Below are 126,193 nucleotides of genomic sequence, written 5' to 3' on the forward strand. Positions count from 1 at the left end.
TATAAGTTTTCCATAAATCCAAACCTTCCTATCTTTTTTTTTTTTAAATAAATAAACAAATTTTATTAATCAAAGAAAGGCACAACCTGAATTACAACACTAATGTCCCACCTAAGTAGGTACATTACAGGCAAGAAAATCGTGAAAAGCCATGCCATTAAAATCTATAGCTATAGCCCATCTACAAAAAGTTTTAAAAATAAAAGTTTCAACTCCTCCAATGATCTCTCCTAGTCTTCAAAGGTCCGCTCATTTTGCTCCCGCCACAAACACCACATACTGCATATAGGGATCATCTTCCACATAGCTTTAACTTGTTGTCTACCTCTTATGCTTAGCCAGCTAGCCAACATTGCCTCTACGGTTTTTGGCATCACCCAGGTCATCACCAATCGCACGAAAACCTCATTCCATAGAGTCCTTGCTACTTCACAATGCAGTAGTAGATGATCAATCTACTCTCCCCCTCCTTTACACATGCAACGCCATTTTACAATAATGATCCCTTTTTTTCTCAAGTTGTCAATAGTAAGAATCTTACCCAAAGAAGCGGTCCAAACAAAGAACGAGGCTTTGGGCAGTGCCTTGTGACGCCATATCTTTCTCCAAGGGAACTGGATATTATGCTCTGGAGTGAGGGCTTTATAATCCAAACCTTCCTATCCGTAATCCCACATTGGATTAGTTATTGGATTCATCAAAATAATAATATAATATTATTTTTTTCATATTAAATCCAAACATTCCTATCTATAATCCCATATTGGATTAACCATTGGATTCATTAAAATAATAATATAATATTATTTTTTTCATAATAATATTTTTTTTTTCATATTTTGCAATTACACTAACCATATGTACATTAATAATTTAATTTGATACTTAAATTATTGTTAATAGCCAATATTGTTACCAGATTAATAGCCAAAAGGCATCAATACCTTGAGAGAAAATTAACCGGACCATCAATTTATATTTCTTAATATAGCCAACATTCAGTTTAAATATTGTAGGTAAAAATTGACCATTTTGAAACCCAAACTAGCAGTTTACCGCATATCTCCATAATCTTATATTCAATGCAGAAATATAATGAGCTAATAAATAACCTTTCCAACATTCAGATTATGTACAAACATAAATACAAATATTATTGAAGTAGCTACAGCAGGATATCTTTGATGAACACTCAGCCTATAAGATCCCAAACAATGACATTTACAGCGGGGCAAGAGTATCTAAGTTTTATCTGCAACAAGATATGCTGAAGAATGGCATCAGGGAGAGAGTCTATTCTCTGAGAACAGAAATCAAACAGGCAACATGCTTGGATCTGAGGGTAGTTTATATTATGATATTCATTAATATAAGAATATCGAGATAATGTGAAACGAAAAAAGAAATTAACTTCAGACGTGTTGATGTTGGGAACTCAATAGAGTAAAATCTTCACTTAACTAAGCCTCATACCACTATATGCACTAGTTATAGTGGCAATTTAATCTTTTCACTTCTTCCATATTCTTGGCAACCAAACGAATCAAATGTGAGTGCAGTGAGACTACAAGGATTACAATCGAATGCTAGATATCTATTGAAAAGTATCCAGTTATGCACATGACACGCGAGTAAAATTGAAAAGAAGAAAAAAACAACCTAGCGAAATACTCGTTAAAAACAATCGAATGCTAGATATCTACTGAAAATACTTGTTAAAAACAGATTCAAGATGCCAAAAAGCCTAAAATCTTTGGCATGAGACGAACCTGAAATCTGACTTGAGGTCCCGCGAACCTGAGAGGAGACCAACCAAGCAAAAAGCCTCACTTTGATTCTGCGTGAAGAATCGTAGGGAGGAAGAAGCAGTGCAGAGCTTGAAAATGAGAGAAAAAGAGAAAGGGGGAGAGAAAACATGCGAGATTCCTTCGAAGAAGAAGCTCGCGCGAAATTTTGATGAAGAGAAACCAGTGTTTTGCAACCTTTTTGATTTGTGTGTAGAATCGAAGAGAGGCCAGAAGATTAGTGTGCACTGCGAAGAACCAAAAAGGGAGAAAATGGGAGAGAACACGCGGGGAGGTAAAGGAGAAACTAGAAAGGGAAATGAAATAATAAAACGCCTCTATTATTAAAACTGGAATAAAACATATGGTTGATGAACGAACAGTAGCCTTTAAATTTGACGAAAGCCCAACATTTACTATAGTTTATGTTTATAACTTATTATAGATGTTTTTTTACTAATCTAATACAGATATATTTTAGATAAATTCATCAAATTTTAAAGATGGCTAAACTTTTGATCAATCAATGCGGATGCTTTACTGAATTTGTACAGAAACGGAGCTTGATTTGCTGCACATCACGGTGCTGCTTTCTCGATTTAGTTTTTGAAGGAGGCTAAAGGTTTGGCTAGGGTTTGGGCTTGCCTCTCCAGTAGCAATCGATACGGTTAGTTTAAGTTAGTGCCTAAAGTGTGCCACGTCAGCATCTATCCAACCCTAATACTGACACGCATTCTCTCTCTCCCTCTATATATTTTTTTAGAACTTTATAAAACAAAAACAAATTACACAAAATAAATTTACAAATTGACGTAATTTCATAAAATCAATTAAACCTACTTTATAATAAAAATAATTTTACAATCTAATGTACCACATCAGTTTGTAAGTTTAATTTTTATAAATAAAGTACTTTTTTTATTTTTTAAAAAATTTTATATGCAATTACTTTTACCTATTCTGCGTGTACTCCACTCATAATTCACTATGTTTTCACTTGAATTCTTTATTGATCATTTCACGGTTCTGTTTGTTTTCGTCAACAATATCTTTTGGGACAATAATTTCTTCTTTGGTGAATACACTTGTAAATTTCTAGTTTTTCTGATAAATATAGGGATGTTCATCCGGGTTCCAACTCGGGAACCCAGGTACACCCAGGCCGAAACCCGGATGTATCCAGGTTTTGAAAAATCTAGATTCTGGGTTTCGGGTTGAACTCGGTTTTTTTTTTTTTTTAACTAGTGTCATATTGAAGCCACTCTGATTATGTGATTATGACTATAAATTGATCACATTTTTTCATTTTTACAACAATTATCAAGATCCAAACCAACCATAGAAATGATGTAATCCTATAAAAGTTACAAGCACCCACTTGATTAACAAACAAAATGACAAAATAAATATGAAAAAACACATCCAGAATACAACTAGTCAAAAGTAATGCTTAAAACATGCTTGAATCCAGTGAAGAGGACCAAGAGCAGCAGCATTTTACAATCCATCAGAATGTAAAACAAGAATCAAAGAAGAGACATTAATGGGTTTCCACGAGCAACATTAATGCTTAAAAGGTGGGCCACTCTGAAATCAAGGCAAGATCATATAAAAATTCAAAATCATACATAAGATAACAATGACAATAAGTCAACTTATAGTGCATCTAAGCTGTTGTTGGTGTTCAAGAATTAGAATTTTTTATTCTAAATTTTGTTAGCAAGAATGGATTTGAGTCATTCTTGATGTAGCCATTTCATTAGGATCTGATAGAAAGGGAGACTAAGAAAGAAAATAAATGGAACTGTTAAAATAATTTAAGAACACAATGATATATTATCAAACTGTTAAAATAATTTATATGACATCATTAATTTTCTAAAGAAGTTCACAAACAGACCTTTTCTATTTCTCTGCTAATCTGCTTTGCAAATATAAACTAACTAGCCTACCGTTGTCAACCCCATTCTGTTCCTTTAGAAATTGGAGAAACAGCGAGTATCTCTACCACTTTACTAACTTATGCAAGGTGTAGAAGATCATGTCTACTTTAAGCAACCCCCTTGAGTAGCCAAACATGAACAGTTCCATGAGCTTGGCTAGCTAGTGAGTCATTCAATCTTCTATATAAAAGAAAAGTGAGATGGCTCATAGGGGTTGGAAAAGCAATGTATCAACATATACAAGAAGTTTACGAAGTCTAGAGCATACCACCTTACTAATTACATATCATGGATCATACCTAAGTGTTTACCTTAAGAATATGATACAGAGCTTGATATTTCCAACAACAGAATAAACAGGGCTATGGGACCACTGCTATATCAAAAGAGATTTTATAGAACCAACTTTTGCATATGCCCTGGTGGTTCCCAAGTCAATAGTGCTCGTATAACTGACTCAATCCACCATGGATGTGTGCCTGGTAAGATTTGAGTGCTTCCTGGCTGTTTGTATGAGAGTGGTATTGGATGGTTTTTATCCGTCCTCTCTCTTACATGCATGGTAACTATGATTGTCGAATCATATGCCTGGACTATTGGGAATTAAAGACCCATGAGGCATGAATTATTTCAAACACAGTCTTCCTTCACTACACTCAAGCCTAACAAACTGAAAACAGAAGAACTGAACACAAAAAGATCTTTGTGGCATTTTTCCAATTTAAAGTAAGTCTGAATTTTTTTCCCTTGATTGAAACAAAAAAATAGAAAGGAAGTGCAGCTTGCTTCTTATTCCCGTGTTTGATGCCTTTCATCTCTGCTATGTAAACTAGTTATGTTAAACTACTTCTGAAACTGAACTGGCAGTCTCCATCAAACACGTGGAGAATATTATTTTGGGAGGGAGCTAGACCCATCCATCATACCTTATATTTCATCTCTATTCCATTACAAGGTCTATTTACCAAGAGAACTCTGGGAAAAAAAAAAAAAAATCCAACATTGCATATTGGCAACAATCACAATTCCCCAAATATTTAACCAACTTTGCTCACTTATCAAACTCTTTTTTTCCTCCTCTTTTTTTCAATGCTAGAATATGGTATGCAAAAGGTAAGGCATTAGAAGTGGAAGAACCAACACAAGCATTGCAAGGAAAAACAATTTTTCCATTTCTGGGGAAATTTCATAAAAAATATAAAAACAATAATAATAATAATAAAATACTGTATTTACAAAACCAAAATATCCCTTTTTTCCCATCTTCCTCTTGTACATTAGATTATGTTTTTCTTTCATTTTTTCACAAACAGTTGGTAACTTTTCCATTAAAATTTCTTTTATAACATTCGGCAACCCTTAAACAAGCAGAATCTGCAATTTAAAATTCTTCAAAAGGAAAGCAACAATTAACTTTCTTTTGAATAGAGGAAAAAAAAAAAGATCAGGGAGAAATTTTTTGAGAATCGCGTATCCTAGATTCCTAAAGAACAAGATAAAAAAACTTGTCCCTCATCAAACTAGTATCGACCCAGCTACCAGTAGTGGATATATCAAAAAACCGAATGAAAAGCAAGGCCCAAAGAGAAAGAGAAGGAGAAAAACTGACTTTGATTGGCGCACAAGGCTAAAGACGACGGAGTGGAACTTTGATCGGCAGAGGAGGCTACGGTTTCGGACCTTCGACGTGGGTGAGAGCGTGCGAAGAGCGAGAGAGAGAATGAGTCTACGGCGTATTTAGGTTAGGCATTTTCAAAGTGTTGAAGAAACATGGGTACCGAGTTTTAAACCCGAGTTACAAGTTTAAAACCCGGTACCCGGCCTGGATTCACCTGAATTTAGAAATCTGAATTTCGCCCTGATCAAATTCGAACCGAAAACTATAACCAGGAACCTGGTTATCCGGGTTCCAATCCGGGTCGAGTAAAACCTGATCTGGATGAATAGTCCTAATTGAAAGAGGGGGTCAAACTCAAAACTTCTATTTTAAAAACTTGAGTGTTATGCTATCAGGCCATAGATTTTTGACAAGTAGTAAGAACTTTGATCTTAGTGAGATTATCTTTTTAGGTTCAAAGTTTTAACCTTGGGTTCAAAAATTTCTAGAAATCACGTCCTATTAATAAAAGATATGATGATTTACATGATTCATATAATAAAAATGCATTACATGAGTCTAGAGTTTAATCAAACTAAAGACATGTCGCATTTGCATATATTGTCTCCAAAATTCTTCACCATAAATAAAAAAGAGACTCTATTTCTAGTCTTGAGTGAGGGATTACTTGTATAATCACATTGATAAATAGAGGTAAAATGAAAAAAAAAATATTTTAAAAAAGATATTATTGTAATTTTAATTTTTTTAAAAAATATAGTTATATGGACTTGCATGATCAGTTCCCATTTAAAGTCTGTATGTATACTAACTCAAAAAAAAAATTTATATTAGTATGCAATTTTTATTTTGGCAACCAGATAACAAAAGCTACAATGGATTTATTGAGATTAACTTTTTCCTTGTACGTGACATTTATAAAGGGTTAGGTTAAGAGAGAAGAACAATAAAATGAAGGATTTTATGTAAGTATACGAGTAAAAATGACAAAGATGGGTAATTTAGTATTTTTTTTAAGATATAAAGGTATTATAAGAATTTTGGTCAATATTTTATTAACCATCATTCTGGACTTTCTTATTTTTATTAAAGAAATATTTTAATTATAATTTCTTTTTTATAAAAATAAATTTATAAATTGACGTATTTGACATGATACATTAGATTATAAAATTATTTTTATTATAAAATAGATATAACGTATAATATAAAATTATATCAATTTATAGATTTACTTTTATACAATCTCTTTATGGCTATAACACTCACTTCCCTCTTAATTAAGCATCCAAATATAGAAATATTCATTCCATTTCGAAACACTTTAAAATCAGAATGTAGTGTAAAATGTGGTGTAAAAGCAAACTCATACACCCTCCAATAAAATGTGGTGTAAAATGTAGTTCGTTACGGTATGAACGGTTGAAATTTTATTTTATTTTATTTTATTTTTTATTTTTTATTTTTTATGGAAAATGCTTCATTGCATTCATTCATAAACGAAGTTACAACTGTGACTTATCAATACAGGAGAACCAGACTATAAGTCAACTAACGCAACTGCTCAGGAGCTTCCCCGTCAACAAATTTCTTTGTGATGGACATTGTCTAAACTTCTATACCTCCTCTCTTAACAGCAGTCAAAAGAGAAAACTCTCTGTTAAAACAGAGATAAAACAACCTTTCTTCCAAAGAAGAGAGGTAGACTCACGCTCCGTCCTCCCAAGGAGGAGAAGTACAACCACACTCTCTCCTCCCAATAAGGAAGAGTACTTACGCCTACCTTCCTCCAAAAGAGGAGTAGGACAAACACCCACATTCCTTTAAAAAATGAGTGGGACATTAGTCTATTTTTTTTATTTATAAAAGCTAAAACAAACCCACAATTGCCAATACAAAAACACAAAAACTGAAAAGGCTGTAAAAACAAAAAGCCCAGTCGCTGTAAAAACATTAGGCCCAGCCTAACTAAAAGCCTAGCTTGCGCGTGGGGGCCCAACCCATTAGGGTTCGTCTCTTTCTTCTGCCGCCGCCACCATCTTCAACATTGAAGGTTCGCCCCGGCCCTCGACCCCGAGCCTCACGCTACGCTGGAAATCATCCAACAGCACCGAAAACCACTGCTCTCACCAAAGCAGGTTTTCAAGTCAGCCCACGCCGAATCCTCCACGCCACGCCCTAAAGATTTTCTACAGTCAAGCCCCTATGTTCCGGTCGGCCCTCGCTTCCGCCCCTCTCATGTACCTCCCCCTCGATCTTGCAGCACCAGAACCACTCCAGCGGCTGACCACCACGGGAGCAACCCTTTGTGCTACAAACCCAGCCCACGCCAGCCCTGTTCTTGAAAGACAGAGCAGCTGCCAACCACCTAACCACCTCCACAACGGGTTGCACGACCGCGAAATACCACCCCGAAAGACCATAGCCACCGCTCGGCCACTCTCCCCAAAAGACCAGAGGCCAACCGACCACCGTGTCTTCTCTGCCACAAGACGCCATACAACCAGAGAGAAGGTTTTGAGGTGAACCGAGGACTTGGCCATGGCGCTGAGTCACGACGATACAGCTCCACCTTCAGACCTTCACCGAGAGCTTATTCAACACCAAAACAAGAGATTTAAACCAAAACTAAACTAAACTCCATTTAAAAGGAGAGAAAAGGGGAGGAAGGAAGGATGGAGCTGAGGCCCCCATCCCCCCCACCCCTCGCCCAGTCTGGTTGCTAGATTTTGTTGGGTTTCTAGAGAGAAGCCAGAAGTTCTCTCTCTAGCATGTGTTTACCTTTCATTACGAAGTTCAAAACTAAGAATGAGGATTTAAATTTTTTGTTTTAATGTAGTATCCGATACATTATATATTCTCGTTTGGTTTGACTTTTTTTGATCTACCTTCCTTGTGTTTGTATTTTAGTGAGGAGACAATAATAGTTTATAATATGGGGCACCAAAAGAAACTCTTGTGCATATCAAGAGTCATAACCTTGTGAATCTATTGTTTAGAAATATAAAGACGTATGATAAGAATATCAAAAGATAAGAGTTTGAAAAATTAAAAAACTCTATTTTAGTACTTTGGAAAACTACATGCTCTATAAACGACATATCACGAAGAAGATTGAAAAGAACAAAAATCATTAAATAGTAAAACTTCAAAAACTAAATATTATAATATATATATATATATAATATTAGATATAAGCTTATTAGGATATATATAAGATGCTCTTTAAATAATGAGTTGAGATGAAAATTAGACAAAATATTATTTTTTAATATTATTATTGTTTTGAGATTTAAAGAGTTGAATTGGTTATTATATTTTGTGTAGAAGTTTAAAAAATTTATAATAATGAGATAAGATAAAACAGTTCTTGTATCCAAACTAGACTCCACAGACTTCTTTTAAAAAGATTAGTCTATCATGAAAATATTAATTTGCCTATCGTGATCAATCCTAGATTTTTCGTACTTTTTTTTAAATGAGTTACGCAAAATTACTTTAAACATTCTAAAATTGCATAAATAATTTTTCATATAATAGACTTGCGAGTCATGCAATTCATGTCTTTGGGTCTCATTTGGATTAAAAATAGATAGATAATACAAGTGGGTGCATCTCTCTCTCTCTCTCTCTCTCTCTCTCTCTCTCTCTCTCTCTCTCTCTCTCTCTCTCTCTCTCTCTCTCTCTCTCTCTCTCTCTCTCTCTCTCTCTCTCTCTCTCTCTCAATTATCTTCACATTCAAAACTTTTGTATGGTTTGATTTCGAATCTCAAAATTTTGAATCACTCAAATCTCAGATGATTTACAAGTATCCTCAATTCCTCTATGCTACCGACAATGAAATGGGAATAAAAAGTGTGTTTGTCAAATGAAGTTTGAAGTTTAAACAATGAAGAAAAGAAAGTTAGATATGGAAATAGAAAGGCAGAAAAGAAACGATTTTGGAAACCTGCTAACGTTTCTACGAAATGTCCCTCAGATTTCAATTTAATTACAAACCTATCCAACCAGCTGCCAGCCCATATATCGATTGAAATATGGATACCAGCCGAAATCCGAAATATCAGCCTAAACAAGTCGGTATGGTCGATATTTGATCCGATACGGAGTAAAACTTTCTCCTATGTTGGTACGAAATTGAAAACTTTGGTTGTTACCGCTCAACTTGTGATCATCCGCAAACTATTCTAAAAATGATAATAATAATGCTACGTATAGTCATAGAGTACGTAAGTTTCACATATTCATTTTAGTAGTCTAATTTTTTTTTTATATAGATTTCATATTTCCAAAATTGCAAATATCATTTCTTAAAAAAAAAAACCCCGCAATGTTTTCCCTTTTCCTTTAAAAATGACAAATTCCCCTCTAAAACCCCTCGAAGACAAAATATCGAGTTCAATTAATAATGTTTCTATATAAAGAATAAAATATAATTATTTTTCAAAAATAAACTTCTTAAAAATATTTTCTAATATCCATTTTAAATTTTTCAAAAACAAAAATGTTTTTCCTAAAACACATTTCTAAAGATAAAAAAAAATAAACAATGAAAGAAATTATATCGTATTTTTATAATATATATACAGATAAATTATTGACAAACGAATATTTATCAAATGAGTAATTATTAAGTACTCATTTATATTCAATGATGAACTATAATTTTAATTAATATCGATACCGTTAAGGGTGCTCTTTTGCTGCCATAAGCGGTTTTTGTTTAGTCCAGGGCCACCGATTACTTCAGAACTTATTATGTGTGCTTGAACATGTACCATTTTGTAGTCGTAGTCATAGATACAACCCTAGGTGGAAATCAGCTGTAAGTAGTTGATGCAACATATACCGCCAAGGGTGATGGCTCAATGGTCCTTAGGTTACTCCTAAATGTTTTGGCGTGCATCAGGTCCTGAGTTCAAATCCGAACATAGAGTCAACTTATACTATTGGTATAAGCCGCCTAAGGATTCTTTGAGTTCCTTATTGGGGTTGGGCTCTAAGCTATAGCTCAAACCCGACTTGAGGGAGCGCCTACAGTATCCCACCGTCTAAGCCCCTCATGTCCAATTCCTAATAGGTAGGGTGCTACTATGGTCAAGTCCAAGTAGGCAAGTCCCCTGGTTGCCCCCTCCTACCCCTTTTTTTGGCCTGGAAAAAAAACATTAAATGGTCTATAGTAACGTGTTCAATTTATTTCATTTTTATTAAAGCGCGGGGCCGTTGTAAATCTAAAGAATTGGACATGAAGAAAATTATATGAGTAGTGCTGAAAAGTTTGTCTACCCTCTGGGGGCCTAAATTTTCATTCTTATTCAACGGGAGGCTTTTGTTTTTTTGTTTTTGTTTTGTTTTTTTTTTTTTTATTAACAATATTCCATAGTAATTGTTATTCCCCATTTTCACAAAGGAAAACAGAAAAGGAGAAAAGAAATTATGGATCTGCTCTTTGAGAATGTAACCTAATTTGATCACAAGATGGGCAGTGTATGACTTTGGTTTTCACTTGTATTTCAGGTTGATGTGTTGAGTAAGTTGAGGCATCCCAATCTAGTTACACTCATTGGAGCTTGCGAAGAAGCATGGGCTCTTATCTATGAGTACCTCCCCAATGGAAGCCTTGAAGATCGACTCAGCTGCAAGGACAATAGTCCCCCATTATTGTGGCAAATTCGAACACTGCCCTCATCTTTCTTCATTCGTGTGAACCTAACAGCATAATACATGGTGATTTGAAACCCGCCAATATTCTCCTTGATGCCAACTTGGTTACCAAACTTAGTGACTTTGGTATCTGTCGTTTATTCTCTCGAGATCAAAGTTCTAACAACTTGACACAGTTTTGGAGAACTGAGCCAAAGGGCACTTTTGTGTATATGGATCCGGGGTTCCTCTCCACGGGAGAGCTTACTTCAAAGTCAGATGTTTATTCGTTTGGAATTATATTACTACAGTTGTTGACAGGGAGGTCGGCCATGGGGATAGAAAAGAAGTGCAATATGCATTGGATACAGGAAAGTTGAATGCCCTCTTGGATCCTTTGGCTGGGGATTGGCCCTTTGTATAGGCTGAACAGTTGGCTCGTACAGCATTGAGGTGTCGTGATATAAACCAAGACAGCTGGCCAGACCTACAGTCTGATGTCTGGAGGGTACTTGAACCCATGAGGATTTCATGGGGAGACTCATCCTCATTCCGAATATGTTCTGAGGAACGTTGCAGTCCTCCTACATATTTTATTTGGCCCATTTTTCATGTAGGTTCTTCAGTTCCTAACATTATGAACACAGCTCTGATTTGAAATATTTCAAGAAACTCTTAATGCAGAATCCTTCTTTACTAGATTAATCTTATTTGCAAACTTGCAAGAAGTCATGCAAGACCCACATGTGGCAGTAGATGGCTTTACTTATGAAGCAGAGGCATTGAGAGGATGGCCAGATAGTGGGCGTGATACTTCACCAACGACAAATATGAAGCTTGCATACTGCTATCTTGTCCCAAACCATGCTCTTCGCTCTGTCATACAGGAATGGCTTCAACAGCAGTGAAATCTTTGTCGTTTTCCTTTCTACTGTGTAGGAGCATAAGTTTTTGTTTTCTTTCATTTTCTTTCTATGTTAAATATGATAGTTTGCAGCCAAAAACATATCATACTCCTATTGTATAAAGACATGTCCTATATCGGTTGTGAAAGGGGCTGATGGTCAGTTTATAAGTGTGAGGAAAAACCTCACTTCTTGAACTAGCTTTTGAGATTGAGAGACCTGAGACCACCCAATACTAAAGTACATGATATTTTTTATCCTCTAGTATATAACCATGTATCCTTTATATGGTAGCATGTAATTTTCATCTAGAGAATAACATACCACCACCTTTCATTCTCTGAGATTTGCTGTGGCTTAGAAAAATATTCTAAAAATGTGGGGTTTCCCTTTTCTAGGTTTTGATTGGCGGATTGACAAGATTCTTATCTTGTTCTTTTTAGAGTGATGTGGTACTCGAATCTGAGGGCAAAGTTCTCCTCATGATATTTCTATGGAAGAACATGAAATAACTACACCTAAACTAGACCACTCCAATGGAATTAAACAATCAATTCAATACCACACGCATGGCTTATTTAATCACATCGAACTCTTTATCAAGTATGGGAACCTCGTGAGATTAACAGAAAAAAGCTCACATTACAATGGTTGGATATGGTAGAAAAATTAAAAAATGAAATTGGAAGGTTAAGAAGATGTTCACCTAAATTAGGATGCTAGCCAAAAATGCTATGTAACACGTGTCAGTCAATCAAAGACTTGCGTGACATATTAATGCCACATAGATATTTCTCGATAGTTTTTTAAAGAGAGATTGACAAAGGTATTTTGAAAAATTTTAAAAATTATGCCTCGATTTGTATAAACATGAAAACTTAGATATAGTTTTTGCAATTAATAGTTTTTATAATTCAAAAAAATATAGACAAGATTTAAATTAAATAATATTTAATATGTGTCCATTATAAAGAAGAGCAATTCTACTTCTACCGATGGTTGGTACTGGATGTGTACGGAATAGTGTCATTTTTAAAAAAATATTTTTTAAATCATTTTAAATATTTAAAAAAAAGTATTTATAAATGTATAAAAAAATAATTTTTTAACTATTAAGTTAAAAAAAATGCAATTAGATAGAAAAATTCGGTGAGAGTAGTGTGTTGTGTTTCTCTATGACGAAACATTCTATCTAAATCCATTCAAGCTCGTTGGTTGTTAGAATGCACTGAGATTAATTTAATTCAGTCTACTTTTAAATTGAGTTTAATATTTAATACACAACTCTCAAATCACTAAACTCATCTTAATTTAAAATATTTTTACACGTGAAACCTATAATCTTTTTTAACTTAATACTTCTTTACACGCATGACTCATAATCTTTATTAACTTTTTATAAATAAATCTAAATTTATTTTAAATAAATTCTATAAAATTTATACTATTATTTTAATTTATTACTATTTATAAAAAATTTAATCCATTTCATATCAACGTTTAAATACAGTCTCAAAGTCGCCTTGAAGTCATAAAATTGTAAGGTGAAAAGTCTCCCTCATGGGCGTGGCCCCCAATGTCACGTTCAACTTGGTTGGTTGACTTGGAATCCATCGTCAAAAGGGCTCCCTACTCGCCACAAATCGATTAAATCAGCAATAATACTATATATATTTATATTTATAAGAGACATAAATGTCAATTTCAATCATGAATTGTTTGAAAATTCATGGCATTATTATTATTATTGTGGGTCCACTTAATTGTAATGTTTTTCTTATCATTTTCTCCGACCTCTTCAACTCTTGATATTTCCTGTGAGTAATTATATATTAAATATAATTAAATATATTTAAATATAGTCATAAATGAATTTAAAAATAAGATTAATATTAAATATAGTCATAAATTATATAAATATAATACACTCTTTTAAACGTAAGTTTATTATTAAAAAAATAATTTATTATATAAATTTTATATTTATTCATTTTCTTTTTAAAAAAGCATTATATAATTCATTACAAAAATTTTATATACAGTTATTTTTACATACTCCACTAATATTATTAAATATATATTTTTTTAATATAAAATAATTATTTTAACCAATCATATCAATAATATTTATAAAAAATAAATAAAATTAATTCTTACTGTTTTTTTAGACGGGCCAAAGTTTAAAGTCAAGTAAGCTGTTCACCTCACTGACCAAAACCCAACATGTCGGACTTAAAATCAACCAAAGAGACAAAAAGTTTCTTAAAAGAAAATAAAAACTCTGACCTGAAAGTCAGAGTCCAATCAAATGTTAACAACTACTCTATTTGCAACAGTATTTTAAATTGATCTCCTAGTTTATTTATAAAATATATATTTAAGGAGGCAAAGATACATTACAATATAAAAGTCTCCATTCAATGACGTAAATTAAATCAATTAAAAATTTAAAATTACTTCACATTGAAAGTTATTCGATGTTTTATTTTTTTCTTTTGCACGTGGAATTTGAAAGGTAAATCCTATTTCTTATCCCAAATTACAAAGTCATCTTTAATCCTCAAATTACACAATTATTCTTCTAAATAAATGATTAATTGCATCATCAGAATCTTTTGAGACTTGCATGCACTTATCACCAAATTATTAAAAAAATTAAAAACATATAAATGTAGTTGAATTTGAAGTCCAAAGTTAGAGCTTAAGAGGATAAAATTACTATAAAATGAGATAAGATATGATAAGATAAGAAGTTTTGTAAAAGTGAACGATGTCTGAGTCTCGCAATTCAAATGACAAGTCAGAACGAACTTTTTAGAATACCTCTTACAATATAGGTTAACACTATTGTTCATAAACAATTTATTATTCTTAACTAACCATTTATTATTTTTTTACTTTTATTTGTAGATCACTTCAGATCATCTTAACATTCAAATATAGCCTAAGAGTTCAAAATTTTATTGATGATAATAAACTCACACAAATTAGCTTAAAATAGCAAAAATACCATGTAAACAAGTTATGAAAAATGTCATGTGTGATTATTTTTGTTGAGTTCTTCTACTTGGAAGGCGGTGAGTAAAGCATACCCTCCATCTTACTGACATGACAATACTTAATTGGTAACAGATTTTAGTTTTAAATTTCTCGAGTAAATTGTGGCTTTTTAAGTACTTTATTTAATTGATGTGGGGTCTAACATGTTAACCTACGGTTTGAACAATAAAATGAGATGAGATAATTTTAAATTAAAAATAAAATATTGTTAGAATATTATTTTTTTAAATTATTATTATTTTAAAATTTAAAAAAGTTTAATTATTTATTAAATTTTATATAAAAATTAAAAAAATTATAATAATAAGATGAAATAAGATAAAATATTTTTACTGTCAAACAAAAAGTCTATTTAAAATTTATTTAAATTTAAATATAAAATAAAATAAAATGAGATAAAATTAAATATAATCTAAATGCAATGACGCCGTGCATATATTCTGCGTACCTAGTAATCGCCCATGAAAAATAATGTTAGTATCCCGAAAAACGATAAATAATCAAATATAAGAAAAGAAAAAATAAATAAATTGAGGGGTAAAAAAAAAACGTATGGAAGGCAAGTGGGATAGAGCTTATCAGATAAGCTACGTGGCTAGACTCCAAGTAGGGTCCGCACACATGTGAATCTTCCCCACGTGTGATTCCACCATGTGTGGATAGATGGACTTACATAACTTGCTGTACCCATGTGCTGGCCCCACTTTTGAGCTTTTTGTGCCGTATGCCCACAGCTAGTTTTTTCTCGTATGGGCTAGGGTACAGTGATATTGGACACGCGTCGAAATATAAAAGGCTGTACTAGACTAAATAATAACAATGATTGTACCTTTGACTTTACTCCCAGTGTTATATGGTTCGTGCTTAGCATAGAATCGAATCACCAGAGTACTACCAACCTCTAATAATTTATTCCGCCGTCTTATCTGTACGATCTCTACGGAGCTTGGAACGTCTTGGGTCGGTAGCCGGTAACGTCTGAAGAAGAATAAAATATTTTCCCACGCGCTTTCACTTTACCAACTGTAACCATGCAAGGTAAGTGAGATTATCATACGCGCATGCATGGAGATTATCACTTCATATGCTTGGTTATCAACAATATTATCATATTCTTTTTTTATTCTTTTTTATCTCATTATAGCTTTGCTACTTATTCCGCGCATCAAGCATTATATAATTTTTATTTTTATTTTTTTAATTTATTAATTTTATTTTTTTAAATTAATTAAATTCTTCTACTTATTATCTATATATTATATATTTGACAAAAGAAAAAATAAAAAATAAAAAATTATATATGATATATAAAAAAATTATATCATCTCATCTCATTTATATAACCAAACGAGATTTTAGTGAGCATTTAATATTGTTAGCAAAAACTATAATGAAAATAATAAATATTATAAACACACTTTATACATCTATTATTTTTTACTCTAAATTTTAAAATTTAGATAAAAATTTTAAAAAATCTTGACTTGCTAGAAAATATTGATAAGAACACATTATTTTTCTTATTGAAAAAATACATTATTTTAAAAGATAGTGCTGATTGCATTACATTAATGTTACTTTACTCTTAATTTATATTATTCACTTTATCCCTTTGACATAAATACCATAATTTATTAAAAAAAAATTAAAAATATAAACATAAAAGGATAGATAAAATTTAAAATTTTAGTCTTCTTTCTATGTTTTCAAATGTCATTTTATTTTAAATATAAATTATTGAAACAAAAATAAAATAAATAATATAAATTAGAGATGTAATAGTATTCCTCTTAAATTAATGAGTTAGTGTGCAACGAGTTAAGTTGGGACCAACTGAAATTCAGAAATGAATCATTATCAATGATGACATATTTTAAGAAAGTTCAAAAATCAGTTGATCTGTATGTAGTGATTGGGAAAGTCTAATCAATACACTAATCAAAACAAGATTCACATGGCTGACAGTGGAATGCACGCGCTCATTCACCACGTCTACCTGCAAAAACTTCTTTTTAAGACAAAAGGAAGAAGAAAGAAGAGATCGTTCAACGGTTTAAAGAACACGGCCATCTCTCTCTCTCTCTCTCTCTCTCTGTCTCTCTGTAACCCTAGATTTCGAAGCACGGAGAGAGCAAGATCGAAGTCTTTTATTTGATGGATTTTTGGAGGGCTCTAATTATAGCGGGAGTTGTGCTGGTGCTGAGTGTGACCCTTGGCTCAGCCGGAGATATAGTTCACCACGACGACATCTCTCCCAAGCGACCTGGCTGCGAAAACAACTTCGTTCTGGTACGGAACAAATAATTTGAGAAAGTAAAAATAAATAAAAAAGAGCTAGTTCCTGCTCTTTTTTTTTAAATTTGGTGTCGATTATTCTCTCTCTCTCGAACTTACTTTTTGGATGCTGAGAAAATGGAGGGAAATAGGGAATAGTAAGGATACAAACAAAAGCTTTTTGTTTTTCTCCTCGTTTTTTTTTTTTTTTTTTTAATATGTTTCGGAAAACAAATGGAAAATTGGGAAAGAGAAGCGAAAGGGAAGGATATATTTTTTTTTCCGAGATATTTTTTACTTGAATTTTTGGAATTAAATGCTCGATTCGGTTCAGGTGATTCATTATAAGGGACTCGTTGAGTGGAAAAAAAAGGAAACTCTTGTTGTTTAATGTTTTAACCTGGGTTATGTTACTAAAGATGAGAGAAACATAGTTATGCTTAGTGGTTATGTTCGTCTTTGGACTAATGTTTTATTTCCGTGAATATTAGAAACCTCTCGATAAAGTTGTACTTACCCAAATTAATTATTGTCAAATGTTTATCTCAACCCACTGACATCTAATCTCCAAGCACTTTTTCTTCAAAGTTTTGATTGGTTGCTTGAAAAATCGACGTAGAAGAATTAAAATTATAACCTTATTTTTGTTGTGGCTTGAGAAGAATTCTACTTGCCAAAAAAATTCTGCTGTACAGCTTTTTGACTGTCTTGCACTGTGTTTCCAGTGTTTTAGAAACATAAAATTTCTTCTTTGTACTCTGTTTCTTGGCATCAAAACTTAACTAATCAATATGACTGACATCACGAACTTGATCCAATTTTGTTCCCTAGGTAAAAGTCCCAACTTGGATTAACGGTGTAGAGGACCATGAGTATGTTGGTGTTGGTGCTCGATTTGGCCCTACCTTGGAATCAAAGGAAAAGCGAGCTATAAATACTAGAGTTGCTCTGGCGAATCCTTCTGATTGTTGTAGCACACCCAAGAATAATGTATTCTTCTTCTGAACTACATATTCTATGTCCTCAATTTGGCTCTACTAGAGAACTTTTGTTTTATTTTATGGATTTTACTTATGGAGTGCCTTGCCTTTTGATAGCTTACAGGGGAGGTCATTCTGGTGCACCGTGGAGGTTGCAGTTTTACAAAAAAGGCAAATATTGCTGAAGCTGCTGGTGCTTCAGCCATCCTCATTATAAATTACCATATCGGTATTAGCATAAGTAACTTCTTTATGGTTTTAATGTATTTCTTGAACTTGTTGTCCATCTGAATGTTCTAGTGCGATCAAACTAGCTCTATACCAGATAAGTACCTGTTTGGAGACAATAATGTCTAAAAGATTCCGTGTTCTGACTAGATCCTCTTATCTCTTTTGATGTTAGAATTCTCCTGGTCTTTAAATTGTGTTCTTTACAATTTTGTTTGTTAAGATGTATTTCATGGCTTTCAGAATACCCCCTTGTAGCACACTTATCATGGGGCATTATATCTGTGGGAAATGTCAAATGATTCATTTTCATTGTTTTCCCTGTTTTCTTTTTCTTTTTTTCTTTTTTATTTCAAATTAATGATAAGAATGAAAAGATGTCATTAATCTTTTTTATTTCAGTAGCATGTGTTGCAAAAAAGTCATCATTGTAATGCTAGCTTGTAATTCTAATTGAAATTTTTCAAAATGATCAATGTTAAACCCCTTTTTTGTAAGAATTTTTACCTTTTTATTCTGCAGCACTTATGAAAATGGTTTGTGCAACCAACGAAACTGATGTATCTATAGGCATACCTGTGGTTATGCTTCCACACGATGCAGGTCTGAAATTGGAAAAATATTTACAGAACAACTCTGCAGGTATGCCTCTTTCTGCATTTGTTCATCCAACTTAATTTGATTGCTGGCTTTGCCTCTCCAAGACTGAATTTTCTATCCTAGGAATACTTTCCTTGCTTGGTAATTCCTGATCTAGCCTTTTGGTTTCTTTTGTCCGCATCTGTATACATGGTTGCCTTTTCACAGTATCTGTGCAACTATACTCCCCTCTACGTCCACTGGTTGACATTGCAGAGGTGTTTTTATGGCTTATGGCTGTTGGTACCATCTTATGTGCTTCGTATTGGTCTGCATGGAGTGCCAGAGAAGCCGCTATTGAGCAGGACAAGCTATTAAAGGTTATATTCTGGTTTCCCAGATCTTCTTTTGGTATTTTTGAAGCAGGATTTTCTTTTGTTTGGCTAGCGTAATGGCTGAATTAATCACTAATATATCAACTGACATGGATTGGTACTGTGATTGCAGGATGGTTCAGATGAAATTCTAAGCTTGGAAGGTGTTGGTTCTAGTGGTTTTGTGGACATCAATACAACAGCAGCAATTCTCTTTGTTGTAATTGCTTCATGCTTCCTAATTATGCTTTACAAACTTATGTCAGTGTGGTTCATTGAGATACTGGTGGTCCTATTTTGCATTGGCGGCATAGAGGTGCGTGCCTTCTATGATTTGCATACTTGATTCACTGGTACTAAATTCTGAGCATTTCTTTCTTAGAAACCTAACTATGCAACTCTTTAGTTAGGCATTTTTATTTGTTATTTGTTGTGTTTATTCAACATTACCTACAAAAGCTTTTTTTTTTTTTTTTTTCAATAACATTTCAACATACTTTTAACTTATCAAAAAAAAAACATTTCAACATACTTTTCCTATATCAATAGAGATTGTTGGCTTAGTGATACATAGCAGGTTCCTCATGGGCCCATCTAGGCCCTTCCTAACAGATGCCTCAACATGTAAGAAACCTACCATGGTCACTCCTAGATAAGAGAGATTCTCTAGTCTCTCCCTATTTACCCTTTTGTCAGGAAATAATCTCTGTTTTAGTCTGAAACTCTTAATGCATTAATATGTCAACAGACAATGTAGCCTGAACACTTTATCTATATGTGACTCTCTAGTAGTTCTTCAGATATAAGTGAGCCTTTGGCATTAGTTTGCTTTGCATGTCAACCCCTCACTTTTAGCCACAAGCCATTGTGATTAAGCCTTAAAGTGTTTTTCCTTATTCATTTATGTGCATAGCATTTTATACATTCTTTGAAGTCCTAAGCTTCACAAATCTTTTAATGGATTGATGTAAAGAAATGCTGGAAAATAGAATTATAAATAAAGTTTTAGAACTAAGGAGTTAATTTGATATATGCATATATATCATTTCGACATTCTTTGGAAGTATTTTTTATAACTAAGATTCTTTGGAGATATATGCTGAACCCTGTAGTCTCTTCATTCTTGCAGGGCCTGCAAACTTGCTTGGTGACTTTGTTATCATGGTAAATGTCTTTTTCTTTTCTTTTTCCACTCACTGTGGTTGTATTCTTCTCAGATTTAGGGGGAGAGGGGGGTAATCCATCTCATTGTGGAAGTTACTGATGTGACTTGATAAAATTGACATTTTTCTTGGGAAAGCATGTCTGTCTTCCAGTTAATATTATTGTGAACGTTTTCTTGTTTCTTACCAAATATTTCTCTATTCTGTTAAAACGTTCATTTCTACTTTTAGAATACAATATATCCTAGTAGAGCAGTCAAATGTTTAAGTCTTTGCAGATTTAACATATAGGAGTAGACTAAAAGAATGGAGAAAGGTGCTGGACTCTTCCCCTGACAGTTTGTCTGCAAATGGTTACTCATTCTGATGCTTTGATTTCAATCCCACCACTATAGCCATCATATGTATTACTAAATTACTAATAAGGGGATTAAAGAATATGCTTTTGACGAACATGCCAAGAAAAAAGGGAAAAAAATGCCAACTTGTACTCTTGGTAAAACTGGCCGCCATTCATATATAAGTGGTTAGAAAGCATGTTTCTATGTGAGAATTACATGAAAGCATCATTGTCCTTGAGGAGAGAGGACAGGAGTTCCTTCGAAAATGTGCTTGTGCTATCTATTGTATGTTCTTTTTTTTTTTTTTTTAAATATTGTCAGTAGATCTTCCCTAACATGGAACTGACGTCTAAGCAATTATAGTTTCAGATGGCTTGAACATGCGGCACAGTCATTTGTTAAAATACCCTTCTTTGGAGCTGTGTCATATCTGACACTGGCCATTTCCCCCTTCTGCATTGCATTTGCTGTTGTTTGGGCTGTCTATCGAAAATTCTCCTATGCTTGGATTGGTCAAGATATACTTGTAAGAAAATATTTTACGTTAACTTTTTCTTTTATTTGGGGATGCTTCTCTTATTTTATCTTTTAGCTTATAAATAGGAGGGGACAACTGATGTCATGGTAACTTTTTTCCGATAAATCAGGGTATTGCGCTAATAATCACAGTTCTTCAAATTGTTCGTGTCCCAAATCTAAAGGTGATGGCTTGAACTTGTTTGGATTTTCATGTTGACTGGTTAGGCAAATATGCAGCTTTTGCTGTTGCATGGTTATTATATTGTAATAATCTCCTCTGATGCTTGTTTAAAATAGTCGTGCAAGAATATCCTTGATATTTCTCAGCAGCTTACTTTGGCTTAAGGCTGCCAACTTCAACTTGCCCTGCATTGTTTTGACAAAAAATGGCATAACATGCTTTTTATTATTTTAGGGCATTTAGGTTTTTTGCCTCTGTCTAACTTTCGTTGATTGAATTTTATGACACTATACTTTCCCTATGAGGGATAATTGTCCACGAGCATGGAGTACCAGACAGGCCAAAATGAGAATTCATGCACTCAAAATTGAATGAAACATTTATTATGTAGCGAATTTATACAATGAGGAAAACATTGCTAGTTCAATACAATTATTTTGACTCTTGATAGTTATGTTGTCCTCACCCGCTTTGAGTGCATGAATCCTCAAAGGAGTATGAGCATTAGTTGGTCAAGTATTTGACTATATTTGCTCTCAATGGGAAATTCAGATTGACCTCATCTTGTTCTGTGTGTAATCAGGTTGGAACAGTCCTCCTCAGTTGTGCCTTCTTGTATGACATCTTTTGGGTATTTGTTTCTAAATGGTGGTTCCATGAGAGCGTGATGATAGTGGTGAGTAGTTAAAAAAGTCTTTCTCCTTCTCACCAACACTGTTGGTCTAGCGAATGAAAGAGAGACTATAATTTTCTGTGCTTCCTCTTCTATGCAGGTAGCTCGTGGTGATAGGAGTGGAGAGGATGGTATCCCAATGCTACTAAAAATCCCCCGGATGTTTGATCCTTGGGGTGGCTACAGCATCATTGGATTTGGTGATATTATCTTACCGGGGCTGCTTGTAGCATTTTCATTGAGGTTCAAGCTATGAAGCCATCCTTTTTTTCATTTTTAGTGTTGGCAATCTACATTTGCATCCAACAGGTCTTGAACCTAGAACCTTATCCCTCCACTTGAGACTTATGGGGAGAGGAAGTACCATTTGAGCTAGAGCTCGTTGGTTTATGCTGGGACTGGCAATTTTTACACTACCTTCAAACTCGATGCAACCTGACATGCATAATAGGTTTAAGACTAGGAATAATCGGGTCAACCCATTTGACCCGAGTATGAACTAATTAATAATTGGGTCATGTCTTGTCATGTTGAGTCAACCCATGGATTCACAGGTTGACCTGATTAGAATAATAAGTCACGTTATTGTGACCCAAGTGACCAGCCACATTGTGTTACCCCCCCATATTGACTGATGAGTGTAGGTGGTGTTTGGGATCTCAAATTGCTTGGGAGGGAGAAGTTCTTGCTCTTTAAAATAATTTTAAATGTACTATTGATTTGTCCTTTTGGAGTATAGGCTTAGATGTGGCTTGAGGCTCCCTTGGGGCTTTACAAATGTTATTAGATCATCTCAATCAGAAGTATGGAACTTGAGTTGTGCCACCTATGATGTAATGGTTAGACGAGAACATCAGGAATGTAAGAGGAGATTGTGATACAGGCTTCATATTGAATGAGTATAGGTGGTGTATGAGATCGCTTGAGAGGGAGAAGTTTTTGCTCAGAAGTGGCTTGGGCTCCAATTATACCATTGACTAGGTCTTTTGGATTATAGGCTCAGATGTGGTTTGGGCTTCTCTTGGGTGTTACACAATTTTTTGCTAGCATGGATTAAAAAATATAACACTCCTTTTATATCTGTTCTTAAAATTATTTTCGTGTATAGCCTTTGCCTTGTTATCCAATAGTAGAGAGGTCAAACGTTTAGGAATAAGTTTTGTTTTCTCGTTTATTTTATTTTATTTTTTTATGGGTCAAACAAGTCGTGTCGAAACATACATGACGAGTTTGGGTCAAAGTGATAGAACCATTAATTATTTGCTCATCCTGGAACCTCTTACATTATTCTCCAAGTATATACTTTTGCTGGTCTCATATGTGTAAGGGCTGTTTCTTTGATATGTAAGCATTTTACATTGTCTGGCATATTTTCAAATCTCTAAATTGCATGGAAACTTTGACAGGTATGATTGGTTGGCAAAGAAGAATCTTCGAGCAGGGTACTTCCTCTGGGCGATGACCGCTTATGGTTTAGGTATGAGAAGCTAAACCTGAAACCATGTCCCACTTGCACCTTGAGAAAATGTCTTAACAGGGAATTTTCAAAAAAGTAGAGACAACTGACAAACTATGTGGGTGTGCATGTGCATGTGTGTGTTCGTGCATATTGGAAATTCATGGGAAAGAAACTTCAATGAAGTTAATACCGATTCAAAGAAGTTCAATGAAGTTATTTAAACAACTATCTTGAAATTTACAGGATTCAAAGAAAATATAAACAATAGCGAGCTCCATGCCAAAATTCTCAGCACCCACTTCTGAAAATCTCAGATCCATGTGAGACTTAAGAAGTGGGGAGGTTCATTACAACACTTACATGAAATATTGGGCAAATCTCAGATTTGAACGACCACACTCAGTAGGCACTTACAAGTTCGTGATATGATGATAGAAAAATTCTATATGCTAAGCTCACATCTCACTTTGATGATGCGGTTTTGTCCATCAGCTCTTGATTTTTTTATTTTTTATTTTTAAACAGCAGCTGATTTAAAGGTTGATTGACTGTACTGCATCAGCATAGTGTGATGGAGTTAGATGAGAATGTAGTATATGGCATAAGTCTAATTATTGTATAGGAAAATGTTACTGCCCTCTTATTTGATCTCATATTAGAGGGTGTCACACTCTTTGTATGCCTTCCTTATCACTCACTCTCAACCTTTCATGTGAATTTCATATGTAATGAGTGGTAGATGAGGTGGGACAAATTCTATTGATTGAAATTACCTGTTTGCCATTTAATACTGTTTACGCATAGGACATTGGTACTATGACATACATGAGAGGAATTCCCTTTTTGTATATTGGAGATGAGAACTACTTACCCCGTAAGGAAACTAGAATTGTGAGTGGAAGAAAAAGCCAGTGAAAAGCTCTTCCTTCGCATCTCCTTTGTCCTCTGGACTAAGAGCCAAAAAAACACTTCTAACTGTCGTGGATATCAAAAGTTCAAAACTTCTTAAAGGTAGCCCACAATTTTTAGATATATGGTACAATGCCCTACCATCTTTAGGATGATTATGTATAGAGGGTTTGTGTGTCAAGAAGTTATCAGACTAATATTGAACATTAATTTTTGTATATAGCAGACTTCTTTATGATATCGTTAAGAGGTGTAAACTATCGGTCCGGTCTGAACCGATAAGCATGCTGGTTGGTCTCGGTCCATGCTATTTGAGATTTTTGGTTTTTGGTCTAGCCCGGTCTCAAGGTGGTTTTTTTGGATTGGACCGGACCAGACCGACTGAAATGTATATATATAATTTTTTAAAATATTATATATATATTAGTTTTTAAGTTAAATTAGTTAATTATGTAATTTTCATGTAACCTATCACCATTGCATATAAAATGTTGAATATCCTATTAACTATTAACTAATATGCTATAACTAATATAAAATATTAAAAGTTAAGAATTTTAACATAAAGTATTAAGTATTAATTATTGATAAAACACATACTATTAACATTATTAATTTATTTTATTTAATTAAAACACTTGATTCAAAAAAATAAAAAAATAATTAATTAAAACACTTAGATTAGTTAAGCATATATATACTTAATTAGACAACTTATAATAGATCATTCACTTAATTTTATTTGTTTCATTTTATATAAATCTTTTTTCAAAAACTTGAAAAAATAAATGTTCCTAGCTCATATGGACCGAAATTTTCAGTCCATAAACCCCCCTCACCCCCCGGGACCAAACCAGACCGATAACACCCGTAGATGCTGTAAGCAGGCATGCATTCTTTTAGTTTTGGTGATCACATTACCGGCGGCATGAGTCCACATTGTTTGTCTGTCTAATTCCTTGAGATTTATTACAGGTCTCCTCGTCACATATGTTGCTTTGAACCTGATGGATGGACATGGACAGCCGGCTTTGCTTTACATCGTTCCATTCACACTCGGTAAGTTGCAAATTACCCGAGTAAAAGTGCACAGTGTGTACATTGCTTCACTCCAGTTTCTTCTACCACGCTAATTCTTGGGTAAATGAATGCAGGAACTTTTTTGACATTGGGAAAGAAGAGAGGTGATCTTAAAATACTTTGGTCAAGAGGAGAGCCAGAAAGGCCTTGCCCTCACATCCAATTTCAACCTTCCCAATAAAAAGAAACCATGAAGCACACTTAAATGTAATTGCCTTTTACACTTTTTTAGCTATTTAGTAACAAGGAACTCCTGAATTCTTACCTCTCTCGGTGTGTAGGACTGTAACATTTTTTAGTGTTACCATTACATCTGCAAAGATCCGAACTGATGATAACCAAAAAGAAAACATCTTTAAGAAGTAATTCCATATAGAATACACTTATTCTGATCTCACATTGTGCTTCTTATCAGTCATTCCATATTACTGTTTTCTGTCTTCACAAGGACTTGGAGCATTACCACAGCCCGAGGGAATTTGCATTGACATACCCATACCACTCTTTTTAGAGCAGTGCTACATCAACTGGGGATGTAGCACGGTCCCGAGAGCAATTTTTTTTTTTTTTTTTTTCATTCATTTTTTTTATATTCTTAAATATTTTCAAAAAATTCACAACCTCACTTAAAAAAAAAGTTTCGAGACACTATCAGCACCCATTTCGAGGTAGGTTTAGAATTTCTCCTTTTTTTTTTAAATAAAAAGAAAAAAAAAACAAGAGCCACAATTGCCTTTACAATTTGAACATAAAGTACAAAATTCATTTATTTCAGTAATCATATACAAAATGAGAACTTTGAGTCCCTTAAAAGTACACAGATTCCAGTGGCATGGACATACCACCAAATGCAACCTCGAACAAACTTGTGACAATTAACATTAGCTCGGAAAAAGCATTTTTTTTTTCTTTTCTTTTTTTTTCTTCTTGGTTATTTCTTGCCCCCACAGAATACAGGTTGCACCCAGAATCAAAATTGCGTCCGGGATTAGCACAACCAAAGCAAAAAGAAAACAAAGAAATTAAAAAAAAAAAAATTAAACCAAAGAATAAAAAATAAAGCTCGCATGTCAATCCACATTTGGTGACAATAGCAACTCTATTAGCGTCTGGTAAGCATCCATCTGGTCAAAACTGTTGCAGCCAGCCATTGGCCGATCCGAGAGCGCATCCATTCTTTTTTAGGATCATTTCCACTCCGAATCTGGTCCTATACGTGGAAACAAATTTCAAAAGTGAGGGTAAAGTAGTAATTCCATATACCTGAGTCTGGTCAAACTGTTCTAGCCATTACTCCGTAGAGTGCAGAAGAAAATGGAGAAAATTTCAGAATTGAGGGTAAGGTAGCCGTACTAGCATATTTCCTTGAGGATCCGTTTCCGTTTACCGGTCTTCTTTCTTGGCCTAATGAAAGAATTTCTTGCATCCTTTCAGGCCAGTCTGAATTCAATCTCCGGGCAAAATCTTCCACTTCCCTGAGTCAAAAGGTAAATTCTTTTTGTTAAGACAATAAGAACAAATAATTAAAGGTATATGATGCTAAACATGTGCGAAGATGCACTTGTTCTTCTATCTAACTGGTATTATTTGAACAACTTTCTTTTGACAGAATGAGATGAAAATGACTAAAATAAGAATGGGAGGAAAAGAAAGGAAAGACTCCTGTGAAGGGTTAAAGAAGTAAGCCCCTCCTAAGCAACCTGCAATTGCCTCAAATCCGGTATTTGTAACCGTTGAAAATATCTCCTATTCCACAAAAATGAGCATCGTGACGATCAAAATGATTTCAACTTCTCCTCCCCCACCCACCCAATAACACATCAATTCACCCCTTCAAGTCCGTGGCAAAGTTCAGAGAAGCGATATTATACAAATCCAGGAATATGGGTGCAATAACACATCAATACAATGAGGTTACAACATTTGAAATAAAGTATTTAGATTGATAATCCAAGTCCACGAAATCGTCAAGGGCATTCTCTCTCCTGTAATAGATCAATAGGAGAATAGACAGATGGAGAAAAAGTTTAAAGCCAATGTCAATAAAGCGCCAGCTTCGATCTAACATACTAACTTTAAACAATGATACCATTTCAATATCATAGAACGTGATGTACAATCCGAATAAAATTTTGACCCCACTACTAAGTGCCCGTTTGGTTTTAAGCTTGGAAGATTAAAAAATATTTTTAACAGTCTTAAGAGCTCTTTTTCTAAAAGAAAAAAAAATTGGTATTTTTGGTAAATTTATCAAAAGTGCTTTAAGCACTTGAAAAAAGCTGAAAACCCACTTTTTTAAAAAGCCCCAAATTGAAGCTTTTATTTGAATGTAACTAACTTTAAAAGCACTTTAGGCATATATCTACCAAACATTAATGAGATTTTCAATAGTAGAACTTTTTAACAAACCTCTACAATGAAAAGCTGTATTACCTGCTGCATGAATTTTATCAACTTCACTTGCATGTCAAGAGTTTTACTAGTATCAAGTAGGGAAAAATAAAAAATAACAAAAAACGCCCAGTACACTGAAGCAACCTCTTCAAGGAGGCAATAATTCCAACCCTAGTAAAAAGAGACTGTTCCATCCCAAGTTCCATCAACTTTGAACATCTTCATGTTTACAATAGGGTTCAGAAAGGATGTAATGAATTAAGGGAATATAGAATCTTAATTTTGCTAAAGGTTATTAGCCACTGAGATCAAGCGGCAACTGATCAAAGAGAGTTTATTGGTCTCTAAACTTTTCTCAACTTAAGATTTCTATCCAACAGAAAAATAAACTAGAAAAACAGTAAGAAAATACATGGATAGCCCTGTTACACCCTTTTTAGCTCCACATACTCCTTTTTCATATTTTGAAAAAAATTTGTGCAGTCACAATTAGAAGTGCCAGATGCTAAAAAAATAAAGCTAATATCTTCACTGTTCATGAGTAGTAAGTATATTCAATAACCAGAAAACCTGTCCAGCTCACCTATCAATTTTCTCCTTTAGTGCAGGGTCAATCTCATCATCGATATCGCCATCATCAAACTCAACCTTATGAGGAAAAGTGTCATCTTCGGCACCTGGCAATTTTGATGTCCCACCAGGATTGGGCTGCAGCTTGTCAACTTCAGCACCATGGCATTCAAAATTAAGACCATCTGAATCCTAATATATGCGAAGAAAAAAATAATGACTCAACAGTTCTGAGGAATAATCGTATCAAGTTTCAATGATCATTCAGGGGCGAAAAATCAAGATTTAATCACATGATGGTTCAGACCTTTTCATGGGTTTCAATGAATTCTTCTACAGAAGCATTTTTCTGTTGATCTTTTCTTCTCCGGTTCTTCTTTTTGCCCTTGGAAGTTTTATCCCCCTTGGAATCTGTGAAACATAAACAGAATTTCCTTACCTCTGATGAGGCTTTTAAAATGAAATAAGAGGGGAAAAGACTAAAAAGCACTAAGAAGCTACACTTCACAGCCCATTGTGCTTTCAAAAGTATCTCTAACACTCCCACAGCCAGTAACAGGCGGTAGCATGAAACCCAGATAAAAACAATAATTAAGATGCCTGAATGTATGCATTTATCCATGTATATGAATTTCTCAATTCTCTAATACTGCATGGTTCATTAAATAGAGCTAACAAAAAAATATCTGACCAAATAAAAAATGCGAACAGATACAAAATTCAAAAATTGCCATTGAGGTATTAAAAGTAATATTTAATAATAAGTCAGCCCAGTAATAGATCCCACCAAAGGCTTAAATCTCTATATTTGATGTAGACCCACAGCAAGATGTTGGGGGTATCTAAGCATCTCAAGGTGACTCCACTAGATTGCTTACACAAGTTTCTGTTTTGTTAGGATTTCATAGTTACTGTTAACCCACAACCCCCCTCCCCAGGTGGCAGCCTCCTTTCTCCCCAGCCAAATTCAGTTTTTGGCTTATTATTCTTTTTAGTCAAACATGGTTGTGCGTACTCTCTCTCTCTCTCTCTCTCTCTCTCTCTCTCTCTCTCTCTCTCTCTCTCTCTCTCTCTCTCTCTCCATACAATGTTTTCCTAGTTTTTTTTTTTTTTTTTTTTATAAGTAAGAAAAATTTAATATGTTGAACTAAGTTTTTCCTACTTAGTTCAACATATTAAAATCATTTCCAGACAGTGTTTCTAGAAGATGAAAACTGACTCAACAATATATCTTGCCAATCATGTTTTGAACTGAAGATAAGGAGAATATTGAAAAATCTTCAATTTTGGAACTTTCTTAAATGCTTAAGCTTTGGGGATTTGGGCCTAGATATTTTACCATGACAAGAAGATTGAGTCTAACACAATCTTTTCTTTTTCATCAATTTCATGAAGCCTGTGCAAAGAATTCATTATTTTGAGTCAAGCAGCGTACGATGTATCTCTATGTACCTTATTTTTTTGGGGCTCTGTTATTGTACTTGTTAGAACTAGCGCTCATGACTTTCTTGAATCATTTTCTAGTTCGTAACTTGTAACTTAGTTCTTGTGTACTTGGGCAACGCCTATTCACTTGACTAAATAAAAATTTAGTTTACCTATAAAAAAAGTATCTCTCTATTTTTATTTGACCTATAAAAAAGTATCTGTGTGTGTGTGTGTAGATCTTCTTAGTTCTTCGTATTCAGACCTGATCAGCTTTCCTAGCTCTCTGTGGATCTTTTAATCTCTTCATATTTAGTCCAGATCTCCATTTTCTATACCACCTTTCTTTTCTCTTTATATTCATCCTCTATATAAATATCAACACGCTATCCTATCATCTTGTTTTGATGGAGCCTAGCACAATTTATATCATGTAAGATGTTCCAAAATGAAGGGCATTTCCAGCAAATCTAGTTAGGATCAGAGAAAAATAAAATAAAAAATCCAACCCAATTTCCTCACACGGTATGGTCTTTATTGCATATTCATGTATAACCTTCACACTTGAATGGCCAAAAGTGATTTCGGTTAATAATCATGCAATCGCAAGACGTCCTGTTTAAACCAGTGAACATAATTCCCAATACCTTTTTGAAGAGCTAAAATAAACCTCTGAATTAACATGAAACGTACAGTAGGCCAACATTCATGCATACCTCTGTGTCCTCCGTTAATATATGACAGGAGATCTTCAACTGAACGCTCATCGGCACGATCTTCTTCAGTCTCAACATTCTGAAACATATAGGTCCAATGATCATCAACCTCCTATACAGTTTTATGTATTAATGGCACATAAACACAATTTCTCAATGCATTTGATGTGCAAATTCATGCCAAACTACAGGTACACAATGATGAAACATGAATGGATGCTGAAAGATTCTATGGAATGCATGAAAAGAAAAGAAAAAAAAAAAACTAATGCCAAAATCGCCTTCAATTTCTCACTCATTTTAGTTCTCTTTCTTGTATAATAAAACAATAATGCCAAAATCACCTTTAATTTCTCTCTTTGTTTTAGTTCTTTCCTCTTTCTTGCATACAGTCGATTTAAAAGTCGAATGCGAGGATCGTCTGTAGAGTTTTTTAAAGGCTCCAGTTTCTCTTCCTGGATAAATGGACTAGCATTAGAAACAATAGAGGAAATGAAAAAAGCTTTCTTGTACGTACAGATCTCACAAACACCAGACACCTCTGTAAGATCATCAGGCAAATGAAATATCTCACGGATCTCCTCAGGGGTTTTTCCTTCTATAATTCGTGCAAGGGCACGACTGGTAAGATCAACCAAAGGCTTTAACTGGAGGCTGTCAGCAGCAGATGTCAACTCACAGAGCCTCTTTGTGTCCATCCTAATGAACTTTTCATCAAAAGACTTGCGTTCCTATGCAAGAGAACAGCCAGAAGTTAAACTCATCTTTTACCATTCAGGGTTGGCCATTCCCAAAATCATGTCATTTTCACTATATAACTAACCGGAAAAAAGGAAAGAGCTGAGTAACAGGTCCAAAATTTTGCAGGTTTCATTTTTTCCTAATTGAGAAATTACACACATAGCCTAATGAATCCTGAACCTGCAACCTCTCTCCACCCCGTTCTTATGGGAGGAGGGGGTTCCGTTTGAGCTACAACTCATCCACTTCTCAGGTTTATAATATGCCTAGATTAAAGACGAAGGAAAGAATATCATCCCAACAAAAAGAAAGCAAAAGTCGGAATTATATAGAACCTTGTTAGAGTGACCTGGTACTTGATGAAACCTGCAGTAATCCAGAATTAAGCTCAACATAGAAGGATTAACTCGTGGTGGCAGAGATATTGCATAGTTCTTGGATGATCCCATGCCTTTTTGTATTATTTCATGACATATCATAGGGCAAAACATGGCAACCTCTTGCTCCACTTGTTGGATTGAACCATCAACAGTCTGAAGCCAGATATAGGACTTCATCATCTGTCAATCCCGTTTGATACAACACAGCTTCAGGGTCAGTGTTAAAACTAAAAGACCAGAAAATTAGAAAAACTGACGCCACAAGAGGTACAAAATAACTGCAAGCACTAACAACATCAAGCAAAAGAGGCACAATCTTGAACAGAACTAATTATCATTTTGACTGTTTAACAAGTATATTATCCTGTACCCAGATGTGAACTTTGTATAATGCAAAAATAAGGATAATATAGCATCTTTCATTATGGTTTACATTTTAATTTGTTCATCTGTCTACCCGCATCTCAGTAGGAATTATGTGCCATATCTTCCACAAGACCACCAATTCACAACAGCATGCAATTTTCTTTTTTCTTCTCTTTTTTGGGTGGAAGGGGGCAAAGACATGAGGTGTTGCACAGAAGGCCTTGCTTTAGTTCTCCCATCTATGGGCCTTCATTAAGACCATTAAAAGGACAGGAGGCGTTGGCCCATTGGGTAAAGTGAATGTTCATAACCAAGACCTTTAACTCTGTCTTCACCTCCACCCAGCCCCACGCAACAAACAGAGATATTCAACTCCCTGCAGTATATGTACAAGTGTTTGCGCACATGCATGTAGGATAGCAAATTCTCACACTTGCAACTCTCCAAGCTTTGGTCACTTAAATTCACAAGTTGGAAACTGACCTAGTTAGGCCTAGAAGTGCTAGATCCACAAAAGGGTCTCATAAAATTAAACTCAAAAATTGGCATGGCTTGATGTAACACGTTAGATCCATATCAAACCACATCAATATGTGAGTTTATTTATGGGAGAACCCTTTATGGATGAAGCATTTCTCAATTAGGTCCACAATCTTCAAGGTATACAGCTTATATTAAATTGGGCATCCATGTAATATCACATTATAAAATACTAACGTGTGTGTTTAAAAATAAAACCAGAGATAAACATAGGTTGCTGATTGAATTGCATATACAAATTATGTGCAATAATGAGATAGATATTATGCAATTTGCCTCATACCAAGGTTAAATGAAACACGTGATACTGAATGGAACATTCAGAAATTACATAACACGGCTAGTTAATGAACAAGAGCCAAGAAAAATAACAAGCCAAAGAGAAGCAATAATCACAAGAAAACTTCAGTGACTAAAATAGCTAAGTAATGCAAAATATAAGTATCATACCTCCGGTTTAATAACTGCCATATCAACTTCTGACATTTTCAATGATTTTAAAACACCAAGAAAGATGGAAAAAACAAAGCACCTCTCCAATAGAAGTATAACCCCTCTCAGGCCTGAAATGCTCCAGAAGGCCAAATGAAAGCTCGCCTTCCTTTAGCAATCAGACTTTCTAATATTTGTAAAAGTTATCCAACATTCCAGCCATAATGCACCAAGTCCATCAACAATATTTTTTTTATCGAAAAATATTAGAATCCTTTGCACCGAGTCCATCAACAATATTACCACGAGCGATCCCAATAAATATTCTTAGTTCAACATTGAACAGGAAAAGCAGGAAAAGTTTTGCAACTTTATCGACCATAAAATGCAAGTTTGCATGCTTTAAGAGTACCTGGAAGAGCCATAATGTTTTGATCATGTTCAGTGCTCTACAAATTTACATGAAGAAAGATCAAAAGTTTGAGAGAAATATAAGACAAGCAAAGAAAAAACAACAGGAGAAAGATGAATGCTGAATTAATTTTAGATTTCTGTCATCACAATCCAAACAAAAGGCCGAGCATACATTCTTTTTTTTCAGTGCATATACCCTGTTCATTCACTATGGCTTTAGATGTGGAGTCCATAGTTAATTCTCCTACTTTGCAATATTTTTTATTGGCACTGGGCGTCCAAGACAAAGTCTCGATCCCAGGTGTAACAACCCGGTCTAGTATTATTAGAGATGCAATATGGATACTTTCATTAGGCGTGTACACCGATGGTTTTGGCATCGGTTTAGGAGCCAAACCGAGACCCCATCGAGGTTTGCCATGAGAGCTCAGCACCGGCTGAAACTGCTCGAATGGGGAGAGAAAACCGATATTATCAGTCTCGACGCGGCACAGTTTGGTTCTTCGATCTGCCGTCGGCATCTTTATGATGAATGAGGGATGCCGCGTCCATTGTCAAGTGAGAGTAGAAGGCTTAGGATTTAGGGTTGCAGAGGAAGAAGAAGACGCGAGGAAGAAGAAGAAGAAGAAGAAGAGGGGGGGTTAATAAAACCTAATTCAAAACGGCACCGTTTGGTTTAAGTCGTTCCATATGCTTTTTTTTTTTTTTTTTTTTTTTTTTTATATATATATATATATATACTTCCACTTGGAAAAACAACACCGTTTCACTCATTTAAGTGAAACGGCGCCATTTTATATACATATGTTCCAAAAAAAAAAAAAAAGAGAGATCGGTCGATTCAGTAGTTTCCCAAGGGTTCAAACCAACGTTGAACCACCAACATCGATTTTCCCTCAAATCCTCTTGCCTGCCGACTGGTTCTCCACCGGTTTCGGCCGGTTCCTGAATCCTGCGGCCGGTTCACGTCGGTCAGGCTAGTTCCTATACAGCCCTAACTTTCATTGGGCCCTGTAACGCCTCAATGGAAGGCCCAAACCACATGACTTATACTTCAAAAGAATTAGTCAATGATACAATTGGAGCCCTATTGGAACCTTATAAATAGCGAGAACTTCTCATTTGCAAGCAATGTAAGATCTCATACACCACCTACCATTATCCTTATCATATGGGGTATCACAATCTACCCTCCTTAAATTCTGACGTTCTCGTTGGACCAATCTATCATAGGTGACACGGCTCAAGTCCTACATTTCTGGTTGGGATAGGCTCTGATACCATTTGTGATGCCCCAATGGAAGGCCCAAACCATATAGCCTATACTCTAAAAGGACTAGTTAATAATACAATTGAAACCCCATTAGAAATTATAAAGAGCAATAATTTCTTCTTACCAAGCAATGTGGGATCTCATTCACCACCTACCCTTATCCTTATCATATGAGGTATCACAATTTACCCTCCCTAAATTCCTGACATTCTTGTCGGGCCAATCCTTTATAGGCAGCACAGCTTAAGTCTCACATTTCTGGTTGGGATAGACTCTGATACCATTTGTAACCAAAGTTTTGAAATCCATTCCAGAGACCATTCCGGTTGAGGTATTGGAACGGAATATTTCGGTACCGGTACGTTTCGGTATACCGTTTTGGGATTAATTATATATTATATATGAATATTTTTATGTATATATAAACTAACAACTAATAAAATAAATACATATATATGTAATTGTGTATCATGTATATATATATAGAAGAATTGAAGATTTATAAAATGAATATATATTTAAAAAAATCACAAAAAAATCACAAACTTGAGTTAAGACACAAAAATAAAGAAAAAAAATTAAAGAATAGGTAAATTATTAAAAATAATAATACTTTAAAAATAGAGAATGAGGGGACATATTTAAAATTATAAAAAAATATAAATTATATAAATATATTTTATATTTTAGAATGAATTAAATACCATTTGAATTTAAAATTTATAAAAATACCATATAAATATAAGAAAATTACAAAAACTGTCCGAAACGGAATGGAGACCGAAACGCTCAATTCCGGCCGAAATGGCCGGAATTTGACCGGAATGACCGAAACGGGACCAGAATGACCGGAATTTGAAGCGAAATAGAATGGGGTGGTAGAGTGTGTACCGGACACTACACCGGAATAGTAAATTCCAGCCATTCCGGCCGGAACGGAACGGAATTCAAAACATTGTTTGTAACATCCCAATGGAATGCCAAAACCATATAGCCTATACTTCAAAATGACTAGTCAATGGTACAATTGGAATCCCATTGGAACCTTATAAAGAGCAAGAACTCCTCATTCTCAAGTAATGTGGTATCCCATATACCACCTACCCTTATTCTCATCATATGGGGTATCACAAGCCCAAATTAGGTTAATGGACAATATTGAATTTAAGCCCATTTAATATTTTATGTACTAAGTGGGCCCTACTTAATTTAAGCCCTACTTAATTTAAGCCCTACTTAATTTAAGCCCTACTTAATATTTAAGCCCAAATTGGCCTAAGAAATTTTTCGAAAGACCCAAAGATATTTATTGGAAAAATAAGACATTTTAAAATTAAGATCAGCCATTAGAATTTTTCTCATTTTGGAATCATCATTGATTGAGGTCCCCCTATACAATTTCAGTCACTTCCAGTCCTACCTTAAATGATCTAAACTCTATTATCGATTGATCACTATCATTAATCGAGTCCCCCTTGAAATGTAGTACCCATTTTTCATATGAAACTCTCTTGTTTCTTAGAATCCCACTAACTCATTTACTACTAGTTTTATATGAAACTCTCTCAGTTTCTTAAAATCTTAGCCACCCACAACCATCGTCATATCAAATAAACTCAACCAACTGATTACCCACACTATTCTCATTATACAAAACTTCCTTGTATAGTACAGCTACAGAACCTCACAAACACCCACGTCTATCACTGCCTTCTCGACTGAATTGTTAGCTCAAGGCAGCCATTGTTTGACTCCAAATCAAACATGTACACAAATCACCACTATGTAGTGGTGCGCCTTCACCTCGGAAAGGCCACAAGGTTGCACCCCAAGCCAATCTCCTACGAGGTTGCACCCCAAGCCAATCTCATTTTGGTAAGCCACGCCCATCTACTCTTTTGAACTCTTTGACCCTCTCAAAGCTTTTTGCCACCGTAGCCCTCAACTCAGTCACCAGCTTCGTAGCATCCCTCCTTTCCCTTGGTCGGAGTCTCGAAACCTCCAGTCCGTCGCATGATCCCCTCTCTTGGTGAGCTCTCTATCAATTTTTCTCCCGTTGTCGAACATCTCTATGTTTCCTTCTCTGTTATTTTCTTTTAACATTAGACACCTTACACTAGAAATAGATGTGTTAAATGGTTTTTGTGCTTCCCAATGAGATTGTCGGTAACTTTTCCATATAGCATAAAAAAATGAAAGCTCAATTACCTTGCAGCCCTTTCTCTTCCTGCAGTCAATACTTTTTTTTTTTTTTTGATGTCGGGGAACCTCTCCAAGGCAGGGCCCTTTGGACCCACCCCTGCAGAATAAACCCCGGTCCCGTGCACCGCACCCTCGGAAGTTTCCCTACACGGAACTGATTAAATCGCTGGCTTTTCACCAGGGGTGTAGCCCCAAAGGATTGTTTGTACCCATGAGGTGTTGAAACTTGGACCTTGAAGGGAATGAGACCCCAAGACCAAGGCCTTCAGTCAATACTTTATTGTTTCAAGTTGAAATTTGCCTTGGTTGTTTCCGTAAAGCACGTTGAATTTAAAGTTACTACAATAAATGCATCCAACTTTTAATAAAGCATAACCATGTGACACATTATTTCAATTGACTTGTAATTCATGACAAGAAGTGAATTGATTTTAAGATTTGCGCTTACCTTACAATAGGCTTATTTTAATATGGGCTTAGTTTTAAATCTCATAATTTAATAAAGTCTAATTAACTTAGTTAATTAGATAGAGTATTATAGAATGTATTCCTAGAAAGTTAGTGACGTTAGTACTTCATATAGGTGACGAACTATGAAGGGAAAATTTAGAAGCAACACTACAAGGTAAGTAGCTTGATCATAAATTAAGATTAGTATACGTTAGCTAGTTACATATATTATTATTAAACCCAGTTCTTTGGGAGCCAATGTTTATGTACCACGCATGTCATGATATCTGCAAGCACATCATTCATCATAATTCATGATCATGTTTTATTCCGCATATTATAGTTATGTATGTATTATGCATCTCACATTGCATAAGACATGTATAATTTCATAAGATCAAGTGTAAAATAAACTCAAAACAGTTAATAAGATGGCCATTCATATACATGGTAACAATGCGATTTTATGGGTAGATATGCAAGCCACGGAACTAAGCGTGGTCCACCATAGTATACTAGAATATTATTAGCGGTTCCCCTTGTGGCCACAAAATGTAGGGCCGGTGCACAACTTTGCCCACAGGGTTAAGTGTGTGGGCCAATATAATAAGTAAGATAAGTTAGATAAGTCAAGATAAGTTATGCATGTCATAAGTATAAATAGTCATAATTTGAAGTTCTCAGCATGAAATATTTTATTAAAAACCTTATGTTAAGCATGTTTACATTATCATAGGTTTCTTACAGAATTTTCGACTCATTTTAGGTTTTTTTTTTTATGTTTTTAAACCACCACATGTGAGAATATTATAAAGATGGAGATTGCAAGATAGGACCTGGCCAAAGGAGACGTGGCAGATGCCTAGATCATATACATAGATTTTAAGTTATGATTTTTACAGTACAAAGTCCGAAAAATTTTTAATAAATGCTTCCGCACACTCTCTTTTTATGATTTCAGTATTTTAATACAAAACAACTTTATTTATTATAATGAATCTTTGTGTCTAGTACTTCCTTTAGAATAAAAGAAAAATATTTTTAAGTTAAGGTCAGTAGTAGCACACTGGTTCTTTGAGATTTCTAAAAACGACGTCGTTTTTAACCATGGGGGAGTGGGTTGAGTGCACAAGCCCTCAACAAAGAGTTTCGCATAAGTGCACCTCTAGAAAATCCCCTCAACCTGGTGATCCCAAGAATGAGGATCGAACCTAGGATGTTCGATTTATACGCCATCCCTTGGGTTTCTAATTTGCAAATTATTTCCAATCCAATTCTACCTAAGCATAAAAATATGAAACTACCAATCTGAGAATTAAATTCCTTTTTTCAAATATTTAAACCTCTTGGAAAGAGTAAATAAATCCTCAATAAGTCAAATTTGCATCCTTTATCTATTTTCCTAAATATTCAATATTCACATGGGAGCTTCCACCTTCACCTCATTGATGAAGCACAAGACAAGAAAACATGGAGCATGTAAGTAATGCAGCAAGATGTTAAATTACCGCTTTCCCAAAAGCTTAAGCTAATGGGAGAAATAAATTTAATCATTTAATTATTCTAAAACTCCCCCTCTGCAGATTAGACTTCTCTTAAAATAAGTGGACCTACTACATAAAATATTTAATTAAATGAGATGTCAAGCATGGCTTCGGAGTTGGAACTCAAGACCTCTACTTTGATACCATGTTAAATTGTGACTTATCCCAAAAGCTTAAACTGATGAGAAGAAGCAAACTTAATCATTTTATTTATATTTTAACACAATGCACAAGACAATTTAGATCTTTCATGGGATGTCAATGCAAATCTACATTTGTGGTAGAATTTTGAATCATTTTATTCAGATGTATTCTTCGTCATGAAAAATCATCAACTCTATATATCAGAAACAGCATACCTATGACAAGGTATACAGGTCAAAAATGGACTCTCTAATCATTGAAGTAGGTTTAATTTAAAGTTCTAAAAGCTAAGGAAGACATACCAATCTTCTTTTCCACTTCCACATGTCATGTATCTTTTTTAAAGGCCCTTTGGATCCACCCCTAGGGAGTACACCCTGGATACACGATCCCACCCACCAGAACCATATATGAAGTAATCCAGGAGACCTAATGGGGGATTGAACCCAAGATGTTTAAGTCTATAGCTTATCTCAAACCCATTCTTTGAGCAGTAGTCTGTACCCTGACGGCAAGTATGAACTAGAATATACTCTATTTTTCTTTTTTGTTTCCCGGATGTGGTGCCCGTGGCGATAAAGAGATCTCTAATACACAACCTAAGAATAATTACACATTAATTATTTGTGATTGTCGCCTACACTTGTTAGACCTTGTTAGAATTTATAAAGGGAAGCATGAACCCATCTCCAAATTTAGCTCCAAGCACACAAGCCCCAAGTTTCTATTATTTTCCTCAGCTGACTTCCCAACTCATTACATAACAGAAAAAAGGGAGCTAAAAGCATAAGCGCATTATCAATAACCAAATACTTCCACCATCAACTAGACTCGATAAAAAACCATCTCTGTCATTTTACATAAGTTATACTTTGCATTCCTTGAGCCAATAGCATTCTTGCACTCTCGAAATTGGGGTACCATCCTTGCACTCTCGAAAACATGTGACTGCCTCACTAAACAATGTTTTAGATCATAACTCTCCATTGCACTCTCGAAAACCATCCCAACTAGTCAATTCTAAGCTTGTTATTTCTCAACTTGCCACTCACCCATATCAACATCTGCACTTCGGCCCAGCTCTTTTTACAATTTAAATGGTTAATAATACCTTTCATTAGCATCAGGAAAGAAAATTAAATATATATTTAAAAAAAAAAAATTCCTTTGGACTAAGCCACATAGTTGCATACTTATTATTAAGCTCATCTTAGCTAAATTCCAGTTTCATCAATTCCCATATGATAGTCGAATCCACATTGCCTTTCTTATCATCTCCCTGAACTCTCTCACCAACCAAACGTACTCCAATAGGAGAGCAAATATATTAGGAAAGGCAATTGTATCAACACCTAACCTCCGTTTGTCAGCAACCACGAAAGAATACAACATCCAATATATAGAATACACAGAAGAACAAGAAAAGGCATCGAAAATAAGATTTAAATATATATGCATATCACCCAAACCCTACCTATCAACTCAAATAACGTTATTAACCAACTGATGCAAAAATACACTCAAGTTTCTCACATTTTTACCTCCGAATTGATCCAATGGGAGGAATTACATTAAAACACTAACATGTATACTAATATTTATATATATTGATATATGCACGTAATACAAACATATATGAAACATTCCTATGCAAGTGAAAGCATCGTGTACCTTGTGAGCAGAGGAAGAAGACGATTGAAAGATCAATTGCAAAGGTAAATAGACAAAAGGAGCTTCCAATTGCACGGATATGACGGTTGTCGATGAATCCAAAATGGATAAATCAGAGAGAGAGAGAGAGATAGAGAGAGTTTAACTTTTCAAGAAAAATAAAATTAAAATGTTAGAGAGAGAGAGAGAGAGATATGTGACCCCAAATCCCCAAATTATGCATCTTTTGTATTTTTATTTGAGCAATGACACGCAGTACCTCCCGAAGTCGAAGTGATATTGTCCATTAATGTTTATATCCCCCTTTTATTTTTTTAAATAACGTTATACATTATATCCCTACGTTACTCTTTAACGTTATATTACCTCTTATTTTTAAAAATAATAATTACAAATATTTATGAATAATATCATATTAATATTTTTTTTATAAGAGTAGAACTGTAAATAATCAATATTATTTAATAAATTTCTTAAGATTAACGCAAATTAAAATTCATTTGATTTTATATATATATAATAATTTTATTTTAAAAATATAATTTTACAATAAGAAAGTGTTTATTAATTAAAATGATAAGAGAAAAATTATGTTCTTTATATAATATTTATTATTTAATTTTTTATAAATATAATCATTGATATGCATGTGTGTAAATTATAAAAAGATATTTATAAAAAAACTAAAGTCGATTTGTGAGAATTTATAAATAAAGTTATAAAAATAATATAAATAATGCATTTTTATCAAAATTAAGTAACTTTTGAACATGCCCAAACTTGTAATTATGTGTGTATGTAAAATATAATTTGATTATAATAAGTTCGATCTTAACTCATGTTTGGCTAAAACCTAAAGGAAGAGTGTTTAAGGGACCGTTTGAATTGAGAAGCATTCTCATCTCATCTCATTATTATAACTTTTTCAAATTTTCATACAAAAAGTATAATAAACAATTCAAATTTTTTAAATATCACAACAATAATAATATTTGAACAGTATTTTAATTTTTATCTAAAATTATCTTATCTCATTTCACTATCCAAACAACTCCTAAATCACTTTTTTTTTTTTTGTTCGAACTTGATTGATTTATACTTTAAATGAAAATAAGATATAAATGTGTATATAATATATGTATGTTTTTAAAGATAATAAATTCAAGACTTGAGGGTAATGTCATAAGAAAAAAATCTGAGTGTAGTATATAATATTTCATATTTTTATTATCATTTTTTATTTTCTTATTCATCCTCCATCTCAAGATGGTGCATGTGACATTGCTGTCTTTGGCAAAAGAGGGCTCTTATCAAACATCATCACATACACGACATACGTTATTCTAGAGTAGTTTGTAATGCAAGTTATGAATTCCCTTCTTTCTTTCTTTTTCTTTTTTAAGAAACAATAACGAATTGCATATATCACCCACATATTTATTATGATTGATGTGATAGATATATCAATGTCTACCACTTTAATAGCATATATTACACTTAAATTAGAAAATATCATGACTAACAACACTCTTTATGTTGTTACCCAATTTATGGCGATCCGTGTTTTTAAACCTAATATTCATATTTTGTGAAATTCATCTTCAATTTAACTCATATTCCTATCATTTGAATATTGCAATCTCGCAATGCTTGGATTAAATGGCAAATACGAGTATATCATAATAATACTAAAGTATATGGTCATTGGTAATATATTATGAGTAGTGTTATTTGAACTCATTTATACTACAATCCATCCACATTGCCTAACTTGATTTATAATATTTAAATTTTAAAAATTATCTTTCAAATCAAATTATATCACGTGGATGTTGTGTGGTGTAAAGACCTTCATATAAAATTATTCATATGTTATTTTTTAAAAAAGTTATATAAACTAAATAGACGTCCTACTATTCTTGCACACTGATAACGTGAAGTGAATAGTAGTGCATGTTACATCATCATAAAAATCTCAAAAGCTTCTATTGCGAACAATAATGACTAAAATTAGAAATCATAATCCCTCCATTTATCCCAATATCTCGTTTGTTTTCGTATATGAGATGAGATGAAATGAAATGAAATGAGTTAAGATAAAAGTTGAAAGTTGAATAAAATATTATTAGAATATATTTTTTTAATATTATTTTTGTTTTGAGATTTGAAAATGTTGAATCGTTTATTTTATTTTATATGATAATTTAGAAAAGTTGTAATTATGAAATGAGATAAAAAAAAACAAACGAGGCCTCAAGGGGTATATGGTCTCTTCTTTGACCTCCATATGCCCCCTCGACATCTTCTTCACCATCTGCCCTAACCCCTTCACCCAACGTATAACCATTACACCATTATGCCATTCTTCACCATCTACAAGTTATATTCAGATCAATTGGTTTCTATATACTTTAATAAGTAAAATCTACTAAGTATCGAATTGTGTTAATAAGATTGTTCAAAAACTTTCACATGGATCGAGGAAGTTAAAGCTAAAAATAAGCCTATTGGGCAAGTCTCTGCATCTTGCCTGACTAGAAATGCAACCCTTCAAACCCAATGGACTGGAGGACAAGATTTTATTAAATCATAAAAAGGGGTAGGGCCCAGTGGGTACCCACCGGCCCGTATAGGGTATTTGTACTAGGAGTGACAAATCGTCTTTTTGGATTGTATTCTTGTCATATCAAGTCTTGAATATTCAAGTATATAAGTTAACCCAAATCCAACCTGTTAAATTAAACATATCAAACTTTTAAATCCTAACCCAACCCATTTACATAAGGTCATATTGTGTTATCTATTTTGACCTATTTAATAATTATTTAGAAATATATCAACACAACATGACTCATTTAAACTCGTTTCATGTAAATTGGTTAAACTAATACACATAATCCATTTGACCTTATTAAGATAATTTCACATAAAAAGTTAAAATCTAGATTTATTAATAGCCACAATATTTTAAAAAGAATAAGGTGTAGCTTGGATAGTGAGATGAGATGGTTTTAGATGAAAGTTGAATAAAATATTGTTAGAATATTATTTTTTAATATTATTATTTTGAGATTTGAAAAAATTAAATTGTTTATTATATTTTGTGTAAAAATTTGAAAAAGTTGTAATGATGAGATGAGATGAAATAAAACCATTTCTATATCCAAACTAAGCCTTAACTACTTACTAACAAAAAATATCAATATTTTTCAAATTTTAACATATAATAAAACTAATATTACAAATCCTACAATAACAAATATAAGCATAGGTCTAAAATTACAATCACAATAATACAAATATAAGCATATTGAAAAATATTAATATTACAGCTTAACAATAATAAGATTGTAATTTTAAAATAAAATCTAAATGGGTCAAAAAGAGTTGATTTTGGGTTGAGCGGGTTGCCCGTTATTGACACGTTTATAAATCATGTCTTAATGGGTCAATCTGTCTTGACCTGAACTTGTTAATATCAAACTCAAACTCACTAATTTCGTATCATGTTTATTTTGAGTTTACAGGTCTTGTCACATATTCCCACCCTTAATATGTATAAACCTAAAAAACCCTAATTCCTTTTCTCCATCCTTTGAAAACCCTAACTTCTCTCTCCATCTCTCGATTCCCTCCATGTCCTTCATTGCCAACCCTAGCCCCTCTTCTTTATCTCGTGCTCTTCTTCTTCTTCTCATTCTCATTCTTCGTCTCCTCATTCTTCTTCTTTAAGAAGATTCTCTACAAGCATCCTCACAAGCTATGACATGGTTGTAGGTTTGCTTTGAGATTCAATGTCAATGGGTCATGGGTCTCTACATAAACCCATGACTGGTTGTGGTTGTGGCTCTCTATGCAAACCCCCAGACCATGACATGGTCGTGGGTCTATTCAGAGAACCACAACTACAACGGTTTGGAGCAATGGTTTGCTTGGATGGTTTTGATTTTGAAATAGGGAATGAAGTTCAATTGTAGGTATGTTACGGGTGTCTAAATTTGGTTGGTTTATATACAATCTATTATTTCATAAGGAATTTTGATAAATTAAAAAAAAAAACAACAACTGACCACAAAATTCAAATTTCAACATATTTGCTTCATGATCTAATGGAATGATTTACTTGCTAGAGTGGGGCTAGTGTAACACACCGCTCTTCAGGTTTAATAATGAAGTTACTTTTAGAGATTATTGGGAAAGCCGAAGTGCTACTATTGAACTTGATTTGAAAATATTTTCTTTTCTTCTAAAAGAAGTGTCAAGTACAAAAATTCCTTATAATACATAGAGTCGTTTTGTATTAAAATACTAGAATCATAAATAAAAGTGTGTAGAAACATTTATTAAAATCCGTACCATAAAAAATCATAACTTAAAAATATTTGTACATGATCTAAGTCATTATTACACATCTCTGGACTAAGTCTCATCCTGCAACTCTTGCTTTATAAATATTCTAACTTGGGACAGTTTAAAAACATAAAACAAACTAAAATGAGTCGAATACTTAATAAGAAACCTATAATAATGTAAACATAATTAACATAAGGATTTTCATAAACTATTTCATGCTGATAACTTAAAATTATGATCTTTCATATATATGTTTATGTTGTGCTTAACTTGTCTTGAATCATCTGACTTATCATACTTATCACACTAGTCCACACACTTAACCCTGTGTGCAAAGTTGTGCACTAGCCCCACATCCCGTTGCCGTAAAGGGAGCCACTAATAGTATTCTAGCATGCTATGGTAGACCACGCTTAGCTCTGTAGTTTGCATTTCCGCCCATAAATCAGATTGGTACCATGTATCTAGATGACCATCTAATTAACCGTTCTGAACTTTTCTTACACTTGATTTAATGAAAGGTTAAGTGTCTTATGCAATGTGAGATGCATAATATATACATAACTATAATATGCGGAATGAAACATGATAAATGACGTGCTTACAAATATCGTAACATGTGAGGTATGTAAACGCTTGCTTACAAAGAGCTGACTTTAATAATATATATAATTAGCTAATGTATGCTAATCATAATTTATGATCAAGTTACTTACCTCGTTAATCCAATATTTTTAGTATGAAATCGATCATGTGAACTAAAAGGAGAGAGAAAATGCAAGGGATGTTGTGAAGTCGTTGTTTCTTATTAATTTTTTTTTTTTCTAAAACTTAGTTGTAAAGTGATGTCATGTAACTCACCTAAATTAAGCAGTGTCGTTTTATATAAGAGTAAAATAATATATAATATATCAGTCGGTTTGTAGGTTTGAATATGGTTCAAATCGGAATCAAACTAACTGACGTCAATTTCTAACATTTTCAACCTTTGACCAACCGATTCTCCACCGACGACTGATTTTGATAGTTGATAGTTGGTTCCCTCGGAATCTATACACCCCTAGTGGTTGTTTCTCGTTAGGGATCAAATAGTGACAGAATGTCATAAACATCAACATCCACATCCACATCATCATTTGAGGATCCATACTATTATTGTGATGAAAAAGCATACATGAAGAATTTTGATAAGGAATACAATTATGAACACAGATTTTTTATGTGTAGATATTGGAAAGTGAAATGAAAAGTTCACTTATTACTCCATTGTTGTATGTTGCATATCGTGTTAAGATTTTGATGGTTTCTTATGGTTCGCAATTTGGGAGATCGTGTAAATATTTTTGTTGGGTGACCCAGAGCTTTTTGATTACGGGAAAATGTTGTTTAAACATCAACCAGAGATAAATGAATATTTAGATGTCAAAGTTGATCCTATTCAACTCTAGAGCTAAAATTAACTATAGTTAGAGCTACAATAGAGATTGAAGCAACCAAGCATCGATTGGAGATTACAAGGCATAGGGTAACACTTTTGTTGTCATGGTGTTGCTTTGTATTTATTTTTATTACATATTATGTATCCAAAGTATGATTTTCTAGTTAATAATGTAATTTAGTTGTGGTTTGGGCAGTTCCCTTTGGGACTTGAGAAATCTGGTAGAAGGTTTGCCAACACACATAACAATGTATTTTAAGCATTCTAAATTTTTTGTATCGTATTGAGTAATGTCTAGGAATTCTTGCTTATCAATATTATATAATGACATAATGCATTTTCTTGCTTGTTAATCTCAAATATCACTTTCACATCATCTCAAGGAGTAATGATCAATCTGCAATGCTTGGAGTAATTCTTACATGCATGCAGTATACCATACTTTCTAGTCTCTTTCCTCCATTATCATCAGGGGTTCTACTTGCACCCTATAGGGTGAGATTGCCCCATTCCTTACCCGTAACCCCAGTGGGCAGACGGTGAGGTCCCCCTATATAGAATCTGCCCTGCACAATAGAGATAGGGCCCCCATATCAGTTAGGGGGGGCGGGGGGGGAAGAGGGGGGGAAGAGGGGGGGAAGGTAGACTCCTGCTCCATTCACCCCTCCCATCCCCTACAAAGAAATAATTGGAGAGAGGGGGGAGGGGGGGAGAGGAAGTGAGGGTCACTCGGAGGAGGAGCTCGGGTTAAGTTAACCCAAAAAAAAAAAAACGATGTCATTGTTTAAAATAAAAATAATTTTGTTACCAAAACGACGTCTTTTGGTAATGAAATTATTATATATATATATATATATATATGTTTAAGCTCAGCCACCTGGGCAGGGTTGCCCACGCCACCCAAGCAGGGGGTGGCAGGCACCTTTAATGATCATTATACTTTTAAAAAAATAACTTCCATCAATACATAAATTTAAACAACACATTCCTTACATGCATGCAACACACTCTCTAGTTTCCCTTCTTGAAATCATGTGACCATGTCATGTTTGTCCTCCTTCAGCCATTATAGTCTCATTCCTCCATTATCACTGTACTTAAAAATAATCACCTCTCATTAACACATAAATTTAAGCAAATAAATAAATTATACATCTAGTTAACAAAGCAATAGTTGTTCTTAACAACTACACATATGAGACAACCCCCTCCACAATTGACTTCAAATAACTTCATATCATAATAAAAATACACTTTCCAAATTACATTAATCCAAACACACTATTTTTAAGGCACAATGCTATAATACCAATCACAATACTACAATGATGTTTTGAAGGCAACTACTACAATACTAAAGTGACTAATTATTAAAACCCATCACCCTGTCTATCGTATGAATCATGAGGCCAACATGAGAGAAAACATAAAACAACATTATAATTACGAAACCAACCATAATAATTAAACTAAACAATGGTGACTAGTTTATTAGTGAATGATAACTTGAGAATCCACCATTTTGACTCTCTAAGTTATGAATCCAAACACTTTGACTCCTCTGGGGTGTAAACCGTTGATGGTGATTTCATCTCCTCGATAATGTTTCCTCGATAATGTTTTCGTGCAGGTGCTTTCATTTGAGCCACTAAAGTCAGGAAGGCATGTAAGATTCCCATTGGTTGCTGCCAAACCCCAGTTTACACCAACTCTAGATAGAAAAGAACTTTTTGTACTTTGCATGGGTCAAGTTACCATTCACATAAGAAATTTTTAACTTTTCAACGACTCTGTGCACATCAAACATTTCAAAATTTACAAATTTTCAAACTTTATCGAAACTTTATTCTCAAACATCATTTAAATATAAAATATTTTTTTATTTCAGATTTTAAACTTTTCTTTTAATTATTATCTAATCATTATTTAAGCACAAAAATCAGTACAATTTTTATAAATTTTAAAACAAAAATTATATTAAAACAACTTTTATATTCAATTCTTTTTAACTTTAAAAGATTTTTTTATTCAATTCTTTTAAGGCACAACGCTACAATACCAATCACAATACCATAATGTTGTTTTGAAGGCACAATACTACAATACTAAAGTGACTATCCTTTCATCGTAATTATTAAAACCCATCACACTGTCTATCGAATGAATCATGAGGCCAACTTGAGAGAAAACATAAAACAACATTATAATTATAAAGCCAACCATAATAATTAAACTAAACAATGGTGGCTAGTTTATTAGTGAATGACAACTCACTTGAGTATCCACTATTTTTACTAAGTTATGAATCCACCCTCTTTGACGCCCCAAGTTACTCTTGATTTCATCTCCTCAATAATGTTTCAATGCAGGTGCCCTCATTTGAGCAACTAAAGATAGGCATGCATGTAATATTCCTATTGGTTGCTATCAAACCCCACTTTACACCAACTTCGGATAGAAAAGAATTGTGTGGCTAGCAGTCGGATGGGTGTGCAACTTCATTTTACACCCACTAATAATAATAAAACATGTAAGAATTCAATCAAAATAAAAAATAGAGTTGCATGGAGTGAATACGTCTCCCTAACAAAAATCCCATCTCACCCCCTTGTCCTCTCCCTCCCAATCTCTTTCCTCCTCCATCGCTCTCAAGAGCGCTCTCTCACTCTCAAAAGTCCAGCCTATTTGGTCTCTCTCACTTTCCGTTCTACTTGCCATGAGTTGCCTAGAAACATCCCAACCTGTGATAATAAGTAAACACTACCCAGAAATAGCCATGAGTTGCTACTTGTGACAATCTCAAACCCAATCTTGAAGTTTTGAATGTGGAAGAAAAAGCTTAATCAATAAAACCCAGATTGTTTAATTAAAGAGCTAAATATCTTATATTTCTTTCTTTTTACATTAACATTCATCTATTATTCATTTGTTAAGGAGAGAGAGACTGGCAGAGATTCGAGTTTAGGGGGGGGAGAGAGAGAGAGAGAGAGAGAGAGAGAGAGCTTTTGCAAAGGAAGAGTTTGATGAGAGTGAGGAGAGAGACGACTAAGGGAGAACAATGTTGGTATTATTGGGTCTACCGTATAGCTCTTGAAATTACTGACGTGTCTCTCTTTGATTGGAGGGTGTAAATCTTAATTTTACACCTGTTTCAAGAGTTTCTCTTTGTACTATGCATGGATCGAGTTACTATTTACATAAGAAATTTTCAAGTTTTTTTTTATGAGATAGCGTGCGTTACAATGCAAACCAAGTCAACGGAATGAGAGGGATTGTAGAATTTCAAGGACTCCATGCACACCAAACACTCCAAAATTTACAAATTTTTAAAGTTTCTCGTAACTTCATTCTCAAACATCATTCAAATATAAAATACTTCTTTATTTCAAATTTTAAACTTTTCATCTAATCATTACCTAATTATTATTTAAATATAAAAATCAGTACAACTGTTATAAATTTTAAAACAAAAATTTTATTAAAACAACTTTTTAACTTTATTTATTCATTCATGTCCATTCAAACTATTTCACTACTATTTATAAAATTTTGAAATATTTTAAGCATTAAAACATGCCCTTGGTCTTAATATATTTTGAAGTTGTATCTTCCATTTGACCCTTTTTCAGGTCATTTGCGATATGTGTTAACAAGCAATATTCTCCTATTTCATCCTCAATACTTGTGTATGAATTTCATTGGTTAGATTGTCCAGCACCGTGGATCAGCATAAGCTCTAGTTAGTGAAACTTGAACCCAAGTACGACAACACCCAGCCCAAGGGGAAACCATAGCAAGCCCATCCTCGAATCTCGATTAGCATCGTATGCATGTGACTTTATTTATTTCATGAATAGCTACTACATTTTAGATTTATTTATATACCAATCTAGTTATTTGAGAATAGTTAGTTATTCCAGTTATTTTGAAAAAATATCTAGGCCTTGATTAAGGTCTCGTTTGGTTTTATAGATGGTTTTAATCTATCTCATCTCTTTTTAATATCTAAATACATTACAAATATAAACTTTTTAATTTTAAAATTTTAAATTTTTAACCTTTTCATCTGATCATTATCTAATCATTACAACTCTTTTAAACTTTTAACTAAACACAAAAAATAATTTAATTTTTTCAAATCTCAAAATAAAAATAATAGTAAAAATATTATATTATAATAATATTTCAACTTTATAATATTTTTATTCAATTTTTTCTTTTTCTTTTTTCAAAATCTTGTAAAATATTTTAACTCAAATTATTTTATTATTATTTACAAATTATCTTATTATTATACAAAAATTTTTTATTTCATCTTATTATAACTAAATAAGACCTAAGAGTTTTGATGAGTTAATAAAAATAAAAATTCAGGAAACCATTATGAAACTTGAAAGTCCGGTATTGAAACAGTCTTTGGGATTTCAAAACTTAAAAATTAGGCCACGTTTGTAGCACTTGCGCATGTGGGTGCCCTCCAAGTGTTAATTCATTCAAGGGAAATAATAGGTCATGGAAAAATTTAGTTGTAAATATAATTGTGCATTAATATGTGTACTAATCTAATGTGATTGGTCAAAAAGTAAATTTTATTAAAAATATTACTAATTTAAATTTGAAGTATGAATGAATTAGTATTGGTATGCAGATTAGTACGCAACTTTACTTATACGTAGGACTGTTCATCTGGGTTCCAACCCGGGTCTCAAATCTGGGCCGCAACCCGGACTGGGTTAAGCCGGGTTAGATCCGGTCCGGAACCTGGATGAATCCGGATTTTAAAAAACCGGATTCCAAATTCTGGGTCGAACCTGATTTTTTTTTTTTTTTTAAGTCTGTATGTTATTATTGATTTTGCAGGAAAATATGTTTATAAAAAATCCTATATTTTATTACAACTTTTTCAAGAAACAATGTTTAAAAGCAAAAAATTTTTGTTATATAAAACTCTATATTTATCATTGTCCATAATGATTAAAAATATCAAAATGAGAAACTAGATTTATGTTAAAAATAGTTAAGGCTATAAACAACTAATGAACTTTATAACTAAATGCACGTAAAAATAAAAATAAAAATAACCCACTACATACTATATTATTTGAACAGATTTTCTTAGAACAATACAAAACACATACATTGTTTTAATTAAACTCCAATGCAAAAAACAATTAAACTCCAATGCAAAAAAAAAAAAAAAAAAAAAAAAAAAAACATGAACTAATTTACTACATCATCATAGAAGGATTTTGATTTGCTATCATCATGAAAATAGTCCCATTTTGATCTGCAATCCACCTACAGTTCATCAAAAGAAAAACAGAATCAAGCCACCACTTTTGATATGATTAGCATAAGGGTTTAAAAAGTTATAACCACAGAACATAAAAATGCAAAGAGTACTTACTGTATGAGACATGGTGCAATCCCATAAAGAACTAATGAACATTGGTAAAATTACAGTTTGTTTTTTTTCTTTGCATAGTATTTATGAACCACAAATTCAGTTGTTCATGTGAGTCTCTACATTTGTAGGAACAAGTAACTATTTTTTACAACAAAAAAGAGACAAATCAGGAAAATTTGTCTACTTCAAGTTACCCAAACTCTCACTTTCAACATATATCTATAAAAATCTTTCCTTTCTTTCTGATCTGAGACACATGAATGTCAAATAGCTGAATATGATAAGTCCTTACTTTTATATATCCTTATTGGTTGGTAATAGGTCAAGTACCTCCCCTCCATAAAAGATTTGCTAAACCATGTAAAGGGAGTTGAATTCTTATTTAAATGATCATTTTCTAAAACCAAATTAAATAACTACTGGTCCATATATATATATATATATATATATATATATATGTTGAATGAATACATACCTTATTATATATATACCTACCAAGGTCGATTGAATTAATTAATGGCTTTTGTTGTCGACCTTAACTATGCAAAAATAATTATTCATAGTAAATATGCTAGCACATATCTGACCCACAAAAATATTTCCTTAAATCTTTTACATTTAAACATTATCATCAAAACATACCCAAATACTCCTTGGATCAACAAAGTAATAAAAGAAAAAAAAAATAAAAAAGTGATTCAAATATGAACTTGAACTGGAACATTTGTAATCTATCTGGGTTTGCCTTTTTTCTACCTATATATTGCAACCCAATCGACAAGTTCGCCCAAAAATCCCATTGGACAAATCACTAGATCTACCAAATCTATCCAAGCACAAAGAGACTCAATTCACCAAATCACTAGATCTACCACATTTACATTCATTGTTCACAGATCGGGAGAGATACTTACCTATAGCTCACCGGCGATCGAGACAGACACAACAGTGAAAAGAGATAGCAGCCAAATCCTAGGGTTTCGACAATCAGGTAGAGGAAGCTTGTTAGGGTTGAAAATATGCACATAACAAAGCTAGGGTTCACCGCGAGAGAGAGAGAGAGAGAGAGAGAGAGAGAGAGAGAGAGAGAGAGAGAGAGAGAGAGAGAGAGAGAGAGAGAGAGAGAGAGAGAGAGAGAGAGAGAGAAGGGTGAGGAGTTATCGAAGTGTGAGAGAGAGGGTTATCGAAGTGAGAGATAGAGGTTTACCTGAGAGAGAGAGAGAGAGAGAGAGAGAGAGAGAGAGAGAGAGAGAGAGAGAGAGAGAGAGAGAGAGAGAGAGAGGGTAACTGATTGACGTTCGGCCAACAGCGACGACGAGAGAGAGATGGCGGCAAGATTACATGGAGGGAAGTTAGGGTTTCTAATTTTTGCTAAGGTTAGGATTTCTAACGAGAGAGAGAGAGAGAGAGAGAGAGAGAGAGAGAGAGAGAGAGAGAGAGAGAGAGAGAGAGAGAGAGAGAGAGAGAGAGAGAGAGAGAGAGAGACAGGCGACCGAATTCATTGGTTTTGGGCATTATAAACAAACCCGATTACTAACCGGGTATAATACAGAACCCGGTTTTATACCCGGGTCCGGACAGGATGCTTCTGGTTTTTATAAATATGGGTTTCGGCTCAGATAAATCCGGACCGAAAACCATAACCGGAAACCCGGTTATCCGAGTTCTGAAAAAATCTGGCCTAGATGAACAGGCCTACTTATACGTAACAAAACTCATAGGTCATAAGGAGACAAAAGGATCCAAAGGATTCATGAACTGGTATTGTTTTTTTTTTTTAATCTTTTATTTTACTTCCCCGCTTCCAGTCCCTCCCTCCACTTTCCTTTTGGTATTTTTTTTTAATCTTTTATTTCACTTACCTGCCTGTCTTGCCCTTCCTCACTCTCCTCTATAATTCTTTTATTTCTCTCTCACTTTCCCCCGGGGGGCATGTCCCCCTCCCCCTACTTCACTATCCCGAACCCTAGATTGAGACCTCTAGGCTAGTTCCGCCGTGCTGCGGTTCTGTTGAGTTGCTGAGTAGGCCTCTACAAAGAGGGGCCTAGTTTGATCAATTCAAGAGGTTCAACGTGGGCCCACCTGACTAAAGTCGGGTTTATCTGGTCTAACCTAATGCCGAGTTTATTACACTTAGAGGTGTAAATAATAAGGTGAGATGAGATGATTTTAAATGAAAGTTAAAAATTGAATAAAATATTTTTAAAATATTATTTTTTTAATAATATTATTATTTTAAAATTTGAAAAAATTGAATTATTTATTATATTATTTTGTAAAAATTAAAAAAATTATAATAATTAGATGAGATGAATTAAGATGAGTTAAAACTATTTTTATGTGATGACCCGCTTTTGAGTGTATTTTCGCTGAAATAATTGTTTTTATTTTAATTAATATATTAGTTATTTATTTTAATTTATTTGCATTTTAAAATTGGTTTTTTTTTTATTTAATTGATGTTGTGTTTTATTTATTTTAGTTGTTTTTGTGGTTTTTAATCTTTTTCGACGGTTTGTTTCGTTTTCCCGGAGTGAGGATTGGACCTCATCCTTTCCCTACAGCTCTTTTCCTTTTTCTCTTCTTTTTCTCTTTTTCCTTTTTTATTTTTCCCTTCTTTTCTTTTTCTTTTCTTTTTCTTTTCTCTTCTTTTTCTTTTTTCCTTCCTGCTCCCGCATCCGAACCCCCCGATCGGCTCTCTCTCTCCTCCCTCTCCCTCACGCCGATACCTTCTCTCTACCGGCCCACCGCCGTCCGGCCACCATTTGGCTCGCCACCGGTCCCATTTTCTTCCCCTCCCTCCGGCGCACCACCCCTCCAAAGCCCACCCCCAACCGGCCGGCCGTTTGGCCGGAAAAGCTCTCCAAAGCCTCCACGGATTTTGCTCCGATCCGCCGCCGTCGCTCCACCTCCGGCCACCACTTCATCACCGACTCCTTGCCGTCCTAACCCACCCATTTCCGGCCTCCAACGACCACCGAAACAGCTCCTACGAGCTTAGTTTCCGATTTGCGTTTTCCGGCCATTTCCGGCGATTCCGCTGCCACCCACGGCCGTTCATCACTTCCAATAGCTTCACAACCATCCCTAGACCATTCCCTATCAATTTCATGTCCTAATTTGTCCCCGTTCAAAAGTGAGTTTTTCACAACCCACGGCCACAGTGAATTTTCACTGTGACGTTGCTTTTCCGGCGCCGTTTGCAACGCCGCTTGTTTTCTAAAATTGCCATATAGCACTGTAAGTATTTTCCAAACCCTATTTTCAGATTTAAATATATATTGCTCTTTCAATTATTTAATTTGCTGGTTGGTTGATTCCGGACTGAGTCCGAGGAGTTCGGGGGTCGGATGGATGGAGGACGGAGTTGCTTGATTTATTGTTTTATGATTGGTTGTTTGTTTTGTGCGTTGATAATTGCATTTGCATGGCGCATGCATGTGTATTTATTTTATTTGAGAAACCCTGTTTTGCTGGCGTGATTGGATTTTCGGGTGTGTGTGTCTCACGAGCCCAAGCCGGGATGGGTTATTATCTCGGTGGAGCTCCTCTGATCACTCGGGAGTGGATAATACTGAGTGACATCCCCTGAGTTGTCGCTGGGCGACGACGGGAGCGGGGCTAGAGGATGACCCGGCCAGGTACGCGCAGGGCGCGAGTCTGGGCATCGCTCTACTCACCGACTCCGTGGCCCTTCGCTGGCGAGGGCTAGAGGATGGCCTGACCAGGTACGCGCGGGGCGCGAGTCTGGGTATCGCTCGTTTAGGTGTCACATGCGCGGTCCTTACCTGCGGTGTGGCACATAGCCAGGGTGTGCGGATGATCCCTAGGGGAGATCATGGTGCATGCATAACCGGTGTGTTTTTATGGTTTTCGGATGCGGGCCATTTTCTGGGAAAATGACGAGTTTGGTTTTGAGGCTTTTGATCCATTTTCTGGGAAAATGGTGGTTTGGGCCATTATCTGGGATAATGGCGATGCGTGGTTTTTAAGAATATGTTTTTAATGGGCCAAATGGGTTTTTGGCGTGCGTGGTAAAAATGTGGTTTTGCGGGGCATGTGCATTGGTTTTCTTGCATCCATGTTATTTGAGTTCTATGTGTTTTTATCTGGTAGTGTTTGGGTTTTACTTACCTGCGGTACCATTTTTGGTTCCGTAGCTTTTGGTGCAGGAGATGAGGATGAGGAGGAGGAGGCTGAGCCCGAGGATGCGGCTCCGCCGGGTTGCTGATGTTATGCTTTTCTTTATGGTTTTAAAACTGTATTTGTGTTTTGTAATATTTTATTATGTATGCTTTAATCAGCTTGTATTATGTTAAGAAAAATTCTGGTACTTAGCTATGACTTTCGTTATCCGCTGCGTGTTTCTCTGTACACATATGTTGCCTTGCACACACTCGGCACACGTCGTTAGGGTGGTGACCCGTGATGTCATCATCCGGACGTCTAAATTTTTCCGTGTTCGGGCGTGGGGATTTGGGGCCGTCACAGGTGGTATCAGAGCGGTTTAGCTCTAGGTAAAACCACATGTCTCGTAGGCAGTACCAGAATGTTTTTTAAAGTTGTGTTTTAAAATTTATGTTAAGTATAGTTGTTTTATTTGTTTTATTTGTTTGAGCTTGTTTGTTTGTTTGTATTTATTTGGTTATGTTTTGCAAGCTGGTTTCTTTTGTTTCTTGCGGTGTAGTGTTGTTTTTGTTTTGTTGGTTTTATGATGGTTTTATTTGTTTTCTTAAAGGAGGGTCAAGAGTGGTGTTGTGGCAGGATTATGGGGAGACCAAGGAAAAATACTCAGGAGTCACGGGCCAATACCTCCAGGGATGACTCCATAGCCGAAGCCATACGGCAGATGACAGAGTTTATGCAACAGAGTGCGAGGTCTCAACAGACAGGGCCTTGGCCACCACAAGGACCTTGGCCACCACAAGGGGGTCCTTGGCCACCATCAGGAGGACCTTATCCACCGTCAGGAGAGCCTTGTCCGCAACAAGGAGGGTTTTGGCCACAACCAGGAGGTCCTTGGCCATATCAGGGAGGGCCTTGGATGTATCCAGGTGGGTCCAGTAGCATGGTGCAAGCTGGATGCACCTATGAGCGCTTCCTAGCGCATAGGACTCCACACTTCACTGGAAATGAGGATCCACTTCAGGCTGGAAAATGGATCAAAGATCTGGAGAAAACTTTTGAGGTGTGTGGATGCACTGAGGCGCAGCAAGTACTCTACGCCAGCTATCTCTTGCAAGGTACCGCTTCTAATTGGTGGGATACCAAGAGGGTGCTGTTGGAATCTGAATTGGGATCTTTCGCTGCGGTGACCTGGCAGCGTTTCAAGAAGGAGTTCAATGACCGCTTCTTTCCTGCAACGGTAAGGAAGCAAAAGGCAAGAGAGTTCTCCAATCTGGTCCAAGGGGGTGCGACAGTGGAACTATACGCTCGGAGGTTCATAGAACTTGAGCGGTTTGCTCCTCACCTTGTCGCCACTGAGGAGATGCGACTAGATCGTTTCCAGGAGGGGCTGCGTCATGACATACGCCGTATGGTGGTCAGCCATCGGATATCCACTTTTCAGGAATTAGTGGATGTGGCCACCCTGGTGGAATGAGAAAACAATCTGAGTATGGGCTCCCCTCCAGGGCATAAGAGGCGGAGTTTTTCTGGTGAAGGAAGCAGCTCGGGTTCGTCTCAGAAATTTGTTCAGCGGACCGGGACTCGACCGCAAGCATCCTCAAGTGTTCGCATGGGGGGACGTGTGCCTGTATGCGGAGTTTGTAACAGAGCCCATGTGGGTGAGTGCCCTTCTGGTGGGGCTCGATGTTATAATTGTGGCCAGCAGGGTCACTTTGCCCGAGAATGTCCAAGAGCAGCTCAAGGAAGCCGTGGAGGTAGACACGGTGGAAGGACAAACCCGAGACAAACAGTGCAAGCCCGGGTTTATGCTGTCACACCCGGAGAGGTGGATGATGAGGCACCAGCGACCCATGATGCTGGAGTAATCACAGGTATGGATTAATATAATTTTAAGTAGGATTTATTTCTTTCGGTGTTTTTGGTTTATTCTTTGCTTTTTGGATTTCATGGGTTGATGTGTTTGGTTCAGGAAGAGTTCGTTTGTATGAGTTTTATGCTTGTACTTTGTTTGATTCCGGTGCTTCACGATCGTTTGTGTCTTCCACGTTTGCTCGGGTGTGTAATTTGGTCACGGAGCCGTTGCCGAAGTCTATGGTAGTGGCTCTACCCGATGGTGAGATGGTGTGGTGTTCCAAGGTTGCTTTGGGATGCCCGTTAAATTTTGAGGGAAGATTCCTGGATGCTGATTTGGTGGTGTTCAAGCTGTTGGGTTTTGATATCATCCTCGGGATGGATTGGCTATACCGATATTCTGCGAGTATTAATTGCAGAAGTCGGATAATTAGCTTTCAGCTTCCAGATGGTGATTGTCTGGAATTTGCGGGGAGTAGATTAAAAGAAAAGCCAATGATTATATCGGCGATTCAGGCAAGACGAGAGATTGCATGGGGAGCGGATGCATTCTTGGTGCAGATGGTGTCCACGCCGTCTGAGAAGAAGTCTTTGGCAGACATTCCAGTTGTGGAAGAGTTCCCCGATGTGTTTGTGGATGACTTGTCCGGACTACCCCCTGTTCGGGAGATGGAGTTTGTTATAGACTTGGAACCTGGAGCGGCTCCTGTGCATAAAGCTCCTTATCGCATGGCACCGGCTGAATTGAAAGAGTTGAAGACTCAGTTGCAAGAATTGGTAGAGAAGGGATTTATTCAGCCTAGTACGTCGCCGTGGGGTGCACCAGTTTTATTTGTTAAAAAGAAAGATGGAACCCTCCGTATGTGCGTTGACTATCGGGAATTGAACAAGGTGACAATCAAAAATAAATATCTTCTCCCGCGGATTGATGATTTGTTTGACCAGCTTCAAGGAGCAGCCGTGTTCTCTAAGATTGATCTGAGGTCGGGATACTACCAATTGAGAATCAAAGACCAGGATGTGCCTAAAACTGCTTTTAGGTCGAGGTATGGGCATTATGAATTTAAGGTGATGCCGTTTGGGTTAGCTAATGCCCCTGCAGCTTTCATGGATTTGATGAATCGAGTGTTTTGACCTTATCTGGATTCCTTTGTGGTAGTATTTATTGATGATATACTGATTTATTCCCGAGATGTTGAAGAGCATGTGTATCATCTTAGTCTGGTACTTGAGAGATTGAGAGAACACCAGCTATACGCCAAGCTCAGCAAGTGTGAGTTCTGGTTGGAGGAAGTTAAATTTCTTAGGCATGTAATTTCCCGGGGCGGAGTGGCAGTTGATCCTAGTAAGGTAGAAGCCATTTTGTCATGGCAGCGCCCGACTACAGTACGTGAGATCAGGAGTTTCTTGGGGCTCGCCGGTTACTATCGAAGATTTGTAGAGGGTTTTGCTCGCCTATCCGGACCTCTCACAGCTTTGACTCGGAAGAATACAGAATTTGTTTGGTCAGAGAAGTGTGAGAGAAGCTTCCAGGAATTGAAAAACAGGTTGACAACGGCACCAGTGTTAGCACTCCCAGAACCGCATAAGCCATTCGTAGTCTTCAGTGATGCGTCTAAGTTCGGTTTGGGTTTTGTCCTTATGCAGGAAGGACGGGTTGTAGCCTATGCATCTCGTCAGCTAAAGGACCACGAAAAGAATTATCCGACGCACGATCTAGAATTGGCTGCGATTGTTTTTGCCCTTAAGATTTGGCGGCACTTCTTGTATGGGGAAGCTTGCGAGGTATTTACTGATCACAAGAGTTTGAAGCATTTGTTTTCCCAGAAAAATCTGAATATGAGGCAGAGGCGATGGCTGGAGCTAATCAGTGACTATCAGTGTGAGATCAAGTACCACCCGGGGAAGGCTAATATAGTTGCTGATGCTTTGAGCCGGAAGTCTCATTTGGAAGATGAAGCCGAACCGTCAGAAATGGATTCGTTGCTTTATGGGATGAGAAGGCTCCTTATAGAGAGTTCGCAGCAAGTGGAGATTTTATCTTCAGTTCTTGATATTCGGGTAACTGATTTTGAAGAATTGAAGACTCTCCAAAGGAAGGATCCGAAGCTGCTGATCATCAGAAAAAGAGTCAGAAAATCTCGAGGGCCGTTGCATTATAGCATGGATAATGATGGGATACTTCGGTTCCGAGATCGCAGAGTGGTCCCTAAAGACTCAGAATTCAAAGAACGGATCATGGCGGCAGCTCATGCGGCCCCTTATTCAGTTCATCCCGGCAGTACAAAGATGTATCGGGACTTGAAGAAAAATTACTGGTGGGATGGAATGAAGAAGGACGTTGCCTTATATGTGGAGAAATGTCACACATGCCGTCAGGTAAAGGCCGAGCATCAGAGACCTGCAGGTATGCTCCAACCCCTCCCTATTCCTGAGTGGAAGTGGGATGATATCACGATGGACTTCGTAGTGGGTTTGCCGAGAACACCTAGTGGGAAGAATTCTGTTTGGGTGATTGTGGACCGGTTAACGAAGAGCGCTCATTTTCTGCCTGTTAATAACACCGACTCTTTGGGTAAGTTGACCCGTTTGTATGTCAAGGAGATAGTACGGCTACACGGCATACCAAAGAGTATAGTGTCGGATCGAGACCCGAGGTTCACATCGCAGTTCTGGAAGAGTTTGCAGGCAGCTTTGGGTACTAAGTTGAAGTTCAGTACTGCTTATCACCCGCAGACAGACGGCCAGTCAGAGCGCACCATTCAGACCCTAGAAGACATGTTGCGAGCATGTGTCCTGGAATTCCAAGGGAGTTGGGAAAATCATTTGCTGCTCATCGAGTTTGCCTACAATAACAGCTTCCATGCGACCATTCAGATGGCTCCCTATGAAGCTCTTTATGGGAGAAAGTGTAGGTCGCCCTTGTATTGGGATGAAGTTGGGGAGAGTAGGGTAATTGGACCCGAAATAATTCAAGAAATACAAAGCCAAGTCCGGATCATCAGAGACAAAATGGCGGCAGCTCAGAGTCGCCAGAAAAGCTACGCTGACACCAGGAGGAGAGAGTTGTCTTTCGAAGTTGGTGATTGGGTTTACCTTAAAGTCTCTCCCATGAGAGGTGTTAAGCGTTTTGGTAAGAAGAGGAAGTTGGATCCGAGGTACGTCGGCCCTTTTCAGATTTTGGAGAGAGTAGGGTCCGTCGCCTATAGAGTTGCTTTGCCAGATTATTTTGGGGATGTTCATGATGTCTTCCACGTATCATCCCTGAAGAAGAGCTTTGGACAGCAAGAGCCACGCTTCGTCGACCCAGCGGGTATTCAGTTGCAACCAGATCTCACTTACGAAGTTGTTCCATCGCAGATTTTGGATTGGAAGGAGCAACAGTTGAGGTCCAAGACGATACCTTTAGTTAAAGTGGCTTGGGGAGATCCGTTAGCTCAAGACTTCTCTTGGGAGCGAGCAGCGGACATGAGAGAGCAGTACCCGTATTTGTTCGAATAAGGAAGGTATGTGTCTTAATCTTGATCACAGTTGGTTTATGTGCTTTCTTGTGGCTTGTTTTAAGTTGGTGGTTGATTTGCAATTTCAAGGACGAAATTGTTTTTAAGGAGGGAAGGATGTGATGACTCGCTTTTGAGTGTATTTTCACTGAAATAATTGTTTTTATTTTAATTAATATATTAGTTATTTATTTTAATTTATTTGCATTTTAAAATTGGTTTTTTTTTATTTAATTGATGTTGTGTTTTATTTCTTTTAGTTGTTTTTGTGGTTTTTAATCTTTTTCGGCGGTTTGTTTCGTTTTCCCGGAGTGAGGATTGGACCTCATCCTTTCCCTACAGCTCTTTTCCTTTTTCTCTTCTTTTTCTCTTTTTCCTTTTTTCTTTTTCCCTTCTTTTCCTTTTCTTTTCTTTTTCTTTTTTCTTCTTTTTCTTTTTTCCTTCCTGCTCCCGCGTCCGAACCCCCCCGATCGACTCTCTCTCTCTCCTCCCTCTCCCTCACGCCGATACCTTCTCTCTACCGGCCCACCGCCGTCCGGCCACCATTTGGCTCGCCACCGGTCCCATTTTCTTCCCCTCCCTCCGGCGCACCACCCCTCCAAAGCCCACCCCCAACCGGCCGGCCGTTTGGCCGGAAAAGCTCTCCAAAGCCTCCACTGATTTTGCTCCGATCCGCAGCCGTCGCTCCACCTCCGGCCACCACTTCTTCACCACTTCATCACCGACTCCTTGCCGTCCTAACCCACCAATTTCCGGCCTCCAACGACCACCGGAACAGCTCCTACGAGCTTAGTTTTCGATTTGCGTTTTCCGGCCATTTCCGGCGATTCCGCCGCCACCTACGGCCGTTCATCACTTCCAATAGCTTCACAACCATCCCTAGACCATTTCCTATCAATTTCGTGTCCTAGTTTGTCCCCGTTCAAAAGTGGGTTTTTCACAACCCACGGCCACAGTGAATTTTCACTGTGACGTTGCTTTTCCAGCGCCGTTTGCAACGCCGCTTGTTTTCTAAAATTGCCATATAGCGCTGTAAGTATTTTTCAAACCCTATTTTCAGATTTAAATATATATTGCTCTTTCAATTATTTAATTTGCTGGTTGGTTGATTCCGGACTGAGTCCGAGGAGTTCGGGGGTCGGATGGATGGAGGACGGAGTTGCTTGATTTATTGTTTTATGATTGGTTGTTTGTTTTGTGCGTTGATAATTGCATTTGCATGGCGCATGCATGTGTATTTATTTTATTTGAGAAACCTTGTTTTGCTGGCGTGATTGGATTTTCGGGTGTGTGTGTCTCACGAGCCCAAGCCGGGATGGATTATTATCTCGGTGGAGCTCCTCTGGTCACTCGGGAGTGGATAATACTGAGTGACGTCCCCTGAGTTGTCGCTGGGCGACGACGGGAGCGGGGCTAGAGGATGGCCCGGCCAGGTACGCGCAGGGCGCGAGTCTGGGCATCGCTCTACTCACCGACTCCGTGGCCCTTCGCTGGCGAGGGCTAGAGGATGGCCTGGCCAGGTACGCGCGGGGCGCGAGTCTGGGCATCGCTCATTTAGGTGTCACATGCGCGGTCCTTACCTGCGGTGTGGCACATAGCCAGGGTGTGCGGATGATCCCTAGGGGAGATCATGGTGCATGCATAACCGGTGTGTTTTTATAGTTTTCGGATGCGGGCCATTTTCTGGGAAAATGGCTAGTTTGGTTTTGAGGCTTTTGATCCATTTTCTGGGAAAATGGTGGTTTGGGCCATTATCTGGGATAATGGCGAGGCGTGGTTTTTAAGAATATGTTTTTAATGGGCCAAATGGGTTTTTGGCGTGCGTGGTAAAAATGTGGTTTTGCGGGGCATGTGCATTGGTTTTCTTGCATCCATGTTATTTGAGTTCTATGTGTTTTTATCTGGTAGTGTTTGGGTTTTACTTACCTGCGGTACCATTTTTGGTTCCGTAGCTTTTGGTGCAGGAGATGAGGATGAGGAGGAGGAGGCTGAGCCCGAGGATGCGGCTCCGCCGGGTTGCTGATGTTATGCTTTTCTTTATGGTTTTAAAACTGTATTTGTGTTTTGTAATATTTTATTATGTATGCTTTAATCAGCTTGTATTATGTTAAGAAAAATTCTGGTACTTAGCTATGACTTTCGTTATCCGCTGCGTGTTTCTCTGTACACATATGTTGCCTTGCACACACTCGGCACACGTCGTTAGGGTGGTGACCCGTGATGTCATCATCCGGACGTCTCGATTTCTCCATGTTCGGGCGTGGGGATTTGGGGGCGTCACACTTTATATCCAAACATAACCTTGATATCGGTCAAAACCGATCACCCGATAAAAAGAACCAGCACCCATTACTCAAAGCTATTCTTCTCAAGCCCTAACCTCTCTCCAAACACATAATCTCTTAACATCTCCTTAGCGTAGAGAGCCATGTCTGATAGAGAGGAGCATCACTTTGAGTCCAAGACAGACGTCGAAGCTTCCAAAACTTATCCTCAGCAAGCCAGTACCATCCATAAGAACGGTTACATTGTCATCAAGGGCAAACCTTGCAAGGTTCCTTTTTTCTATTTACCATTCCACATCCTCTTAGATCTGAATAGTTTTTCTCAATAATTTCTATCATCGATTTATTTCTCCTTTTCAAATTCCCAAGATTCTATGTTACTTTATTTTTTTGAATCTATAAACAACTGATTCCTGAGTGTTCAACTGGTTTTGATGTTATAAATTTATTGATTCTTTTTCATTTTTTAACAAAAATTAATTATCTGTTTCTAATTTGTTAGAGATCGTGATAGTTACCTGCTTCTTTATCATCCTCATCATCCTACCCCACCGGCTGGTCTTCCTCACTCTGCTTTTCAAAACCCTAAGATTCATCAGGGCCAAGATCTTAATTTGTCATATCCACTTGGTGATCAGGATTGCACCAGCATATCTAAATATGTAGAGTTACCTTTTAATACTGACAACAAAACCCACCCTTAAAACCCTAGCTCATCCTCTAATACTTCAAACCAACTCTCAGCCATGGAACTGCTCAAGATTGGGATCACTTCAAGAGGATTTAGTTCTTTCACGCCCATAATGGTATCAAAATCAAGCACGATATATTCAAGTACTGGGTTTTCTTGCAAGAGTTCAAGCCAAGTACTTTGAATTTTTCTCTCAAGGGGTTTGAAAGTGGCTATGGGAAGAATACTCTTCATTAAGGGGTGCAGGAGAGTGGTATTGGTGTGAGGCTTTTGTTTCCTATTGAGGATTTGAAATAGATCCCAACAACAAGAATAATTCTAATAGTTATTTGAATGGAATGATGGGAAGAGGATCATGATAAATAAGGGCCAGAAGATCAGAAATATTGGATGAACAATTGAGGAGTTGGTGTTTCAATTTGTTTTCTTCCATTCCATGGGTGACTTGTTTTTAATTTTAATTTTTTTTGGAGTTAATCAAAACCAAGATTATAGTGTACTACATGGGTTTCTTTCTTTTTCTCTTATTATTATTATTATTACTATTATTATTATTTGAATCAATTTCCCCCTTTCTTTTCTTTGTCCTCTGTACTTAATTATATCTCGTCTTTCTTTGCTCTAAGATCGATGTCATAGTTATTGACAATTTTTAACCTGATCCGAATAGATCGAGTCAGGTCAGGTTAGTTTCATCTTGTCTTAGCTGGGGTTGGGTGAGGTTCGACCCAAAAAAAGTCTTGGGCTGGCAGGGTTGTAGGCCTATTGTTGATAGCCCAAACAATGTAGCCGATAGTCCTCTACTGCAGGATATCTCTCTGTTTAGTTGTTGAAAAAAAAAAAAAAATTATTTTCTATTTAGTTGTTGAGAGGGAAGATCGCAAATCTGTCTGGTTGTTGATAAAAGAAAAGAAAATAGAAGGAATATGAAAGAAAGAGAGATCGAGACACGTCAACTGTTTGGTGCCAATAAGGGAAGGAAATGGTGACGACGTCAGTTGTTTCTTGAGGTTGAGGATGGCACTAGGTATTTGCTGAGGATGGCAACCTGGGTTTGCAACAGAAGAGGAAGAAAAAGGGAGAATGACGCGGAGAGAGAAAAAAATAGAACAAATTGAACTGACATGATACAATATCACATCTCTCTTTATGTACCAAGCGGCCATCTTCGTTCAGCTTTGCTACATACAGTCGTCATATGCAGTCAGCGTACAGTCGGCTGTACGGAATGAATAATTATTTTTTTTTATATTCAATAGGACTTACATGAATTATAAAAAGTTATAAAAACAATTTTTTTTCATGTAAATCTTGTATTAATTTTTTTTTACAGTCGATTGCACGCTGATTGTATCTCCCGACTGCAAAAAGAATTTCTCACGTTCAATTCGTTTCAAGCTCTCGTATTTCATGCATGCCTATCATGCTATCATTGGTGGGACGTTGATCGGCTGTGCCTGCCAGCTAGGCAAGTGAAGAAAACATGCTAGCCTAATTGCATCAGGGGCAACCACGTGGACTTAGTGATATTTTGAAGGTTTATGTAAACTAACAATGATAGAGAAATATCAAATACTATTTATAATTATAGGAAATACACGTTTCGTACAATTATTTAAAATATAATAATTCTATTTAAATATTTTTATACCAAATAACATCCACATGATATATTATACTATTTGTGTGGTAAAATTTAATATAAAAGATAAATTTTAAAATCTAAATATTACAAATTAAATTATGTCATAAAGATTATGTGTGGTGTATAAACTTTCAAATAACGTTAAAATAAAAATAAGAAGCATGGATATAGGATTGCACAAATAATTTTATAAGATAATATTGTAGGTAGTTAAAATTTGAAAAGATTGAAATTATGTTTAGATATTGAGTTGAGATAAAAGTTAAAAATTAAATAAATTATTATAAAAATATTATTTTTTAATATTATTAATATTTTAATATTTTTAAAAAATTAAATTATTTATTATATTTTATATAAAAATTAAAAAAAATTATAATAATTAAATAAGGTAAATTAAATAACCAAACTGACCCGAGAGGAGGATTGGTGCATGTGAGCATATGATTGGAGTGTCCTGTAAATGAGAAAAGGGACCCCAGAAAATACATGTTAGGAGGGGCGCAAGAACAGAAGAGTACAGCAGCACTGATTAGGTTTACAGTGGAGAATTAGGTCCCTTTAATTATAATATATAGTGAGGGTCTAGCGACTCTAGCCGGCAAGGTCCCTCACCCCACTTATATTGTCGACACAATTTTTTTTTTTGTTTTTAAAGCAATTTATTTTAAATTATATAATTTAGATTAGATGAGATAAAATATTTTATTAAAAGTTAAATAAAATATTATTATAATAATTTTTTTAATATTAATTTTATTTTAAAATTTTAAAAATATAAAATTATTTATATATTTTATGTAAAAATTTAAAAAAATTATAATTATTATATGAGATGACATGACATGACATTTCAAGATAAATTAATTTTGTGTAACCAAATTAACATTTAATAAATATAAAATATTACCATTTCAAGCGTGTTTAGTAAGGATAATTCATCTGTTTTATAGTTTGGACAAGTCTAATATCAAGAAAACATCATAGATATAATTTTTTAAAAAAATTTATTTTAAATTGAGAGTATTTTATAAAGTAATTTTACTTATATAAATATTTTTATCAAAATAATTTGAATTAATCAAAATTATAAGTAATGTAATATATAATCATAAAGTGCGTAAATGTCATATAATTATTTTATAAAAAAATAAGATTTATTATTAAAAAATATTTTTTCATGTAGATATAATATTTATTTTTAAAAAGATTATGTAACACTTACCTATTTTATAAATAAAAATATTATTTTTCTTAAATCATATAGAGAATATTTTTCATGAAAACTACAGTTACAATCTTAGAAGGTGTGACCCGCATGATCTTGCGTGATGCTTACTTCTCTCTTTTTCACTTTCTCAGCGGCTTTAAACCTTCCTCCCCACTTTTCAATAAATTTTAGTAATGATACACATAATTTTTTTTCATAGATTTTTATACAATTATATTTTAATATGAAGAATTTTTATGAAATAATATTATTTTTATAGATTATTTTAAAACATAATTATATGGCAAGTCTTGCAAAAAATAAAAATTATGTATATCATTTTCTACAACAAAGATACGGATTAGATTTCCTATAATTATAATAAATGTATCTTACTGTAATTAATTGTTATTATTAAATATTAACATACTATTATATATATATATATATATATGAAAAAGAGTAACGGTACAGTTTTATTTAAAGACTGTAATATAAATCTAGATAATTTTATTTTTAAAATTATAAAAATATTTTTCATAAATTTGATATTTTTTTTAAGATTTTGTTACATACAAGCGTAATTACGTATTAATCTGTGTATCAATATGGATTTATTCATATTTAAAATTTAAATCAATATTGTTTTTAATAAAATTTATTTTTTAACTAATCACATTATATTAATGTATAGATTAGTGCACAATTATATTTGTAATTATATATATATTTTTATTTAATAAAAGACTAATATATACATGCAAATAGAATTAAAAAAAAAACCATTATCGTCTCCGTAATGGAGCCCACATGATTGCAGCAAAGCTGATGAAAACGGGCTTCCGTTGCACAGTTTTGCCTCGTAACCAGGGAAAGGACTGTCTGGCAATACAGCTGTCGTTTTGTTCCTTTTTGTGGACCTTTGTCCCCCATCTGGCCATCTCCCACGTTCTTCCATTCTGATTGGATAAAACAGCAAACGCTCTAATCCTCTAATCATCATTTTAATACTCAAATTAATCCGTTATTTCCATGCTAATCTTTAAGACTTTAACCGTTCAGTAGTTAATTTACCATTAGTTCTTGTATGGACAGTAATACCCCTTCTTTCAGCATACATAATCAGGCTGTTTGTGTTACAATGGGGGGTATTATGGTCACACAAAAATGGATGGGCGTGGAGGGAGGAGGCACTCGGGAGTAGCGAAAAGTAGGATTAAAAATGGTCTGGAAAAAGATAAGAACAGCCAAAGCAACCTGATTCCTTCCTGATGTGACGGTTCCTATGTCTTTTTATTTTATTTAATCTCAAAGCTGTACCGATGCCAGCCTTTCACTACTCCATCTTTTTCCACTTTCCAAAAGCATCTCCAAAATTCTTAATTAAAACCGATTGTCATTGAAATTAAACATGAACTGCACTATCTTTTGCTTAATATTAAATTTTTTCCTACTTTGCTACAGTTAAACTTCTGAAAATAAACCTCATTTTTCACATTTTACGTTTGATTGCATGAAGAGAGCAATAAAACTCTTTGTACAGAATGTTACTGTGAAGCCAATGATATATGAAGCTTTTTTAGTATATGAAGACTGGTCAGTAACTTACTAACTTGTCTCCCCTATAAATCATTGCACCCACTTCTGCCATAAAGCTAACCTTCAGGCCCCAAGACTTTCAGTTTACAATCCGAGAGAGAGAGAGAGATACCAGAGATTGTGTGTGTAGCTAGAAGCTAAGAAAAGACAATGGAGGGGAAAGAAGAGGACGTGAAACTAGGAGCGAACAAGTTCTCAGAGAGGCAACCCATAGGGACATCGGCACAGACGGACAAGAACTACAAGGAGCCACCGCCAGCACCATTGTTTGAGCCAGGGGAGCTCCAGTCCTGGTCCTTCTGGAGGGCTGGCATTGCCGAGTTCATCGCCACCTTCCTATTCCTCTACATCACTGTTCTTACTGTCATGGGTGTCGCCACCTCTCCCAAGTGTGCCTCTGTTGGTGTTCAGGGCATTGCTTGGGCCTTTGGGGGCATGATCTTCGCCCTTGTTTACTGCACTGCTGGTATCTCAGGTTATACCTCTCTCTCTCTCTCTCTCTCTCTCTCTCTCTCTATGTTGCTTTGAAGTTTCAGGGTGAATGATGAAGGAAAGAAACGGTTTTTTCTTTGTGACATGCTTAAAGATGGTTATTTTCTAAAGCTGTTTTTTATTTATTTTTTCTAAAATCAATCTCTTTCTTGCTCTTATGTCTGTAGACAAAGATGGAGAGCTAATGACTTTGTAGTGGTTTTTTCATTTTTTGTTTGCTGGGAAAAAAAAGGCTAAAACAGGTAAGTTTTAGGTGGGATCTTTTCAAATCGGTGACTTCATCCCTTTCCTTTTTCAATCTTCTGTCGGGTTTGTGAGAGATATGAGGAGAGTAATTTGCACCTTATTACTGGACTTTCGGAAATTTTTACTTGAATGCTTCTTTAGTGTATGTTTGGGCTATAAGAAAATTTGAGCAATAAGGAATCAAACTCTTTTATTCTTATGTTCTCTTAAACAAATTCCCAAGATTTGCCATTTTCTTAATTATTTTCCCCAAGACATTTCCTTATTCACGGTACGCGTTATTTTTTCGATGGGGGTTCTTTTCACCCTTCCCTCACGGTACGCGTTATTTTGTTTATGTTTGGCACAGGTGGACACATAAACCCGGCTGTGACATTCGGTCTCTTCCTTGCGAGAAAGCTTTCCCTGACAAGAGCACTATTCTACATCGTGATGCAATGCCTGGGTGCAATCTGCGGTGCAGGTGTTGTAAAGGGGTTCCAGAAAACACAGTACGAACTTCAGGGTGGTGGAGCCAATGTAGTGAAACCAGGTTACACCAAGGGTGATGGCCTTGGAGCTGAGATTGTTGGCACTTTCGTTCTCGTTTACACCGTTTTCTCTGCAACTGATGCTAAGAGGAATGCTAGAGACTCCCATGTCCCTGTAAGTATTATTCTCTTCCTCTTTCTCTCCTCTCTCTGTTTTTTTTTCTTCTTTTTCTATGTTTTATTTGTAACTCTGTCTATGGCTATGCACGCGTTTGTCTGTTAGTCCCTTAATTGTTTGTAGTTATCTATTTATTACTTTTACAACAAGCATGTAAGGAAGAGAAAACATAAATAAATCAATGGCTTGGTTGGCTTATTTACATGGTTTGGCATGTGGATTACATCCATAGGAGAAAGCCAACTTTAGTAATGAGAAAAACTCGAACCCTTGCCCATGACGTCAATATACTTAAAGCCTGTCACAAGTTACAACAATATGGCAAGAGAACCTTTTGTTTGGACTCGGTCTCTTTGCCATGAAAAAGAATAAATTGAAGAAAATACCTCGCGACTATAATCTTTTGCTAGAGTGAGCCTAGTGTTGTGTGGATTCCCTCTATTTGGAGGATAGTCCATGTGGGATCATTAAGCTCACATGGAGATAAGGCTCATCTTAATTAGATTTAAACATAAGTGTACTGTTGTGTATAAAAGAAGAGTGAGTGAAGAAGTTAAAAAAAAAGAAAAAAAAAGAGAGAGAGCCGTGTGAGAGAAGGAGAGAAAGTGGCTGTCAAAAACAGAGCAGTCACTTGTATAGTTTCCATAAAACGTTCCGATCGGCATCTTTTTTGGTCCGATCGAGTTGAAATTTTGCAAGCACGTTCATGACTCAAGACTCTACAATCTGAACGGTGGAGACCAGATTTGGAGCAATTGTTCTAGTGTTCGAAACTGTGAATGGTACCGCATCTCTTTGGAGTTATCTCTTTTATCATGCTGTTTGGTTGCCAAGAAAGTGTTTTGTTGAGATTATTGTTGATTGCATGTCTCTAGTGTTATCTAGAGAGAACCTTTGGGCACACAGATCATTGTTGCCTGTGGAAGGTTTAATTGAACTAGGTCATGTGGTTTTCTCTTTGCATTGAAGGGTTTTACATGTAAAAATTCTTGGCTCTTTGTATGTATGTGATTTTGCTTTAGATTATTCTTTTCTAAATTACTTTCTAACATATTCACATAAAGTGCGATAGATTTTTTATTTCATTTTTATTTTTGGATTGGTAATCAAGAAATTTTATTCATAATAATAGGCAAAACCCAAGTACATAGGGAGTATACTTGAGAGATATCTAGCTAGAGTTTACAATTAAAAGGAGAAAGTCATGGACATTTAATCCGTTACAGACAATGGCCCCCACCCAAGAGAGCAATGTTTTAAAGAAAAAAACTTTCAGCTCCCCTATCATTCTCTCATGGTTTTCGAAACTTCTATCATTTCACTCTCGCCAAATACACCAACACATACATATGGGAACCATTTTCCCTATTGCTACAACTTGTGAATCTCCTCGTAGGCCTCTCCAGCATGATAGAAAGTCCACCAATCTACGGGGCATGACGCATGATACTCCAATGCTTGTAAAAAAATCAGCCCACATGGTCTTGGCCACCTCACAATGTAGAAACAGATGGTCAACTAATTCCCCATCTTTCTTACACATGTATGTTATAATCGAGTTGAGCCGAGTCGGTCTTAGGTTTGCTGAGTGCGGCTCGACTCAAAATACTCGAGCTCGAGCTCGAGCTCGTCTCACAAATGAGTTCAAGTTGAGCCTTGAATTGTTTATTTTTTTTTTATTTTTTGAATAAAATTTAATAATTAATAGATTAAATAAAAAAATAAAATCTAATTTTGAATTTATAGAACTAACAAGTAGAACCTCTATTGAATTATAAAATTTTAAAAACTTTATAAATAATAATATCTAACTAGTTGATATTTATCTCAAATAAAAATATATTATATGCTTACATATATTATTAATACATATACTTAATATGATAGCATATATCTATTTCATATATATTTGTCATGTATTAGTACATGAAATTATTAAATTTTATCTACTAATTATTATACAAATTATAAAATATATATATGAAGTATATTCACTATATATACATAAGTAATTGGATTACATATTATATATTTGATTATAAAAGTTGTATGCTTATAGTATTAGCTAATACATATATATATGTATATATAGATAGGTGTATGTATATATTTATCAATATATATGAATGAATTTTAATCGAGTCGAGCTAACGAGTCGACTCGAGCATAAATGAGCAGGCCTTAGTGAGCCTTAATTGAGTCGAGTCGAGTTTTGTCAAGTATGTGTCATTTATAAATTGAGCGGGTATCTGCTTTCACAAACAAGGTTTTTTTTTTTTTGTTGGTCGATTCGAGTTTAATCGAGCGAGTTCCAAGCGGGCTATTGAACAGACTGGTTAATTTACAGTCCTATAAACATACATGCAACACCAATCCACCTCCATTAACCGATGTCTCTTTAGATTATTTGTGGTGAGAATTTTTTCCAATGTTGCTGTCCACACAAAAAACGCTGCTTTTGAATGAACTTTTGTCTGCTAGATGCTCTTCCATGGGAAAGTGGGCATGCCTGGGCTTGATAAAACAAAGTGAGAGAATTATTCTTACTGTTTGGTAATTGATTTGGTTATTCCAATTTGCTGTTCGGATTTCTCCCAATAAAGTGGTATCAAAGACAGGTTATAGTCATTCAATACTTTGTATTGAATAATGAAAGCTAATTTGATTACAAGGGTTACTCTGAATGGTTCTAATTATCACAATTGGAAAGGAGAAATCTGAACAGCAACTTGGAATAAATAAATCAATTACTAAACAGCGGAAATATTTCTCTCCCACTTTATGTGAATCTGTTAGGAAGTAATTTAGTAGAGAATAATCTAAAGTAAAGTGTCACACACATAAAGTGTCAAGAATTTTTACTTGGAAAATCCTTCAATGCAAAGGGAAAAACCATAGGACTTAGTCTAGCTAAACCTTTCACTATCAACAATGATATGTGTATCCAAAGGTTTTCTCTAGATACCTCTAGAGGCATGCAATCAATAATAGTCTTAGGAAAACATCCTTGGCAATCAAATAGTGTGATAGAAGAGATATCGCCAAAGAGATGTGGTAAGTAGTTCATAGTTTCGAACACCAGAACAATTGCTCCAAATTTGATCTCGACCGTTTAGATTGTAGAGCGTTGAGTTATGAACGTGCTTGCAAAATTTCAGTTCAATCAGACCACAAACGATGCCGATCGAGATATTTTATGGAAACTATATAGGCTGCTCTGTTTTTGACAGCCTCTTTATCTCATACGGCTCTCTCTCTCTCTCTCTCTCTTCACTCACTCACCTTTTATACATAGTAGCACACTTTAGTTTAAATCTAATTAAGATGGACCCAATCTCCATGTGGGCTTAATGATCCCACATGGGCCATCCTCCATATAGGAGGAAACCCACACAACAAATCTCCCCATTCTCGACTATGTGGGGGTGACTCACCATACTTGCTTTTGCTCTGCATACTTGAGTTTTTGCATAGGTAGTGGTTTCTTCATCATATCTGACCCATTCTCATCAGTATGAATTTTTTTAATTTGTAACGACTTCATATCTAATGCATTACGAATCCAGTGATACCTTACATCAATATGCTTGGATCTTGAATAAAAGGTTGAGTTCTTGCTGAGATGGATGACACTTTGATTGTCACAATAGAAAATATACTTCTCTTGTGTCTGACCTAATTCTTCTAAGAACTTCTTCATCCATATCAACTCTTTGCTTGCTTCAGTTATGGCAATATATTCAGCTTCTGTGGTAGACAAAGCAACACATTTCTATAGTTTGGATTGCCATGACACAGCTCCCCCTGAATAAGTAATCAAATACGCTGAAGTGGACTTTCTGGAATCAATGTCACCAGCCATATCTGCATCTGTAAACCCTTCAAGTATAGGTTTACCATTTCCAAAACACAAACATACCTTGGAAGTACCTCTGAGGTATCTCAAAATTTACTTAACTGCATTCCAATGCTCTTTTTTCTGTATTTGAGAGAAAAGGCTGACTACTCCAACTGCATGAGCTATATTTAGCCTCGTTCATACCATTGCGTACATTAAGATACCCACTGCTGAGGCATATGGAATTCTTTCCATATCTTCTTTCTCTCTATTTGTGGAAGGATTTTGCTTTGCTTCGTGCTCAACTTAAAATGAGTAGTAAGAGGACAGCTAACTGTCTTAGCTTTATTCATATTGAATCTGTCAAATACTTTTTCAATATATCGCTCTTGTGACATACGCAACTTCTTCTCTTTTCTATCTCGATAATTCGAATATCAAGAATTTGCTTTGCTGGCCCAAAGTCCTTTATGGCAAAGGACCGATTTAATTGCTTCTTCAGATTTTCAATTCTTGAAGAATTCTTACCAACAATCAATATATCATCAACATGAAGCAGTAATATTATGAAATCTTCATCACAAAATTTCTGCACAAATACACAATGGTTAGATGTGGTCTTCTTGTAGTCTTGCTCTTCCATAACTTACTCAAATTTCTTATACCATTGTATGGGCGCCTGCTTTAGACCATATAAACTTTTCTTTAGCCGACACAAACAATCTTCTTTGCCTTTCACCTTGAAACCCTCTGGTTGCTCCATATAAATCTCTTCCTTCAAATTACCATGTAGGAAGGCAGTTTTCACATCCATTTGTTCAATTTCTAAGTCCAGGCTAGCTGCTAAACCAAGAACTATACAGATGGAAGACATCTTCACAATTGGAGAGAAGATTTCATCAAAGTTGATACCTTTTCGTTGACTAAATCCCTTAACAAGTCTAGCTTTGTATTGTGGTTGGGAAGTGTGTTCATCTTGCTTCTGTTCATCTTGCTTCAATCTATAAACCCACATGTCCTTCAAAACTCTTTTGCCTTAGGGCAACTTTACCAGTTCAAAGGTGTGATTGTCATGCAATGACTGCATCTCATCTTGCATGCCATCAACTCACTCTGCTTTATGTTCGTCTTCCATAGTTTCTGCACAACACTCGAGCTCTCCCCTGTCAGTCATTAACACATACTCGTCTGTAAAATACCGAGTGGAAGGATGTTCAATCTCCAATAGACCTCCTAAGTGGAACATCTGGTGGCATCTCTGGTTTTGGCAGCTGATCAAGAATCTCATTCTGTAAGAGAGCATCTGTATCACTTGGACTCTGTTGGGCATTTTGAATAGCATGCTCAACCTGTGCTGGCAAATCTGTCAATGGCACCGGATCTAAATTAACTGAACCATCATTGTAGCGGATCACTATTTTATCTGTCTTCTAAATATCTTGTGTGGTTTGATCTTCAATAAACATCTGGTTTCTTATCAACTGGATCATATAATCTATACCCAAACTCATCTAGACCATAACCTAGAAAGATGCATTGTCAGGTCTTCACATCAAGCTTAGACCTCTCATCCTTTGGAATATGCACAAATGTTTTACTACCAAAGACACGTAAGTGATCATAAATAACATCCTTACTAGTCCAATGTCTGTTTGGTACATCAAACTGAAGTGGAACACATGGTTTCATATTCAGAATATGTACAATTGTACTCAAAGCCTCTCCCCAAAAAGATCTAGGCCATTGTGCCTGTGAAAGCAAACATCTCACTCTCTCAATTAGTGTTCTGTTCATCCTCTTAGCTAAACCATTCAATTGAGAAGTTTTTGGAGGTGTCTTTTGATGCCAAATACCTTGTGTATGCAATAATCATCAAATGGGCCTAAATACTCTTCCCCGTTATCAGTTCGGATGCACTTCAACTTCTTTCTAGTCTGCTTCTCAACTAAGACCTGAAACTGTTTAAACATTTCCAAAACTTGGTCTTTTATTTTCAAGGTTTAGACCCACGACTTTCTTGAATGATCATCTATGAAAGTCACAAAATACAAAAAGCTGCGAAGTGTTCTTGTTTTTATAGGACCACAAACATTTGAATGAACTAGATCAAGTATACCTGACTTTCTTGAAGGATGAGAACTTTTAAAAGAAACTCTATTATGCTTCCCTTCCAAACAGTGAGTACACTTTTTCAAAGATGCACTCTTCATTCCAGACAGAAAGTTTGTTTTAGCCAATATTGCCAAACCTTTCTCACTCTTGTGAGGAAGTATCTTATGCGATAATTGTACTGTGAGCTCATTCTCCATAACATTAATAATGCTATTGGATTATTAATGTTGGAAATGTAGCACAAAATACAGAGAGCCGCCAAGTGTCACATTTTACTGTATGCTGTACTCTTTCAAAGTGTTATGATTCTACTAAGTGATTGAATTAGTGGTAAAGATACTTGGAGGTGCAGAATAAAATTTTATTTTCAGGAAGAAGTTTATTCTACAACTACAAGAAGTATAAGAGAGAGGAAGCTTTTCTTATTTTCATACTACTTATATAAAAATAAAATAAACTTCTTATTTTCGTATGTATATATTCTGCATTTGTTATCTGTGTACTTGGACTGTGACTATTAATCTCATCAATAAAATTCTAGTTTACTGATAAAAAAAATAGAAATCATTTGTTAAATCTAGTTCATGTCATTTTCATATTGATCACTGCTTGTTCTCATGTTGATTTTATGCTGTTCTAAAGTTCTCGTGAATATATGAGTTGTTACTACCATTTCAGAAATTAGCAGAAATTACAGAGTAATAACCGTCGATGGAATTAAGGAGTCCTAGTTTTGTTTCTGGGTTTAATCCCAATCTAATGGAAATGGTTGAGGGGCTCTAGGCTATGGACACAGTGTAAATGCATGCTTTGTTGATCATTTGCATAAAACTTTCTGAATAGACAGTGTTAGGGGTGTACAGGGTGGGATTGAAAGTGAAATTGAAATCAATTGTTGGTGGAAATTGCAATTATGGTGAGTGCTTTGAATGGTTTAAGTTATAACATTCTAGAGTTTTTGAAGCTTGCACTCTTGTATTAAGAGAGTTTCATAGCTACTGAAAAGATCTATGCTCTTGCCTACTTTCTACTCAGATAGAAGTTGCTTCTCAAAAAGTTGGTTAATATAAAATAACTGCTTTGGCTAATCACATCAGTGAGAAAAAGGCCAGGATGACTCAGTCAGACACCTAATAATGCCTCATTTATTTTCTTAATAGGCATGGTAATGTAATTTGGGTGTAGTAATAAAATGATTTTTGTGATAACCTACTTGGAGCTGGGTAGTAACTTGCCACTTGAATTGCTGTTTCTTTGAGCACGGTTTTGGATAGATTTGGTTGACCTTTACTAGGGTTTGGATGGCAGTGAATTTATGATTGACCAATTGTTGAGTATATATACTACAGCCAAACTAGTACATATATAGTGCATGAATATGGGAAAATTGCATGGGCTGTGAGCCTGTGATGATACATCTCCCATTGAAACTAGTCAAGAAAAAACAGAAAGGCTGTGTGGTTTATTGAAACTTGCTTGGGATACGGGAAAATTATGTTTATACAAGATTGTCTAAAACCGTAAAACGTCCCAGGACAGGTGCTCTCATGGAAATTCTTAAATATGGTTTCTTTGTTTGATGCTGTAGTGAGACTAGCTTGGGGTTATGTACTTTCTTGCCTTACAGATATGATGGTTCTGAAACACCTTTCGTTTTTCTTACTTGACCTGCAGATCTTGGCTCCGCTTCCAATTGGGTTTGCAGTGTTTTTGGTGCACTTGGCTACCATCCCCATCACTGGAACTGGCATCAACCCTGCCAGGAGCCTTGGGGCTGCCATCATCTTCAACAAAGACCACGCATGGGATGACCAGGTTAGTAAAGTGTCATGATCCCATTGATTTACTTCTGGATGGGGTGCCAACCGTGCCATCATATAATAACTGAAAAAATAATGATACACATACAACATTTTTTAAAACTATGTTTTAAACAAAGGGCTGTCATATATATATTTTTTAGGATGGTTATGTAAAATATAAAATTTAAATTAAAAACTTCAGTAATTTTAATTTGAAAAGCACAATCATGTGAAATGAATACTAAAATAGTTGTATAAATATTATTATTCTAACTGATCGATTTTTTTGTTGCTTGCTTTAGTGGATCTTTTGGGTGGGACCGTTCATTGGAGCTGCACTTGCTGCCCTTTACCACCAGATAGTCATAAGAGCCATCCCATTCAAGACCAGAGCCTGAGAACTCCGCTTGTGTTTCATATTGATCTTGTGCTTTGTTTAGACCATGTTTGCTGTCTTGTTCTCTCTCTCTCTCTCTCTCTCTCTCTCTCTGTGTATTATTGTTAGGGGTTAGAATTTGATGGGTTGATTATGTGCATAAGGGATGTGAATTTGCAACGTTTTCTGAATGTAGTATTCCTTGAACTTTAATGCATGCCTGTTCTTCACTAGTGCATCCACCATCAATCTATAGAGACTATAGTCTATACCCCAAACGTTTGATCATTCACATGCTCCTGTAGACCTCAAGAAACGGTTACTCAGAAAGTGTGAGAGTCACTGTATACAAACCGAAGTCCAGACCAAAATCGAATCTTCCATTTTCTTCACCTTGATCATGCACATGCAGCATCTTTTTGTCTGAGTTCACATGCAAGAACGAAAAGTCAGCCTGCTATATATTCGTTATCCTGATTTTGGTCACTTTCAATAACATCGATCTGATTGGAGATGATAAAATTTACTGAAGGACAATATTTTCTTGAACTTTGCAGTCAGCTATTTCGTTTAATCTAATCCTGTTCTGCTGTTCATACCAGAAGGCAGAAGGAAACTTCAAACACGATGTTCCCCCACATCAAAATCATCAGAACAATCCAAACGAAACAATGAGCTGCTGCTGCATGTTTCAACCTGCCATGCTCTGACAGAAAAACTGACTTAAGTTTGGCATCATGATGTTCTGTGAAATCTGGCTGCACAAATAGCAACAATATCATTGTCGGCAAGCAACAAGACGAAAAGGACAAAAGAACATTTCATTCGTGATTTCTATAACCCTTAGGCAGGTTCTTTCAGCCTGGAGTATGTATGGTTCATACTACTGGTTTTGGTTTGGACCCAAATCGGTACTCATGCATATAGAAAGTCACCTACATAATTAAATACGAGGGACGGAAGGGGTATGGGTTGTTGAAATATTATGGTGGGGTTGGTGGGCGATGCACCCACCTAACTATAAAAGCCGTGCATGTGGGTAGCCTTTAATTCTTCCCCACCCACAATTTATTGTGCAATACCATTAACCAGTTAAAAAGATTGCCAGCCAAGTCAGACATCACGATACAGCACATAGCACGCTCATCACTTCACCTCCCACGAAAACTATGGTACCTTGCTTTTGACCCGGATTCTTTCTTTCGCTTTCCTTAGAGAGAAATGTTGTTTCTTATTTTACATTTTATAATTTCTAGTTATATTAGTAAATGTCTCAAATTTTAAGTGATTGATTGACTTATAAAACGTGATACACACACACACACACACTGCGAATTAACTAAGTGTTATATCATGTTATCAATTCACTTATCTAATTCAAATATTGATCAACAACATGTAAAGCATATCAAGTACTTAACAATGTGTTATATCATGTATCCCATGCGCCACAATAGACAGTGGAGGTCTTTTGCCGAGGTATCGACTCTTCTTCCGGTTGTTGTGTTCCTATGTTTTTGCTTTTACTAACCAATGATTAAGATAAAGTGGTTGTGGAAGACTCCTACAGCCAGTCCAGACTAACAAGATGCAATACACTTCGTTTCATTGAAACTTTTAGTCCCAGTGGGTTAGTCTGTTTATTATACTATTTTGAAACCGCTTCAAGTGGCTTCCTTTTAGTGGAAAATGGGTGAGCCATTTTTTGGCTCTAAATCCATTTTTTTTATTTTTTTTATTTTACTGGTATTACATTTATTTGTTTTGGGATGATTGTTGGGGACTTCCATCCTATTAAATCTTGTATCATGTAACCTTTAGTTTATCTATAAATTTTCCCGTTTAGACAAAAAAAAAAAAAAGTACTTAACGATGGACTCCACATCCGAAAACCATGTTATTGTCATTGACATGTCTCTAATATATATTGATGAAAACGAAGGGAGTGATGAGATCATTAATACATGATTTACATCTTCTGTTTGTCAATGTAAATATAATGCAACAGATATATATTGGCGTGGTTGGGGCAGAGGATAAGGTGGAGGTGGCTTTCCCTTCCATCCCATCATAATCAAATTTTACTCCTAATCAAACACGACTTGTTTTCTTTTGTCTTTTTTGTTTTGTCTTTCCAAAGACTTGAAGTCAAGTAACAATCTCTTAACTACCCTAATAAATTCTTACCCAAAAATTGCAGCTTCTAATAAAAAATGGTTGCTTGTAGTACATTTGATGCATGCAAACATGGGAGAGGCACATCACTTCTCCAGAGAAGAAGTGTACTACAGGTACTTTGACAATCGTGCACTTAACCATATATAGATGCAAGTTTTATTATGGTGGTTTGTTGTACTAATCCATATGTAGGGACTCATGAAAGAAAATAAAGCTCTAAATCATAGGGCAGTACTGTTTGTTTCCGAGTTATGGTACTGTTTTTTATGGTGATGGTTTACGCTTAGCACCTGATCCTTAGGTAATTTTGCGTGTGATATATCATGTAAAAAAGTATTGTTGTAATTTCTTACAACTGATCATGGATTAATTGTATACGTGAATGCATCTAAAATCTCTCTCACACACACAAAAAAAAACCTCCAAGCAGCCTGAGATCCTCCAAATTACTCGATGTCTGCGTATTTTGTAATGACGAGTACTCGAACTATTTGATCATAGTTATTTCTCTATATATGTCGACACTACTTCCCCTAAATAGGGATTAGAAGAAAAAGGAAGTGAGTATGATCTATTAGTGCCAACTTCATCAGTCATTAATCTAGAACGGCACTGATCAACTAGCCATGGTTTCCAAACATGGCACTACACGAGTACTACGTAGTTCAGACTTAATTATATATCAAAACTGTCATTCAAGACGAATTCCCCCGTTGGTTTGTTTAAGAATAGTGGGGGATAGGTGGGGTCATATATGCGATGGGGATGTCAAGGTGATCCCATTGACTGCCCCGGCCGGCCACCTCCCTTGCTCGTGCATAATTAAAAAAGAGTAATGTTACATAAGTCACTTTTACATACTCTCTGCACACTCTACTGATATGATTGACTGAATTAATTTTTTTTTTAATACATAACCAATCATATCACTGGAGTGCACAAAGGAGTTCACAAAAATGACTGCACATAAAATTTTTGATTAAAAAAATGCATTTAAGATCTCAATAATGAAGGGATGGATACATGTGCTAGCTGTGGAGAGATCATGCAACCATGAAAGAGACTTGTGCGTGCATTTCTTCCTTCCTTTGCATATATACAAGCATAAGAAAAGGTCTCCAACGAGCTAGGTCGGCTCTAGGGTTTGGCAACTTATATATGCAGGATGCTTAATTATTCCCTTAACAACAAAGTTTTACACTATTAATATATATAGTTACATATAATATATATGTACCTATTTCATAGTACCACTAATTGCATCTGAGTACACTGGTCATATATAGATCATCTCTAGTAATTAAAATATAACACAACAAGAAAACTGTTTATTTACTGCCAGTTATTTTTTATGAAAATGATTATTTTATGTTAAAATGAGTCTATTATCGTCACAAATAATTATTTTCATCACAAATAAGTTGTCATAAATTTTTTTTTATTTTTTATTTTTTTATTTTTTATTTTTTTTAAATGCAAACAAAGAAATCCACCATAACAAGTTAACAACACATTTCTCTATCTATTTGGAGGACTTGTACCAAAGAAGAGGATTCACTTGGAGTTTTGGAAAAACAAATTTACAGTACTTTGCTCATGTACGTATTCAAAATTACATGAGATTTGCCGAGTGTCTAGTTTTTTTTGGTAAGTATTATAGTCAAATCTTAGATGAGAATGAAAATGATCAAAATTTGGTAGTTTAATTAGGATATTATACCAATAATTACTAAATAGGCCGTTTTTATATTTATAGTGCAAATTTAAAAACAGCTTGATATATATATGTGCCTGCCGGTTTTAACAAGACCTTATATTGCCTTTATGATCATTTGAAAAATTTCCCCCCTTTCGTTTTAAAGAATCAGGCTTAAACAAGCTCATGTCCTCAACAAAAGTACTTATTGCCTTGTCTATCTACACATGCAAGAAGTATATATTAATGTTTTTCTTTATTACTTTTTCTATTTTATTTATCTTTCCTAATCTCAAATAAAAACAATTAGTAATTAATTAATTTTACATCTCAGATTATTATATATTTAGTATATATTAGATTCAGAATATATGCATGATGAATGCATGCATATATATATATCCCTCATTTTGATTTTGTTTTGTTTTTGATACATTTGAGAGATGGGAGTATTTTCGAACTCCAAATCTCTATTTTAGAGACGGGAAGTTATACCAATCATGACTTTGGCTCATTTTCACATTGTTCTTGAGTTATATATATATATATGGACCTATGGTGCATGCTATAAATTAATTAAGGCTATAAATAAATCTATTATATATATACGTAAACACCCAACTTTCCAAACAAAACCTAACTCCCGACAACTTCCTTTCAATTGAATCCCAAACCACACGATAATTGAAATTCAAGTGCAAGTACAACGCGTCAGCCTCAAGGTTACTGTCTAAAGTCTAAACCGACCAAGAAAGTATACATATGGTCACCAATAAAACCTGAATATCCTCAAAACTCTTCAAGGCTTTAACTACTCCAACTAACAACTGTACGTGTCTAGCTTGCCAACAGCTTGAGGGGATATCAATCGATTCTCTCGAAACCCCCATCCCTTTTTTTCCCATACTTATAAAAAAAAAACAAAAATATTAAAGCTGGAGGCATTGAAGTCAAAACCGATATAGTTATACGCTGACCAACCAACAAATTAAGAGGGCAGGGATGGGTGAAGTTGGGCAACCTGCATACCTTATAAAGAGTACAGCTTACAGCTCAACCATTTTTAATGAAGATATATCTCGTGATCATAAGCTTAATATAACATCATCATCAACCAAATCATATGACCATTTGAATCTATACATGTGATCAATCCAAATTAACAATATTATTTTGATTTCGTATTAATTAATGAGGCCGGTTTGAAATATATCACACCTTCATCTATTAATTAATGCATAATAAGAAAATTATTTATTCGTTGCCAATTATTTCTTATGAGAAAGAGTATTTCTTGTTAAAATGAGTTTATTATTATCACATATAATTATTTTTGTTGCAAATAATTCGTCATAAATGCTTTTTATTTTTATTTTTTTGTAGTGACAATTGAGAATTTCAACAACTAATAAAGAATATATATGTATGTATGTATGTATGTATATATGTGTGTGTGTCTAATTCATGGCTTTAAATTAAAAACTAGATTATGTAAAGAATATGATTTATTATTAAGATTTATGTAAGGCTATAACATTGATATTAAATAATGCGACATCTACATGTTGTACTTATCTCTCTCCTAATTGTAGAAAATATTCGAAACAGATATATAATTATGAATACTCAAATATTAATATTGTATGATCACGTCATAAATTGTCTGTCTCTCTTCCTTTAGATTTTAAAACTCTACAAGGCCCTAAGATTTTATATTGCCAAATTTAAATAATTATTTACTTATCCAATAAAAGAATTAGGTGAAATTCAATGAAATCCAAGTCGAATCACAACTCAATTAACATAGGTGCAAGGCTAATTATTTTAAGTAAAAAAAGGGAATATTATATCAGTGCTAATATTTAATTATTACTAATGGATGCGAAATATTTTAAATAATTTTATAAATTAATTATTTAAGCTGTAAAAATCAATTATATATATAATATATTATAATATAATTATAAGAGAAATATATTTTAATCATATGAATTATTTTAATATATAAATTTATTTTATAGCACTCGGATGACTTAAAAATGTGAAATTCTAACGCCAAAGGAAAGCATTTATCATCTTGTAAATCTTGTCGTGAGAAACAATTCTTGCCAAAGAGAGGGTCAACCGGAAGTGGACCAGCTAGTGTTATTGCATTTATTATGGAGAAATGATAACGCAGTGTTGTATAATTATAAAATTTATATAAAAATAATAATTTTTTAATAATAATAATAATTTTTTTTTTTTTTTAAAATAACTTCGTAACAAAGACAAAATAGAAGACCCAATTCCGTAATTCCACCCTCCAAACTCCTCATTTAAAACTCGACGTTCCCTCCCCGTCCTTGTATTCCCAGTGCGTTGAGTCCCTGCCGCTCTCTAAAAGAAAGTAGAGATATCCTCTGAAAACATGTCTCCGATGAAACCTAGCCGGAAATTCCCCTCCATAAACACATGCAGCGGTTCTTCCTACGGTTCAATCGCCGCTGATCTGGATGGTACTCTGCTTATGTCCAGCAGTTCCCTTCCTTACTTCATGCTCGTCGCAATCGAAGCCGGAAGCCTCCTCCGCGGCCTCATTCTCCTCCTCTCTCTCCCTCTCGTCATCGTTGCCTACCTCTTCATCTCCGAAGCCATTGGCATCCAAATGCTCATCTTCATCTCCTTCTCCGGCCTCAAGATCCGTGACATCGAGCTCGCCTCGCGTGCCGTGCTTCCCAGGTGCGTACTACGTACATGTAACTGCAAACACCCTGATTTAGCTGGAAATAACACGTTTCAGTGATATGATTTGATTTTGAATGTTATATATGCAAATTTTAGCTATTTGTATGTGTATTTTTTTTCTGGTTCAGATTTTATGCGGCAGATGTGAGATCGGAGAGCTTCGAGGTGTTTGACAAGTGCAAGAGGAAGGTGGTGGTGACGGCAAATCCAACGGTGATGGTGGAGCCGTTTGTAAAGGACTTTCTTGGTGGGGACAAGGTTCTGGGAACAGAAATCGAGGTGAACCCTAAGACGAAGAAGGCGACGGGGTTCGTGAAGAAGCCCGGAGTGTTGGTCGGAAAATGGAAGAGGTTAGCCATCTTGAAAGAGTTCGGCGAGGAAGCTCCCGATCTTGGGATCGGAGACCGCCAATCCGACCATGATTTCATGTCCATTTGCAAGGTTTGTCTATCATCATTTGCGTTGATCAAATTCTTGCATATATACATGCATGCATACATATATATATATATATATAGGGAAAACCTATTTTGCCGCTGAGGTTGACCGTCCGGGTTGACCGCTGGGAAAAAATATATATATATATTTTATTTAGTGATTAAGAAAATAATTTTAAATGTATTGATATATTTTTTTTTACTTAATGATTAAGAAAGTAATTAAAAAAATATATAAAAAAAAAAAAAACTTTACACTGAGCGGTAAGCCCAGTGGTAAGGGTGAGGCGGCAGAGTAGCCTCACCCATATATATATATATAATGATTATCCAATTAAGCTTGTTATTTAAGATCGTACAAACTTTGCCGTCTTCTAAAAAATCTTGTATGATTGATGACTTCATGATAAATTGCTCACATTCAAGATTAAAAAATAAATAAAAACAAGTTTCGTGTCCAATTATTTGATTCCTGACTGACGTTGATGCATGTATAGAATTGAAACTGAGTAATCGGATTGTGATTGTTGTGGTCATATATTTTTGTTTAGTTCTTGCGTGTTTTTGCTGGTATAAATAATGGGATTTTTTTGCAATATTAGATCTTGTAAGAACAAACAAATCCATTAATGTTTGTATTTTGTTTTGATGGTTAAACTGGCCGGCCCCTGGCCTCCATGGGATGGGACCCACAGTCTTTACCATCCTCAACTGCCTGCCTGCTTAGACATTAGGTGGTCCACATAGTGAATTAATTAACACCACCCCACCCCAAAATCGGTCACCAACATTAAAACGCTTGAAAACAAACCATCAAGCTTTGAAAAACAAGAGAAAAACAAGCATTAAATATTATAGGATTGAATTGTTATATCTATTTAAATAAATAATTAAGCATTGTTTAGTTACGCAGTTCAGATGAGACAAAAGATAAGATGTTTTATTGAAAGTTAAATAAAATATTGTTATAATATAAACTTGAAAAAATTGAACTGTTTATTATATTTTAGGTAATGGTGGTAAATGTGCCACATCTTACTTGGATGCAAATAAAATGGTATTACGGTATATAGAATTTTTCTTTTAGGTAGGAATTTGAAAAAGTTATGATGATTATATAAGATGAGATAGTTTAACTTTGTGTAACCACACCAACCCTAAATGAGATGTTTATCCTGATTTTTTAAGTCACGAGCTAGGGAGCATTTATATGTATTCTTATATATAATAATATTATACTTAATCACCATCAAATGGAGAATAGTAAAGATGTTCTTTATCCTCCATATATATTATTATTCTTGGTACACTCGATATATATAGTATATCTTAAGTAATTAATTATTTAAGAGGTTAATAGAAGAAATTACTTGAAAATGTGTCGCATTATCAAGTGTAATTAGAGATCATAAATGTAGTATAAAGAATAGTATTCGTGGATGGGAAAATATTAATTTCTTCGTCTACCCATTTCCATGAGACTTGATTGATTAGGGTTTGGATGAGATGGGTAATTGGCCGGTTAGGACCCACACCTTAAATCAGTGTGCACCTTCGATAATTGATCACGAATTGATTTCATGCATGCTCGTGATTGAATGCAAACTCCATGAACACACATCATGTACTAGTGTGTTCTGTGGTCCACTTTTCTGATCCGAAGTTATGATTGTGTGGTCGCTGCATGCCACTAATTACGCAAGTCTTTAATTACTACTTGTCTAAACAGGAGGGCTACATGGTTCACCGCACCAAATCAGCAACTCCGGTCCCACTTGATCGCCTCAAGAGCCGAATCATCTTCCACGATGGCCGTCTAGTCCAGCGCCCCACACCCCTCAACGCCCTCCTCACCTACCTCTGGCTCCCTTTCGGCTTCGTCCTCTCCATCATCCGCGTCTACTTCAATCTCCCACTCCCTGAGCGCATCGTGCCCTACACCTACGCCATGCTCGGCATCAAGCTCGTTATCCGAGGAAACCCACCTCCTGCCCCCTCCCCTGGCTCCCCCGGTAACCTCTACGTCTGCAACCACCGCTCCGCACTCGACCCCATCGTAATTGCCATCGCCCTTGGCCGCAAAGTCTCCTGCGTCACATACAGCGTAAGCCGTCTCTCGAGGTTCCTGTCACCGATCCCCGCCGTGGCTTTGACCCGCGATCGTGCTGCCGACGCGGCCCGCATCTCGTCCCTTCTCCAGAAGGGTGATCTCGTGGTCTGCCCCGAGGGGACGACATGTCGGGAGCCTTTCTTGCTTCGGTTCAGTGCTCTGTTCGCGGAAATGAGCGACAGGATCGTTCCCGTGGCGGTTGACTGTAAGCAGGGCATGTTCTACGGCACGACGGTGCGCGGGGTGAAATTCTGGGACCCTTATTTCTTCTTCATGAACCCGAGACCCACCTACGAGGTGACATTCCTGGATCGGTTGCCGGAGGAGATGACATGCAAGGCCGGAGGGAAGTCATCGATCGAGGTGGCGAACTACGTGCAGAGGGTACTGGGGGATGTCCTTGGGTTCGAGCGCACTGGGCTGACCAGGAAGGATAAGTATCTGTTGCTGGGAGGAAACGATGGGAAGGTGGAATCCATGAACAATGGAAAGAAGTGAGTTAAGGATGTTGGTACTGATTTTAGTGATGCATGAAATTGATTGCCCATAGGTGTTCGACAGAATTCAGAGCGGTCTGTTTTGTTAATTTATGGTCAAAGTTGTCGAGAAGGCTTTCATAGCTGTACTGCAGTATATACCATGTGGGTATATTGGATCGTGTTCGTAGAAATGTTCCATTTTTCTCTCTCTCTCTCTCTGTATTTTTTTTTTTTGCCCCATGCGAACTGATGAAATTGCACAATATTGTGATTGATCATTGGATCAAGACATTGGGACATGTCGTTATGCCCTCATCATTGCCAATGAAAAGATCAAATGCTGTTGTCTTATACATTTACGTTACAGTAATGCTGAAAACAAGTTGCAAGCCCCATTCAAGACTCAAAAAATAAATAAATAGAATCTAACGTAAAAGGCTAGATTTTTTCAGGTAATTTTTTTTTAAAAAGAGAAATTTAGATGAGATTTGCACGCGGCATAAATCAAGAAAGCGAGGTGACTATGTTTATGAATTATGACCATAATTGGTTCAGGGAATCGAGATTAACATCAGTTTTTTGAATACACAGCTCTCTAAACAACAATCATGAGCTCATCTCTTAAAGCCCAAAGTTGATTGAGCAAATGTACAAGGAAAAATCTAATTACAAGTATAACTGTGTACTAATATATGTATCAATTTAATGTGATTGGTTAAAAAGTAGATTTTATTGAAACCAGTATTAATTTAAATTTTGAATATGAATGAATCAGTATTAGTATACAAATTAGTACGTAATTTTACTTGTATGTAGCAAAACTCAATGTACAATAGAACCTATAACACCCCGCTCCGATCCCTTTAAGAATAAAATAACTTTAAAAAATTCTTGGAAAAGGCATAATATTACTGTTGAACTTGACTTAAAAATAATTTCTTTTATTCTAAAGAAAGTATTACGTACAAACATTTCTTATAATATAATCATTCTTTATTAAAAATGCTAAAATCATAAAAGAGAGTACATGAAAGGATTTAGTAAAATTTATCGAAGTTTGTGTCATAAAATTCATAACTTAACATCTTTGTACATGATTTGGGCCATGATCGTGCCTTTTTAGACTAAATCTCGTCTATAGCTCTAACTTCATAAATATTCTAATTTTGGGTGGTTTAAAAACATAAGACAACTAAAATGAGTCGATAAGTTAGTAAAAAACTTATTATAAAGTAAACATACTTAACATAAGGGTTTTGCATAGAACATTTTATGCTGAGAACTTAAAATCATGAGTGATCATACTAATGCTTATGCTATGTATGACATGTCTTGGTTTTTTCCAAATAACACATAGAATAGGTGAGATATTTATAAAGAGATTTGGGAGAAAGTGTCGACGAGTTTGAGTTGGACTCGGTTAATACATGTAGTGATACTAATCTGGTGAACACTTAGTAGTGATTATCTAAAAATGGAGTTTGAATTTAAAAATATGATCTAGTAGTTCATTTAATGTAAGATTGGCAGTGACTGAGACTGTATAGGAAGTTTCAATCAGTAATGATTTTAAATTGAAATAAATTTCTAATGGCCGATTTTTAAATTATAAAATGAGTCTCAACTCATTCAATACTAAGTGGGATTTAACCTAATCACTGAGCCTAATTAAAACTCCTAATCAACCTCAATAATATATCGTTCGTGGACTTATCCAATATGACCCATTAAATTATCAATATATAAATTATCAATATTTCAATTTTAAAATTATTAAACTGGGTCGTTACATAACCACAATGCCTTTATAATTTCTCACAAGGCATCCAGTTCAATCTTGGATCAGAACCTTCTCTTAGGCATGTTTAAATATTTAGAGAATCTCATAAATAGTTAAATAATTTGAATGAAGATATTTTATTGAGTTTTGAGAAAGGAAATAGAAAAATTTGAATAAAAATATTATAAAGTTAAAAATTTGTTTAAATTTAATTTTTATTTTGAAATTTGTAAAAGTTGTGTTGGTTTTTATATTTTCTTTTGAGATTTGTAAAACTTGCATTCATTTTTATGTTTGAATAGGGATTAGATAATAATTAGATGAAAAATCTGAAAATGAAAAATGTTTTTTATTTTAGTGGTGTTTGGAAATGAAATTATGGACAATTTTAAGAATTTTGAAAATTTTTGATAATTTTGAGAATTTTGTGTGTGTCAAAACAAGCTTAATGTTGGGCAAATATACTTAATTTTAAAATTTTAATAATGAAATCCTTCCATCTAACTTTTTGTTAAGTCTGCTAACGATGTGCATGTATGTTACCTGGCGTCAAATATCAGGAATTAACCAATTAGAATATTATATATGGCATAAAATACCTCATTAGCCAAATCATTAAAAGAAATATATATAGAAAATAAAAGGTAAAAAATAAAGAAAATTTGCTAAAAGAAAAGTTATAAACAAAATATTAGAATTATTAAATGATAAAGGTTTAACAGATAAAAAATCATTCACAAATGTTTCTGTGTCCAAGAATTTTGGCCTATTAGTTTATATAATGTAGTCTATAAGATTGCTACCAAAATGATTGCAAATAGGTTGGAATTAATTATGCCCAACATTATATCACATAGCCAATAAGCTTTTCGATCTATTATTAGGAAGAATTATTACTGACAATATTATTGTTGCATATGAGATTGTTCATACCATTAAATGGAGAAGAAGGGGAAAAAGTGGTGTCATGTCAATAAAATTGAACGTGAGTAAGGCTTATAATAAGGTGAAGTAGAGATTTCTTGAATTTTTTTTGTTAAAGTTGGGATTTGATCCACAGTCGGTGGTGTTGGTGTAACAGCCCGCTAGAAATTCAATTGTGAAATTTCTATTAACTTTAGGAATCTCGTGAAAACCCCATAAGTTTTCACGAATCCATTAATCGTATAGGTTTTTGTCTAACTACATAGTTAGTGTTATTATTTACTATGGTATCAGAAGTGTGTTTTTGATTATTGGAGATAGTTAGAAGTGTCAAAATGTATTATGGTTTGTGCCATTAGACTCGGAGGGTTATTTAAAGTCTTATGGTGCAATAACATTTTTTCATATTTTCGGACAAAACGTCTGTTCAAAACTGTAGTTATTATTGGATAAAAAGAAATATCTTGAGGTAATTTTCATGAATATTATTGGGTAAAAATATTTTGAGTTGATTTTTATAGATATTATTAGATAAAAATATCTTAAGTTGATTTTTTGTAGATACTATTGGATAGAATATTATGAGATAATCTTTTATAGATATTTTGGGTAGGAGAAAACTACACTCAACTCTCAACTCCAGCCTCATCTCTTCCATATCTCATCCACAAGTATCTCCAGCCACCTCTCCCCACGAAATTATCTTCATTTACACTTTCCATTGAAAGAATATCAAACACTCTCTCTCGAACAGCTTTTAGGAGGTCTTTTGCACACCCATTTCGAAGATTTTGTAAGTATTTTATCATAAAGTCTCCTTCATATAAGTTGTTCCTTTTTAAGTCTAGTTTACATGTATATCTTATTTGTCCCATTTGAAGATCATTTGGTCAGTCAAAGATTGTGTAAACTATAGAAAGGTCATTCTGGGAGATAAACTGGAGAATATGTTATAGTTTGGAGTTTTTGACCAAGCTAATGGATAGATATTGGTCCGAAATTTTTATGGAGTATTTTTAACATGTATATGTGACTATTGGTTGAGGATTTTTGCATGATTAAAGGTTTTGATGAAAGATTTTCTTAGATTTAGAAACTTAGAAACTGGAAGAAGAAAAACAGTTTCTGTTTTGAAAAAGTTTAACTCTTTAGTGGTCTAAACCTATTCTAATCACTTTAATAATTTTATTGGAGGATCCTAAGTATCTTATATACATGTTATATTATTATTTTGAAGATATTTGATGTTAATTTCAAAGATATGAAATTTTATGCAAAGAGATATTCAAATAAGCCAAAGTGTGGATATTTTTGGCTAAATTTATGTTTTGGTTAATTTCTAACCATGTGATCTTGAATTATAAGCTTATATATGTTTTAGAACATTTTTTTAAACCATGTGATGATTTGGTTTGAAGATCATATATTTATAAGTCATAGATCAAGAGATTTATCAAAACTAGTTGAGGAAAAAGTTTCTGTTTTTGGACTAAGTGTAAAACCAAAAACTCCAAATGTTATTTTGTGATTTTGGTGACTTTAGTTTGATGATTTAAAGCATGGTTGATGTTAGGATGATATTATGAATATGTTAGAAGTACGATTTGATTTTTGAAATTCTTGGAGATGTTTTGATTTAAGGTCAAAACTTGTGATTCAAATGCTTGGATCTTTTTACAAAAATGTTTGGTGTTAATTATTAGTTTTTTCTAAATAGATGTTTTAAGTATGGTTTTGAACTTAGGATTGGAAGATGTTTGTTGCAAAATTTTGGTTTAAGCATGAGTTTTGAAGTTGGAAGGAATTGCAACAAAAATCAAGGGAAATGACCTATGGATGTTTCGGCCATAGTGTGTTCTTCATAGTTGTGTTTTGTTTTAAATTTTTCTGAGTTGATATTTAAGTTTAGGACAAAATTTACATGAGGAATGTAAATTTTGGAAACTTTTGGAGTTAGTATGCAAAATCCTTAAGTTATGGGTAAAACGATCATTTTCTCACATGTAGAGAGTAAAATGAAAATTTTATTCTTTAAGTTAGTATTTTCCATATTTCAAATTATTAGTGATTTAGTTCTAACTTTTAGAATCACTAATTACAGTTCCTCGTGGTCGCACTTGAAGTTTTATAAGAAACGCGGAGATCGAGGTAAGTTAACTTTTAACTTACTAGCAGTCTACTGTGTATGTGTGTTAAGTAAAGGAACTACAGTGTATGTATGTGTGTTATCATATATGTTATGCCATGCCAAGTTATCACGTAATTGTCTATTATACAGAATTTATTCTGTCGTCAATTTTTATCTGTTACATAATATATTCTGTCATGTATTACTGTACCTTACAAGTACGTCATGCTAAGTATATGTTGTCTATTACATGTATGTTAAGTCATGTAATATTCACTGTTGCAAGTATGTCATGTTAAATATGTTGTCTATTATATGTTATGCAATGTTGCGAAATATTTCTATCTCAAGTTGGTCATGTATTTCAAGTTATATTCAAGTCACGTTATGTTATGTTAGGGCTTCAGTCATTTCGTATTCCAGTCACGTTTCATCTTGATTACTTATGTATGAGATCACATCAATTATGACGCATACACTACATGAGACACAGCAATTGTGACACGTAGAGTACATGGGGCCACAACAACTGTGGAGTATGTATTTAAGCAGTTAAAGAATAAGTTTCCGTAGAATATATGAGGCCACAACAACTGTGGAGTATGTATTTACATGTAGAATACATGGGGCCACAACAACTGTGGAGTATGTATTTTTCATGTTAAGTCAAGTTTGTGTAGAATACATGGGGCCACAACAACTGTGGAGTATGTATTTTTCATGTTAAGTCAAGTTTGTGTAGAATACATGGGGCCACAACAACTGTGGAGTATGTATTTACACGTAGAATACATGGGGCCACAACAACTGTGGAGTATGTATTTTTCATGTTAAGTCAAGTTTCAGATCAAGTTCATGTCAAGTCAAGTTCAGTTCATGTTTCAATTTAAGTTATGTCAATTATGCTATGTTGTACGCCAAATTATGCTTTAATTACTTATGAATTTGATTATGCATTTATGCTTTTACTGTCATCCATGCATCATTAGCTTGTGTGGAAGTTTTTTGTTAACTTAGTGAGATTTGTAATCAAATCTCACTTTGGTAGTCTCAACTACCATTCCACCCGAATGGTAGATTTTGTTACAGGACCTGAAGGAGAATTAGGAGCTGATCAACTAGACACAGTTGACTAAGCGACGGTGCGACGTCAATGTTAATATAGTAGTTAACGTAAATTACTACTTGTACAATGGAGTTGCATCTTTAGTTCTTTTTGGATCATAACCATTTTGGACTAGTGTTGTGATCTATTCAATGGGTCTTTATGTATGAAGTATGTTTTAAGTATTTGAGATATTTTCAATTTGGTACATAGTATTGCTAAAGAAAAAAAAAATTATCCGCTGCGAATATTGCATAATGTTAGATGCATGTTAGAAACATTGCATCTTATATGTCATGAACGGGGGCAGGTAACCTTGTGTTGCATGTCTCGACGCTTCAAATGTCCGTCCGATCTCAAACTGAATTTGGGGGCGTCACAGTTGGTTTTGTCATGTATATCCTCGGTTTCTTATCATATTTTAATAAGTGGTGTGCCTTCCTCTTCTTTTGTGCCATCATGGGAGATACAACAAGGTGACCCTTTATTGCCCTATTTGTTTGTCTTGTGTGCTGAAGGCTTCTCTGCTCTTCTCCAAGATGAAGTAAATAGAAAAATTATTTCAGAAATAAAAGTCTACAATGCTGCACCAGTTATTAGTCATTTTTTATTTGCTGACAACAGTTTATTGTTTTGCAAAGCCATTGTGTCTGTAAATGAGGCTATAAAGAGGCTATTACAGGTTTATGAACAAGTTTTGGGTCAATAATTAGATTTAGAAAAAACAAAATTGCTGTTAGGTAGAAATATGGACCCAAGAGACGTTGAAGCTATTTAAGATATATGAAGTGTGGCCTTTATACAAGCACATGATCACTACTTGGTTTTTTCATTTTTTGTGGGGTGTTCAAAAACATAAAATTTTCAGGAGTTGAAGTATTGTATTTGGATCAAGTTATGTACAAGGGTGGAAAGAGAAGTTGTTATTGCAAGCGGAGAGGGATGTACTGATTAAAGCTGTGGCACAAGCTATCCCTACATTCACGATAAGCTGTTTCAAATTGCCTAAAATGCTACATACAAATGGTAAAGATGACCAGTTTTTACACATGCATATGGTCATGCCACTAATACCATTGCTCAATGTAGAGCTCTTCTCGATGGACTTCGGTTATGCAGACAGTTAGGATTGAGGGATGTTTTAGTATAATCAGATTTTGTTGTTATAATGGGTTGGTTAGCATCGGGGGTGTGCAAATATTGGTTCATTTGAGATTTTTGGGAGGAAGTGAAAAACATGGTTTGTGTGCTTAATATTCGATTTTGTCATATTTATAGAAAAGCTAATATGGAGGCAGATTTCTTGACAAAGCAGGGATCCCAAGGTTTAATTTTAGATTTTTGTGATGCGTCTTCCATTCAAGGTCGGATTAGGGAATTAATTCATTTAAACAAACTTGGCACGCCCTATATTAGACGGTGATTTTTTGTTAGGTGATTTGGCTGGGTTGAGTTTTTGTTTTTGGGTTTGGGATTTTTTTGGCACTTGAGGTTTTTTTAACACTTAACGGTGACCTTGGACTTGTTTCTATGGTATTCCTCTACCATAAGTGAGATTTTTTTTTTTAATAAAATAAGGGCAATGTCACTCATGAATAGGTGACCCTCATCCATTTACACAAAAAAAAAAAAAAAACTAACTTTTTTACAATTTTGTTTTAGATGGAAGATGATTTTGTAAAATATATAGAGTTTAAGAATATCATTTATTACAAAAATGCCCCCCAATTAATACAACATTGTAAAAAAGTTGTGAAAGTGTCTATCATTACTCAATTTCATGTTTCACCTAACATGTGTACATCAAGGGGGAGTGGAACATGTGAAGATTTAATTTTACTCTCAATTGCATCAAGGTTTAGAGATGGATTTTGAAATATGGAAGTGATTTAGAATTATCCATATTGTGACGCCCCCAAATTCCGTTTGGGATCGGACGGACATTTGAAGCGTCGAGACATGCAACACAAGGTTACCTGCCCCCGTTCATGACATATAAGATGCAATAATCCTAACATGCATCTAACATTATGCAATATTCGCAGCGGATAATTTTTTTCTTTAGCAATACTATGCACCAAACTGAAAATATCCCAATACTGAAAACTTACTTCATACATAAAGATCCATTGAATAACTAAGATCACAGCACTATTCCAAAATAGTTATGATCCAATAGTACTAGAGATGCAACTCCATCGTACAAGTAGTAATTTAACTACTATATTAACATTAACGACGCACCGTCGTTCAGTCGACTGTGTCTAGTTGGTCAGCTCCTGATCCTCCTTCAGGTCCTGTAACAAGATCTACCATTCGGGGGGAATGGTAGTTGGGACTACCACAGTGAGATTTGATTACAAATCTCAGCAAGTTAACAAAAAACTTCCATACAGACTAATGATGCATATATGACAGTAAAAGCATAAATGCATAATCATATTCATAAGTAATTAAAGCATAACTTAGTATACAACATAGCATAATTGACATAGCTTAAATTGAATCATGAACTGAACTTGACTTGACATGAACTTGATCTGAAACTTGACTTATCATGAACTTGCTCTGAAACTTGAATTAACATGAAAAATACATACTCCACAGTTGTTGTGGCCCCATGTATTCTACGTGTAAATACATACTCCACAGTTGTTGTGGTCCCATGTATTCTACACAAACTTGACTTAACATTAAAAATACATACTCCACAGTTGTTGTGGCCCCATGTATTCTACACAAACTTGACTTAACATGAAAAATACATATTCCACAGTTGTTGTGGCCCCATGTATTTTACGCATCACAATTATAGTTAAATACATACTCCACAGTTGTTGTGGCCCTATGTATTCTACACAAACTTGACTTAACATTTAAAAATACATACTCCACAGTTGTTGTGGCCCCATGTATTCTACACAAACTTGACTTAACATGAAAAATACATACTCCACAGTTGTTGTGGCCCTATGTATTTTACGCATCACAATTGTAGTTAAATACATACTCCACAGTTGTTGTGGCCCCATGTATTCTACACATCATAATGTACTCAAGATGAAATGTGACTGGAATACGAAAGGACTGAAGTCCTGACATAACATAACGTGACTTGAACATAACTTAGAATACATGACCAACTTGAGATAGAAACATTTCGTAACATGGCATAACATATAATAGACAACATATTTAACATGACATACTTGCAACAGTAAATATTACATGACTTGACTTACATGTAATAAATGACATACTTAGCATGACGTACTTGTAATGTACAGTAATACATAACAGAATATATTATGTAACAGATAAAAATTGATGACAGAATAAATTCTGTATAATAGACAATTACATGATAACTTGACATGGCATGACACATATGATAACATACATACATACACTGTAGTTCATTTACTTAGCACACATACACAGTAGACTGCTAGTAAGTTAAAAGCTAACTTACCTCGATCTCCACGTTTGTTATTAAAACCTTAAGTGCGATCACGAGGAACTGTAATTAGTGATTCTAAAAGTTAGCACTAAATCACTAATAATTTGAAATATGGAAAAATACTAACTTAAAGAGTAAAATTTTACTCTCTGCATGTAGGAAAATGACTGTTTTACTCATAACTTAAGGATTTTGCATACTAACTCCAAAAGTCACCAAAATTTACATGCCTCATATAAATTTTATCCTCAATTCAAATATCAATTTAGAAAAATTTAAAACTAATCACAACTATTAAAACTCCATAGGGCCGAAATTCTCATATGCTATTTCTATTGATTTTTGTTTCCAACTTGTTTTGATCAACCTTTTGATCTATGACTTATAAATATGTGATCTTCAAACCAAACCATCACATGGTTTAAAAAGATGTCTTAAAACATATATAAGCTTCTAATTCAAGATCACATGGTTAAAAATTAACCAAAACATAAATTTAGCTAAGAACATCCACACTTTGACTTATCTGAATATCTCTTTACATAAAATTTCATATCTTTGAAACTAACATCAAATATCTTCAAAATAATAATATAACATGTATATAAGATGCTTAGGATCCTCCAATAAAATTATCAAAGTCATTAGAATATGTTTAGACCACCAAAGAGTTAAACTTTCTCAGAATAGAAACTGTTTTTCCTCTTCCAGTTTCTAAGTTTCTAAATCTAAGAAAATCTTTCATCAAAACCTTTAATCATGCAAAAATCCTCAACCAATAGTCATATATACATGTTAACAATACTCCATAAAAATTTCGGACCAATATCTATCCATTAGCTTGGTCAAAAACTCCAAACTATAACATACTCTCCAGATTCACACCCAGGATGACCTTTCCATGGTTAAAAATACTTTTGACCGACCAAATGACCATGGAAGGATACGAAAAATATATCTACGGAAACTAGACTCAAAGAGGAACAACTTATATGAAGGAGACTTTATGATAAAACACTTACAAAAGCTTCGAAATGGGTGTGCAAAAGAACTCCTAAAAGCTGTCCGAGAGAGAGTGTTTGGTATTCTTTCAATGGAAAGCATAAATGAAGATAATTTCGTGGGGAGGGGTGGCTGGAGATACTTGTGGATAAGATATGGAAGAGATGAGGCTGGAGTGAGAGTTAAGTGTAGGACTCTCTTACCCGAAGTGAGAGTTAAGTGTAGGACTCTCTTACCGGAGTGAGAGTGGAGTGTAGGACTCTCTTACCTAATAATATCTACAAAAATTAACTCAAGATATTTTTTACCCAATAATATCCACGAAATTAGCTTAAAATATTTTCTAAATATGGAGTAGACTTGGAAGAGTAAGGTGGTTAAAATCTTTCCATGTGTATTTTAAATCTATGTTCTTAAGATATTTTCCAAATGTGTATTTTGCTTAGGTGTCATGATCTCACACCTTGATTTCCTTCACAATTCCATCTAATGGTTTCTCTTTGTGCTAAGTATCTAATACTATTCATTATGTGTGGTTAAGATCTTGCCAAGTATCCAAATAAAATTTCGCTAACCTAATTTGGACATTTCACACTGTGATTTTGAAAACACTGTGTTTAGTACGTTTGCCGAGATTACTATTCACTCCAAAAATAAACGTAATAAACTTAGTACTGAAAAATCCTAAATATTCAATTAAGCCTAGTGGTGTAGACTATAATGTATTCTGACACTTCTAACTATCTCAAATAATTAAAATTGTATTTCTGGCACCATAGTGAGTGATAACACTAACTATGTTGACAGGCTAAAACCTATGCGATTAGTCGATTCGTGTAAACCTAAGGAATTTTCACGAGGTTCTTAAGGTCAAAAGAAATTTCACAATTGAATTTCTAGCGGGCTGTTACAATCTCCCCTCCTAAAAAAAAGATTTCGTCCTCGAAATCGAAGTAAGTAAGAAATAGCAATTTAATGAGGAGGTGTTGCTTACCTACCTATTGTCTATCCCGTATATATATGCCTTTGAGATTATGTCATTCCTTAACTCTCTTACTTAAATCAACAATTAGATTATACTTCTTTGCACAAGGTTGGCCAAGTTGTAACGACGTACTCTCCAAACCTAAAACTTTAAGTAAATAATCTTCCGAAACTCTTCTTTAGAAAAGCATAGGTGATATACTTTAAATGTTCTTGTAAATACCATAGTTAGTAGAGAATTCATCAAAATTAAACCGTTAACCTCTCTCTCTCTCTCTCTTTTTAACAAAATCGGTGGCACTCTGTTTTAGACCAGACAACTCTGATCCGCATGATTTTTATAGGTCTTCTGTAGTTGTCAGGCGCCGCATAGCTACGACACTACTTTGTTCTTCTGTAATTGTCAGGCACCGCAGCTATGATACTACATTGCTCTTGTCTCTTGTAGAGAAATGATTCACGAGAGATGATTCGTCATAATTTTCTCTATAAAAGAATTATTCAGTTCATCTTCTTTCTCATCTTATCTTCTTCACTTTTCTGAAATTAGTCTGCATTCTTACTCTGCAATCTCTTTCTGCTTACTCACTTTGCAATGGCTCAGCAATCTTCTCATCGCCAAAACATGAGGTATTCTGCACCTCGTTCACCAGTTGTTTCTGCTTCTTCCGTAGGTGCTATTATGCAATCAAATAATGATCTGACTAATAAGTCAGAAAATGAACTTATCTACGAGCTTGTGAGTCTCGGTACTCGGTACTCGATACTCATCAGCCATTGTCGCATATTCTCAGCGACTGCAATCCAGGACTGGTGGGGTTGACAAACTCCACGAGAGTATTTCTATCTTTCAGAGGCTTCTTATGGAATCCAACATGAAGATAGAAGCAGTAAAGCGAGAGAACAGATATTTAAAATCTTTACTTAACTCCTCTTTTCGAGTGGCTACTCCTTTAGATAGGAGAGGCATGCAGATTTTTGAAGAGCAAGAACGTTTAAAGATTGAGGCAAAGAGCCTCAAATTTCTGTAATTTTGCTTTATGATAATAAAATAATACTTCACAAATATTCATATTTGTGTTTCTATTTTCTGGTAGATGTTTTATGTGCTCCATTTTATTTCTTTCAGGGATTTTCATATATATGACATGATCCAATGACTCATATAAATATGTATTTAATCATACATATCCAAACTCTCAGTAATCTTCAAGTTAATAAAAACCTCAAGGAGTTCTACTGGTCTAGGACTAACTTACTTATTTATAATCGCAAAAATCAGTCCTCTTCCTAGGTAGTACTTCGATAATTGACCAGTTAATAACTTAAACTTGAGACTTTCTCTCTTATGATTGTCATAACTCTTTTATCCAACATAAGTTATCACTTATTCTAATTCTAAATGATTTGTTCCTAATGTTCACATAAATCCTCAAGACCAAGATTTTACTCTCCATATAATAGTCTTCAAAAAAAGATCGATCTATGTATCCATAAAGATAGTGCTTTGCCAGAAATCATTTATTGGCGGCGTGGTAATACTATTATCATAAATGAATCCTACTAAGGCTAAAGTTTCTCCTAATCAAATTACTTTTCCAAACACAATTTCTATCGTATTCTCAGAATCAAAACAATTCTCCAAATATGTGGAATACCATTTATTAATCCTACATATCCGTTCTCATATTACTAAAAGGTATTCTATATCTACATTGATATGAACAATAATATTTCTAATGAAAATTGTTACTCTTACCACTAGGGTAACAATTCAGCTTCCAAGCTGAATTCTCAAGCACTACCATAATTAATAGAAACAATGACTCGTTTGAATCAAACAATGTACAATTTACTAACCCCAATGACTTGACCTACTCCAAAATAACAATAATGCAATACTACCATCAATTGCAATCAGATCAACGTTAACTATGTTTACCTCAACTAATTCTTCATCCATCGGGAAATTCTGATCCTCTTGATTGTTATCTCCCTTAGGATTCCGAGGTATTCTATCACGAGTCATGTGTCCCTTCTTGAAACACACGAGTATATATATTAAAACCACATACTACCCTTCATACCTTAAGAAATTCAAGCCTAATGTTTGGTGCATTTCCTAAGGACATGTGGATTTACTGCCCAGAGACGTATTGCTCTGATACCACCCTGTGACGCCCCCAAATTCCGTTTGGGATCGGACGGACATTTGAAGCGTCAAGACATGCAACACAAGGTTACCTGCCCCCGTTCATGACATATAAGATGCAATAATCCTAACATGCATCTAACATTATGCAATATTCGCAGCGGATAATTTTTTTCTTTAGCAATACTATGCACCAAACTGAAAATATCCCAATACTGAAAACTTACTTCATACATAAAGATCCATTGAATAACTAAGATCACAGCACTATTCCAAAATAGTTATGATCCAATAGTACTGGAGATGCAACTCCATCGTACAAGTAGTAATTTAACTACTATATTAACATTAACGACGCACCGTCGTTCAGTCGACTGTGTCTAGTTGGTCAGCTCCTGATCCTCCTTCAGGTCCTGTAACAAGATCTACCATTCGGGGGAATGGTAGTTGGGACTACCACAGTGAGATTTGATTACAAATCTCAGCAAGTTAACAAAAAACTTCCATACAGACTAATGATGCATGTATGACAGTAAAAGCATAAATGCATAATCATATTCATAAGTAATTAAAGCATAACTTAGTATACAACATAGCATAATTGACATAGCTTAAATTGAATCATGAACTGAACTTGACTTGACATGAACTTGATCTGAAACTTGACTTATCATGAACTTGCTCTGAAACTTGAATTAACATGAAAAATACATACTCCACAGTTGTTGTGGCCCCATGTATTCTACGTGTAAATACATACTCCACAGTTGTTGTGGCCCCATGTATTCTACACAAACTTGACTTAACATTAAAAATACATACTCCACAGTTGTTGTGGCCCCATGTATTCTACACAAACTTGACTTAACATGAAAAATACATACTCCACAGTTGTTGTAGCCCCATGTATTTTACGCATCACAATTGTAGTTAAATACATACTCCACAGTTGTTGTGGCCTCATGTATTCTACACAAACTTGACTTAACATTTAAAAATACATACTCCACAGTTGTTGTGGCCCCATGTATTCTACACAAACTTGACTTAACATGAAAAATACATACTCCACAGTTGTTGTGGCCCCATGTATTTTACGCATCACAATTGTAGTTAAATACATACTCCACAGTTGTTGTGGCCCCATGTATTCTACACATCATAATGTACTCAAGATGAAATGTGACTGGAATACGAAAGGACTGAAGTCCTGACATAACATAACGTGACTTGAACATAACTTAGAATACATGACCAACTTGAGATAGAAACATTTCGTAACATGGCATAACATATAATAGACAACATATTTAACATGACATACTTGCAACAGTAAATATTACATGACTTGACTTACATGTAATAAATGACATACTTAGCATGACGTACTTGTAATGTACAGTAATACATAACAGAATATATTATGTAACAGATAAAAATTGATGACAGAATAAATTCTGTATAATAGACAATTACATGATAACTTGACATGGCATGACACATATGATAACATACATACATACACTGTAGTTCCTTTACTTAGCACACATACACAGTAGACTGCTAGTAAGTTAAAAGCTAACTTACCTCGATCTCCGCGTTTGTTATTAAAACCTTAAGTGCGATCACGAGGAACTGTAATTAGTGATTCTAAAAGTTAGCACTAAATCACTAATAATTTGAAATATGGAAAAATACTAACTTAAAGAGTAAAATTTTACTCTCTGCATGTAGGAAAATGACTGTTTTACTCATAACTTAAGGATTTTGCATACTAACTCCAAAAGTCACCAAAATTTACATGCCTCATATAAATTTTATCCTCAATTCAAATATCAATTTAGAAAAATTTAAAACTAATCACAACTATTAAAACTCCATAGGGCCGAAATTCTCATATGCTATTTCTATTGATTTTTGTTTCCAACTTGTTTTGATCAACCTTTTGATCTATGACTTATAAATATGTGATCTTCAAACCAAACCATCACATGGTTTAAAAAGATGTCTTAAAACATATATAAGCTTCTAATTCAAGATCACATGGTTAAAAATTAACCAAAACATAAATTTAGCTAAGAACATCCACACTTTGACTTATCTGAATATCTCTTTACATAAAATTTCATATCTTTGAAACTAACATCAAATATCTTTAAAATAATAATATAACATGTATATAAGATGCTTAGGATCCTCCAATAAAATTATCAAAGTCATTAGAATAGGTTTAGACCACCAAAGAGTTAAACTTTCTCAAAACAGAAACTGTTTTTCCTCTTCCAGTTTCTAAGTTTCTAAATCTAAGAAAATCTTTCATCAAAACCTTTAATCATGCAAAACTCCTCAACCAATAGTCATATATACATGTTAACAATACTCCATAAAAATTTCGGACCAATATCTATCCATTAGCTTGGTCAAAAACTCCAAACTATAACATACTCTCCAGATTCACGCCCAGGATGACCTTTCCATGGTTAAAAATACTTTTGACCGACCAAATGACCATGGAATGATACGAAAAATATATCTACGGAAACTAGACTCAAAGAGGAACAACTTATATGAAGGAGACTTTATGATAAAACACTTACAAAAGCTTCGAAATGGGTGTGAAAAAGAACTCCTAAAAGCTGTCCGAGAGAGAGTGTTTGGTATTCTTTCAATGGAAAGCATAAATGAAGATAATTTCGTGGGGAGGGGTGGCTGGAGATACTTGTGGATAAGATATGGAAGAGATGAGGCTGGAGTGAGAGTTAAGTGTAGGACTCTCTTACCCGAAGTGAGAGTTAAGTGTAGGACTCTCTTACCGGAGTGAGAGTGGAGTGTAGGACTCTCTTACCTAATAATATCTACAAAAATTAACTCAAGATATTTTTTACCCAATAATATCCACGAAATTAGCTTAAAATATTTTCTAAATGTGGAGTAGACTTGGAAGAGTAAGGTGGTTAAAATCTTTCCATGTGTATTTTAAATCTATGTTCTTAAGATATTTTCCAAATGTGTATTTTGCTTAGGTGTCATGATCTCACACCTTGATTTCCTTCACAATTCCATCTAATGGTTTCTCTTTGTGCTAAGTATCTAATACTATTCATTATGTGTGGTTAAGATCTTGCCAAGTATCCAAATAAAATTTCGCTAACCTAATTTGGACATTTCACACTGTGATTTTGAAAACACTGCATTTAGTACGTTTGCCGAGATTACTATTCACTCCAAAAATAAACGTAATAAACTTAGTACTGAAAAATCCTAAATATTCAATTAAGCCTAGTGGTGTAGACTATAATGTATTCTGACACTTCTAACTATCTCAAATAATTAAAATTGTATTTCTGGCACCATAGTGAGTGATAACACTAACTATGTTGACAGGCTAAAACCTATGTGATTAGTCGATTCGTGTAAACCTACGGAATTTTCACGAGGTTCTTAAGGTCAAAAGAAATTCCACAATTGAATTTCTAGCGGGCTGTTACACATATAATGTAGTTATACACATGCATACATGGTATTTACTTGAACAAAACAATTGTTGAAAAAAAAATCTCTCTAAAGTAGTTCACATTTCCTTAATTTCTTCCCTTCCTTTTGTTTGGCTATTGTTCTTAACTTCTAATTCATTTCTTCTTTTCTCTCTTTCTCTGCTTCCATCTCTCAATTGTTTGCAGGTTTGCAAAACACGCATTGGGCTCCATTTTTTTTTTCAAATATAGTTTTTTCTTTTCCTAACATATCCATTAAACTTTAAGCTGTAAAGGCCATGCTTTTCTAAGGAAAATTTCAAAGTTGACCTCAATTACTTTTGTTGGTGCAACTAGAAAATATTGTCAGTACTTCATATGCTTATTAGAAATAGGGTCTGAATGTATGCAAACATTTCAATTGTGAATTGTTTAGGTGAAACTTTGTTGGACATCTCTTGAACTAGACAACCAAGTCCCGCTTGGCATTCAGGTGCAACTTCATGACCTTGGAGGCCTGGCATGCACCTCTTTTTATTAAGAGATCTTTATAATCTACCTAACCGACACATTCTTTCCTTGACAGGGATCTGATGCATTTTCACAATTTGGTCTCTAGCTATTCCAATCACCAAGACATTGGATCATGTTATTTTGTAAGCTATTATCTCTTGGAATGAAATAAATGTTGACTGTTTTTCTTGGAAGAGGTTAAGAGAACGGGTCTCTAGTTTCCCTTTATCTCAGGAGCTTTGAAGTGGTCCACTCCATGTTTGAAATTGTTCTGAACTGCCTCCATGATAATCTAAGAATGTGGGACACGTGTTGCCAAAGCTTGATGGAAGCTTTGACTATAAATACCACCATTTGGTCCCCAAACTTACTCAACTCAATTCCTTCAGTCTGACACCATCTAAAGTGAGTTTAGTAGAGTCTGGAAGTGCCAAAACGAGAAAGAAAACAATGAGAAATAGAGAATAACATCAATGGTCGAAGGTATGCTTTAATTGTATATTTCAGTTTTTATGATTCATTTCAATTGTTTACTCCGCATTATGAATCGTTTTAGAGATTTCATTTGGTATCAGAGCCAGGTTTAGACCACTGGAGAGCTGCAAAGAAAGTAATGAGGTACCTTCAAGGAACCAAAGACTACATATTTATGTATAGACGGACCGATAATCTGGAAGTAATTGGCTACCTAGATTTTGACTTTGTTGGCTGTATTGATTTACGCAAATCAATATTAGGATACATTTTTTTGATGGCCGGTGGAGTTGTATCATGGAGGAGTGCCAAGTAGACTTTGGTTGCCACTTCCACTATGGAAGCTGAGTCCGTCTCCTATTTTGAGGCTACTTCACATGATGGTGTATGGTTTAAGAGTTTCATTTCTGGACTTAGAATTATGGACTTTATCACTAAGGCATTGAAAATATATTGTGACAATTCATCTGCTATTTTTATGGCAAAGAATAATAATAATGGGAGTCGAAGTAAACACCTTGACATTAAGTATTTAGCCATAAGAGAACGTGTTAAAGAAAAGAAAGTGGTCATTGAGTACGTTAACACTGAATCAATGATAGCTAATCCTTTGACTAAGGGCATGCCACCTATGAAATTGATCAAAGATCATGTAAATAAATATGAGACTTGGTTCCATTGTGTAATTTTTCATTGTATGAAAAATGTTATTTTAATGAAATTCTTCATTATTTTGAATTTTTCTCATATTGATATGCACCTTAATTTAATTTAATTTAATTTGAGAAAAATTTATATGTGTTGGACCAAGAATAAACATAGGGTTTATTTATTAAGAAATTGTTGCCACATAAATTTTAAGAAATAAATACATGGTAATACATGGAAGATAATACTCGTCATAAGAGGATTTATCACCATGATTCATGTACTTATTACTTAATACAGATTATCGATGGGTTTAAGATGTGAAGTGTGGACTAAGTGGAAAAATGTTGACCGTTTCTCTCAGAAGTGGTTAAGAGAACGGGTCTCCAGCTCCCCTTCATTTTAAGAGCTTTGAAGTGGTCCACTTCACGTTTGAAATTATTCTGAACTACTTCCATGATAATCTGAGAACGTGAGACATGTGTTGCCAAAACTTGATGGAAGCTTTGGCTATAAATACCACCGTTTGGTCTCCAAGCTTACTCAATTCAATTCCTTCAGTCTTACACCATCTAAATTGAGTTTAATTAGTAGAGTCTGGAAGTGCCAAAACGAGAAAGAAAACAATGAGAAACAGAGAATAGCATCAATAGTCGGAGGTATGCTTTAATTGTATATTTCGATTTTTATAATTCATTTCAATTGTTTATTCCGCATTATAAATCGTTTTAGAGATTTCAATACATTCCATACAGAAAACTTATATCACTTTGCATACCATATATGGTTTATGAAATATTAATCTTCGTCCTAATTTTTGTCATCATAATCGTGATAAAATGTTCTACCATGTTTATAAATTTTTAAAAGATGAAAATACCTTTTAGCTTTTAATTACTGGTAAAGAAGAATTGATCATGAGAGCCAAAAGGAGGGACATTTTGAATATCCCCAGTACTTTTAACATTTTATCTCATAGTTTGGGGAAAAGAGCATCCCTGCCTTTGTCTACCTTTCTGTTTTCAGAACACTATTATCTATACATTATTATATTTCTTTGCTGGTCTTTCACTCAAGCACTTATCTGCATTCATTTAGTTAAATCACTGGTCATCACAAAAGCTTAAATTAACACTCTTCCTTTCTTGTGGGCCAAGATTCCCTTAACAAGTTGGTTAAACATGGAAGTAAAGGGAGGGTAAAGACTACGGTTGGGCTTTGAACTAAATATCAAGACTCTAAAACTAAGTTAAATCCCCATTTCTCCCGAAAGGTTAAGCTGATCATATATAGGAACATATGAATTTAACTATTGAAATTGGAACTCATTTTTTCTGCACAATGGAACTAATTTATTTGAAGCTTAGAATTTCTAGGACAATAAAAACTTAGAAAGTAATTTTTCTTTCGTTACCTTGATAACTTCAATGTCAGGGAGTATTGTTGGGACTGTCAAACACAGCTGGAGTGCTTGCTAGTGTCTTTGGTGCAGCTGCAACCGGCTACATATATACTCCAACGAGGTACAACAGTCACCCAGTACTTCATGAGAAAGACTTTAGGGTCCTGCCGTGTACTGGTGCCACTTCCATGAGGGTTGAAATCCTGATGGAAATTGCGCAAGTACATTGCGCAGGAGCAAGGGTAGCAATTTGCCACTTCTTTTGCTTGTAGAATTTGTTTTTCTTCTTAAATGTATGCTTCATCTTCTTAAATTTATGGGTAATTTGCATCCATGAACCCAAAGTATATTTCATTGAAGGGAACCTTATAACAAACTCAAAATCTCTCTAGTTGACGAACCTACAACTTTCTTTCCAAATGCCTCCATATTACACAAGCATTATATCTACTTTCTAACTTTGGTAGAGATGATCTGACATTTTAGTTTGATATGCATTTATGGTGTTTGCCTCCCATTTCAGTTGCTTTCCATATATAACTTGCAAATAACTGAATAAGCCTCTTTAATTATCAGCGAATGATCAGTTGCTGCTCGTGAAAGAACATACATTTGTTGTAATTTGCAGAGCTGAAACTAGATTCCTCTGGCCTCCATCTGCTGGGTTGTCCCAAAAATACGTTTGATAATGGGAACTTTTGACTAAGGTTGGACGTACAGAACATGACATGGTAGTTGTTGCATGGATTGCGCCTAATCAGTTGAAGTGCCATAGAAAGACTTTATATGCATGGGAGCTGGACTCAACAGCTTAGCTGCTCAGTATAGAAACAGTTACAACACATCGACTGACCCAAAAATGGGCAAAAAAAGGATCTCAACTACATGTACTATATTCTGTCTTGGGAGTAGAGAATTGCCCCAAAGTAAAAAAAAAAAAATCTATATGCAAGCTTCTTTAATAAAAATTCACACTATTACTGATGTTGAAACCTGCCGCCACATTATATCACGTAAGTTGGCATAGAAAATTGTTGGTATTTCGAATCCCATAGTAAGGATTATGTTAACTCACTGTAACACAATTCTTTTATACTTCGATGGCTTCAGAATCGGCAGCCTTAAAACGATCGACCATTCAGTACTATTATTGTACTTGAATTTGACAAAACCTTTTGACTCGGATGATATATCCATCATCATCACATCATGAAGCACGGTAGTCGATATATAAACATCATCAAACAGAGACAATTAATCCACCCAATAATTGATCATGATGGTTCATCGATCAATCAAGTGAAACTATATATAAACGTTACTTAAATTATAAACTTAAGTAATTAGCACTTATACATGAAGATCAACGAACAAATAAATAAATGAACCCAATTGTCACACATGATCTAACAGCCAAACAACATATAGAAGCTAGAAGATGAACTCCAAGGGGTGCCAACAAATAAAAGCTAAGGGTTGTAACCACTAAACCTCTCTCTCTCTCTCTCTCTCTCTCTCTCTCTCTTTCCCCAACAATATTACAGTGTGTGTAAAAACACTTCTTTTGTTTGGTGTCCTTATAATTCGTGGGAAACAAGCCCACGTAAAATCGAAACCACATATAATGCATGTGTTTCCCTTTAATATATTAAAGCTGGCAGCATAAAAGTCTCATGGGTTCCACCCCGGCCTCCTTTAATATATCATTCACTTCACCACCCACTACCCCAGACAACTCTTTAATCAGCCCCAACTACCCTTTCATTTCACTCTAGCTATTATGATCACCCGCCTCCTCATCATCATCTTCCTCACGAGTATTACCGCCGTTGCATTTAACTGCAACAGTCTCCATTTTCAAGCTTGCCACAATTCCTTCCAAATCCCTACGGTGCACGTTCACCTTAAGCCCATACTTCATGAACAACGTCAATGACATCTTCTGCACCACCCTGTGGCCGGGAACCACCTTCAGTTTATGCCGGAGCAACACCGACGCGGCTACCGACTTCATCTGCAAGTATGCTAAATCCTTTCCTAAACATATTCTGGGGCCTGCGTTGAATGCTACGAATCTGTATGCGTCGTGCATTATGAACTTGTTTCCGTCTGCGGACAGCCACCTTTCTGGACGAAACTCCATGCAGTCTTCCCCCCACGTAGACCTCATCCTCCCAGTTGCGTAGATCGAGTAGGTCACAGAAGAACCCGCCGGAACAAATGTTCCGTCAGGCAACACATCGTCTGCGACGACGTGCTTCGAGTCCTGCGGTACCGACGGGTAAAGCCGTAGTGTTTCTGATAACGCGGCTTTTAGGTATGTCAAACGGTCAATTTCTTCAAACCCTAATGGCTCGTCTAACCATTTTGACACGTCGTTTCCACGTGTCTCGATCAGAACCGTGATGATTTCACGTAAGATTTTCTCTTCGACTCTTGGGTTTTGAATCACCAGCCAAAAGAACCAACTCAGTGCTACTGATGACGTGTCACGTCCAGCTAGGATGAAATTGAGTGCCACGTGTTGGAGGAATGCGTCCGTGTAGGATTCTTTTTTCTTCATGAACCTTGAGAGTAAATCATCGTGAGGGTTCCCATCTTTGTGCTGACTTTGCAACTCGAGCTTACGTGCATCAATCACACTAGATAAATACTCTTCAATGTGTACTAGGCTTCGGCTCAAGCTGACTTCCATACCGAGACCAAGCCATTTCTTGAACTTCCACAGAACCTCGGGCAAAATAAACCGCTGAAGCGAGGCTTCGGTGGCTCGATCGAATGCCAGTGCGAAGCCATTCTCGGGGAGTCCAAGGGCACACGTCTTCGGATCCTTTCCAAAGGTCAAACCGCATATGTTGTCAAAAGTGAGACGGAGCAACAAGTCCTGGAGATCAACCGACTTGGCTTCGAGCTCAGCCAACTCAAGTATCGAACAGAGCCTTTCCTTAATGGCTCGGCTAACCCATCTAGCCATGGCTTGGCGCAAGGTCCTAGTGGTGAATTCCAGTGCGGCAGTCTTCCTCTGAAATAGCCACGTGTCACCATCGGAGTTGAAGATGCCATCTCCGAGAAGATCATGAAACACAGCTTGCCACGTGGGTCCCTTGGGGTAATTATCAAAGCGGGTCTTGAGTATGTGCTCCACATTCTTGGGGTCGCACGTGACTGTCACGAGACCTTGCTTTCGAGCCAGGAAAGGAACGGCGCAGATGCAGGTCTGGTACGTGCCGCCACACGCGCGGAGGTTGTCGCAGATCCAGTCATGCAACCGGTCACAGTTCTCGATCAAGCCCGGAAGACTTCCCAACAGGGGCCAGACACCTGGACCCTTTAACGGCCTTGAGATGAATGTGAACCATAGTAGATAAGCAGTGATAGCCGCTAAAAGCAGAAGAGCCGTAGATATTTCCATACAATTTTCGTCTACCCAACAATCCAAACTACACTGGGATTCCGGGAAACCTGTTATCTCGGAAAATATTTTCCCGGGAAACGACTTTCTCAGGAGGAGTAGTACCTGAAAGAAATAGCCGTCGGAGAGAATGCACGTTAATTTCCAGCTTTAGAGCTAGTAATAATATGGTATCTGCAAGATGTTGGAGAGAACGAAGCAAGAAAAAAAAGAAACTTCTTTTACAAAAAAACATACCTGAAAATGCAGGGTCTGAATCTGAAGTACTCCAAAAGAAGAAAAACCCAGAAGACTGAGCTTTTGAAATGGAAAAGACGGTGGATCATTGAGAGGAAACCCGGGTTCGGTTTCTTGATGATCTTAACCTGACACCATTGTAGGGAAAGTGGAGTTGCAGGATGGGAGAGATGATGAGGGATATAAAAGAACATACAAAAGAGACAAGCAACCAACAAAATAAGAGAGAGAGAGAGAGGGGGGGTGGGAATGAACTGTGAGTTGTACGAAAGGGGAGTAATAATAGAGGGATTTATAGGTGAGATAGCATTCAAGAGCACTTACTAAGGCCAGACTGGTTCTCGTCGTCTCGACACTGCACCATCTCTCTCTCTCTCTCTCTCTCTCTCTCTCTCTCTCTCTCTCGTTCAGAGCATTAGATCAAAGCACCACCATAAATGCACTGAGAGGTTGTTGAAACTTTTTAAGGGAAAAATACAGCCATATGATCTCTCGTGTAGGGAAAAAAAAACAACCAGCTAGCCAGCTAAAAGCTAGCAAAAAAAAGACCCCCAAGAAAATGTTCTCCCTCTCTGACACACACCTAATTTGCAGAAAATGGAAGACTGCTTTACTTCCAGCAATCAATGCAAAGAGATATTAATGAAATTAGTTGAGAAACTAAGGAAAAGGAGGCCAAAAATTAAGAACGAACACACACAAAATAATTATCAATCCAACAAAAACAAAAAAACAATTACTACAGTGTACATGGTTTGGATCGATCAAGAGAGTTTCGGTTTATCAATATATATCTTATGTGTGTGCGTTTATATATATATATATATATATAAACAATATGCGGTTTTAAGGAGTCTTTAATGGAACATGTGGTTCTTGATCATGTACTGGGCTTTGGATTGGGAGAGTTGGGTGAGAAACCCACCACCAATTTTAAGCGTTGGCTTTTGCTTTCTTCTTCGATATTCATTAAATTAAAACAATTGTTCATTCGGGATTGAGGAGGAGTAGTACTCTTCACATGAAGTTCACACCGTGTTGACCACCTTCCTCTTTTAATGCATTATGATAAGAAAAAGCGTGCCTCTGGTTCCTGGTGGCATGCTTCCTTCTGCCATGATCAAAACAAAGAAACACAAAAGTCAAAGCTACATGAGACCAGGCGGTGAACATGATGATGGCCAAAGTAATTGCAAAATTATATATATATATATATATATTGGATTTTTATTTGTTCCGATCGTTTATTTTATCTATCTTTTTCTTCTCTGCCTTCTGATCTCCTGATCTTTTGTCTTTATTTAGAGGCCAGATGCTAGCGATATATTATATATTATATATATGTATATGTATAGCCCTAAAAATAATATTAATGTTTGTTTAATTAGCTTGGATTAATAAACAACCTAAAATAAGAAAGCCTCAAATTCTGGAGATCCTGATCCCATGCAGCAAATTGATGATCAGCAGCTCATCAGCTGTATCATGTACAGTTCCAAAACGTGAGTGGAACTGGCCGCAATTTGCTTCCCTTAGACGGCATCTAGTGATGATCTTATCTTCTAAACATTAATCTGGATATCTTCTCGACTTATATTTTGTCTATATTTATCTCATGATGATCACAGATTCCCTCAAAGATATTTGGACTAATTCGATTTGTGTACTTACGGGCGTGCGTGCGTGCGTGTGTGTGTGTCTCTCTCTCTCTTATATATATAGGAAGGTATTTAACGTAAGTAAATCCAATATTCCTAAACAAAGTAATTAGACTCTTTAAGTAGTAAGCTTAAGTTGCATGTTTTTTTCAAGTTTCTAATTAAACCACATGCATGCATGCACAAGTCGTATAGTCTGAGAATTTTTCAATCGATATATCTTGCGCAGGAGTACTGGCTGATGGAGAAGTTCAATTTCTCCTTTGGTACTACTGGTGCCATGCATTATGTGCATGGCCATACTAGTAATTATCGAGATAATCAGACATGAATGGGAGATCATGCGACCAAATCTGCAAACAAGCAACGCAAAACTGAGAGATCGACACAGAGAAATTAATAGAGAGAGAGAGAGAGAGAGAGAGAGAGAGATCAGTACCAAATTTCAGACTGATCGATCGATCTAGTGTTAAAATGATCCTAAATATTCATCTCATCATGCAGACTGTAGTCTTGAAAGCATTCATCTGTAGATGATGATATATCCATCGGTGATAATTAAGACAATGATCGGTACGTATAACTAATGCTTTCATGATTCAGACTCTTTTATCTTTATTAATTAAAAGGGTTAATTCCAAAATCATTAACCAACTGGGTCACCAGTAAATGTTATATATATATATACACATTATTTAGGTTAATTGAGAAAAATGAGTTTAAGTTAATTAATTAATTAATTATGCAACATTATTGATGAGTAAAAATCTTAAGTTTTTATCTATATACAGTATTGCTGGTTGGACTAGCTAGGTAGGATAATTAATCAAATATATATGTAATATTGACAATAATTATTTAAGAAGTTGTTTGGATAGTGAGATCTGATATGGTTTTATATGAAAGTTGAAAATTGAATAAAATATTATTAAAATATTATTTTTTTAATTTTATTATTATTTTAAAATTTTAAAAAAATTATAATGATGAGATCAGATTAAATGTGTTAATAGTATTTCTCAATCCAAACGGCTAACTCGAATTGTTGGGATCAAACTAATCCTTACACTAGTTTGTAGTTCGATTCTAGTTCGATCCCTAAGACTCTATAATAAAGCAGCTGGCTCATACATATATATATATATATATTATATATATTTATGCATATATATATATAATTGAATTCTTATAATCAATTACGTAGTAAATACAGCCTAATTAAAATATTAGAGTACTTCCGTGCTGTATGTACTACGTAATTTATATTATATATATATATAGTTATATATATAGATATATTTCTTCTCAACTAATTAATTATATATGCTTGAAAAGCTTGTGATGTGTATATATGTTTTAATTAAGAGTAGTATTACATATATTTATAGTTCTATTTATATTTTTATTTATAAGACTTATTTTATTAATTTTTTTTAATTTTTAATTTTTTTAATTTTTAATATATCAATAATTGATATATGAAAAAATAAATTTTTGTTATAAATTTTTCTGAAATACATTTAACATTTTCTTTCGATTAATACTCGATATCATTGTACCAAAATGTTGTCATCCGGCCGGCCGGTCATAAGTACCTTTTCAACGCATGCATGCAACTGCTTTATTAATTAATTAATTAATTAATTATCATTGTTGAAATATGTTTGAAAAGACATTAATCAAATGTAGTAAGACGTGGGTAGCTAATCTAGGTGGACTGTTGTTGCATGGATCGCCATATTATGTATATATTATGGTTGGATCGTCTTTATTACTACTTTTTCCCTTGTAATTAATAATCTCCTCTAATTCCGCAGCCTCCACAAACTACTTTTTTTTTTTTTTATAAAATTATTTATTTATAGTTAATATTTTTTTTGAAAAAATATTATTTTTTTAATATTCACAAATAATTTTTATCATCACAAATAACTTATTATAACTATTCGTTTTTATTAAAGTGCATATCAATTCTTCATATTTCTAAACTTCTAATAACTAGTAATCAGAAAATTTAGCATGAAAGAAAAATAAAAGGAATTCTTCTATAAACGTACAGTCAATTTTATGTATTTTTTATATATTTTATTTATGTGATTGATTATGTTAATTTATTTTTAAAATGTAATCAATCATATCAATAATTTGCATAAAAATATATATAAAATCGAATGCAGTACATAATTTTTTTTTAAAAAAAAAAAAAAAAAAAACAAGATCAGAAGTGTTGCATGCTGCAAAATTCCAATAACACACATATAAATATTATATAACTCCCATAGATCGACTTTCCTTATTCTTTTACCCGAGCTAGCAAGTGTAGGTACTGTGCATGATCATCATCATGATGCTGTTTCAGCTTTCAAACTAGTTATGAAGCTGCCATTAATTAATAAAATGGGTACGACGTACGCGTAGATATAATAATATGGCTCATGAATGCGTGCTTTTAGACAGACAGCATGCATGGCAATGCCGTGCCCGAATTGTCGCTAAATCCTTAATGCAACTCAGCCGTTGTTTTCAATCAAATCCTTGGCCTACTTGCCGTTGTTTTCTGAGAATTAGAAGAAACATAAATTAAATAAATAAATATTCACAATGCTGCTGCTGCTGCTTGTTGCTCTCTTTGTAATTTACAGCCACTACGTACGTACTTAAATTATTGAGCTACCCCATCTCTCTCTCTCTCTCTCTCTCTTCCTAAATTAAACCCATACCCATCCCCCCATTTTGTGCTGCATGGTCTACAAGGGGTATCTAAACAAGCTAGCAATGTATTATATATGCCTAACCAGCATCCATGGGTATGGATTTTCTACCTTCCCTAGCTAAGACAATCATGTCTCGCTAACCATGTGAACAAATTCTACAAGATTCTTCTAGCAAATAATTTCAAGGCTCCATGCATGCATGTGACCCTAGCTAAGACAATCTTGTCTCGTATATAAGAATATTGAACACGTTGGTAGTGGAGGTCAATGGCAATGTGATTCATCCGAGACTGAAGTATGGGATTGAGACTTAACTGAGTAGCACCTATATTATCACAAAGTATTTTTGGTGGAGACTTCAAGGTGATACCAAGTTCATGAAAGAGAGATTGAAGCCATACAATTTCAAAGGTGGCACTAGCAAGGGCCCTGAATTCTGCTTCAGTAGAGGAACGAGCCACGGCGCGTTGTTTTCGAGTGCACCAAGAGATAGGATTAGCTTCAAGGAAGATTATATAGGCTGATTTAGATCGGCGATCATCAATACTCCCTGCCCAGTCAACATCTGAGTAGGCCAAAAGTTTAGGAGTAGTAGAGCGACGGAGATAAATGCCATGGTAAATGGAATCCTTGAGATAATGAAGGAGCCTCTTGACTGCAATCCAGTGAAGTTCAGATGGGGAGTGCATGAACTGAGCTAGTTTGTTAATGGGAAAGGCAATATCAGGCCGTGTTAGAGCTAGGTACTGAAGTGCACCAATAATACTCCTGTAAGTGGTGCTACCGACTGGACTGGAACCATCATTCAGCTGAAGTCAACTGGAAGTAGTGGCCATGGGGGTGGTGACATTTTTGGCACCCTCCATGCCCGTTTTATACAACAGGTCTCGCACATATTTGTGCTGTGAAATAAACAAACCATCAGTGGTTGGGATGACTTCAATCCCCAAGAAGAAATGAAGAGGCCCGAGATCTTTCAGAGAGAATTGAGCGCCAAGCTGTTTGATGATGGTGGAGATGAAGGTAGAGTCATTTCCTATAAGGATTAGATCATCAACGTAAACAAGTAAATAGGCCTCAATGTTGCAATGATGATAGATAAATAAGGAATTATCAGAGGCAGACTTCACAAAATCAATGCCACAGAGGTAATCATGCAGTGCATGATTGGTATCAGGCCCTTGGTGCCTATTTCAATTCATAAATGGACTTTTGAAGATGGCAAACATGATTAGGATATGAAGCATCAATAAAACTAGCATGTTGCACCATGAATACATCCTTAGTGAGTGTACCGTGAAGGAAAGTGTTATTCACGTCAAATTGACGGAGAGACCAACCTTTCATCACGGCAAGAGATAAAATAATGCGTATGGTGGCAGGCTTCACAACTAGGGAGAAGGTTTCTGTGAAATCAAGTCCAGGTCTCTGATGAGAAAACCTTTAGCAACAAATCACGCCTTATAACGATCAATGGATCCATCAGGTTTACATTTAATACGGAACATCCATTTTGAGCCAACTAGATTTTGCCAAGAGGTAGCAGGAACCAACTTCCAAGTGCCATGGTGAACAAGAGCTGTAAACTCCTCACTCATAGCTTAACGCCAATGAGGTTCTTTGAGTGCTTGATGAAGTCCAATAGGCTCCAATGTGGGAGGAATTGGATGCTTTGTAGCCAAGAATAGCCGCTTGGGTTTGTAGATATTATTCATAGAACGTGTGACCATACAGTTTGGCTGAGAATACCTTGTGCCAACAACCTGTTTAGCAGCAGGAAGAGCACTACCAGAGGAGGATAGCGCAGGGGAAAAACTAGTGCAAGGCTTAGACAACACCTGTTGACTAGCATTATCCTGCAAGGGCCCCAAGGTAGTTGATCCATTGGATGGTGGCTAAAATAGATAGGGCACAAGGGGATCAAGTGCTAAAGCTGAGGGGAGGTAGACACATGTTGAGGTGGTGAAGGAGCTGATGATTGGTGAGGAAAAACAGATTCATCAAAGCGAACATGATGGGAGAGGTAGATCCAATTTGTGTTGGGATCAAGACACTTGTATGTGCATAGGGAGGGGGAATAACCAACAAAAATACATGGGCGTGATTTTGGGTCCAGTTTATGTTGGGAATAAGGTTTGAACTAAGGAAAACATTGACATCCAAAGATCCGAAGTTTGAGATAATTTGGAGAAGACAAAAACAATAGTTCAAAAGATGATTTGAGAGGGTGTAGAGGTGTTGGCATTCTATTAATTAAGTAGACCGCAACTTGAAATGCCAAACTCCAGTAGGAGGATGGACGATGGGCTAGATGGAGTAAAGTCATGCCTGTTTTCACGATATGTCGATGGTAGCATTCAGCCACTCCATTTTGTTCTGGAGTATGTGGAGCAGTTGTGAGATGACTAATGCCATGCTAGCTAAGATAGTCTTTAAGAGCAACAAACTCACCTCTATTATCAAAGTAAAGGTGTTTGATAGGTAAAGAGAATTGTTTTTCAAAGATGGTCTTGAGTTGAGGAAAAATCTTAGAAACCTCAGATTTTAATTTCATAGGAAAGTACCAACAATATTTTGTATAATAGTCAACAAATAACACATAGTAACGGTAACCTTCTAGAGAAAGATGAGGGGCAGGACTCCAAACATCAGTGAACAAATACTTAAGAGGCAAAGAACTCGAAATGCTGGAAGCATGAAAATGAAGTTTCTGACTTTTATTAATAGAGCATAAAGAACATAAAGAAGTAGAAAAACAATTATTTGCTGGCAATTGAAAAGCTTTTATTAAATGAGTAACAAGTTGTCAAGAGGGATGACCCAAACGGTTATGCCAGATTTCAAAAGAAATACATTCAGTGGTAAAAGCTGCCTTTGGATGTCCAACATTGCAAGGTGTTGCTAGCAGCTTGTAGATGCCCTTGTCACATGATCCTTACATTAATGTCTCCCCCGACATCGGATCCTTCACAAAGAAATGCTAAGGGTGAAATTCAAGCACAAGATTATTGGTCTTGGTGAATTCATGAACAGAGATAAAGTTTTTATGAATTTCAGCTATACAAAGAGTATTGGTGAGAGCAACACTTTGGTGAGGAAACTGAAACTTGACAGAGCCAATATGGAAAATTTTCAAACCTAAGCCATCACCTATTATGACCTCGTCGGTTCCATTGTGTTTTGAATGGATAGAAAACTTGGACATATTAGAGGTGATATGATGGTAGCTGCCAAAGTCAAGCACCCAAGATTTGTCTACAAAGGATCCAGTGGTTGCACAATTAGCAATTGAAGAAGATGGAGTCCAGAATTTTCTACACAGAACTAACAGATTACAGAGATTTTGTTGGATGATTGACTGGTGTTCTATGATTGGGAAGATCGTTGATGAGTCCTTGATTTGTTGTTGGCTCTATGAGGCTTGCCTTTATGAGAGGAAGAAGGAGAAGCCTTCTTCTAATGATAATTGGCAGTAGCAACGGTGGTTTGCTGCAACGTCTCAAGACGATGGAGATAGGTCTCATGACTAACAAGCAAGTCGTGGAGCTCTTCAAAGGTGAGTGGATTTTCTTGAGTGCGAATGGAACTTGCACTATCATAAAATCTGGATCCCAAGCCATTGAGAATGTAAAAAGTGAGATCATCGTTTGTGAGTGGTGAATCAACGAGTGCCAATTCATCAGTAGTGGATTTCAGTTGTTGAAGGTACTCTCTAACAATCTTGGAACCATGACAAGAAGTGAGGGTGTCCTTGAGTTGCATGGCCCTTGTTCAAGAACGATTTGCATAGATGTGGGTCAGTTTAAGCCAAGCTTCTCTTGAAGTGCTTGAGGCAGCAATTAAAGGCATGATGCTCATAGAAACTAAAGCAAAAATGCCATTAAGAAGAAGTTTATCTTGGCGAATCCAGCGACTGCAAGCGGCAATGGTCTCAGCAGTGGGGTTACTCAAGAGTATAGGACACGGGTTGGAACCAATGATGAAATCATACCCAATGACAAGACTGTCAAGTTGGGCATGCCATGCAAGAAAATTGGAAGAGGTCAACTTGTAGGGAAGCTGAGCATTTGCGTTGATGGCAATGATATGAGGTTCGGTAGAAGGAGTAGAACTGGAGGAGTTGGTGACAGAAGAGAGGGGGTTTGGACCATAGCGGAAGAGAAAAAAAAAAAAGGACAAATGATCAACTCAATTAGAAGGAAAAAGCTTGTGATACCATATAAGAATATTGAACACGTTGGTGTTGTATTGAAAAACTTGTATTGTATTACAAGAGAGATGCCTATTTATACACAGCTAATTATTTACATAAAAGGAAATGAACAAAAATTAACTCCATGAATTATGCGTAACTGCAATCAAGGGAGATTGATATGCATGACTTCTAGGATCATCTATTATCGTAAGCCTTAATTTCCACAAGATTCTACCAAACTTCAAGGCTCCATATGAATCGTGCTCTTGCGGTCACTCGCCTTATAATTTTTTCTCTACGACTCATCGCTTTCCTACTAAATGGAACCACCACAGGCTCCGTCGAATTCAACGACAGAGACCTCCCACACCTTTGCAAACTATTGAAACCACTGGCTCCGTCGCTTCTCTCATCTAGGATTCCTATGGTGTCATCGATTCAGATCAACAACTCCCCTGCTTTCATCTTTTCAGAGAAAGAATTGGCCCATGCAGAGAAATCTATGAAGAATATGTTAGTGCTGAAATTTCCAAGAGGTCAACCATCCTTAGATAACATCAAATTGCATGTGCTGAAATGTTGGAGTCTTGCTAATATCCCGACAATTGGGATCTTTGATAACCGAAATATCATGGTGATGTCGAAGAACGAAGCAGACTTGCATGGGCAAGGAAAAATTGAGAGATGAATGGGTTCACTTACAGATTTTTCAAATGGTATCCAGAATTTAATAGGCGTAAGGAACCTCCACTAACTCCTATTTAGGTAAATTTTCCATCTCTGCCTTTGCATTTTGTTTTATCTTCCTTATCTTCGCATGCTTTTGGGTGCTATGGGAAGGTTTTTGAGAGCTTATAATCCTACCATTAATAGAACTAGACCTTCTTGTACGAGAGTTTGTATTGAAATGGATATATCAACATCGTTGGTTGATGGTTTCTGGGTGGGTACATCATAAGCTAGTGGCTTTTGGCAAACTGTTGTGTATGAAAAGATGCTTGCCTATTGCACTAAGTGTAGGCAACAAGGTCACCCACCATGTGTTTGTAGGAATGCCACTAAGACTAACCAGTTGATTATAAGAAATAAACCGAAGGAAAAAGCTACGAATATGCAGTATGTTGTTAAAAACTCTCATAATACTCAGAATGCTAACTAAAATTCTATAAATCATGAGAATCCAAGTCAAATTAACAATGGGTTGATTGAAAACATTAAAGTTCAAAATTCAATGGTGAGGCCCTGCTCTACGACGAAAATAGACAAGGTGATGGAGTGAGAAAAAGGAAAGAATGAGGCTAAAACTCCAGCTCTTAAATCACAGACTCATACCAAGACAGCAAATCAAGATGCATTCTTGTCTTATGAGCCTCTTGAACACGTGCATGGAATTAGCTTAGAAAGGGTGGAAATTGAAGACACAACAATTGAAGAAGAAGTTAAAGTAGGCCAAGACCTAGATGACGGAGTAGTAAGATGTATAAATCAGAAGCCCATTCAATCCAAAAATGGCACATATAGTAGTCAATCTAAGTCATTACACGTAAAGGCTTCTCAAGGAGTAATACCCCAGGTTGAGATTGATCTAAGAAGAGGGTCTAATCTATTGCAACCTAAAGGAACAAGCCCGCATAAGGTTGCTAGTGAATTACATAAAAGTGATTCATATATAAAATAAGGTCTTGTGACTCCTATCTCAAACTCTTTCAGTTCTCTTAAGGATCTTGATCATGAGGAATGACTATTACAAGCCATAGTAAGTTCTCACAAGACACAGGGGGTATAAATCTGATTTTGAAGGGAAGGCCCAAGCTGTGAAGAAGAAAGGAAAAAAGAAGAAATATTTGTCCCTAGTTCATGGGACTATATTTATTGATCCTACATGATTCTCACAACTTTAGTTTGGAATATATGTGGGATTGGGAATATGCCCACAATTGGGAAACTAAAAAAACTAGTAAAAAAGTTTCAACCTAAAATTATTGCCATTTTTTAGCCTTTCATAGCTTTTAGTAAGTTCAAAACAATAGCCAAAAAGTTGAATATGCAGAAATTTTTTTTATCAAATGAAGATCAATTGGGTAAGATTTGGTTGATATGGCAGGATGATATTTTATTTTCACATGTTTCAATTCATCAACAGACCATTACTAGGGTTATTATTTGTCATTTGATATCGTTTATGGCCTCTTTTATTTATGCTAGCTGTGGATATTTAGATAGAATGTAGCTCTAGACTAAGTTACAAAGAGATTTTAGGTCGAGTTGACAGTCACATACAGAATACTGAAGATGATATCATAAACCTAGAAGCTCAATTGATGATTAATCACAGTCATGATCTTGAAATGCAACTTGATTCTAAACAAAAAGAGCTTGAGCAGTTTTTACTTCAAGAAGAAATTCTTCTTAAACAGAAATTTTGAATGAGATGGCTTAAAGAAGGGGATTCAAATTCTAAATTCTTACATGCTACTTTACTGATTAAAAGAAATAGAGGAATGCCTCAGCAGATGATTTTGAAAAATGGAACGACTCTTAACTCCCCTCAGGAGATTCATGAAGAAGTTGTTCAATACTTTTAGGCTGCTTTAGGCATGGAAGGGGTGCAACATATGGAAATTTGGTAGGATCTATTTCAAGCAGGTTTCACAGATGAGGAAAATGATTTATTTAATGCCAAAGTCCAACCTTGGAGGAAGTAAAAATAACTTTTATTTAATGTTCCCAAAGACAGGAGTCCTGGACCTGACGGTTTTGGATCTTGTTCTTTTATGCATTGCTAGGATATCATTAAGGAAGATCTAGTTGAAGCAGCTGCAGGTTTTTTTAGTGGGACTCATTTTCCTCTATTTTATTTATCCACTTTCATTGTGATCATTCCTAAGGAGGATAAGCCAACATGTTTTGTTAAACTCAGGCCTATTAGTTTGTGTTCTGTGATTTACAAAATCTTTTCAAAGATTATAGTTAACAAACTAAATCCTCTTCTTTCAAAAATTGTTTCGAAAGAGCAAGGAGCTTATTAGAGGGCGTAACATACATGAAAATATTACGTTTGCCCAGGAAATGTTACATAGCGTTAATTCCAAGGTGCGGGGAGGCAATGTGATGATTAAGGTAGATATGACTAAAGCATATGATTGGCTCGAATGGAGTTTCATTTTAGAAGTTCTACAAGTGTTGGGATTCTTTGCAAAATGGAGACAATTGATATCAAATTGCATTACCACCCCTTCTTTCTTCATTTTCATGAATGACACCAGTAAAGGTTATTTTCCATCTTCACGGGGGTTGAGACAAGAAAATCCTATGTCCTCTTATTTATTCATCATTGCTAAAGAAGTTTTGAGTCGCTTGTTTAATAAGAGTGTTGCAAATGGTAAGATACTTGATTACAAAACTCACAAAGATTGTCTTCGAATTTCTCATCTTCTTTATGTTGATGATCTAACAATTTTTTTAGTTGGATCCAAAAAATCATTGAAGGCATGTATGGATACATTACAGCTTTATGAAAATATTTCTTGTCAAAAGGTAAATCATACCAAATTTGCTATGTATTTTGCTAAACAAGCTTCCACATCTCGAAAGACGATTGGACTTCAAACTACTGGTTCTCATGAGGGCTCATTTCCTTGTTTATTCTTAGGCGCCCCAATAGGTACAGGTAGTACACAAGCCACTCATGTAGAGTTATTAATTCAAAAAGTGCAAAAGAAATTAGTCTCGTGGAAAGGAGCCTTACTCTCTAAGGGAGGAGGACTTGTATTATTGAAGCATTTGTTGTCCAACATGCCTATTCATTTTTTAGCAGTGCTAAATATGTCTCGCATTGTCCTATACAAGTTAAATCAAATATTTACTGATTTCCTATGGGGCAGCAAAGATGGTAAGAAGAAAAAGAAATGGATGGCATGGGATAAAGTTTGTAGGCTTACAAAAGAGGGTGGGCCCAGAATATGGAGATTGGAAGACATGGAAAAAGTCCTCCATACGAAATTTGTCTGGCAATTTCTGTATGGAGATCTCTTTGGGCAATATTTTTCCAAGCCAAAAATAAAGTTCAACATCATCATTTCCTCCTACATCTATGTTCCTATGAATCACATTTCTGGAAAGTTTTGAAACCGTTGGTGAGGTTAGTACTTAGAGGATTTGAATGGATCATCAATAAAGGCTGGGAATTCCTTATGTCAAAAACTGAAGTTACAAAACATTAAAATTTCCTCAAGTCCATATATACCTATTTGGAGAGCTGAACAAAATGGTAAGTTTTTTACGTTGTTAGCTTGGCAAGTCACTTATATACAAAGTGACAAAGTGCCATGGGCTAAATGGATCTAGCATAGCTTACTTCCAAGTAAGATTTCTACTTTTATATGGAAATGTATGTACAAAAGTTTACCTTTTGACCAAATTTTTATGAAATTGAATATATCTATGGTCTCTAAATGTGAATGTTGTAAAGTGACTGCTTGTGAATCATTGGACCATTTGCTTCTTTTGGGAGAGCTTCCTGATTATGTCTAGGATTTTTTTTAGTCGATTTTGATTCTGAAATTTTAGCCAAATCGTACAAAGGGTGGTAAAATACAACAATAGTTATCTAAAGCTCAAGCGGTATCGCAGATCAGTGTTGTGATTGGTATTCTTCCTTCTTTAATCAGCTGATTTCTGTGGCTATACAGATGTAAAGTTCGCATGAAGGGGGTTGTTGAAACTAGGGAGCAAGTTTGCTATACAACAAGAATTTGTTATCTCAAATTATACACACCAAAACGAATAAACTTTTTATCAAATGCTCTGATGGTGCAGTTTCAAAACAACTAGGATTAATGACAATGCCTATCAAGAAAAAGACTATTCACATCTTGAAATGGATGCGACCAGCATAAGGTTATGCTAAGCTTAACGTTGATAGGAGTAATCTGGGGAATCATGGAAGAAGCGAAAATGGAAGTACTATCCTTAGGGATGCGGATGGTCACATGATATTTGCTTTTGTCCAATACTATAGCATAAGCCCCAATAATAATACTGAGATCTGAGCCCTCTCAGATGGCCTTAGTTTCTATATACATATGAATATAACGCATATTGGAATTTGAACTAATTCTAAGCTTGTGGTAAAGTGATGGGAGTGGGATGACCAAGTCCCTTGGAGAAGTCATAGGTATTGGAACGAAGCTAAATTAAAGGCTCGATTGGTAGTGATGAGGATTTCTCATTCTTTTAGGGAAACGAATCATACAGCAGACAGATTAGGCAAGATGGGTACTAGTGGCAATGAGGTTTTTTTGCTGATAAAAATAGTCTTCTGAAAGACATTTTATAAGCTATTCAAATGGATCAAGTTGGGTTACACATTATTCAACGTAGTTCACAAGTTCTATATTAGGTTTGTTTTTATTTTAGTATTTTGGTTGAGGTATGTTTTTTTATTTTGTTGTCTTTCTTATGCGTAGTTCAATACTTTGTGTAGTGTTTTGTTTTTTTATTATTCATGTTATTTTGATACTTGGGTTTGAATTTTATGATTATATGTAATTTTCAAGCATTCGGCTGTAACTATGGTATTTCTCCGCCATAAGTAAAAACTATCAATAAAATTGGAATTTTGTTCTTTTCTTAAAATGATAATAAAAAAAATTAAAAAAAAATAAAAGAGAAGAAGATCAAATGATGTTCTTCTTTCATGCATGCCCA

General features: G+C 35.4%; 5 protein-coding genes and 2 long non-coding RNA genes across 10 annotated transcripts; 4 read left to right on the forward strand and 3 right to left on the reverse strand.

Moving 5' to 3' along the window:
- The first annotated feature begins 16,984 nt into the window (after positions 1-16,984).
- Positions 16,985-26,110, forward strand: LOC122310109 (signal peptide peptidase-like 4). Its single transcript, XM_043123998.1, has 14 exons — positions 16,985-17,242; positions 18,059-18,217; positions 18,325-18,436; positions 18,958-19,077; positions 19,243-19,394; positions 19,522-19,704; positions 20,518-20,552; positions 21,256-21,418; positions 21,540-21,593; positions 22,176-22,268; positions 22,366-22,508; positions 23,672-23,742; positions 25,609-25,692; positions 25,788-26,110. Exons 1-14 carry the CDS (start codon positions 17,108-17,110, stop codon positions 25,892-25,894), a joined length of 1,611 nt encoding a protein of 536 aa, XP_042979932.1. The 5' UTR covers positions 16,985-17,107; the 3' UTR covers positions 25,895-26,110.
- Positions 26,111-26,454: 344 nt separating this feature from the next.
- LOC122310119 (SKP1-like protein 21) lies at positions 26,455-41,198 on the reverse strand. Of its 4 annotated transcripts, none has more exons than XM_043124009.1 (10): positions 40,976-41,198; positions 33,378-33,689; positions 31,895-32,119; positions 31,358-31,549; positions 31,163-31,273; positions 30,819-30,897; positions 28,985-29,088; positions 28,691-28,869; positions 27,067-27,188; positions 26,455-26,923 (listed from the first exon to the last, which is right to left on the reverse strand). In XM_043124009.1, exons 3-10 carry the CDS (start codon positions 32,117-32,119, stop codon positions 26,901-26,903), a joined length of 1,035 nt encoding a protein of 344 aa, XP_042979943.1. In that variant the 5' UTR covers positions 33,378-33,689; positions 40,976-41,198; the 3' UTR covers positions 26,455-26,900. The 4 variants fall into 4 exon arrangements, with proteins under 4 accessions (XP_042979943.1, XP_042979939.1, XP_042979941.1 ...); XM_043124005.1 differs by having other exon boundaries at positions 33,296-33,689; XM_043124007.1 differs by having other exon boundaries at positions 33,296-33,726.
- A 22,778-nt stretch (positions 41,199-63,976) lies between these two features.
- LOC122310143 lies at positions 63,977-65,735 on the forward strand. The gene is made up of 2 exons (XR_006242597.1): positions 63,977-64,206; positions 64,440-65,735. It is a non-coding gene; the product is annotated as an uncharacterized LOC122310143 (long non-coding RNA).
- A 3,280-nt stretch (positions 65,736-69,015) lies between these two features.
- On the forward strand, positions 69,016-78,829 carry LOC122310132 (aquaporin PIP1-1). The gene is made up of 4 exons (XM_043124017.1): positions 69,016-69,557; positions 70,170-70,465; positions 78,093-78,233; positions 78,523-78,829. Exons 1-4 carry the CDS (start codon positions 69,233-69,235, stop codon positions 78,616-78,618), a joined length of 858 nt encoding a protein of 285 aa, XP_042979951.1. The 5' UTR covers positions 69,016-69,232; the 3' UTR covers positions 78,619-78,829.
- LOC122310139 lies at positions 78,671-79,482 on the reverse strand. Its single transcript, XR_006242596.1, has 2 exons — positions 79,196-79,482; positions 78,671-79,050 (listed from the first exon to the last, which is right to left on the reverse strand). It is a non-coding gene; the product is annotated as an uncharacterized LOC122310139 (long non-coding RNA).
- Positions 79,483-84,809: 5,327 nt separating this feature from the next.
- LOC122310148 (probable glycerol-3-phosphate acyltransferase 8) lies at positions 84,810-88,576 on the forward strand. The gene is made up of 3 exons (XM_043124031.1): positions 84,810-85,191; positions 85,326-85,638; positions 87,364-88,576. The coding sequence occupies exons 1-3, from the start codon at positions 84,881-84,883 to the stop codon at positions 88,240-88,242; spliced, it is 1,503 nt and encodes a 500-aa protein (XP_042979965.1). The 5' UTR covers positions 84,810-84,880; the 3' UTR covers positions 88,243-88,576.
- Positions 88,577-109,522: 20,946 nt separating this feature from the next.
- LOC122310155 (cytochrome P450 86A8) lies at positions 109,523-112,253 on the reverse strand. The gene is made up of 2 exons (XM_043124037.1): positions 111,918-112,253; positions 109,523-111,785 (listed from the first exon to the last, which is right to left on the reverse strand). The coding sequence occupies exon 2, from the start codon at positions 111,678-111,680 to the stop codon at positions 110,040-110,042; it is 1,641 nt and encodes a 546-aa protein (XP_042979971.1). The 5' UTR covers positions 111,681-111,785; positions 111,918-112,253; the 3' UTR covers positions 109,523-110,039.
- Between the last annotated feature and the right edge of the window lie 13,940 nt (positions 112,254-126,193).

This window comes from Carya illinoinensis, chromosome 1 (assembly GCF_018687715.1).
Source record: "Carya illinoinensis cultivar Pawnee chromosome 1, C.illinoinensisPawnee_v1, whole genome shotgun sequence".
NCBI classification, from domain to species: domain Eukaryota; kingdom Viridiplantae; phylum Streptophyta; class Magnoliopsida; order Fagales; family Juglandaceae; genus Carya; species Carya illinoinensis.

Bases quoted from the DNA above. Each gene is read 5' to 3' on its own strand.
- LOC122310148 (XM_043124031.1), top strand. From the start codon at position 84,881: ATGTCTCCGATGAAACCTAGCCGGAAATTCCCCTCCATAAACACATGC. The intron at 85,192-85,325 runs GTGCGTACTACG...TTTCTGGTTCAG, and splicing joins TCGCGTGCCGTGCTTCCCAG to ATTTTATGCGGCAGATGTGA. The intron at 85,639-87,363 runs GTTTGTCTATCA...TTGTCTAAACAG, and splicing joins ATTTCATGTCCATTTGCAAG to GAGGGCTACATGGTTCACCG.
- LOC122310132 (XM_043124017.1), top strand. From the start codon at position 69,233: ATGGAGGGGAAAGAAGAGGACGTGAAACTAGGAGCGAACAAGTTCTCA. The intron at 69,558-70,169 runs GTTATACCTCTC...TGTTTGGCACAG, and splicing joins CTGCACTGCTGGTATCTCAG to GTGGACACATAAACCCGGCT. The intron at 70,466-78,092 runs GTAAGTATTATT...CTTGACCTGCAG, and splicing joins CTAGAGACTCCCATGTCCCT to ATCTTGGCTCCGCTTCCAAT.
- LOC122310155 (XM_043124037.1), bottom strand. From the start codon at position 111,680: ATGGAAATATCTACGGCTCTTCTGCTTTTAGCGGCTATCACTGCTTAT.
- LOC122310119 (XM_043124005.1), bottom strand. From the start codon at position 33,331: ATGTCAGAAGTTGATATGGCAGTTATTAAACCGGAG. The intron at 27,189-28,690 runs GTGAGCTGGACA...CTTTTGACTCAG, and splicing joins CTAAAGGAGAAAATTGATAG to GGAAGTGGAAGATTTTGCCC. The intron at 26,924-27,066 runs GTACGGCTACCT...TTCCACGTATAG, and splicing joins ATCCTCAAGGAAATATGCTA to GACCAGATTCGGAGTGGAAA.
- LOC122310109 (XM_043123998.1), top strand. From the start codon at position 17,108: ATGGATTTTTGGAGGGCTCTAATTATAGCGGGAGTTGTGCTGGTGCTG. The intron at 19,078-19,242 runs GTATGCCTCTTT...GCCTTTTCACAG, and splicing joins TTTACAGAACAACTCTGCAG to TATCTGTGCAACTATACTCC. The intron at 21,419-21,539 runs GTAAGAAAATAT...CCGATAAATCAG, and splicing joins GGATTGGTCAAGATATACTT to GGTATTGCGCTAATAATCAC.